At 43.3% G+C, this 125,000-nt stretch overlaps 9 protein-coding genes across 10 annotated transcripts; 2 read left to right on the forward strand and 7 right to left on the reverse strand.

The window, feature by feature from the left end:
* Window positions 1-14,831: 14,831 nt before the first annotated feature.
* On the forward strand, window positions 14,832-25,066 carry atad3 (ATPase family AAA domain containing 3). The gene is made up of 16 exons (XM_080845835.1): window positions 14,832-15,118; window positions 15,672-15,748; window positions 16,036-16,137; window positions 16,555-16,614; window positions 16,818-16,887; window positions 17,346-17,511; window positions 19,472-19,541; window positions 19,847-20,002; window positions 20,918-20,974; window positions 21,115-21,240; window positions 21,433-21,557; window positions 21,891-21,942; window positions 22,107-22,177; window positions 22,543-22,710; window positions 23,616-23,724; window positions 24,320-25,066. Exons 1-16 carry the CDS (start codon window positions 14,926-14,928, stop codon window positions 24,662-24,664), a joined length of 1,947 nt encoding a protein of 648 aa, XP_080701961.1. The 5' UTR covers window positions 14,832-14,925; the 3' UTR covers window positions 24,665-25,066.
* A 2,690-nt stretch (window positions 25,067-27,756) lies between these two features.
* tmem240b (transmembrane protein 240b) lies at window positions 27,757-36,167 on the reverse strand (the record flags this gene model as incomplete). Its single annotated transcript, XM_080845451.1, has 4 exons — window positions 27,757-27,911; window positions 32,377-32,585; window positions 35,701-35,807; window positions 36,132-36,167. 4 exons carry the CDS (start codon window positions 36,165-36,167, stop codon window positions 27,757-27,759), a joined length of 507 nt encoding a protein of 168 aa, XP_080701577.1.
* A 1,909-nt stretch (window positions 36,168-38,076) lies between these two features.
* ssu72 (SSU72 homolog, RNA polymerase II CTD phosphatase) lies at window positions 38,077-45,309 on the reverse strand. 2 transcript variants are annotated; one of them, XM_080845779.1, is made up of 6 exons: window positions 45,253-45,289; window positions 45,079-45,168; window positions 44,196-44,339; window positions 40,332-40,471; window positions 39,879-39,997; window positions 38,077-39,324 (listed from the first exon to the last, which is right to left on the reverse strand). In XM_080845779.1, the coding sequence occupies exons 2-6, from the start codon at window positions 45,156-45,158 to the stop codon at window positions 39,223-39,225; spliced, it is 585 nt and encodes a 194-aa protein (XP_080701905.1). In that variant the 5' UTR covers window positions 45,159-45,168; window positions 45,253-45,289; the 3' UTR covers window positions 38,077-39,222. The 2 variants fall into 2 exon arrangements, with proteins under 2 accessions (XP_080701905.1, XP_080701904.1); XM_080845778.1 differs by having other exon boundaries at window positions 45,079-45,309.
* A 5,936-nt stretch (window positions 45,310-51,245) lies between these two features.
* Window positions 51,246-52,558, forward strand: ora4 (olfactory receptor class A related 4; the record flags this gene model as incomplete). The annotated part of the gene is made up of 2 exons (XM_080846063.1): window positions 51,246-51,332; window positions 51,548-52,558. 2 exons carry the CDS (start codon window positions 51,246-51,248, stop codon window positions 52,556-52,558), a joined length of 1,098 nt encoding a protein of 365 aa, XP_080702189.1.
* A 2,137-nt stretch (window positions 52,559-54,695) lies between these two features.
* Window positions 54,696-58,357, reverse strand: LOC308371218 (olfactory receptor class A-like protein 4; the record flags this gene model as incomplete). The annotated part of the gene is made up of 5 exons (XM_080846064.1): window positions 54,696-54,908; window positions 55,278-55,529; window positions 55,721-55,972; window positions 56,736-56,933; window positions 58,139-58,357. 5 exons carry the CDS (start codon window positions 58,355-58,357, stop codon window positions 54,696-54,698), a joined length of 1,134 nt encoding a protein of 377 aa, XP_080702190.1.
* A 7,721-nt stretch (window positions 58,358-66,078) lies between these two features.
* LOC308371219 (olfactory receptor class A-like protein 4) lies at window positions 66,079-68,609 on the reverse strand (the record flags this gene model as incomplete). The annotated part of the gene is made up of 4 exons (XM_080846065.1): window positions 66,079-66,291; window positions 66,597-66,851; window positions 67,301-67,552; window positions 68,343-68,609. The coding sequence occupies 4 exons, from the start codon at window positions 68,607-68,609 to the stop codon at window positions 66,079-66,081; spliced, it is 987 nt and encodes a 328-aa protein (XP_080702191.1).
* A 1,265-nt stretch (window positions 68,610-69,874) lies between these two features.
* On the reverse strand, window positions 69,875-74,733 carry LOC308371032 (cyclin-L2-like; the record flags this gene model as incomplete). Its single annotated transcript, XM_080845815.1, has 10 exons — window positions 69,875-70,175; window positions 70,306-70,371; window positions 70,588-70,675; window positions 71,072-71,327; window positions 71,506-71,605; window positions 71,741-71,805; window positions 72,027-72,147; window positions 73,718-73,827; window positions 74,095-74,169; window positions 74,512-74,733. The coding sequence occupies 10 exons, from the start codon at window positions 74,731-74,733 to the stop codon at window positions 69,944-69,946; spliced, it is 1,335 nt and encodes a 444-aa protein (XP_080701941.1). The 3' UTR covers window positions 69,875-69,943.
* Window positions 74,734-79,420: 4,687 nt separating this feature from the next.
* LOC308371461 (von Willebrand factor A domain-containing protein 1-like) lies at window positions 79,421-87,958 on the reverse strand (the record flags this gene model as incomplete). The annotated part of the gene is made up of 6 exons (XM_080846362.1): window positions 79,421-79,481; window positions 80,649-80,930; window positions 82,112-82,396; window positions 83,281-83,625; window positions 84,878-85,432; window positions 87,877-87,958. The coding sequence occupies 6 exons, from the start codon at window positions 87,956-87,958 to the stop codon at window positions 79,468-79,470; spliced, it is 1,563 nt and encodes a 520-aa protein (XP_080702488.1). The 3' UTR covers window positions 79,421-79,467.
* Window positions 87,959-114,829: 26,871 nt separating this feature from the next.
* Window positions 114,830-118,802, reverse strand: tmem88bl (transmembrane protein 88b-like; the record flags this gene model as incomplete). Its single annotated transcript, XM_080845551.1, has 2 exons — window positions 114,830-115,057; window positions 118,503-118,802. 2 exons carry the CDS (start codon window positions 118,800-118,802, stop codon window positions 114,830-114,832), a joined length of 528 nt encoding a protein of 175 aa, XP_080701677.1.
* Between the last annotated feature and the right edge of the window lie 6,198 nt (window positions 118,803-125,000).

The raw sequence follows: 125,000 nt of genomic DNA on the forward strand, positions 1-125,000 counted from the left end.
GAGATGTCTCCCAGAGATTCAGCCACTCGTATATCATCACTGACTACTCTGCTCTCTGTGTCTGGGTATGTGTGTGAGTGTTCATATGTCTGTGTGTTCATTTGGATACGGGTAATGAGCTAGTGTCTGTGTGTGCACATGTGTGAGTGTGTTTCTGTGTGAGAATGTATCTGTGCACGATCAGTGCATACATGTAGATGATAGATGGTAAAATTAGAGCATGAGTGTGTGTGTGTGTGTGTGTGTGTGTGTGTGTGTGTGTGTGTGTGTGTGTGTATGTGTGTGTCTGACTCTTTTTGCTTGTCAGTGCATACATGTAGCTAATACAGAGTGAAATCAGAGCATCTGAGTGTGTGTGTATGTGTGTGTATGTGTGTGTGTGTGTGTGTGTGTGTGTGTGCGTGTGTGTGTGTGTGTGTGTGTGTGTGTGTGTGTGTGTGTGCATGTGTGTGTTACCACCCATGCAGAGATCTGGGATGGCAATGATCAAATACTCTGGCATGCAGGCCCCTTCCCCTAAAACAACAAATAGAAAACAAAGACAAAAAAGAGGCTGCCGCTCTGATCCTGCTCCATGGCAACCGAATCCAGATGAAAGGGGTGATGAGAAGAAATGAGGGAAGAGAGAAAGATAAGATAGAGGCTGGGAGGAGAAGGGTGGGCCCCGGTGGCCTCATTACGCTTCCAGCGTGTGTGTGTGTGTGTGTGTGTGCATTAGGTGCGTGTTGGAATATGCACAAACACAACATTTTTGCGTATAACTCAGGAATAAGAAATGTCTGTGAAATACATGTTTGTGTGTGTTTTATGTCTGTAGGTTTGTTTGTGCATCTACATATTTCTGTCTCAGTGTCTATGCAAAAATAATATAAACACTAAAATTGCTCGGTCATCATTAGTTATATAGTTATAGTACACAAGTGCATGTGTGTGTGTATAAGTCTGTGTAGGTTCACACAAGAACAAAGAGACACAGAGACAAAGAGCATATCCAATATGTGTATGTTTCAGTAATAAAACACAAGTCTGTATCTGAATGTCAGTATATGCTGTCAGGGGTGAAGGTTATATGAACTGTATGGATGACAGGGAGATAGCTCCATACATTGTATCTCATCGCGTCAGTCTGACCTGACCTCAGGTTACTGTCATTTTCTTTCCCCTTCAGATACCTCATATATCCTGCTGGTGGGTAGTCTCTCTCCGCTGTACCGAGGTCAGTGTGCTCGCAGCGTCATCTCTCTAACCACAGACACAACCCAGGTGCCACCACTACAGGGTGTTTGTTTTCGCCAGCACAGCAAAACACCAATTCCTGGAGCTCATTTCATTCATCACAGATGACAGAAATTGGTTGTTGTGCCGAGACGGTGACCCCCGTTTTGACTGACTGAGATAAAACAAAACCAGCCTCCGAGGCTGTTCCACTCCCGCAGGTGCGGAGGAGAGGACATTGTTTTCATTTGCTTTGTCTCAATGACAGAACATTGAAGTCAAGCAAAAACAAAAATGTGGATCTGTTTAGCCCCTGTGACAAATGAAAGGTGACAAAGAGGCAAATAGTAGAGCAGGAGTTTCCTTCACCTTTCATTAAAGCTGTCGGCGCTGGCAGCATCTTTAATAAATGAATTTTTTTTACAGGGCCGAAACGCCTAAATATTTCAAGGCATCCCTGCTGGTGCCCTCGTGGGAGCATTTGAGATGTGACATACCCAAGCTTTGCATTTTAATAAATACATCTCAATAAGTCCATACCGAGTTCTCTCGATGTCACAAGTAATAGAGTCCGGGAGGGATTGCCTGAAGAGAATGCATAGTTCAGCAGGATATAGAGTCCTACCATAAGATCCTTTTGTTTTAATATTTCTATTGTCATTTTTGTCATTACTGGTGTTTCTCCTATTTTAAAGGTATATCTATGTATTGTTTCATTGTCAGTAGCAGTTGTTGTCTTACTATTAGCAATAACCGTAGTTTTCGAGGTAGTAGTTTGAGTAGCATTCAAACTGTTATTGCTACTGTTGTTGTTGCTGTGAGTGGACTCACTTGAAATGCTGCCAGTGTTACCTTTAGTGTTGATATAATACAGTGTTAGAGAAAATTAGAAAATATTATTGTTTTAAAATTGAGAGACCTGCATTACATTTTTAAAATGATGACTGTTTTCAGGGCAACACAGCACTCTCTTGACCTCTTGCTAACCAGGAGGTAATTCCTTTCATTCCACTATAATTATAGATGCTGAAGCGCTAATGATTTATGATGTATGTACTCTCTCTCTCTCTCTCTCTCTCTCTCTCTCTCTCTCATAATTTTCTCAGTTTCATTCATTCATCCACTCACCTACTCATTCATTTTGATAATCAATCATACATTATTGCTCTGCCCTCAGTAATAACCAAATTAGCTGCATCCAGCATGCCATTAAAAGCTTATGACATGGTTCTGTTGACACATATTAGCTATCAAGTCACGACTAAAAGCTCATCCATAAATTACTACTTCCAGCAAAACATTTTAAGACATACACCCAACCTCCCACATACTCTCTCTCTCTTTTTCTCTCTCTCTCTCTCTCACACACACACACACACACACACACACACACACACACACACACACACACACACACACACACACACATACTCTCTCACCCAAAGCTAAACACCAGCTCTGCTGACTTCCTCCTCCACAACCAGCTTCTTTGTGTGCCAGGGACACACAGGCCTTCACGGCAAGGAGACCAGACCAAACCATTAATAATCTACCTAACAGCCCCTGTCTCCACCCTGCAGCATCTGAGATCTGGCATTTCACGTTCAGGGTTGGCCATCACGGCGACCGCAGTCTCTGCACCCCTCCTGGACACGGCTTTGCATAATGTGGGTAGGAAGATAAAGCCGTTTCCATTTCACTTTCTATTTCCTGTTTCATGGGCCCTGCCCCACCCCCATCCCCCCTCACCGGGGTGCAGTCGTCCGGCGCTCATGAAGGAGCCTGTATGTTTATCAGCTGGAGGAGCACATGACTCCTATCTGAAGGGTGTCCCTGCTAACAGGCCTGCAGCTTGCTGGGCTTTTAAAGAACACATTCATCACGGTGAAACCTCAGGATGCATGCTGGGCCCTCTGCTGGGGTGAGGGGAGGACAAAGGAAGCGGATGGTTACAATACAGCAAGACAGCATCAAAAGTGTAGGGGCCTACCACCAAATTTAACCCAACACAAAACAAGATAAAGTGTGGGGGGGGGGGGGGGGGGGGTAGATAGAATGGAATGGAACAGCATGGAATCCAACAAAAAAAGAATCCAACAAAATAGAATAGAATTTAATCCAACATATTAGACTGCAATGAAATTGAATCCAAAATAGAACATAAAATAATAGAGTAAAATAGATAGTTTCACGCTCACTGCCACTGCCAGCACCATGGCAAATGACAGACATCAAAACAGTAAGCGTCTCAGTCCAGCACCAAGGAGACAGCTTAATCTGACAACACCAATACAGAGCGCTCCGAACAGCGCTTACCATCCTGCCTGCCAACCAATCTGTCACCGTGCTTGGCAGCCTCTCCGACAGGCCAGGGAAATCAGTGGGAGAGATGTACGACCCGACCAAATGGCCGAAAGCCTCCCCCTGACAGCGCTCGAGAGACCACAGAGTTTGGCCCTCAACAGCCAGTCAGGGTTGGTCTGTGCTTCAGTCATAACTGTGTTTCAGTGAAAATAAGCCAGGGGGTCTGGTGTGTGACCGTGAAAAACATGGTCTTTCACCGGAAAATAGTTTGTGTGCATTTCAAGTGTGGCATGTAGCAAGACACCATCCAGCACAGGCGAGTGAGCTTCCACTACTGACAAACTAACCCTGAGGAGAGAGATGTGTGGAAAGCACACTGCCACAGAGCAGGAGAGAGAGAGGCAATCTCAAAGATCAAAAGACAGAAATAATCGTTACCAACTGCAAACACAATATGATTGCCACCCTCAGTGTAAGAGGAGAAGGGAGCCATTGACAGCTCTAACCATGAACCGTAGCCACCTCAAACACACGCGGCAATTACATACAACAAAATGTTACTATAAATAGCATCTATTGCTTTCTATCTCACTCTTTCTCGTTCTCTTCATCTCTTTTGATCTCACTTACTCCTTTCTTGTTCATATGTTGGCTTACGTAACAAAGGCTCCAGGGTTAAAAACAGAAAAGGAGAGATAGAGAGGGTGACAGAGATCGAGAGATTCTGGGACTTACAAGAAAAGAGAGAGAGAGAGAGAGAGAGAGAGAGAGAGAGAGAGAGAGAGAGAGAGATATAGAGAGTGAGAAAGAGCGAGAAGAAAATGGGGCGTGGGAGATGTTTTGAAATATACATTAAGGCCGAGCTGCGGCGTCACTTTCCCTTGCTGCTCTGCGCCACGGGAGCCCGCTCTGAAGGAAGGTGAAATGTTTATGTGACACCGCGGCTTATCTGGTCATCAGGGATGAGACCGGGACAATTTCTCGAACACACCCATCTCAGTCTGCCGCACTGGGAGTCGTCACCCTCACATTCTGAATATGGGGACAGATGTGGCACAGGCATGACAGAAGTGCCAGCTGAAAACACAGCTCTGAAATACAGTCCATTTCACATGTCATGGTTGGAAATTCACCTGATACATAAAGAAGGCGCCAGGCCAGTAAAACATCTGCATGGCAGTGGGAGGGAGGTTTCCCCGAGAGGGCTTGGCTTGGCTTAATTTATCACTTGTGTGTTCTGGTGAGGCATCCATCATCCCGTTGACACAGAAAAAATGTGACCGAGCTGGTCAAAGAAGTCGCAATCAAAATCAAGAGGGTGCAGCGGATTAGAATGACAGGGTGGCAATTGATTTAATGCTAGAAGGGAAATGTGAGCCCACACGCAAACAGCACAACACGTACACTTACACACTTGTACCCAAGCATGCATGTGTGCTTTACACACACACACACAGACAAATGCACATACACAAGCAAACACACCAGTACATCATGCGTACAGACAACACAAAAGTAGTGATGCTGATGAGTGAGCAGTTTAATCTTCTTTGTTTGCCATACATACACACCCTCACACCCTCACACACACACACACACACACACACACACACACACACACATACACACACACACACTCACGCACACAGGGAGAAAGAGACAGACACAAACATACTCATGTGTATGCCTGTATGCTGTTTGCAGGCCTTCATGGCAGGATTCGTGCTTCTAACGTGATTATACACGCTGAGAGGAAGACTTTTACACAGAGAGAAGGCAAGCAAAGAAAAAAAAAACATTTTACCTCACCCAATAGCTGCACTCACAAAGGCATGTTAGTGTAAATCTATACATAGACTCCCATTTTAGTCTTAATATGCACTACTCTCATATCAGCTAATGGCCAATTCCACACAGCAATGAGGCTACAATGGGCCTGTATGCTGCAGAGAATGAAATCAATCCCCTTATTCTATAGTCAACGAGAGGGGCACTGTACCAAATCCATTCAAACAACATTAATCCCTGTTTGATGAATTACAACTTCACTTGACAAGAGCTCTGCAAATTTCATTATTCCCCAAGCGTGTTTGGCCAACATGCCTCCTCATGTCTTAGGAGTCTGATTCTCTGGAGAACTGAAACCCAATAGACAGCCAGAGCAAATGGTGAAATAGAGTGGTGGTAAAGTGAGAGAGTGGACTCAAAGGACGATTAGCAAAAAAAAAAACGTGCAGAACGAAGGATGAGATAGAGAGAGATGGCGAAAAGAGGCAGAGGGAGGAAAGAGTTTACAGAAACAAATTAGCCAGGTTGGAGAAACATGCAAATCTAAACTGTCCTCAGTGATAGGACTGAGGTTTGTGATTCACAATCTCTCTGCTGTAAACTGTAATTGAATGACTGCAATTAATATTGATTTAGCCTCAGAATTGCTTCATTGCCTTATTATTTTACGATTATATATGTTTAGTCTATTTTAAGAAAATATCATCCCGCCTTTAGTATCTCACCCAACTGCATAATGCTGCAGGACTGGCACTTCAGTGCCACTACTGGCCTGGATTATATCTTTAATTTGCTAACTGAGGGGATAATGCAGAAGTAGGATTCTGATATGTTTATACTTTAACGCTTTAAATATGTTATAGTCCAAAACTTATTTGGATTTGAACTCAGACATCGCTTCAAAGGGAAAAATCTGTTTGTGCGAACTCTGGCAGCTTTGTTTGGTTGTAAACCAGTGAAAAGAAATGTATGGTTAAAAAAAGGCAGAGATCCCCTCTAAGGATAACAAGGATAGGGTTAGCATTGGGGACATTCTCAGGGGTCTGTAGAGGTCTGTAGGTGACTTGTCCATACAGGATCTTGCACTGCACCACCCTGGCTTAAGGTGGACCCAGTGAATCACCAACCAGCAAACCTCAGTAGTCTTATTGCATGCATGTGGCTGGGGTTGTCTGCAAGTCAGCCAATTGTGCTCAATGGCTCGCATACATCATCCGCATCATGACCGAGCAGTTAAAATCATTATCAGGGACAACAGTCTTCTTCACATAGTCCTAGTACGTCATGACCCACTGGTCTTGATTTGAACTCAACGAGGCCCCTTCAACTCTGATAAAAACTCATTAAAGTGCCCTTGCATCTGACCCCTGAACTGATGGTATTAGTCCGAGGGGGCAATTAAAATGGGAGAGACATTCTGAGCTGATTTGAAAGGGGTCTGACGAGTTATTGGTTCAGGGCTGACCAGTGCAGTTGTCTTCCATTAAAACCAATATGTGGCCAAGCCCTGCCTCTGGGGACCAGCCTTGCACCATCAAAGGCAGATAACAATCAAAGGAGTTCCGATTAAATTGCTTCCTGATACACAAACCCCACTCTCCCCCATCCCACTCATGTAATTATGCGAAACACCGCAAGGCCATAGGCCAGCTCTTAGCAACAGCAACATTGGCATGTATTCTTCCAGGGACATGGTAATAAAGAGTAAATAGGCCTTTTTTGAGAGCAGTATATTTTGTCTGTTGCCTTAAATTTGGCAGCCAGATAACACTTTTTGGAGTTTTGTTGGGATACAGCATTGGCACAGTGGTTGGATCTAACCAAACAAAAGACAAACAAATCAGTTATCAGGATAACTGATAGAGCTATAGACCAACACACCATTGTTTGGGTTATATGGTTTTGAAGGAATGTGATGAATCATGTTCTTTTTGTCAAACCCCTTATGACTGACATTGACAACTGTTATTCCAAATCCTTTTTTTTGCATAGTGATATCATCATATACATTCTATATAACAATTGCCATTACAGTCTTCCTGCCTTTTCATTCTTATTGTTGGAAAGAGGGAAAACAACACCTGATCCTCTAAATGGGAGCTGATGCAGCCTTAGAGGTCAGGACACAGATTAAATAACATGCAGTGTAGTACACACTGGCGGGCAATATGCAGAAACTCTTCATCCTATATCGGTGTAGTTTAGATGTACAGTACACTATACAAACATCTAAGTCAACTTCTGTGCTCTCCTTGTACAGCTGTGTATTGATGTTTGAATTTCCTGCAGAGCTTGTGGGGTGTAACTCCTCTCACAAGGGGTTAGTCTTTACAGATCCTCAAAAATGCCCTCAGAATGAGAGCACTAATTCTCCTCTTCTCACGCACATAGAGACCGCTGACCTAATCTCAAGTATTTACACAAAACGCATTCTTTTATTATAGAGCACCATCATGCTGGCTATCATAGTCATGCTGCACTACAGATGCTGCCTGCCTTGGAAAGAGTGTGTGGCGGCCAAGAATTTACTGTGCTTATTATTAACCAAAACTATGTAGCCTAATCTTGGACATAAAATAATCAGAGGTTGCACGCTGACCTGGCATTAACCCAAGTCCATGAAGTCATGTGTGGAAGCAGCCATGAGCAATACGCTATAAGGTAGAATGCAATTCGCATAATGATTCGCTGGTTGAGAGAGAGCGAGGGATAAAGGGAGAGAGAGCGAGAGAGGGGGATGAAGTCAGAACGACTAGCCTACTCGGTGCAGCTGCCCCAGAATAGGCCAAGTAAAAGAAAAAAAGACCCGTGTAAATATTTGGAAATGTTCACAGGTGTGCCTTGGCAACACTGTCTCCACATAATTCAGATTTACTGTACCGAACAACCCTGTCCAACAAAAACAACCCGTTCGACTATTGGGTAATGATTTCAAGATGTGGACTGCGAGATTGATAACAAGGCAAGGCATCTGTATTGTCTGACCAGAGCCCATAAAAAGCGGAACAGCGTTCGGTAGATGCTGTTTCACCCTAAAACAAAAGGTATTCTGGATAATCCGTGCAGATGTTGCCTTCAGTGGAACACACCCCAAATACATCGTGTTTAATCTTTTTGTGGGGTGGAGATTTTAACAGTCTTATATCATATGTTTACATACACGGACCGGCACGCTATATAGCCAACAGAGTTAAGCTACTATAGCATTTGAGAACGTAGACCAACATATTAGCCTATGTCGCAAAGAATAGATTAGTTACAGAAGCCGGGCCGCTAGCTAGCGTTTAGTCCTACAATCGAACATTGGCTGTGTATGGCTTGTTGAGGAGTAGTCCTAGATTCCTAGATTTAAAAATGCCTCACCGAGGTTGTGCTGTCTCGATTGAGCGCATTCATTTGGGATAGGTGACTTGCCTTTCTCTCCTACATTAACCCCAACACCGCGAAGGGTTGGAAAGCGTTAGTTAGTACAGCCCCATAATAACATTGTAACAATAACACTGTAATTGCATTACCATGCAGTCACGTATCGTGGCTAGGATGTATTACATCAAATCTGTGGTTCAACGCTGAGGCTAAGCTATAGGTCTACATCCTTGAGAAACGCGCAATGTTCGTCCCCGCTCCATGTCCACAGATTTTCCGGCATTCCCTAAACACCCAGTTTGTAACAGAATACTGTAGGTTGGGGGAAATAACATGAACTTACCTACTGCAGAAAATGGTGCATGTAGAGCCGCAAAAAGTCATAGGCTTTGGGATCGCCGTAAAATTGTGTCACGTCCAAAAATACGCTTTGAAAAGCAATTACGTTACCCTTTATTGTTTAAAATAACGGCATTCCTGCTGCCCTGAGACAGCGAAAAAGACGCTTTCCGAGGTCTTTCCGCATTTGGAAGCACTCGTCAGGAAATGTGATGTCATGGCTTTAAATTTCTCTCGCCTCGCCGATCTCATTGGACCAGACGACACATGTGTGGTCCTCACAACTCAGTTCGAAATTACATTCTGTGTCTTTTTTAGTGGAGTAATCATTTCATTGACCAAATAAGTCTCCTCAATTACAGGCACAACATAGGCTATAAGTAATACATGCTATTACGTTGCAATGAAGTGACCACAATCAGTAGTTTTGGTTGGCTTTGGGGCAAGATGCCTAGAGTTTTGTCCAAATCATGTTCTCTGTGGTTCAGTCCATATCATGCATCACTTGCAATTAATGAGTCCATCGTGTCTGGTCCAAAAGATGTGAAGAGTCATATTATTACATTACGATATGGTAGGCCCAATGTAATTACAACATTGTGTTATATCTCCCCACAATGCATGTTATGAGAAAGAGGTAACTGGTTGAGCTTCTCACAAACACATAAGATTGCGCATTTGAACCATCACTTTATCAATTATTTTCAATTTAACCTTGATTTGATCAAAACGCTTCAATAGCAGCGGCAGTGCAATGATCCAACTCTGAAAAACAAGAGGCATTGAACATTTATATAAAGAAGAAGTATTTAGTATTGTCGAGCAATCAATAAAATATATTTAAAAGCAAAAATCACACAGAGAAAGGCTGGAGTCTGAATGCCTTTGTGTCCATGAATGATTGTGTTAGTTAGTTCTATAGCACAAAAAAAAAATTGTCTGGCCTTCAATAACTGTTTTCTGGTTTGTAATGTTGTTCAGCTGCAACAAAGACAAATACTGAAACCTTTTGGTAGATTGACATGGTAATTATAGTAATAGTAAACATGTTTCAAATGATTTTGTCCTTGTGAGAAAAGAAATGTATAGAATGCTGTTTAGCATGAGAAAAAAAATGTATAGAATGTTTTCATCCTTGAGAAACCTGTTTTGTTTTTCATTCCAGAATCTCACAATCACAATAAAAAGTCCAGCCATTCACACACATTAAATAACCCTCAAGTGACAAAGAAAAGAAAAGAAAATCAAAAAACAGATAGCAGAAAATGAAAGGATAAAAGCTTTTTATTATGTCTGGAGCCCGACGACAGATAACACAATAGCAGGATAACACAGCAACAGGATATATCAGTGCATGGTGATGACTTTCATTCATACTCTCAACTGATGAACTGTGTAAACATTAAAATTACACACACCCACACACACACAATATCTTGTGATGGCAAAGTGGCGAAGGCAGTAATTACAGGATCTTGTATTTGAAAGCACCAGCCCCTGGCTGTTGTTTAAAACCACCCCACTGTGTTGAATATGTGAAAAAACAGCTTGCAATGGTGGAAGCCTATTGACCGCCTCTTACAATTCACCGGCTAACCTGGCAAGTGTTATCAGCTCTAGCTGTGAAAAGAATTAAAGGTCTTTTATTGTCTTTTCCAGTTGTGGACCACTCACGCAGTCCCAGCCCAGGTTTACAGTGGTAGACACATAAACCCGTAAACAGGAAACAGACAGTCCATAGTTTGCTTCCTTCCAATGCAGCCAACTCTTTTACCCTTGCCTACAGTGGCTAAAAATAACTGACTTCAGGAAATGATGGCATTGTACTATGGCAACATTCCTCTCTCCTGACATAATTGTCCTCTTTTATTTACAAATGGTGCGACATTTGAAATCATTAGGCCCATTACACAGGACACTGATGATGGATAAGAAAGAGTTGACAGATTTATCACTCATGGAAAATATCATGTAGCCAACCACACTGGAAGAAGAACTGGGATAAAATATGTGGTGGATGAGAGAACTATATTGAAAATCCCATGCTGATGTGGCAATATGCTATCAGTATCAATGAGGAGCTATAGTTAAACTTTCCATTTTCCAACAAAAAAAGCGCCTGTGGTTTGTATTAAATGCTACAAGAGAAACATTTCTATTATATCAAGTAATGTTCAACTTTCCTTTATCTGGCAGAGATTTGGTCTAAAAACAACAGTTACTTCATCACAAATATACCCCCAAATCTTGCAACACACTAGAACACGTTTTGTGTCAAACTAGAACATTTTTGGGCAATACTGCCATAAAATGCAGTCAGACACATACGTGGATGTAATGGATTTGCAAGTGACAAATAGTCATTAACAGTGTAAAATGTGTTTGGACAGTGTCTCTTGGACAGTGTGTCTGACCTAAATTTGCAGAAGTGTAGGCCATGATCCTGACAGGTCTGCTAAAGCAGACCAGAGTGACCTTGACCTTCCTGAATTGTGTCCATTTTTGTTGCATGTTGTCTTTCAGTTGGCTCAAATTTATGACACCTCATTGTTGCAGGGAAAAACGTCATTGATTCCTGTTTACTGAGTCAGAAAAATGGCTGAGCCCAAGTAACATGTAAACTACTCTTCTGCTCTCTCTCTCTCTCTCTCTCTCTCTCTCTCTCTCTCTCTCTCTCTTTCTCTCTCTCTGTCTCTTTCTCGCTCTAGTTCTGAATTCAAAATGGAGCGGGGTTACTTTTACAGTTCTTTGTAATGAAAGAAATATATGAATGCATTGTATACTGTATGTACCATCGTGTGAGGTAAAAAAGTGGTGCTGTTATCATTTTTAGGCTCATTGACGGTGAAACACATTCTTGCTTTGTCCTTAAATTAAACACAATACAACATACATATTTTAAATTCAGGGTTCCAGCACACTACTTCCCCACATGCTGGAAGCAGTACTTCCCCACTCCATCTTGATATTCTGTGACAGACAGTCGTTTAAGTGTGCAGCTATGGAATAACAAAACTTTGTTTCCATTCAAGAATGTTGCAAGTACAAACTATCTGCTTGTGAGCTAACTTTCATAACATACACGGTTGTTCATTCAGCAGATGCTTTCAATTGATGCACAGGATACAGATCTTAATTAGTGTGTTTTCTTCCTGATAGTTGAACCTATGATCTCTGTGTTTGTTAGCACCTTCCTCTACCATATGAGCCACAGAATCACAAGGCGCACTTTATTCTCCAAGATAGACACCGTTTTGTGGCCCTCCAAAACGTCATGAATAGCAGATTAAACTCAATTTGCCGCTGTACAGATGTCCTGGCTGGAAACTCCCTTGAAACAGATCCCAGGATGTTATTATTTCACCGTGGGAATGGGCACGCAGATCATCTGGAGGTTGGAAGCCAGTGTTTGCTTAGGCCAGTGCTTCAGGCTGAGGGATCCAGGGGAAGAGGTTAGGCTTAGGGGGAGTCTTGTCTAAGTGAGGTGTTGGTACACAGACAGCTGATCAGACCCAGGGCTATCTGTTATCACTGATCTCTGTGCCCAAATCCCACGTAGAAAACTGCCATGCCAACCCAGAGGACTTTAAAGGGAGATTCAGTTTCAGTCAGTAGCTCATAGGAAGACGATAATATCACAGGTTCAGAAAACTGGAGTAGCATTGGCTTCAATATTACTCGACAGTCCTCAGACCCACATCCCTCTCATTATAAAACTGCCTGAAACTGGATGATCATCTGACACTCCAGTGGTTAAGGATATTTTGAGAAAGTGATTCAATCAAATATCACACTGACCAAGCCCGTGCTAGGTACTGTGGACCGGGATGGAACATCTCATACACAATTTCATGAGACCCCTGAAATAGCAGAAAACCACAGCTGATCACGTAACAACTTCCTTTTCATGAACTGATAAGGAGGAAAGCTCTTCCCCACTTTAGTAGGGTGTTGAAAGCTGATTTTAATTTGCAACAGATTACCAGGAGACATTTACAAATTTTGAACGATATACTTAATTTTGGTGATGACACAAACCTAATACTGGTCGTATCCTAACTAACAAAAAAGGGACCATGATTGTTCTGGTTGACCATACAGAATAAGATATCTTTATTGTCAACATTGTGGAAACTCTTATCGTTGAGGTCGGCCAAAATACATGCATACATATCAGTCAACCAGACATAGAGGCCAGTGGTGTAGTCCAGGGTATACGCCGGTATACGGAGTATACCCACTTATTTTTCGGTCAGCATTGCTTATACCCACTTTTCAAAACAGGGCGTTTATCCTGTGCTGTATGGGCTGCTTAAAAAAATTAAGAGTATACCCACTTCTCCAGGGACCACTACACCACTGATAGAGGCATAGTGGCTAAGCATTCTGTGGTAGACAAGCACAATGCATAGTTTACAAAAACTTATGTGAGATCAAGCCTGTTGTTGGGGTGTTGTACAAATATGTCATATTAAATGAAAATGAATGATTAATGATGGTGTATTAAGATCAACATTCATAGGAAAGATGTTTAAACGGTAAAAGGTTTAGCACAATAAAGGCATATTAATTGAAAGGTTGCAGTCTCATAGAACCGAGAGACAGGAAACAGGCTACTCCACATCCACATTCACATCCACTCCCTGATCCCACACTCCATATGCAAACCAGCTCTTTATCACTATGTTCCTTGGGGCCCATAAAGGGCTATAGGCTACAGTTTGTTAGTGCTTAGGTGTACAAAGGAATGCAATTATCTCAGTCACACACACAGGAACACACACACACACACACACACACACACACACACCATATGCATGCATATAAACGTACCCCCCCAAAAATATATCATTCTTATTGCCTCTGTCTTTCTCCTGCTCTGCATTAACTGCCTGTCATATTTGATTTGATTAATGACATTTCATTTCATGTCATTAGATTATGATAAAGGCTTTCACAGGGTGCATCGTTAGATTTTAAGGAATCGAGTATAAGGAGAGACCTGGAACATGCAGTGCTGTGAAACTCATAGAGCAGGACAAGGCAACACCACCAGTAAGGCATCTTCCTAGAGCAATTGCACCATCTAGTGTTGTAAGTGAGTACGGCACTCATGGTAACTAATGTGTTTGTGTTTTCCTCGATATGATAAAACGGACAATGCACAAATTGATGGCAGTGAATGTGTGCTGGCCTCTGCAGGTTTGGTATAGCTAGTGTGTGTGTCTGTGTCTGTATCTGTGTGTACGCATGTGTGTGTGTGTGTGTGTGTGTGTGTGTGTGTGTGTGTGTGTGTGTGTGTGTGTGTGTGTGTGTGTGTACTATAAATATACATATAATAGTACCAGGGTAATTATGATTATGATGACCTGGGACGTATAGCTCAGTAGTTTGTATGAGTTTTATTATTTTCATTATTTTAAAGTTGTGTAATGTATAATACTGTTAATACATGTGAAATGATTATGGTTAGGCCCTACGGTTCTTTTGAAACACGAGTTACAACTGGTAATTCACCGTATGGGACATAGGGGGAGTGTCATGAGTCATGGGTCTCTCATTCATTCCCATTTTCCTTGGATAGAACAAATCGAAGTTTCTATAATAAATTATAATTTGTTCCTTAACGGTTTCCGTACTGCAGTGATGGGTGTGGCTTATTTCCATGACCTCTGTTGAGGACAAGCGAGAAGCCAACGGAAAAGCATGAGGTCTATTTTCAGCCAATCAACGGAGATTTTCATTCGGGGGTAAGATTTACCTTTTTGCACTTGCGCAGATGGATGCAGTTTGACACGCGTGGAGAGGAAGTGTAACGTTAGGAAGCTGCCGTGTGTAGTAAGCGGTGTCTGACTGACAGAGGGATATTCGACACCGGTGCAGGCCGTCAACCGCTCATCTTAGAACCACAACATGTCTTGGTTGTTCGGCCTTAACAGAGGGCAGCCTGAGGGTCCTCCGGAGATGCCGGTGCCGCCACCACCACCTCCGCCGGCCGGAGGATCCGGAGGATCTAGCGGTGATAGACCCAAGGACAAATGGAGCAACTTCGATCCAACGGGGCTGGAACGGGCGGCCCAGGCAGCCAAAGACCTTGACAAATCACGTAAGTTCAGTGTTTCGTCAGGTTATCGTTCATACAATAAAGACATTTGCTAAGCTAGTGAATATGTTCATGGGTTGGTTAGAGTGCAAGGTGATGCACACTGACGAAGATGATGCAACGGACCTCAATTGCAGTCTCATGGTCACCATGAGGATGGATGGTGTCATTCAGCACGTAAATATATAGACTCTAGCTGTGTATCGTCGATGCGTGTGTTATGCTTCAATTACGAGAGGTTCGCTAAGGAATGATAGATCACCATAAAGGTGTTTATAGATGCTGTTCTTCAGGTGTGCTTGCTATAAGCTACTGTCATTGTCGCCGGCCTGTTACTTATTATGCTATCAAGGGTAGAAGTTCAAGGGTCAGTATCAATCCCCTATCATGTGCCTGTGGTCAAGCATGCCTGTCAGTGTCATGTGCCTATATATTAAATGATATGGTCATGAACAAGCTTCACTAATTTACACAAGTTCACTTAAGTTTATGCTAATCATTCAATAAACTAGGTATTTTTTGTAGTGTTTGATATGATTTTCTGATTCTTTTGCAGGTCATGCTAAAGAGGCCCTGGATTTGGCCCGAATGCAAGAGCAGAGTGTTCAAATGGAGCATCAGACCAAGATTAAGGTAATTAAACAAGATCTAATGCATTGTGTGCATAGCAGGGCCCTCAAAAATGTCTTTCTCTGGAGCCTCACGTTGTAAGTCATCTCTTCTGTATTATAGAGTAGCCATAAATGCTCTACCCATGACTGCAAAGTTGGGACAGTGGGTTTCCGCCTAGTAACAGTGATTGTTTAATAGCTGCCACTAGGAAGATTTGAAGAAGATACAATTGATATCTGCTTTCAAACCCTTCAGGTATTTACTCATCCTTTGTAACATCTCACTGACTCTCTCTCTCTGGGTCTCAGGAGTATGAGGCGGCGCTGGAGCAGCTGAAAGGAGACCAGATTCGCATCCAGTCTGAGGAGAGGAGGAAGACCATGCAGGAGGAGACCAGGCAGCATCAGTCTGTAAGACTCAATACTTCTGCTCCACAAGTGACACTAGCTGTTAGCTAAACAGTTGGTGCACCCTCACTTATTTCAACCCAAGGTCAAAGAAGGTCAAATGTCTTTAAGTATCCAGTAGTAAGGAGTGTATTGGTAAACCTCTCCCCTTCAAAGCCTTGACAGAAAAAGATCATGAGATTCTATACAGCTCTGTGAACATTAATGTATGGCAGTTTTTCTACTAGAAGCTGGTTTTGTCTCAGCTAAGAACTTGAACCAAAAATTGGACTTGGCGTTCAGACACTTTGAACAGGGCCATTCGTTAGCATTTGTTCTGGTTGACTTTTCGGGTGGATGGGTTTTTAGCCTGCTAGATTAGCTTTGTTTCATTAGTTTGGTAGGTACATCCAGTGATGGTGACATTGGTGTGTTTCACAGAGGGCACAGTACCAGGATAAGCTGGCAAGGCAGAGGTACGAGGACCAGCTCCGGCAGCAGGTATGTGTTTTTGCTCTCTTTTGACCATTAGAAATAAACGTCACAGAGGACTATTGTACCTTGACAAATGATCAAACCCTAGGTATCCATATTCCGAGGTGCCTTTTATACCGCATTCTCACTGGTGAATAGTTTAGGAAAGAAGTGCCTTGCACATGGATTGGTGTAAATGTGATGGAGACCATGTTTGATTTCATCTGCAGCAAGCCATCAATGACGAGAACATACGCAAGCAGGAGGAGTCTGTTCATAAGCAGGAGGCCATGAGAAAAGGTGAGGAACATGAACACCATCTCCACCCCCACAGACATTATTGGTGACACTGGTCCATCCATTAGCAGTAAGGAGATGCTGCACTGTATTGTAGAGGGAGATGAGGGAATAGTTGAGTGGCTGCTAATAGCTGTTTACGTTCTTTAGTCGCTGTAGTGTCATGGCCTGTGATGCCGACTCTTTTGGTTGAAAGAACCGGCACTGCTTTGATACATTATACTTAGAAGGATGCCAATATCATCCCACCTATGCGGTAAACCAACAACAAAAACTCATAGAAATAAATTAGGGTTACTTGACCTCTTAAATGGAAATACACATGTCATTTTTATACTGCATTATCACTGGTGAACTGGCTATGTGAGCTCATGTAATGTAGTTAACTGTTTTCAGATTATTGGTTAGTTTCAGTGGAGAGGCCTTGAACATTGTTGTGTTTTTTTTCCTCTTCCACACAGCCACCATCGAGCACGAGATGGATTTGCGTCACAAGAACGAGATGATGCGCGTGGAGGCGGAGGCTAAAGCTCGGGCACGCGTGGAGCGGGAGAACGCTGACATTATCCGTGAGAATATCCGCTTAAAGGCCGTCGAACACAGACAGACCGTCCTGGAGAGCATACGGTAGGCACGGACACTCACGCGCTCAGACTTACACACTCACGCACACAATCTCACACACTTAGATTTGCAAACACATGCAGACTGGTAGACTGGTAGACTGTGAGTTGGGGCCATAAACAGATATAATCACAGAGGGATGGTTTGTTGGACATATGGGGCCGTATTCACAAAGAATCTTAGGGCTAAAAGTAGGTCATAAGTGGCGAATTTAGGAGAAACTCCTAAAAATAATGGGCGTGTCAGTCTTAAATGTAGGACTCCTCATTTTTTTTACTAAGAGCAATTCACAAAATATTTTATCCCTAAAAGTAGCACCTAAGTCTAGGACAGCTTAAAACTCCTCATGAGGACTCCTAAGTCACTAAGACCTATTCACAAAAAATCGTAAGATGGCTGCAGCCGACTTGGAATTGATAAAAGACATTGCTTAAACCGTGAAGGTATTAATATTGTCGTAGAATTAGCGCGGGATGCAATGACTCCTTTAAACAACGATGTGTCCCGAAGTGAAATGTTTGGAAACATAAATACAGCCTATTTGGCTTCGCGGAAAACGCAAATGACAACACTGGGAATCAGTCAGCCGTTTAATTCATCAAACTATCAACGCACTGTAGACCCCACATCATCCAACAGTTTATCCAGTTGCCTTTGCCCTTTGGACAATCGCCAATTACACAAGATCAAAGTAAATTCCATGGCGATCGCAGGAATGTCCACACATTACAATAATTGCCCCATCAAAAGATGAGGACGTTTTCGACTCGTGCATTTCAACGGAGAGCGTTCTGCAGCAGTTTTTTAAGAACTTACCAGCTGGATGCCGCTGGGGTGACGGTGGCTATTGGTCCTGGGACCAGTAGGCTTTCGCTATACGTTTCACGTTCGTTTCGCTTGAAGGGCCGTGTGTGCTGATATTTGAAGTGGTCAAGGGCTGGAAATATAATAGCCTTACAGTTTGCTGGGTGCTTTAGTTATTACTGCCTTGATTACATGCAATTGCCATATTTTATATTGATCGTTTTTTATTTCTCTTAACGTGCAAAGTGTCATTCCCGTTGGATGCACAAACTTGTCATCATGCGTGTGCATTCTGCTAACTGCACTGTCCATAACTATTTAATATGACTTAATGTGAAGCCTAGGTTATTCTCTTATTTTCAGTTGATATAGTGGGATTGTTAGAGGGACGTCACGAATGAGTTTTTAATGAGAGAGCCTGTCAACAACCAATCACCGTCCTCACCCCTTCTAAACTCGTGCATGAGAGTCGACGTCATCCATAGCAACGGTGGTTTTATCTTAAGCTTAGGAGTTGGGTTTTATCCTTAGTATGAGTAGGTCTCAGAGCCGTTGTGAATCACTTTTAAGAAATTACTCCTACGTAAAAGGTTTTAGCGCGAGTTAGGAGCACTCCTAGTGGTAAGATAAAAGGCTTTGTGAATACGGCCCTTGGTTTGGATCTCCATCTGCAGCAGTGAAGAACTCTGTTAGCCTGATGTTTTATGTTATGCTATGGATGTTAGTGGGTATGTGGGCTTTTTCGCTATAACATTAGTTTGCTTGTTGGCACATTCTCACACAATCCTACTCTGTCTCAGAAATGCACACTCAGACACACACACACACACAAACCATATGGTAGCCTATCCCAGCGTTGCTTGTGGGGTCCCGCCGCACTGCATGAGTTTGGTCTTTCCCTGTTTTGAAACAAATGAGCACATCTCACTCAGCTAATAAAGCGCTTAGTCATTAACTGATGTGGAAAGTCAGATGTTTTAGTGTGGGGAGAAACCCCATTAATGCAGATTTGTCGGTACCTGGGAGCACAAGTATAGACATACACATATGGCTGTTAGTCCAGGGTGATGTGTAAGCAAATTGGAATTTGTGAAGTCTCATTCTTTTTTCTTTGTGCCCATATGTTTTTTTTTTTGGGTGTGTGTGTGTTCTTTTTTAGAACTGCGGGGACAGTGTTTGGAGAAGGGTTCCGGGCCTTCGTGTCGGACTGGGATAAAGTCACAGCCACGGTGAGCTCCGCTCTCAGTTTAGTGTAGAAATATCAGCATTCACTTACTTAAGTATCGACGGAAAAAACATGAATAATGCTGATAGGATAGATTTGTAAACCTTTACTGTGCTATGTACCAAACACTAGAGTAATATAACTTAAAATATGTTCTTGGTGTTATTCTAATGGACATAATTAGGTTGTTCTTGTAAGCATCAGTGAGACAGAAATACATTTAGTATGGACAAAATAATGTTTTCATTACATTTCAGTGTATGAGTGCTGTGCTAAATGTAACATGCAGTGCCTGCCTCATACCTCTAGGTGGCAGGACTGACATTGCTGGCAGTTGGCGTTTACTCAGCGCGGAATGCCACAGGCGTGGCTGGACGGTTCATCGAGGCTCGCCTTGGAAAACCCTCCCTGGTCCGCGAGACGTCCCGCATCACCGTGGCAGAGGCCATAAAGCATCCAATCAAGGTAGAGAACCTGCTGTCCTGTGGCCCTCTCGCTCAAAGCATTTGTCTTCCCCCCCCCACCACAGTGCCATGGCACCTGGAGTTCACTCTTCTCAAAAATGCTGTGTGGAGATTTTTCTTAAGCTCAAGTGAGCATTGGCCGAATTTCAAGCAATTTTTCAAACACATAAAAAATAATTGAGACCTTTTGACAACCTACATTAGGTTGGCAGGAACTCCTTGAAAAACCTTGTTTAAGAAACCTGTTCATCCAGTTCCTTTGAAAAAAAGTAATTACAGTGCAGTTTAGTAAGGCTAATATTTATCAGATTTATTACTTAAGTCAGATGTAACGCTACAGGGTTAAACATAAACGCTTCAGGAAGGTGAGCGTACTGGAGGTGGAGTTGGGGCAACTAGCAGCACTGGAACACAACAGAACAGCATTGTGGTTGCCCAGGCGATTGCAAGGTCAAAAGTTCCTTTACACAATTCTGTGAAGTGAAGAGCCCAGCTACTTTTTGATAAGCACATAATACCGTGGAAACTGGGAGATTTAACAGCCTGGACTTAGATAAGGGAGCCTGCCACTTACTGCTACTTGTGTGAGTGTGGGTGTGTTAGGGAGGGGGTTGGCACGAGGCCTAGGCTTGTGCTGACAGTCATGAATTCATTTTGAGGAGCTTTTAGCTGATTAGAGTGGCTCTGTCTTACCTCAAAGTTTAGTGCACCTTAAAGGGTTCTTGACCTTTCTTTTCTCTCACTCGATCTCTCTCTTTTATCTCCCTGTCTCTTGCTCTCTACTTCTTCTCTTCCTGTCTTTCTCCTTATTTCTCACTTTCTGTGTTTATCCTTTCTCTCTCCCTCTCTTCTCCCTCATTTTCCCTCTCATTTTACCCCCTCTCCCTCTTCTTCTGACTCACACTCTCTCTCTTAGGTGACGAAGCGTCTGACCAGCAAGCCTCAGGATGCTCTGGAGGGAGTTGTGCTTAGTGTGAGTATCAGCACCAGTATGGGTCCACACATTGAGAACCTCATTGCAATGTTCTTGTTCAACAGTCATCTCCATCTTCTGCACATCACAGCACTCGCAGAAACATCTTTGAAACAAATACCTCTCTGGCCTTTCCCCAGCCCGTCCTGGAGGAGCGCGTCCGTGACATTGCCATAGCGACAAGGAACACGCGGCAAAACCGAGGGCTGTACCGCAACATCCTCATGTACGGCCCACCGGGAACTGGCAAGACCCTGTTTGCCAAAGTAAGTTACCCTGTTACCCTCACCCAAAGTTTACCCTTGCAGGAATGGATCTTCTAGAATCTTTTCCTTGCATATTATCAGAGTCAAGGGTCCTAGCTTCTTTTTATTCTGGTGCAGCACTAAATCCCTGTTTGTCAGGGCTTGGGTGTGCATGTCATCAATAAATCTGTCTAATCACGTCCTCTTGATTAGAAATTGGCAGTGCATTCTGGGATGGATTATGCCATCATGACCGGTGGTGACGTGGCACCGATGGGGCGTGAGGGCGTGACGGCCATGCACAAGGTGTTCGACTGGGCCAACACTAGCCGACGAGGGTAATGCAGCACAGTGTGACGCACATTGTATTGAATTTTTAAGTGCCGTTTTTAGTGAAAATTGTTTAAGCATGGACTACATATTGCTACAAGGCTACTTAAAGACAAGGCAGCAGCAAACTTACGTATGGAGGGGATAATTTAAACTCCAACCAGTTAAGAGAGGTAGATAAGAGAACAACTGTTTGCCATAACCTTGAGTTTTAATGAGATGCCCAGTGCTAACTGATCTCTCACTCTCTCTCTTTTTCTCTCTATTTCTCTTTCTTTCTCTCTCTCTCTCTATTTCTCTCTCTCTCTCTCTCTCTCTCTCTCTCCCTCCCTCCCATGCAGCCTTCTGCTGTTTGTCGATGAAGCTGATGCATTCCTCCGCAAAAGATCCACTGTGAGTTGCTGTGTGTCTTCCTTCCTGTTTTTCCTGCACTCTGTCCAAACATTGTTGATGCTTAGACTTCATCACACCCACAGACATGTCTTTTTTTGTCTATAGTCCTCTCTTTTCTTATCACTCTATTTTTCTGTGTGTCTGCCTTTCTCTGTCATATTCAGGAGAAAATCAGTGAGGATCTCAGAGCTACACTAAATGCATTCCTGTACCGCACTGGAGAACAGAGCCACAAGTTCGTCCTTGTCCTTTATTATGCCAACATTAAGTGGTCATCATGACCTTTAGCCTTTACAGTGTCTTCAAGCCAGTCATTACGTTCATTCATTTATTTTGTAGTACTGTAGAATATTGTAAAAGTACTGATGTGTAATGTTCCTGTGTAAAGTAGCTACAAAGCTAACACTTAGATGCATTTCAGCGTTTACCAGTGTCGATGTGCTCTGTTCTTTGGTGTGCATTTCTTCAAACATTTCTGGTTAATGAAAATGGCCTGTTTTTCACCAGTGCATGTCTCCTCAGTGTGTGCCCATGAGAATATCTGTGTTTACGTTTCCTCATTTGGCAGATGTTTTAATCTCTGTGTGCTCTCTGCCTCAGGTTCATGCTGGTCTTAGCCAGTAACCAGCCGGAGCAATTTGACTGGGCCATAAACGACCGCATTGATGAGATCGTCAACTTTGCCCTGCCGGGGCTGGAGGAGAGGGAGAGGCTGGTGCGCCTGTACTTTGACCGATACGTGCTGGAGCCAGCCACTGGGGGGAGGCAGTGAGTACTCAGTCGCTCACTCATCTGTCAGTCAGTCACTCACTCACTCACTCATGATGCATAGATGCACACACATACGCTGAAGCCGACGAACAAAAAGGCTTTAAAGGTATAAAAACATGCACACACACTCACTTACTCACACACACACACAAACACACAAACACTCACTCACACTTACATTTTGGCAGCAAGATTGTAAGTTTCCATTTGGGCAAATGCTTAATTTTATTCTGAACCATCACCAACAGAGTCTGCATCAGGTAGAGTAAGTGTGAGCGCCAATCAAAAGCAGACTGCCAATTTTGGGTCCAAGTGAGATCAGGACGAGGGGGGTGTGTCAAGATTTCCGTGCGTCAGGCTCTGCTCTGCAGCAGAGAGGTACACCAGCAGAACCAAGCCATCTGGACTAGCCCATTAATTACCACTCACTGGGGAGCGGAACAGCCCAATCCCAGCAGCCACTGGGGCAAGGGAGCGAATCAAATGAAGACATCCAGTGGTCTTGCATATTGTCATAGCCACAGTGAATAGAACACATAGGAAAACTATACGTGCATTGAATCATTAGTAAGAGTTTGTTTTTGCAAATGTTTAAGTACAGTGACAGCATTTATTTGTGCCTGTTGCTGATAGAGCAAAGTGCTGACTTCGGGGGCATTTAGTCTTCCTTGCAGTTAACAACCACACTATAGCTATAACCCGAACCAGTTGAAATTCACTTTACTGCATAAAGATGTGTTTAGGATAAGAGTTTTCCTGTATGTTTCTGTTGCTCAACTGGCAGACCAAGGTGCTAACAACACCAAGATCACAGGGGTCAATACCCAGGGAACACTTCCTGATTAGAAAATGTTTATCTGTAAATTGCTTTGAATAAAAGCATTATATTAATTAATCTGCAGGAGGCTGAAGCTCGCCCAGTTTGACTACGGGCAGAAGTGCTCGGACATTGCCAAGCGGGCGGAAAGCATGTCGGGCAGAGAGATCTCCAAGCTGGGGGTCGCCTGGCAGGTGAGTGGAAGTCTAGGCTGACCATTTCTCCTTCACTCTCTCTCACTCACTGTTTCTGCATTTTCTTCTCTGGTTGGTATTTCTTAGTATTTTTGTACAAAGCAGCCAAACTGTTACCCATAATTCATCAGGTCTATGAAATATTTACCACATAAATCATGTACCAAAGCTTCCCTTGAGTGACTTGCCCCCTCTGTTTTTCTGGCTGGTGTTTTTTTCCATCTCAGCAGTGGAGCTCTGTTGTTTGAAACAGAGCCTATCTTACCTGTGCTTAAAAATAACTCAGGAACATGTTCTCAGTGATGCTCTATAGGTGACCTGGCAGCACTGAGAAGTGGGGCACTCACTGGAGTGCAGAGAGGCCTCTGCTCCACTAGGGGGCCTCAGTCTGTCAGATACAGCAGCCCACCAGCCACTCTGGCTGAGTCTAAACATGTCTTGGGTTGCTACTCCAGCTACTCTTTTCCATTTTCCATCCTCTGTCCTTTTCTCCTCTTCCCTTCCTCTGTATTCCTCATATCTTTCTTTTCATTCTTCCTTTTCTCTATCGCTCTCTCTCTCACTCACTCTCATCCATACCTTCTTCTCCCCTCAGGCGGCAGCATACTCTTCTGAGGACGGCGTACTGACGGAGGCCATGATCGACGCCCGGGTGGAGGAGGCGGTGAAGCAGCACCGGCAGAAGATGAACTGGCTCCACGCAGAGGGGGTGATGGGGGAGGGTGGCCCTGGAGCCGGAGGGGCAGCAGCTGAGGGCGGCCTGGGCAAGATAGGCTTCACTCCACCGCAGGCCTTCTCTAGGAACAGTCTAGAAGTAGAATCGCCCTCCAGGGACAGTGAAATGGGGGACGAGCTAGGGAATGGGACCAAATCAGAAGGCAGCTCTTTGGCTGAGGGTAAACCCAAAGCACCGCCTCCCAAGGAAGGAACTCCTGTGTGATGGCCTAGTTTACAGTCCATCACTCCTCACCGTCCTCTCTCCAATAACCTCAGTGACTGAACTCCGGCCTGTTTGTGTCTTAAGACCACTGGGAGCACGGGGAGGATTTGAACCTCGGTCTTCATCTCAAAGAGTACGTCCATCATCCCTATCAGATACCTGCACAAGCGCCACATCACCCGGTCAGAAAGCAGAGCACATGTGACACCACACACAAGCATTGCACGTTGCACTTAATTATGCACTTGTGAGACTGGCGCCAGTGTTCATGACCGGTTAATGCTGTGCCTATGCTGGTAGTGGGTAGGTTAGGGGTGGGGTGTAATCGTTTCTGGTGCCTAAGCACCCCTTTGGTATGGGGGTGCTGCTGCTTTAGGTTCTGGGACCTCATCATCTAATCATCTTAAGCCCAGCACTGAGGAAGGAGAGGAGAGGAGAGGAGAGGAGAGGGATGAGGCAAAGGAGTGCTCTGGGATGGAGCGTGCCACGCATAAGATGAGTGGCATATCAAGAAGGCTGCTGTTACTTGTTTGGCTGTAGTCTGTGTTGATGTGTGTGTGAGATGGGAAGGAGAGGGGCAGCAGGTAGAACTATATATTCATGAGAAGAAGGATGATAAATGGTCTAATGTTCTGTATTTTATCAATTATTTGAATCATCTGTGTTAGTTTACTTGAAAAAAGAAGAATTCTGTGTCACTAATATAAAGAGGATGAATAATCCATTTTATAAATGTATATGGAAATGTATGTTTTTATGAACAGTAAAAATTAATGATTTCTTAAAAAGCCATATTGTATGTGTTGTTATCTCTCTCTATATACATATATAAATGTTTTCTTTGATTTAACTGGACCACCAGCAGGTCAGTCTATTGTTGGTTTTACATGAATCAATGGTAAGACACATGACAAACCATCCAACTTTTATTGAAACAGAGGTTCATTTTCACAACAGCAATATCTGAACAAGGTGACAGTAAGGGAGAGAGGGGACACTGGGGACTTCAGGAGTAGAGACTGAAACAATCCTGGTGACCCCTAAAGTCACATGATCCCACTCAACCAGGACAAACACATTCCGAATCCTAATACACACAAAGCACATTTCTCAATGTAGACACACATCTAAAACCACATACCTCTTACACTGCAGAGACACTAGTTCAGATCTGCAACATTTGTGTCTATAACATGTACGTTTTTGATGTTCATGCACTAAAATGCAAGGACTAATTGTTTTAAAAATATTTTCATCGCTGTATTTACTGCCCTTTCTCTATTACCCTCATATTGAGTTGCTGTCATTTGGAATGTAGTTTCTCTGCATGTGCACATATGTACACTCATTCTTCAAACCGCATTAACAGCCCTCCAATATTTTCGAAAGCCTACGTTCCGAAGCTAACTTACGGGTTTCAAATCTGTCTACCTTATTTCAAACTATGGCTAAGTTAAAAACTCAAGGTCCATTTTGTTGGTGTCAGTTACTGACCCGTACAATCTGGTCTGTTACTGCAAACATAAAGCGGATCCTGCTACGTGACAGTGAAAGATTCTTCCATTGGTTTTCTCAGGTCCGACTCCAACATAAGCAGACATATTAGTGGCGATGTATGTGTGTTAGTTGAAACAATCTCCACAAGGGACATTCAAAGGCAGCCAAAGTAATACCCATAATTCATTAAGTGCATGAATCATTTACCAGAACAGTCCTTCAGTACTTTGCTCTCACCAAACCTTAAGGCCCTCCTCTCTCCCTAAATCCTTTCCAACGTATTGCAAACATTCAGTTTTTACCCAAAACTCAAACGACATAGTCGATCAAAGAAAAAATATATATTTACAACATTGATTTTGACTATGAAGGTTCTTTTCAGTTAAACCCAAACCCTGCTTGTTTAAAAAGTCAGAACCTCACTAATGTTTCATTAGCACCTGCACGTACCCTCCCCCGCAGTTTCTTTTTTTAATATATATATATATAAACATGCGGATTCTCCAAAATAGACACTAACAAACATTTTCCCTGGGCACAAAATCCCTTTTGAAAAATGGAGACATCAAAAATATATGAACCTCGACTCCCTCCCACCTCATTTACACAAACACACATACACACACACACACACACTCACTTTCACAGACAGGACCGATTAAAAGCAGACTACTGCAAGCAAAGTAGACACCTACTCTACAAAAGACCTGCAAGCAAAGGTTACTGTACACCTCCTTCGACATCCCCCTCCCCACTCGTGCTCCTACCCCCATAAAGAACACACACATTCTTGCTGATGACATCACATACTAGAATTCTTTCTAAGAATGGCCACCTAAGGAATCAATGGACAAAACCAATGAAGGCCACGGGAAGGTCGACTGAAGGTTGTGTGAAGGTGGTCTAAGCTGTGCTGGTGTCAATTAGAGGTTTTTGAATAATCATGGTGTTGTGAACTGTCTCACCAAATCCTAAGATTGCAGAGGTGTCACAACTGATGCACCACCACTGACTGGTGATAATAGAGGAAAATGAGAAAAATGTAAAAAGAATATATGTTTTGTTTGACCACAGGAAGAACAGTGCTCCTGTAAAGGAAAAAGCTGATGTGTTGTCAATAAACTAATCAATCAATCAATAGAGGTGATATCTGAAGAAGGTAAAGTTGATGGTTTAAGGTGGATGTGTGGTCTCAAGTGTGGGACGGCAGATGTCTGCCTTAAAGACATGATGGGTGGGTGTCATGGTTGAAGCAACTTGTCTCAGGGGGATGCTTGAACTCAGACCTGGAGAGGGAGTCATGCTGAGATGGATCTTGTAGGCAGTGGCTAAAGAGGAGTCATATGGGCCTCTCTGAGTCAGGGACGTCTTCTGTGAGGGGAAATGAGAGAGATGGATTGGTACGAGACACAGGTGAAAGGTGAAGAGAAGTGGGAGGCCTCTGGTGCAGGTGTGAGGCGAGCCGTCCATCTGTCTGTCTGTCCGCCCCTTTAACTGCTGGAACAGGTTCTGCATGGTGGGCCATCAGGGCACTGAAGTAGGGTGGAGTCAAAGGCGTGCTGGGCCGTGTCTGGGGGGGGGGGGGGGGTCCTGTCTCAGAGGTGGCGGGGGCTGGGGTGGCCGTTGTGGTAGAGCTTCTGCTTGATGTGCACCATGTTCCCCCCAGAGTCCTCCAGCAGCCGCAGCTGCATCCGTCTGCGCAGGTCCCGCAGGTTACACACACGAGACAGCCACCCCCACGGCACTATGTCTATGAGACACGTGGACAAAAGGAGGAGAAATTAGACTTTGAAACTTGTAGGATTCCTGATTACTGATTATGCAAAAACAACTATTATTAGATTAGACACTAAACATTTATAAAATAATACAAACATTACTGTATGCTCCACCTCTATTGCTCAGGAGACAACCAATTGGAAATAAGGTCTTAATGTGGGTGGGAGCAAGAGGCTTTAAAAAGGCTTTTTTCGAAAGTTCATGTATATAGAAGTTTGAGTGGACATTTTGGAGGGGGGGGGGGGGGGGGGGGGGGTCTCTGAGAAAAAGCTAGAATGTGCAGTTTGCATCATTTGTTTGAGATGATTCTAGTCCACAGTTCCAACGAGCTGACTCCAGACTGTGAACTTTCATCGCCTAAGTGACTACTCTCCCTCTGATCCCACTTCCACTAAACACTTAACCTTTTTCCCTGTAGCCCTAACCTTGCTCTGTAGGACAGCAGGCTATTTCATTTTGACTGAGCACCGGTGACGTGTGACGTTAGTGTCATGTATGGCCATTACGTGACCCATGTAGTACCAGAGATTGATGAGAACTTGCGTGGGCGCTCGTGCCCCTGAACTGTAAATCCAGGCCATGCCTCTCGCACCATGGGCCTCTTTATTAAATTGGGCCGATAAATGTGAACAAATGATGAAGATGACTTATTTGCCTGGGAGAGGGAAGACGGAAGAGGGGCGGGGAGGAGAGCAGGGTAGATGGCAAGAGAAGGAAACTTCCCATTTCAATTTTTACTGACGAGACGGAACAAGAGGGTGTTAGATAGTGTGAAGTTAACAGGGTGAGGGAGAGAGAGAGAGAGAGAGAAAAAAGCAAGAGAGATTAATTACTTTCCATAATTGCAATTTTGTAAAATGAAATACCATCCTAGAAACAGACTTATAATTATTATTCAATTCCTAACTCGTTCTGCACTGAGGAATTTAATAAAACATTCATATATAGAGTCCAGCCAGGCAGCAAAAATAGAAATAATTTATATCCAAATGTAGTATATAAGTAGATGAGTATGTTGTCAATCCTAAGTAGATGAATATGTTGTCAATTCTGAATATAGAAAAACAACAGCTTTCTGGGTAGACCCACATCATACGATTTCCGAGGTTCGATTTCTAATTTTACACATAGAGTGAAAAAAAGACTTCTTTCACTCACTGTCCTTAAGTAGAAGAATCCCTGAATGTACCTGTGTTCTCATGTGTAACTTTATGTCCTCATGATATCTACCATTGCCTGACTAAGTCTCCATTGTACAAATTACCATCAAGATGAATAACTAAAATGGTTTAAAAATCATATTAAATCTCTTAGTGAGGAGTGCATAGACAGATCATTTGATGGGTAGACATTGTTACAGAGGTCAGTTGTAACATCTTCGCCACACCACCCAGCTATATCTACAGTCTCCCTAATGCCAGAACATAGATACCAAACAAATGGCGGTGTATGTATGTGCGCACATTTATATACACACCGACACGCACAAAAAGAAAATTAGCTTTTCTAATGCAGACAGAGCTGCCGACAGTTTTCACAAAACACACATAATTTCCCTACAACTGCTGTGGCACCAAAGCCAAATATTTGCTGAGCCAATGTAATATTTGGGGGAAATGTAAGGTGGTAATCCGAGGAAGGCCTTGACAAAGTGGGCCGTGTGACTGAGTCATCTGCTCAATGCCTTGGGAAACATTTGACAGGCCTGTACCGAGAGGAAAATCGCCCATACTGCTGCAGTTTTAAGCAAATGAATTACATTTGCAAAAAATAAATAAATGGGGAAAAAATAAATAAATAAAAATCAGAACTGCCCTCCAACGAATCCATTTCTTGCTGTAATCCCATCAAATGGAGCTATGGGTTTTATGGTCTGCTTTCAGGCAGTTATTGCAGTGGCAGAGTCCCAATCCCTCATTGTGTCCACATTTATCAGGCATCAAATATGCCCAAAGTACTTCATCAAGATCTGGTTTGCTTAATGTCCTATACACTTCTCTGGCATCCTGACACTACAGTGTCTTCTATTGCATTGCACTGAGAAGCACTTGTTATTATTATTGTTTTTATGTTGTTGTTGTTATTGTTCTGTTATCATTTTAGCAATGACCATAAACAATAATAGCACCTTCTGCTGCAAGACTATGAGATAAGCCATTTCCAGATTTCTGTGCGTGCTGGCAGAAAAAACCCAGCTGGCATCGCAGGACGCCAACACTGCCACATATTTACAGCGCAAGAACAAAGACCACTGGAGTTAACACAGCCAAACATGCTTTTGCATGATTACTTAAGCTCACACACATGTTTGTTCACTCGTTTACTCTCTCACTTTGACATTGACATACTGTCTTTCTCTCTCAGTGTGTGTGTGTGTGGGGGGGGGGGGGGCTTTTAGACTGAGAGACTTGCAAAGGCATGGCAAAGGGCCACAGCATAGCCACAACACTGATAAACTGCCAAATCACCACACTCTCCACTGCAAGCTCCTCACTGTAGTTTCGAGGTCACTCTGTATCCATCCAACTCAATCCAACCCAGCAGCTATTACTATCTGCTCTCCCTCCTTCACTCAAACACACTAACTCCCTTTCTCATTTCAACACGCACACACGCGCACACCACACACGCACGCCAGCCACACAAACACACACACACACACACACACACCCACACACACACACCCACACACACACACACACACACACACACACACACACACACATGCAAGTACTCACTTATTGCCTCTTCCCTTTTTGTCTCATACACAAACACGCACACACTGACTCATTCTCTATCTCTCTCACACACACACACACACACACATACACTTTTCCTTGAGCCTACACTGCGTGCCCTAGTGTGGGCTTGATCCCAGAGTTCACTGTTGAGCCAAAGCAGTGATTACCTATAGTCTGACTCATACGGTCCCTCTTTTCTCTGGCCCACACTTCCCTTCTCACTGCTCCACAGCCTCTTTCACACACTTCCTCTATGCCAGCTCCCATCTCAATCCTTCATACAGCAGCACTCCATAAGAATGTCTTTTTTTCTCTACCTCTCTCTACTTCTCCCACCTACTGTAGTGTGGGTTGGCCCTTCAGATCACACTGTACTGCTCCATACACATTTTCAGCATTCTCTCTCTGGAGGTGTGGAACAGCCCCATACAACCTTAACAAAAGTAATATAATCCAGTGACTGCACAGTATAATCAAGCCCTGCAATGTCTCACTCTCACTCACTTATAGTTACCCGAAGACTCAATCACACTCCCTTCGAACACTACACTCATACACTTGCACAATTACTGGCTATGCCATTCACAACTATTTCTCTCACACACACTCAATTTCACTCTCCTCGGATGCTTTATGCCCTCGCTCCACTCTTACATTAGAGGTGTCTTGTAGGGCATTTCAACTGATCAGGACCAACCCGTCAGCCCTTGTCTTGATTTGATGGACCACATCAACGACACTGAAAACTTCAAAGAGCCTCCATTTGACCACTGGCACTCCGCTGTGACACATTTATGACGTGCATACAAAGCTCCAGAGATCGAAGGGACCTCTGGAAGAAACGGGAATCGGAATAAAGTGCCTGACTCACTCACTCTCCCACACACTCTCACCTATCACTCATACACATACGCATCTGTGTTACACTCAGTCTCAAGACAGCATTTTTTCTGCGTCAACCCAGACAATTAAGGCAGAGTGACGGGACGAATCATGCTCTCTCTTCATTGTTAATACCAGAAGCAGAGGCAAATCATGTCAGAACTAACACATTCCAGGGCTGATTGGATCTTGAGGGCATAAAGTGAGCTATACAACTTAATTAATATGATGATGCCATCACCAGGAACATTGAACCAGAAACACAGATTCTGAGCTATTTTGGTCAGCTATATGTTAACCTAGCATTGTTGTTTGTCGTGATTAATCCTGTGACCACTGAGAAATATATTGCTGATATTTACCACCTGAGGGAGCTCAGCAGAAAGGCCTCTAGAGTAGTCCCTTCCAGTAGGAGGCAATACATAGAGTTTGGTTGTAGAGGGGTGCAAATGGTCATGGGACACACTGACAGGCCTGCTATAGGGGCTCAGGCTTTAGGGCTTAGATTCAGCCTGTGAACATGAGCTATTTTGATGTCAGGAGGTTTGTTTCCCATAGATAGTATGGCCAAAAAGCCAAGGGTTTTGGTTACCGTGGTCATCAGTCATGTGGTGTCATTGAGCTCAGGCGACTGGCTCTACATATCTTGGCACCAAAACTGGGAATCATGAAAAAAGATATAGGGGGTAATTTTCATTCTTCCTTGTCTAAAGTAGCTACCATAGCATTGTTTATCGAAATGAAGGGGAATGTTAACCTGCCTCTCTCTCTCTAGGTTTATATAATACCTCCATGCAGCCTCCACAGACTCACCATGGTGTGGGCTGGTTCTCCAGGCCCTGAGGGCACACTGCACCACTCCGTCCAGCCACAGCAGCAGCCAGCTCAGGAAGAAACCCAGCAGTAGGCCCAGCATCAGGTCCATCTCCTGCTTGGTGATGCCACTGCTCACAAAGTAGTTCTCCGTGGAGTCCACCAGGGACTGGTCCCCATCGTACGGGATCACGTAGTGCACATGGTGCCTGGGGAGAGGGAGAGGGAGACTATCAGTGGGTGAACAGAACAGTACATAAATGGCGTAATGGAGGGAGAGATAGAAAGAGGGAGAGAGAGAGGGGGGGGGGGAGAGAAGGAAGAAGACAGAGAATGCTGATGTTTGTTCCTGTGTCTGTTTGTACTATTTTGTGCTCTGGCAGTACCGTAGTGCATTATAGTCATGCCAAAGAAGGCATTTTCCACTGAAATAAATCAAATGAAGAGAGGAAAGAAGGAGAGCGAGGATGGCAGAGGTACACAAGAGGAAGCGAGGAACAGGTAGAGAGGTGAATACCACAGAGTGAGACAGAGGACCAATGAATAGAAAGAGAAAAGAGTGAGGGAAAGATAATTAATATCGCCTTTCATGTGTCATGACAGGGAATAAAGGTTGTGTGAAGAGAGCAGGCGGACCGATTTATGGGAACTAAAGAAAAGCCAAGGAGCTAGAGAGAGGGGGGGGGGGGGGGGGGGCTGGAGGAATGAAAGGAGAGAAAAGGAGAGAGATGCAGAGAGAGAAATGGGCAAGAGGGTGTGGGAGAAACGCTTTAATTCATCATCATTCAAGCAACAAGGCGCTCTCCCTCCGTGCGTTTGCAAGATGAGGAGAGTGTAATGGCTTTGTGGGTTTGCGGGCTGCATAACCAGGGGCCCGCTGGGTCTAATGAGGGCTTCTGGGATGCTGAAGGAATGCATCACAGACAACTGCACCCATAATCCCCTGGGTGGCCAACAGACTCTTACAACACGGGCATGGGCCTAACACTGAACCTGCCAGATAAGCACAATGCAGTAATGGGGAAGGGGGTTGAAAGAGAGCGATAGAGAGGAATGAGAGCAACTGAAAAAGGGGATTAGGAGAGATACAGGGTTAAAGATAGAATGAGAGAAATACCGTATACGAGGAGGGAGGTGGAAGGCAGAGGAGAGAAGAGAAAGACAGAGAGACAATGAGAGAATGGTTCCAGTGAAGGGAGACAGAGAGGAGAAGAGAGCAACAGAGTGGAAAGAATTATCCAAACAGAGAAACAGAGATCAGAGGCAGTAGCTTAGGGAACAGTAGATACAGGTAGATGGTTTGATAGTGTGGCTGAAGCATCAAAGTACACACACACACACACACACAGATACAGATGTGTACACGATAACATAGGCTTGTTTATGTGTGTGTGTCTATGCGAGGGAGAGACAAACAGAACTGGCAGGGTGTGAGAGATTTTGAGGGAGAGAAAAGCCCAATACTTCTAGTTAAGGCCCTGGGGTTTGAGTAGGTGGGATATATGCTGCAGCAGCTCTCTCGCTCTCACTCTCTCCATCCCTCCCTCTCCCCCCACCTCCTTCACCCCTCAGGAAATTCACTGCCACTGGAAATGCCAAAAAACACCAGGGGGGGCTTTCAAAACGAGTCAGCTGTGCAGCAAACAAAATTAGTTACACGGCAGCATGAAGTATTCACAGGCACCAGCCGCCTGGCATCCTCTAAAACACACAGCAGCAGAGATATATACACCCAATCCTCGCTTGCAGCTTTGGTGAGACATTTTCTTATAAAACATGTACAAACATCTTGTTTCATAAAGCACAATGCCTTTAAGAGACCAGCAGAGTCTTAGAATACAGTTACTGGGTGTTGCGTGGGAGTGTGTTTGGTTACGAGGGAGATTAAGGAAACAGTGTGAAGCTCTTAAGAAAGCCCTGACAGCAGCGAACCAGTTGAACAGGCAGACACACAGATGAAGCATTACCTTGAATTCATCTATCAGGGGAGGGTCATTAATATGAGATTTTCAGCTGCTCATACTTTTTTTTTTGCCTCTTAGTGTTTTACTCATCCCAATGGGCCAGGTCATTTCATACTTAGTTAAAAGATACATCCAGTATCTCTAAACAGAGTTAAAAGAAGACAAACTCTTCCTACTGTACCGTTTGGAGGAGGATAAAATCGGAAATGATTCACCCGATTTTCTCTGCATTCACATAACAAAAGCTGCAACGTTGATAGTAGTGTTTAAGCATCAACCAAACCCAATGCAAACAAACTGGTAGGTGAACTCCTTGTTCATGAAGGTACATGCAGTACATTGCATGGCAGTCTGTCTAAGGCACTTGTTCAGTCTATGGCATAGTGGCAAACCACATGACAATGAAGATGCATAGAACAGACACATGCATGAAGGGCTTGAAGCTTAAAGACGTCTATGCACTTTTCCTTTGGTGATGTAAGACTCTTCTTATGAAATTAGATTTTATGAATGGATTTTACATGGAGAGTCCTCTTTAAATAAGTTTCTCGTTTGCAACCTATACAGTAACCTTACACAATCTCCTGGTGGAACAGCATACTTTATAACCTGCGCCAACCCTATGAAATCAACAAGCCATGAAAGAAGACATTATTTTACAGGGTCTTAACTTTGACTAATCACCTATGAACATAGTAAAAAAAAAAACAATGTCCCTACATGCGATATTGTTGACCATCCAAGGAGCTTGGATAATAATGCACACTTGGAGAGCATTGGAGAGCATGTGGTTGCATCCAAGAATGCAGCCCAAATAAAACTTGAGACTGGAGAGAGCATGTCATATTTCACATAATGTGCAAATGAGACATCCAAGGGTTCAGAACAGATCAAATCACACATATGTGAAAACAGCCTTTCTATGTCTAACAAACAATGTAGACATAGGATGACATTTTCCTGTCATGCATGTAGTCAGAAACCAGAGAAAAGACCATACTGGCTAGGTGTAGATCACTACAAGCCTAGCAATCTTGAGGTCTGCAGACACATCCACTCACAGCACTTGACAAATAATCAATAGTTAATACTGACAACTTGTTTAAACAATCCTTAAGCATGAGGTGGAGAAAACTGATATAATTTTCCTTTTTCTATTTGTATTTGTTTACAGTTCTATGTGTAAAGGTAAGCTATGTTATAAAGGAAATGAAAGTAATGCAGGTGTCAATGTATATCTCTAAAATATATTTAAGGCCGGGGAAGAACTTTATTCAAGAAATCATTAAGGAGCGCTCATAAATTATAAGGATGCACAACCATGCTTAATTCTAACAATCTCCGAGCTGTTTTGGTTTACCTTCCACAGTTGCAATGACACACGCGGTCCTCTCCTCTTAAATGTGGTAAGATATAGTTGTGAAAGCGATCCAGAAGAGCGTTCATGTCCGTTAAACACGCTACCGCCTGCAAAGAACCATCCAAGTCAACTGGTACATAACTGGCCGAAAGGGCAGTTTGCCGGTGACACAAACAGAACGCTATAAATTACATTTCAATAAAAAAATAAATAAAAAAAAATCCGCTGTAAATAATTTACATAAAAATGTCCGCGGTCTATACCCTTACAAATACGTCAATTATTTGAAGGGGCCTGTTGATCTAGTACAAGCAGTCACTGGAGTTACATATATCCAAAAGGAAAGAAAATGCACAGAAGTGCCAGTTCTGTGAGACGCGTTACTCTTAGAACTGGGGGAAGTGGGTGTGTAAGCGGAAAAGTCTTCTTACCACTACAATGGCAGCCCCGATAATCATAAAGATCATGGGGCTTAGAATTATGTGCAAAACTTCCCAAACTCGACGGTTCTCTACGTCTACCCTGCAGTTGAGGTTTCACCAATGGTTCCAACTGCTGAAATAACAGCTGTCCTCGGTTGAAGGCGCTCACAGATGGAGCTGCCTCTGGGGCACGACCCTGCTTTCCCTCTCAGCTGGCAAGCTGGAGGCACGGTGCTCGGCGGATTCAGCGAGCGGTCTCTCCTGTCGCCTCACATCCCCGCCATAGATGACACACACGCACCTCCACCTGCGAGCTCTGTGTTGAGTAGTGGCGCTGCTGTTTGGCGTATGAAAAACGCGAGAAAACAGATTGGAAAAGGTATCCTCTCTGTTACAGATGCACTGCGCCTTAAGACCGTTCCAAAAAGCGACTCAAGATGAAGATTCCCATGGCGCGTAGCTCATTTTCTGTCGAGGAAAACTTGTCTCTTTCTAGCCACCGACGCTTGTTGCTTGTTTTCTGTCTCCAGCATCTGTGGTAAGTTCAGGTTGACAGTTGTGTCGTAACTGTTATAGCGTACATCTCCCTCGGTATCCAACAGTAAGGAAGATTACAGCACTTGCGCAGGCAAACACTGGATCCTCCCACCCTGCGATTCAGAGATCACACAGCAACTGACTCGTTGGAGCAAGAGACCAGTGAGAACCTGCGCTCTGTAAGCTACACCGAAGGTTGTAAGCCTCCAGAAATTATTTCAGCGTGTTGGCTTCTTATCTACACAGAAACACGCAGTGAAATACTCATCACAGCGCAACAGGATGTGACATAGCCTGTGCATCTGCAAAAATGCAGATGTTTGCCAGCAATTTGCTGTAGGCCTAATGCGCACTGGACCAAACTGGCTTCATGTAATTGATACAATGCTACATCACATCGGTAAGCACATGCTCCCCCTGTGACGAGTGACATTGCAGATCAAATTGGTATTCTGCACCATTCTTTGGGGCAGGGCTTCGCCTGTGACAGCCACCCATTCACTTAATTGGCGACTTCGCTGTCAGGCATTAAAAGCAAGGGAGGTGCGGACACCAGTGGAGGATTGGCACTTTAGCGAATGTCAATTACTGAGCTTAGGTGTCCTGTGTGCAGTGCTGTTCTGTTATCTGTTGAATGCAGTATATTAAGTTAAAATCAGCATTTATTATAACCATCTGTAGCTCTAAACTGAAAAGCTGTTTTAGGACCACATTTCATGGTCAGTCCAAAATCTTTATGAAACTCTGAAAATCATCCCGTCTCTGTTGAATCTGCTTGTCATTTAAACAGTATAGCCTACTTGATTTGTATTTGTTTATCACATTTAGGTTTGTGCTTACAGTTCTTGTTCTTTACTACATTGGATAAGTCGTACCCCACATTAACACTCAAGGTAACACTGCGAGTAAACCTGACTTTTACTTGGGTCAGCAGTGCTTAGTGGACATATTGCCTGAAATATTGCCTGTAAGGTCTCCACAACGTCAATTTCAACGTCATTGGAGGCCTTTTAGTCCCAAGGGCATCCCAAGAAGGCCAAGGTACTCTACATCACCCATCCCTCACTACCACCTCACACAGTTTTCTGTGGAGAACCCTTTTCATCATCGACTCCGACAACCTTGCACTCTTAAACTCACTTTCTGTTCCCCCTTGTCTTGCAGGTTTGACACGCTGTAGCGGTCACCCGTCACCACTCCATAGTGTTTCCACCCATTGAAAGATTCCTATAGAGCCCAAAATCGGAGGTCAAATATTTTATTCAAATAAAAGACAGCCTCAAGACAGCTCGTCATTCTATTAAGAATTTTAACATTAATAGAATAAATAACATTCATTCTATTGCCAGACTGAGAAGCAAATGGTATGTTCACTGCCTAACAAATAGCCTGTTAATAAAAAGCCACAAAACACAAATTGATTTTTGCTAGACATTTATTCCTTTAGCAGATTCATATTATTTACACAAAGATTTTCAGGCACTCTGGACTGAGCTCTTAGTTTGCAATAATTCAATATTTTGTAGTCTTGCTTAATGTACAAAAAAGAAAAAAAAAACTATTTCCCCCCTGAGCAGATCACAAATCTGAGGTTTAAAATATTTATCAAAACAATGCAATTGAATTATAAAGATGCCATCATTAACTCACTGCCTTCCATCAGTTAGCTCAACATCAACCCCTTTTCGCTTAAACACTCGAGAAGTAAGCACACTCACATCACAACACTACACGTCGTCTTCTAAGGCTCTCCTCTCATACACGCACACACAAAATAGAAATCAAACTTCTGTTCAATTTGCACATCCCAGGGCATCACACGTATGACATAAGCAAAAAAAAAAAGGAAAAATTAAAAATTATTGTTACACTTAAAGTACTTACAGTAGACCTATCAGTCCTCAGAAGGGAAACAGAAGTAGTGGAGCACTGGGAGAGAAAGAAAGAGAGAGGGAAAGAGAGGGGGGCTCTTCTGCCGAGGTCTTATCCATGTCAGAGAGGGTGATGGAGCAGTGCAGGGGCAGAGGTCTTAGATTAGAATGGGGTGACCCGTAACCTTGTTAATTGATATAGCGAAAGTAAAACAGGACTTGGGATGTGAGTGGGTTCACCAATGTTAGTAGCCCCCACACACCAAGCATCACTGAGCAGTGACGGGGAGGGGGGATATTGCACCTTAAACTTGCATCCCTACAAGGCTGTGCAAATGATGGGTGGGCAGGTGGGTGGTTTCCACCTCTCTACCTCTGCACAAAGCCCAACTCTCACCACGTAAACAAAACGCTTTACGCCACCTCCCTCCTTTAGTGACATAGGTAAATGCACCATAACCGATCAACTGCCCCTGCCTCCCTGGAGTATTGGGGGATGGGAGGCAGTGTCCTTCCTATGTACTTGGAGGGGTGGGAGGTCATAAGAGAAAGGCAAGGGGGCATGATGTTGCATTGTGGGTATCCCACCACCACCTCCACGGCATGAATGTGTATATTGTGCGAATGAATGTGTGACTTTGGGGTAGACAGTGCTGTGACATCACGGCACAGCGCATCGAGCAGCCAGCTGCTCAGTAGAAGCAGACGGTGTGGAGGAAGGGCCGGCCGCTCTTCTCCTCAAACTCCTGCAGCAGCTCGTCCATCTCGTTCTCCATGTCGTCAGTGTGCTGGATCTGAGGCAGATGTTTGGAGGGAAGACAAGACTAGTCAGAACATTTTAAAATCTTCAAACTGGATTTTATGATGGGTGGAAGGTCTGAATGACTTCTGTGGCTTTCAGTGCAGGGTAAACAGACATAAAGGTATAACTTATATATAAATATAATACATAGAGACACCAGATGAACTTGTGCCAGCACTATATTGGTACACTAATGAATATATCCATATGTTCTTAACACAGTAAAGAATGATTATACATTCACAGTGAGATTTACACTCCATATACACACGACTATTCTACATATGAATGTTAGAGCACATGTAGTGTCTGTCTGAAACAAGGCTTCTGTTTTAGCTTCCATCTTTCCCTACCAACATACCAAACCGAGCTCATCAGAGCCACTCTTGATTACCTGAGCACACCCAATTGAGCAAATCAAGAGCATTATAATAACAGACTTTAATCAGGTGTTAGGCCAGAATAGACAGAAGATAGGGAGGCTTCAGGAGCAGGGCGGGGAAGCCTTGGTTTGAAAGGCGCAGGCCACAGCTTTGTGATACTCACACACTGGCAGAGCTCACAGATCAAGAAGGCTCCGAGAGTGGCCTCCTCGTGGTTGTCCTGAATGTCCACATTTATCACGTGCACCGGCTGGAAAGACTCCTGCTCACGGGAGCTCAGTTCTGGAGATGAGGACAAGATGTGCAGAGGGAGAAAGGGGGAGAGGGTGAGAGATAGAGAAAAAAATGGTCAGAAGACATAATTGATGGATGGATGCAGACAAGAGGAGAAGGGAAAGATTGTGATTGAAGAGATACAAGCAAATACCCAAGAGACAAAGACAGAAATCACAATTTTATAATTCACCGACACAATGTTAACCATCATTGCAGTGTGCGCAGCCACACTTAAAACACAACCTAAAGGTTCCCTCAATGGCTTGAAGTGATTTAACGAGGTGAAGGCTTCACAAAATGTCTTACAGAAATGCTAGTATGCAAAATATCTAGCACTCACCCTCCAGCACCTGGTCGTAGACCCTCTCTTCACAGGTGATGACCAGGCAAAACTGGTCCTTGCAGTTCTGGAATCGCTCTGGCCGTGCCTTGATGCGCTTGTTGCGATCTAGCATGTGGAGGATTCCGTTCTGTGTGTATCTGAGGGGTGGCTTGGGTTAAGGAAATCAAGATGTAGGAAATGGCGCTCAAACAGTGTAAAAGCATGATTGATTACAGGAATGTGCAGTGGTCTCCATCATCCCCTCCCTCCCTATTTATCTATCGATCTATCTAAAAACACAGACATCAAAAACAAGCACAGAAGGGGGAAAAATATACTTCCACTTATTTTAAATGTTACTACCAAACTATGTAATTCACCAACACTTAATGTGCATTCCATTCAGAGGCAGCTTCTGCTTAGTTTTCAAGTGCATCCTATAAAGATGCAGTCGCCAAATCGGTTTCACGAAAAGTTGTTGATATTTGAGCTCAACAGCCAATCAAATCACACCCCTCCCTTCCATGCTCCTGAATGACTAATTGCCTGGGATTGTTTATGGATCGGCCCGAGCCACTAGGTTTCTCATTCGAATGAACACTGGAGTTGTTTTTTAGTGCAAACACTGAACGGACAGCTAGAGGAACCATTAGAAGCAACTCACTGAATTTGACAAAGATTGTATGTAATTAGATTTGCAGACTGCACCTTTAAATAGCAGGCTCATGAATCATCTCCCTAGAGCATGATGCAACTATTTTAAGTAACTGTGCAAATTAAATAAGAAAGGTATCCCTCCTCCTCTCCAGCCCTCAACACAGTTGCATTGCCCTCTGTGGATGAGTGAATAAAGTAGACTCTAATGCCCCCTAGTGGTAGTACAACAGACATACATCAATTTCAACTGTGTGCCAGTGGCATACAATTCAAAAGGGGAGACGATAGGAGAAATTTCCAGCAAAGAGGGAAATAAAAAAAAATTATAAATGTTTTTGCCCAATTCTGGGAATCAAGCCTTGCATGCTTATGGGAAATAGGTAGTTATATTTGATCTGGACAAAGACTGTTTTTAGGTATTTCGAATTTGTGTAGGGGAACCAGTCATGGTATAGACATTCTTCCCAGATTATGTCAGTTACTGTTTTTTTTAAAGAAAAAAGAAATGTCTACAAAAAAAAAAAAAGTGTGTAGCCAACTCTTATTCATGCATATCTCAATGGCTGTGGTTAGGATATAATGGTCCACACTATATGCTGTTCAAGTTCTAAATGGACATTGGAGAATAATAGCTATAGAATAGAGGCAGTCAGACATTCTGGTTACAGCACTATGTTTTCAACCAAGCACCCTTTTTACAGTTTTCTTTTTCTTGCTAATGTGGCCTCTATTTGGAAAAATGTGCCATAATTCTGTGAACTATGTTTAGTGCTCAGCAGTTGACTGCAAGAATCCACTCTTGAAATGGCATGGGAGGACTGAACTGACAGCCCAAATAATGAACTACCCTGAACACTTAAACCCTGTGAGCCCACAGCCACCATTAAATACTTGCTAAATAACTACCAGTAACAACTATGATTGACATTCTGGTCTAATAAAGGTCTAAAATCGCAAGTATCCCATTTCCATGAGCAGAAAAAAAATGTAAAAGTAGTAGTAAAAAAGGCCCGGTCAAGACTACACTATGTCAACGTTAACACACAACATTTGCACTAATCAACACAACACATGCAGACATTAATACATTTAGATCATGGAACAATGGCCGGGCCATTTACTGCCAAATGGTATTACACTCCACACGTGAAACAGTTCATCTATTGTATCTAGTGTTTTGATCAGAGATATATACAGCGAAATACCTGATCACCTCTGTATATGAATTAAAAAAAAATCCTGGAAAGCCTGAAGTTATTCTTAACTAGAACTGCCCCCTACCCCCACAAAAAAAAAAATATTTTAAAAGGTAATCTCTGGATATTTGGCTAAACGTAAATCAGATCGATGAAACAATACTGCCTTCTATATATATATATGTCAAACCTATGTCTAAAAGGGGGATGTCTTTGGATAAGGGTAAAATCAAAATGCAGTGTGACCCTTTTTCCTCCCCCTTTCTCTTACTAATGTGGTGTCTGTTGACAAAGCACTGCCATCATTCTAAACAAGTGAATTTACAAGAACTGACCAGTAGGTGGCTGCCAGGCTCTAATCTCCAACCAAAATCAAACCATCTGCCTGAGCACAGGAAACTCATTGCTGCTTTGAAAATGAAATCAGGTCAACTACATGCCAAGGAAAACTAGCTATGACAAACGTGTTCTCTATACACATCTTTTTGAAAGGGTTTAGAGTGGCAAAGCAAAAACAAACAGAAAATGTCAAACCATATTTTAAATGAACATTTCTTAATTTGTATTAAAAATACCGCTTTACCACAATATTTTAAGCTCTCACTTCCTCCTCCACCAAGGATAAAAGAAAACCCACATTTGCTGTTTGGGCTAGGTATGTATTTTTTCTCTTCAATACAAACCTGTTTTTCATACTTAATAAAGTGATTTTCACAGCTACATAATGAACAAAACATGTTGATTCAGGATTGCATATCAATGGTAAATCATGTGCTTAACATGCATTATTTGAGTAAACAATACTATAACCTGTGTTTTCCCTTGTCGTCTGTACCCTAATTGTCTGTCTAAACCTCAGTGTTGTGCTTAAAGTTGAAATGTGTAACCCACAGGATTCTTATGAAACAGTGCCACAGTTGAGACAGATGGCAGAACAAAACACATCCACAGACCTGGCTCACTGATGTGTTAGCAGTCTCCTAGAATCTCCATTAGACATTTTGTGCCCCCTCTTAGTCCACCATTCACCCAAAACTGCTACTACCATGGCATAACCAGACTCAAATCAACTTTGTTAATTGATAGGGTCTGGGCCATTTGGTATTGTTTCCAGTTGTTGCATCCTAATGCATGTAGGCCAGGGGTTAGTTTTGAAACCACTGGACCAGCCTTTAGCCAATTTGCATTGACCACTGGAGAATTGCTATGCTTCCTACTTCACCACTAACAGCGCACACTGATATATTTGCCTTTTTCCAAACCCTGTTGGCAGTTTGGAAACAATGTATTTGCACTTGATTAGTAAATGTACACATTCTTCTTGCTAATGCTGCAATTCTTCAATGTTATTAGTGTTGCTACTGCTGTTTGTATTGCTGCGTTGAGCTCTAGCACTGCCACCATTGATGTAACTACATTTTAATAGAAAGCCTAACTTCAACATCATTGCACTTAGCCACTCCACTGGTTACTGATTGGAGGCCACTCAAAATGGCCTAGTGATCCATTTTACGAACAATTTCCAGGGTGTAATCCCAGCAAAAACCAAATTGGGAGGAATAGGCAGGTAGAGCCAGGCTAAACTGCCACTAGCCTACCAACAAAATATACCGATGAACTGCTAAAATATAGACATCTGATAGAAGAGTAGTTCTTTGACTTTTAGACATTAAAAAGGAAAAAGAAAAAAGATTTACAACCATCAAGTGACAGGTGCCAGATGTTTGTACCATAAATTAGTTTCCGAAATGACATTTATGTCCCTACTTGCAACTTTAGACTTGTTACTCTGAACTTTAAACCTCAACGACGACCTTTAAATTTCAGCCTCTGTGTGCTGTTTGAGAAGAACTTGTTTAAGAAAATTAGTTGCAAGTCTAAAAGAAAATGTATTAGTTGTGTGCCTAAATGAAGACATCAGACAGGACCCAGCAATCAGGTTAACTACTGTATGCAGGTGTGTGTAAGCATGTAGGCCTAGGTGAATGAAGACATGCGTGTGCGAATCAGTGTTATGTGCAGGGGATACAGTTCTTTGTCCTTGCGGACCAAATCGTTGTACATCTCCGCGTAAGTGATTTTGAAGTCATACACGTTGGGCTTGTCCGGTGCTGGGCCTGGCAATTTCACGTGTGATCCCGTTCCAAATGACCGCACGTCAAACCCACGCTTGCTGTGGAGATAGACAACTGATTAAAGACAGAACAGAAGGAAGCCAAGGAATGCGTTGCCTAGAGAGAAGACAGCAGGTAGACAGAAAATGAGAGGATAGTCTTGTTTGTGAACCCCAGTAAAGAAAAGGACACCACTGACTGAGATCCTTACCGTAAAGTCAGATGAATCACTTTTTTTTTTTGCAATCAATTAGACTTACCATATAGCTTCCGTAAAACTATATCTAATTTCCCTAACTGCAGGTCTGGTTGTAGCTATTTATAAAATAATCACATTCACTATCAATGTTGAAAGTTCCTAGAGGTTGCTTATCAAAATAATGCGAAATGTATCTGACAGAAGTTGATGAACTTGTAAAAAGCCTGAGTGCACTCCATTTTGTTCAGCTAGCTTCCGGTGGACTTCTCATTACAGGGAAATGCCATATGTTGTTGTCGGATGACAAAGATCGCTCGAACTTTCCCATTCAAACTTAATGGTACATCACGAATTAATGCTTATCCGTTTGGAAAAAACGTCAGTTACACCTAAAATATCTTCTCTCGCTAATATTCTAAACGGCTAACGTCAGGTTTTACCCACGACCCGGCTGAAGGGTTTTTGAGTTTACGTCGAGATTTTTTGCGCTGCATGGATAAGGATCGTGAAAATTCACTACATTAAAAGGAAAAAAAACAAGGGACAGGTTGTTGTCGTCTTTTCTTCGGCCAACTTGTGATATCTTCTTTCATTTTTACCTGAGGATGTTGTGAGCTTCCATGCTGCGGTTCTGGTTGCTCGAGCACACCACCGCTACGCGAAGCGGGTGGCTCGGCATCTTTCTTCTCCTGAGAAACTTAATTGATTAAACTCGAAAAAATATAATATAATTGATCCAAGGTAATAACGTACGTAAAATGTATTCGTTATACCTATCTGTATATGCCGCACGACGACTACGACCGTGTATTCTCGTGTTAAGGCAGATTTTAAAATGGCGGAAGGAGATTTAAGCATTTCATGCTGATGTCATTGAGTGGGGGAGGGGTCTTCTATGAGCCTGCTACGTCAGGAGAACTATTTCCTCACTTCACAGTGGTGTAGCTAGCCTGGGTGCCATCCAATCGTTTGTCCAGCGAGAAGGCAGTGGAACGCGTACAAACGGATGGCACCCAGGCTATGGTGTAGCCACATTCAGAACACATTCCTATTGGAGCCGAGGTAACACTACTTCTGTAATGAAGGTTGTACCATAAAGGAATGAAGAGCGTATTCATTAACATTTAATGGGGGGAAAGGTCTGGTCTACTCTCTCACAACGCCAATATCATGTCTTCATATACCGAGAGGTACAAACTGATAAAAAAAAACTGATAAAAGCGTCTGGTAAGTAGGTAAATGCAAATTAATTGAGCCTACATACCCCATAGTTTATGTGGTTTAAGTACCCACTACCCAGGAAATCATTTACAATAATTGGCGGTATAAAAAGCATTTCCCTTAGAATTATGCATACATTTATTCTGTTTCCCATAGTCAAAGAAGAATGTCATTATAAATATATATCACTTGTAATCATTTAGCCTTGCTCTGACAAACCAACATGTAGGCCTAGGCATTGCAGCCACACTGTCCTAGCCATATTTCATTGCAGTTCAGTGATCTCAGCACCCCCCCCCCCCCCCTCCCCCACAATGAAATATTTATAAATGCACCCAACAAAAAAACTTATAATTCATAATCTCAAGATTGCTTTATTGATCACAAGGGTAGAGCACAGTATTGACAAACAGTCTAGGTCCCTAAAATAAACCTACAGCATTTATTTATACTTTGCGAGCACAGGTGTGAAATTATAAGGCATATACGTTGTATTTTTCAGGATTTGGGGTTCAGTAGCATTTACAGCGTAATCGGTGAAAATAACACAAAACATCTTACAAAAAAAAAAAAAGTTTCGCTTGATGATTTGCAACCTATTGCACATCAATTTATTTCTGTAGTACATTTGTGAAAACCTATAAATATAATGAACAATGACAACATACAAATACACACTGAATCAATGCCTATAGGCAAATTGCATTTGGCATTTCACACAACTAAAGTAGTCTTCAATTTATTATGAATATTTATCCTGCCATTAAGTGGAGGGCTCTAATGAATGACACAGGGAAGGGTAACAATACATTATTCTTTATCCTTTATACATTATTGATTAGAGAAGAAATTCAGCAATTCTGAATTCTGACAATGTATTTGACAATACAGTAGAGGTTAATCTTTCAAGTCAAGAGGAAATTATGATTATCATGTTTTTATTAAGTGTGGTGTGGGGGATATTACATGCATTAACTTTCTGTGCGATGACTAATATCAATATTTATTTTCTAAAGTGTAACATATGAGTGTGTGCCTGTGTGTGCAACTGACATACTCAAGGTGATTTCCTGTTTACGTGTGGGTGGTGTTAGTGATTGTTATGTTACTGTGTTATGTGAGTGTGAGTCTGTGATGGCATGCTAGTGGTGTGTGTGTGACATATGTGTGTGTGTGGTGGGACTCATGATGTTTTCAGTGATGTAGGCCACCAACAGACAGATGATGACCAGCATCACACAGATGGCTCCTCCCACCGTCGTCATGGCAATCACAATGTCCTGCATCCCAGTGGGAGAGACGTTGAACTCCACACAGTTTTCGCCATCAGCGATAGACCCATGCGCTGTGGTCATCAGGGGTCGCAGGCAGATGCGGTAGGCCACATTCTCATGCAACTCGGTCAGCATGTAGTCCCTGCAGCTGGAGCCAAGATGGACGCCCGTACACTCAAACTGTGTGTAGCTGCCATTCCACCAGCAGCTCAGCCTGAAGCCACCCTGTTGCCTGTGCACCCCTCGCTCTGGGGCCCTAGGCTGGGCTGCTGTGGGTGTCCCCCCCTCCTGCTCTGCCAACCCAGTACCCTGGGCCTCCACAGCTGTGCGGTGGGTGCGATGCAGGGTCTGCTCTGTCGTGCCCCGTCTGCCTGCCAAATGAGTGTCCTGGGCTGTCCACTGGATTAGCACGCTTCCATTGGCGAACAAGTTAGCCACCAAAGACCCCCCAGGGGAATTCACTCTCTGGCAGTCTGCGCTGGGGCAAGTAAGATGACGTTGAGTTTGGCGAAAACAGAGGTGATCAGTGCCATCCTGCTCCAGCAGGCGATAGGCACATGTTGGCCCTGCGTCTCTAGCGTTGTTTTGGACATGGCCTCTTGATCTGAGCATCACAGTGGTGGTGTTGCTGGTGAGGCTGGTGTTAACAGAATCTGAAGTGTTTCCAATGTGATGGCTGAGTTTGCTTTCCTGTGGCTTTGGTATGGTCAAGTCAATATCTAGGTTCAGAAATCCCTGTGGGCTGCTGGCGTTATGATTATTATGCTGGTTAGGATGCAAGTCCACGTTCGAGGTCACTGCTCCGCCGCTCACGCCTCCTCCTTCCGAAGGAGGTGATGATGATCTCCGGGAGGATCGCGCCTCCCGACTGCGGAGAGTTGCACCCACATGGGTCGCACGGAGAAGCAACGGGAGAAACGAGATAAGAGCCAATGTCGGCAGGCTTGTCATAGTGCAGCCTCCACAGTACACTGTTGACAACATGCGCTGTTTAGAAATGGTAGACAGCGCCGTCACAACCAAAGGAGATCCGAAAACACTGAGGGAAGGCAGAGAGGCACCTCCTTGGCTGCCATAACATACTCACACTGACAAGCTCGTTAAATGCAAAGAGACAAATCCGAACCTTCCTTGAATTAGGCTAGGCTACTCTGCAGGGGTCAAGGATGACCTGAAAACGGAGCACCAGAATGGCATACTGTGACATTAAGATTCTGGAACAAAATGAGGCTATAACATTTTAGCCAAATTAAGCGCATAGCCTACTCAAGGACAGGGCAGTCACGCCAACACGAAGCTAGCAAGTCAAGAATATATAGGCTATCAAGAGATCACCATCACAAGACGGAAGAAATGAACAACTGCTATTGTTAATGTCTGTCTTACTTGTCGCAGCTAATTCCTCCGTCCTTGGTGCTCATGTGTTTTCCAGTCTTGAGAGAGGAGGAGTAGGAGAGGGAGTTGGAGTGTCAGGATGCTTGAAGTCATCCTCAGTCAACGACATGAGTCATCTTGTAGGCTACTAGTCCCCTCTCACATCACTGGTTCCTCGTCTGTGGTTCTTTCTCATCCAGCCAGGCTGAGGTATAACTGCTCCACTAAGGGCTGCGCGCTGTGAGCAGGTGGCAGAGTGCTCCAAGCTTTAATGTGGGAGTTTATTTATTTATTTGATACGATGGAGTTTTCCCACGTTCAAAGTTGTGTTTTTTTTTATAAATCGCGTTACGGAATTTAGTGGCTAATGCCATTACAGTAGACTCGCTTTGTTCCTACCTGCTAATTGCTGAGTATGTGGCGACCTCATGTGGTTAAATTATGCTCATATATCTTAATTAGGTCTTCATGAAGGTGGTGCCTATGAGACCTGCAGTATGGGGCGCCAAGTGTTCTGTACCAAGAAAAGCATACATTTATTATGCACACACATAATGCGTTTTGTCCACGAAAAACGTGTTAGCATTGCGTCCATGACATATTGAAGACAGCACAGTCTTTCGTAAACCGAAAACAAAACGGATAATTCGTGTTGTGAACTAAATTGGCCGTTGTGCTTTTCTTTTTGTGGACAAAAGGCTGAATACACTTGCACAAAATGTGCTAGGCCTACACTATGATAATTCCGTGCCATCGATTGTTAATTTTGTCCACATAACTGTTCTGCTATATTACTGATGTAGGCTATATGTGCCCAAAAGGGTTCCAGTACATTCCGTGCCTTTGTTTTCGTGGACAGAATGTGTTCTGTAATACACCGACTCAATCATTTTGTACTTAAACAAAATAGCCTACTAACGAAACTTAAAGCAGTTTTTGGACCAAAGCTCTTTCATGCACATCCTACTTTCAGTTATAACAGTTAAGTGGACAACATATGATGGCACGGAATGATCATATAGGATCATATACTATACTATAGTGCATTGTGTATTTCCTAGTATAAATGTTGTCCTAGGACATCTATTGTACAGAAATACTTTTGTCAATGAAATTAGTTTCTTTTAGCCACAAAGTAAAAACTGCATTCAGCCTTTGGCCGACAGAATGAAAATAGGTCAATTTGGTGCAGGACATTGTGTTCTCTTCAATATTTTATGGACACAGACAAAGCATTCACCCACAAACAAAAACAGAGGCAAGCAAACAGCACGCAACTGAGGTCTGAAGTGATGCGTCATGAGACTGGCAATGCAAACACGCTGAGTCAGAGCAAGCAGAGGCAGTCTCTAATAAGCCCCCCTGGGTGGGAGCATGACATGGCCTCTGAATGGTGGCTGGTCCACTAGCCGCTAGCTCCCCTCAGTGCTAAAGAAGAGCCTCTATAGGGATGTATAGTGGTGCTTTAATCTTATTGCAAATACAACAAGTTTTTCAGCTCATGCAGTGTTTTAGGATTGGATAAAAAAAAAACTCAAAAATGGATGCAGAACCAATTAATAAAAAAAACAGCAGCATAGTCTCTGGCTTGGTTTGTCTAAAGCTCTATTTAAAGATGTCCATTTTCAGAAACACGCACGTGCAAGAGCCCCTTGCGAGCCCCTTGCGTGCTTTTGTACCCCTTCTCGCGTCCTTGCGTGTTTGCAATTTTTGTAACTTTATAACCAGGCTATGGGATCATGGCGCTGGTGTCGCTGTCAGATCGCAAGGCTGTGATTGGTCCGCTAACTAACTACATCCTTTCCAGAGTCTCACATTTCCGCTTTTATACCCCATAATACCGCCATTTTTAAAAGTCAAGGCAGAACCCAGAAGATTTCGAATCAGCCGAATTTTTATGTCTGAGCCCGGCCCCCCGTCCGACAGAGTAGTGCCCGAGCCCTACCCGAGCCCGTCAGCCATTCAAATATATTGTCCGAACCCAACCCGAGCCTGACGGAGTCAATATCTCAACTGTTCATACTAATGACACATTAACGTACGTTTTTTATGAATAGCCTGCCTTTATTAAACTCGGGCATCAACAGATAAATGCACTCGCACACACAAACAAGCGCTGTTATACGCACAAGCGCGCGCACAAGAGGGCCAATAAGCCCAATAAGAGGGCCGACCAGAGCCAGAGTATGATTTCTATATATTCGTCTGTGGTTTCATTATTGTGTAATGCAATTTGAGTAATTTTGTATTGGATGGGACTAATATTTTACTTTTGCTCTTACCATCCTCAGTTGATTTATTCAAACAGTTGCATTATACAACTACCCTGCTGAAGTTCTTTTCCCCCACAAAAAAAAAGAAAAGTAAAATTCCAAACAGGTATTTGATCAGGGTTCACTACCTGTTCACACATAAATATAATAATTTATTCAAAAACTACTGTATTGATCATACAGCCTTTGCTGGACACAGAAAATATAGACTATATGTAGCCTAGTCATTGACGTCAAATCAAATATCTGCTATTGAACTTTCCTTGTACATGAATTATTGATGCACATTAGATGTTCTGTGCTGAGCAGTTCATCTGTTACCATCATCATCACAATCATCACTGATGGACAAATTCTGTATATGTAAGTAGTTGAGAGGCAAGGTTGCTGGGCAACAGATTTTTTGGAGAGAGTAAATGACCAAGAAGAGGGGCTCAATCAGCAAAGAGAGTGCTGACGTAGTTGCCTGGTCATTCGCATGTATTATTGAATGTGAGTATTAAAGTTTGGGATGGCAGTTAGCCTCAGCTTCAGACTCGCTGACTGGCAGGACTGAAACAGACCTTGAGTTTCCCCTGCCCAACATGGCAAACAAAGACACAAACATGCCCAGCTGATGGAGAGATGTCTGAGGTGCTGACAGTAGATGCCATTTTATTTGGACTTCTTGTTTTCTCTGGGATCTTGGGAAACATTTTGGTTATCTATGTGGTAAGTCAGACAGTCTGATGACAGCTTTATGACAGAAAGGCTTTGAGAAATTTCACAAAATCCAATTACAAAATGTCATTACACAAAAGTAAATAGTTTTTTGTTGAAGCAGTTATTGATTGAATAATTTTATTTTGTAATTCAGCTCATAGCATACCTCTCTCCTCTTTCGTCTTCTATCCATCCTCCGTCTGTGCTGTCTCACCCATCCCCAGGTCTTTGAATCGGCCACCGAGAGCTCGTCCCGCCATCTTCCTCCCTCCGACACCATCCTGGTGAACCTCTCTCTCGCCAATCTCCTGACATCCCTCTTTCGCACCGTGCCCATTTTCATCTCTGACCTGGGCCTGGAGGTATCCCTGGCGCCCGGCTGGTGCCGCCTCTTCATGCTGCTGTGGGTGTGGTGGCGCGCGGTGGGCTGCTGGGTCACCCTAGCCCTCAGCGCCTTCCACTGCGTCAAGCTGCGGCGGCAGAGGATGATGGTGGGGCCCCTGGCCCAGCAGCGGGAGCGCCGGCAGGTGTGGCTGGCCCTGGCGCTGGTGTGGGGTGTCAACCTGGCCTTCTCACTGCCGGCGCTGGTCTACACCACACACGTGCACGGCAACGCCACCGTGGAGCTGATGGTGATCAGCTGTACCACGCGGCCACTGCTGGGCTGCGTCTGGGAGTTCCCCAGCATGGAGCAGGGCTCAGCCTTCGCCTCAACCTCGCTGGCGCTCAACGAGGTGGCGCCACTTGTGCTCATGATGGGCACCAACCTGGCAACCCTGCACACGCTGGCACGACACATCCGCTCCGTCACGGCCGGAGGGGGCAACGAGCAGCAGCAAGAGGAGCTGGGGAGGCATTTGGCCAGCGAACGCAAGGCGGGTCACGTGATCATGGCACTGGTGTCGCTGTTTGTGGTGTGTTGGGTGCTGCAGGTGGCGGCTGTGACCTACTACAACCACGATGGCGGGCATCATGCCGAGGGGCTGCTCACCGTCTCGCACTTCTCTGCCTCGCTGTTTGTGGGGTTCAGCCCCATGGTGGTGGCCCTGGGGCACGGCAAGCTGAGGAGGAGGATTGTGGGAATGGTTCAGGGATGGGCAGACAGGGCCAGATGCTCACAAGGCGGAGCAGAGGAGGAGCTAGTATCAGAGATAGGCATCAGTCATCAGACAGAGCTGAGTAAAGGGCGGAGCGAGAGAGGGATCATAAAAGTGGAGGTGAGAGGTAAAACCTAGCCACATTTACAGCTGTGTGTGTCTGTGTGTATGTGGATGTATCTCTCTGTGTGTGTGTGTGTGTGTGTGTGTGTGTGTGTGTGTGTGTGTGTGTGTGTGTGTGTGTGTGTGTATGCGCGCGCGTGTGGGTTGATTAAAGAAGTGGTGTTCGAAAGAAGCAAACAGTCAAGGAGATGTAGGCATGGGTCTATTTGATCCATTTATGAGATAATCCAATATAAAACACAGAGAATCACAGGAGTACTGATTATTAATCATCAAAGGCAGCTTAGAACAAAATTCACAAAAATGTAACAGAATGAGCCTTCAAATCTTTCAGTTTTACCATGAAAAAATAAAAACATTCATAAATGAAAATTACCAATTAAAATAGCAATAACCAATTCCATAAAAGGCCCTTGAAAAATTTACAAAATGAAATGCTAATATGTATGACTTTTTTTTGTATGACTGAGATATATATTTACAGTTCAAAAGAGAGCTGCATTTTCTGTGTAAAATTATTGTGAAAACACTGTGTTGAGAAGAGCTCTGACTGCTTCATTAAAGGGAGCCATATGTGTGAGAGAGTGAAAACAGTATGTGTTACTCTGTATGACAGCTCCTTATTAAGCAATGATTAATATGTTTGGTGAAAGGAGCTCCCAGTGTTCAGTGAGATATGATGGCATTCAACACCACCAACTGGACATAGATGGACATGGATGGAATGCCACAGCTGCAGAGGAAGTGTGCTAGATGACAAAGATGGCGCTGGTATGACGAAAACATCCAGTATGAAGCCAGAATCATCTACAAGAGCCGTGTAGAAGTAAAGTAGCCAGTATCGATTAAGTCAATGGTTTTTAAAGCTGTGGATAAATAACTAAACAGCTGTAAGATGAAGGGTTCTAACAAGACTGCATAGCATCAAAAGCAGTTCACGGTGAAATGCAATCTGCAACCATAACCCCCCACATTGATTGGATGTACATCTATTGGAGTGAATTCTAAACTATTTAGCCGGCCACATATATTGTGTATGTACATAGTCAATGTTGTAAATACTTTGTAGTTTGTGATATATTCCTTTTAAAATGTACATACATGTAGGTTTATAAATAAATACTTCCTGACCATTTTTTTTTTTATATGACTGCAGGTGATGAATGTGCAAATGTATGTGTTCTTATGGCTGTTGCTTCCATTTCCACATATCAGTTTTGAGTATGTGGACAGCTTCCATATATTTGTGGGTCACAGCATTATATTATATTGTATTATATATTTTATTATTATTATTATTATTTTATTATATGCAGATAGTCCCTGACTTATCTCTGGTAATGCATTTGCATGGATGATCAACCACCACACAACACAGTCCCTTGAAAGGCTGGGGTTTCCCTCAGCAATTTGTGAGTTTTGTAGTTGAGTATGTAAGTTATAGGGACACCAGGGATTAATTATTCATCATAGGCTAGTTAGGGCAAAATGTGCCTCGCTGGCATTTAACTTTCCTTATTAAAACTCCCTGTGGCATGGAGGGAAGTACCACCCACCAACCCGAAATATCTCTCGGGCATGGGTAATTAAGACAGGACCTGTCAGAGGATGGCAAGGATCGAGATCTCATAAACATTCAGATAAATTTCTTACTGTCACACCAATTGGGTGCAAACAAATGGACTCACACACAGTGACCCACAATAAATATTTAAAGACACTTATTCCTTCATAGTATGACACATCTTCAAAAAATCCATAATGTATTTATTCTGGGGCATCACATGCCTTTTGAAAGACCTCCCAATCATGATCAGCTTGGCCCTTAGAGTCAGCATCATTTTTCCCGCCTCGAAACGAAGGATGTGCAGGTGTGTGTGTGTGTGTGTGTGTGTGTGTGTATATATAGAGACAAACGATAAAGTACAAGTACAAAAGATAAAACAAAAAGACAATTTGTCTGCAATGTTTCAATGAGCCTTACTGACTATCTGGGCAGAATGAAACATAAGGCTTAGTCAGAGTATTACAGCATTTTACAGCCCTTTTAAGTCTTTAAGTGTCCTCAAAAGGCAATTTTCCATGAGATACTTAATGTGTTCAATCAGTGATCTGCAAAACAAGAACTCTTTAGTAAGGGAGTATGCAGTGTTCAGCGAGAGATGAAAGACTTTATCACAGCTCTGAGACGTCTGTGTCCAATAATTAGCACAACGGGCAAGAGTGCAACGAATGTAGTGTTGGCAAAGCGAGCAATGACCAGCAGGAACTCAGTAGATGGACCACGATTATAGTTAAAGTAGTTGACAGAAATGACACTGGTACCCCAGGAGAAGATGAACAGCATGATTAGGGCCAGGATCACCTGAAGAGAGCGAGAGAGAGAACACGAGAGCGAATAGAAAGAGAAATCCATGTGTCATTCCAATTTGTTCATAATGAGACTAAACATTTGTCAATGTAGATGGCTCTTGAGTTGAAGTTGATTAAGGTATGTTGTTATTGGACCTCTGATACTATACATTATACCACATTTTCCATATTTATCTCATCTCATCTCATGTTTCATATTTTATTGCTGCAGCTAATACAATGATTTGACGACTGACATATTGTATAGGCACTTAAATCTGACGTGAATTCACTGAACATGTCATTCAAAATATGTTTTATTTACTGCTTATTTTTGTATTTCACAAGGGTTGACTATTTATAACTTTTTGACATTGATCACCTTGGCAGCGCGCCTCTCAGCCGGCATCCTCTTCAGGTTGGAGCCATTAGAGTTCTGGGTGTGCAGGAACAAGCGTCTGTGGGTGTAGAGTGTCAGCAGCGACCCTATATTAGTGATGGACATCAGGATGATGGGCAGGCTCTCGTGGAACACCATGGAGGTGGTGGCGTAGGCCAAGCCGCTGTAGGAGCTGGGAAAGTTCCACACGCAGCCCAGTAGGGGGCGTGTGGTGCTGCTCACCAACATTAGGCTCTAAGTGAGAGACACAATCCAAAGTGTATCCTTTAGACTCTTGGGAATTAAGAGTGCTATCAGACATCTTTAAATCATGTTCAAATTGTTCAATTTACCAATGTAAAGGTTGTAGTTTTTGCTCTATTATGCTTGCCATGCTCTTTTAATTATGAGTATGTTGGCTGGGTTGCTATTAAGAAGCTCTTCACCTCTGTTGAATTCTCATCACCCTTGGTGGAGAACATGAAGGCAGGGGTGGAGTACAGCAGGTTGACAGACCAGATGAGGCCAAAGGTAATGAATATAAGTTTGGATGTGTCGCTCTTGACACTGATGGGACTGACCCGTCGAAGAGTCCTAAAGTGGAAGGCGCTGAGGAAGAAGGTGGACCACACGTTCACGGAGCGTAGCCACACCCATAAGCCCATGAGAAACCGGCACCATTCCTTGGATGAGTACAGCTGAAATTACAGAGAAATAGTAAAGGGGAAGCCTTCACGTGTATAATATAATTCCATTTATATGTTTGTTGGCTTTAAATAACATTTCTTAAAATAAAAACACACTTCAATCATGACATGCTACAAGTGTATGCGTCAATGATGTTTGTACAGGTGAGACAAGGTCAACACAAGGAAACTCAGGAACAAGACAAAGTGTTATAGATACATATTCAGTCATTTATAAACTTCATAACTTAACTGATAAGTGCTTTACTAGTCATAAAGAAAGTCCATGTCAAAACCCTACAAATAAAAATGTTGCAAAAAGCACCACTAACATCATCACTCTCTACTTGCATGATTTTAACATGTTATTATCAACACTAGCATTTCAACACTGACCATGTGGGCTCACCCATTTCAGTCTGCTTTACATAGCAACTGGCAGGCAGGGGTGACCATGTCTTTGGGAGTCTGATTTCTGATTTAATACGGCCAGAACATTTAGAAACGAGTGTTTACAGGATTGCTGTCAGATTGCAAATACAGTTCAGCAAAAGTATTCCAATAAATGATTACCCATAGCAGCATCATGAAACACTGAAATATCTCCCAGGTTCCAATTAAATCCAATACCTCTCCAAAGTTTCTTGTGCTCCTTCTCTTTTCTCTCTCCCCTCCTGGAGTGTTCCTGCAAGGTATACTTCACCTCTTATCTCTGATATTTGCACTGGCTAACAAGCATTGGTTTTAATCGTATCCTTATTCTTCTCCCACCTACCTCAACTCCCAGGTCTGTTATGACCAGCAAGGTGTTCCTCGTGATGGACACCATGAGGTTGGAGAAGGCCATGTTTACCAGGATCATGTCTGAGCCGCGACCTCTACCCTTTTCCCTAAATAGGCCCGTTCCTATGATGCCAACAACGGTGGCATTTCCCAGGATCCCGACCACAACCAGAAAGATGTAGAACACTGTCTGAATTGGAGACACAGGAATCCGAGAACCCATACCAGTACGCTCTGTGTGTATTTCCTCTATGGCTCTGACCCAAAAAGACGAAGCTTCTGTCTTTGACTTAGATTCTCCACATCATCTGTGAAGCTGTTTAATCTTGATTTCGAGGTGGAAGCATTATCATCTAGACTACTGTTTTCCAATTGGGGTCCTCAGGCGGTAAAATCCTCTCGGTTCCTCAGACTGACCCAAACTTGCTCACGTCCATGAATGAAATAGCTAAGCCAGGAGAGACGATAAAGCATGAGGCTTTTCCAATGTTAGCTTCTTAAAAGTAATCTAGTCGACCCCTCCTCAGAAGAGGCTATGACCAATCACCATAGTTATCACTTCCTCAACATCAACTCTTTCCAGTGAAGAGGTTTTCCTAGAAGTTTCAGCCTCCACCAGTCTGAGTCAGCAGGCTGACTGGGAGATTGGGGAGTGCTAATGATTATCAAATATCAACATCCATTTGCTCTTTGGTTTCCTCATTTTTTATTTTATTTGTTTATTTTGTACTTTAAGGCCAAACAAAATTTCACTCAAAAAGTACATTTCTTGCGATCATCTGAAATATTTTCCTTTCTGTTGTACCACCAGGTTTCTGGTTTGGCCTGTGTTTTATCTTGTGGCCACAGAGTAAATCTTAAAATAGTGCGAGACATCCCCATATAGCATGCACACAGGGGATCAATTAATTAAAGGCTGGTGGTGTCAAAATGCGCAGGGCTAGAGGTTAGCATCAGTCATTAAAACACAATTTGCCACCCTGAAGTATGAGTGAGGCGTGGAGGGAACTACTAACCACTGCACTCACAACAGAGACGACATTCTCATCTGGTATCACTGAAAAATGTTAAATGCCAAATAAACATGTAAGTGTAAAATGTAAAATGTAAATGCTAATGTTAAATGTTAAAAGTTTAATCAGTACATGTCAGACTTGAAAACTAAATATAACCATACATAAGGTAATTGGCTATGTCGCCACATAAAAGGTAGCACTTAAGTCTGGGAGAACTAAGAAGTATTCAAGAGGACTCCTGAAGCCGAGATATGCTTCTACAACTGCATTACTGTGTGGCCATGCAGTCGCTTTGACAGTGGTGTGAACCTTTTGATGTTCTCCGTCAGTTGGTGGGTCGACCAAGGGCGTTATTTTGCATAGGGTCCATAGGGACTACCCACACAGCAAAAGGACACCGCAGCGGATCCGCCGCGGAGGTGTCGCGGGTTCCGCAACGGACCCGCGAAACAGACCCGTATCGGGGTCCACTTGCACAGTCTAACAGATCCGGTACGGAGGCGGTAGTGGAGCCCGCATTGGCTCCGCACTGTATCCGGTCCGCATCCGTGCTTACCTCGAGGACCCGCCGTGGCTCCGCACTGTATTCGGTCCGCATCCGTGCATACCTCGCGGACCCGCCGTGGCTCCGCACTGTATCCGGTCCGCATCCGTGCATACCTCGCGGACCCGTCGTGGCACCGCACTGAATCCGATCCGCATCCGCGCTTAACACCTTATTACCTCCGCGGAGGTGGAGGTATATTGTACATATTCTTTTGTTTAGTAGCCTAGCCTACATTCATTGTGAGATTATGTCAAAACCTATTCCTAGAGAACCCTGTAGCCTAATGTAGATAATGAAAGTAGGAATATTTGTTTATATTATACCCTCATCTTCAAACAGCATCGAAATAGCCTATATTTAGTGCTATATAATAATAATAATAGTAATAATAATAATAGGCCTAGGACGTTACAGACATCAAATAGCTTGCCTATTCAACTTCAATGAAATGCTGCGCCACAAACAGTCTAAGTTGTCTCCTTATTCTACTTTGCCCTGTTTCTACAATTTGCATTATATCTGTCCATAAGTACAGCTTAACTATCATAAAATGAATAACTGATGAATGACGAGAAGTGCAATACAAAAGTTTATTCAACAGTTGATTTAGTCAGGCGATTCGATTTAATAGGCTATTCCGTGTGTGGGGACTCAAGTGCGGACGGCACGGCACGTCTTCTCGTGGCCCGATCCCCAGTCAGATTGAACCACCTTATAATGTGTCGCGTGACCTCAGCCTCCGTAGCGGACCGTGTCAGAGCATTTTTTCTGACTGCACCTGTAATCAAACAGACAGATTGTATGTTTATGAAAACAAAAAAAGACGACTTACACATAAAACATTCCCAAATCAACACTACACTAGATAACTCACATGGTCATTTACAACACATTAGGCGGGTCCTGTCCCAAGTGTAACCGGTGGCTTGTTCACTCTGCGTTGTGTTGTGCTGGCAAGCGGACACACGACTCTGTTTTGAATATTTATTGTTCTGGAAGACAGCAGTTGACAAGGCAGTGAGAATCCTACCCTCTTCCTTAGAATTAAGAGACAGGGCATACAACCACACAAGCCACGAACAGCAAATACAAACTAAACAGTCTGCCCTCAAAAAGTCCTTCACGAAAACTCGCGAACTTCCGTTACACAAGGCTAGGGGAGTAGCCTAGCCCCACACCAAAACCATACCATAATGCTAGCGAAACCTGGCATGACAAGCTAACTAAACAAAATGAGTGTACAAACCAATCGGAATATAAACGAAACAATGACACACCTGGAAGACAGCAGTTGACAAGGCACTGAGAATCCTACCCTACAATAAATAACAATAGCATACATAAATATCAATACATTACAATGCTAGTCATTACCAACCTCTTAGCCCCCAAGCTAACTAGACACAGGCTTATCCTATACCATGTGACAATAGTAAACTAATATATAATATGCATCGAATTAAACAAGTCACCACCACAATAATAATGTATAAATGTAGACCCTGGACCCTCCTGTGTGATCGGCCCCTAAGTAATCTGCTGTCCATCTCGCTTGAAAGACACGCAATGCGGGGCGCATTAAATCGCCGCCAGATGCATCTAGATTATAATGCTAATTCCCTCGAGTGAATACGCTAAAATTGTAGCCTAACTACTACTACCATAGCATACAAGCTCATTGACTAATATTCACCCTACTTTATTGACCGAAAAACCAGTACCAGCGAAATTATCAGCTTGATGTATAGTTTGCATTGCAAACGTGAACATAAACACATTCACTAGCAATAACTTGCAAAATGTTGCAATCGCACCTAGCAGCATGCTAGCTAGCAGCTACATGCCGCTACCATAGGTTACATATGAGTAACTCATTAAAACAGACCAGACCTAATAACAATGTGTTTTTTTAATCACTCTACCATAACATATTCTGCCGAAATTGCTATCCCCTTTTAAATCAAATAGCTTCAGCCTCACATGATCATCACATCAGCTAATAGTCTGATGCATAAATGGTATGATACAATATCAAACAATATTATTTACACAGCATTAATATACATGATGATTAAAAAAAAAAACACAAAGGCAAATGTTTACTGTGAATCTCGCAATATATCAATAAATCAATACACTTACTTAAGAGGGCTCAGCTCAATGGTATAGGCTCCTTTAAAGAAAATCTGGAAGCAATGAGAGGCGGCAAATAAAAATTCCACTGATATGGGCTCTAATATGTAGCCACGGCCGTTACAGCCGTTAAGGCGCGTCCGCGTTCGTGGATCCGATCCTAATCCTCTTGGCGGAGCCAAAACGGTCCTCAAAGGCGCGTCCGGCCCCCGGATCAGATGTGGGTCCGCTCAGGAGCTGCTGTTCGATAGCAGCATTTACTGCGCCGGCCGGAGGCGGCGCTGATCCGTCCTACGGCATCAAAACGAATGTGACAGTCACGCGGGTTTGGCGATTCGAATGCGGATCCGCGTTTGAGTCTCCTGCTGTGTGGGTAGTCACGACCAAGTTTGGGAAAGACCCAATTGACCCCACCAATATTTTGTTAATTTGAGAAAAAAATATTTTGCACAATATATTTGCAAACTCATTCGTATTATTATCAATATTATTTTCGTCGCCCAGAAGAGTGAGCCCTCGAGCCTGCGAAACAAAATGCTGTCATTTAATTGGCTCTAGTGGCAGAGTCAGAAATACTTCGTGAATCGTGACTTGCTGAAAGAGAGCTGGCAGTAGTTTGACCCGCTCCTAAATATGCCAGGAAATAATAAAGCCTCATACTAGTAATTTGTTTGGTCTCAGCATTGATATTTTTGACCCTTTTGTGCTTTGTAGATAGGAAAATGCCACCCCAAAAAAGAGAGTAAGTAGCTATCAAGAAGCCCAGGTCGTTGTTAGTTAGCTAGGAAAACTACCCACACAGTCAGGGGCGGTGCGTCCCATTGGGCAAGTCAGGCAGTTACCCAGGGCCTCGGCCACCAGGGGGCCTCGTCCTATTTACGATATATACTGTATATATTTTTTTAATATTAATTAAAATGAATCACTTGTCATTGCAAACGAATGACAATTCATAATAAACATGAAAACACAATTCTTTAATTCTATGTAGCTAAATTGTATCTTAAATCCATCACGGAACATATGATCCCAGGTCATGTGACCAGAGGCGGTGCGTTCCATTGGGCAAAATCAAGGAGGCCTCGTCGTACTTTACAGTTTTTTTTTTAGACATGTTTTAGAATTTAAATAAATAATTTGTCATTGCAAACGAATGATAATTCATAATAAGCATGAAAACACGATTATTTTTATTTAATGTATCACCCTAAAATGTTTCTTAAATCCATCATGGAAAAGATATTCCAGGTCACGTGAAAGTTTCTGTCACAGACAATTTGGCGTGTGGTGGTGTTTTGGGTCGCAAAGTTAAGCATGAAACGATTTCTAAGTGAGAAAAGAAAGAGGAAAATGAAGGATAAGAAGTTGAGGAAAAAACTACCTAAGGTAACACCATATTTGCAATCAAGAATTCGTCCATGGAGGTGGAAAAAATTTCTGATAATGTTTCAAGTTCATCTGATAATGTTTCAGGTCCAGAGTTTAGCTAATGCTAGCAGCAGCAGACAATTCGCTACTTCAGTACCATCTAACCCTGCCTGCCTTGCTTCTAGAAAACGCTGGAGCCCCCCCAAAACTTTCTCTATTTTTGAGATCGTCAAATATACATCTTGCAATCGATTTAGTGAACTTATTTTAGTACATTTTAGAGTTAGAAATAAAATAGTCTCAAGTAGCACAGGACACCGGCCTGTATGAGACTGTTGTGGCAAGCGCACAACTCTGTTTGGTCGTGAGTGAGTGAGCCTCGCGAGAGTACAGACAGACAGCGATAACTAGTAATCTAGTAAACAGACTTAAAGGCCCCCACATGGTTGTCCGATCGAGCTCTCCGATCCGACGAGGCACGCCCTAAAACGCCCTCCTTGAAGTGGTGTGGTCAAAATTACTTACAGACAACTGGAGTGGTACTGCAGATTTATTAACGATATCGGGAGAATTGTTACAAGCAATCCATGTTCATGAAATGTTCACCAACAATGCCCATCAGTCTCTGGGCAAATTGAGCTCTTATACCTAAAACCCCTCCCTCGGACTAATACACTGTGGCCACCTTGTCCTCCACTATAGATAAGACTATTGACATAGGATCCCCTTACCCCAAGTCTTGACCAACTCTCTCAGCTCATCAAACCTTACCCAACAGGTCAAACAGAATACATGGCCACACTAAGTTACCAATTCAATTTATGTTATCCTATGGAATCCTATACTAACCTACTTAATTAAATGTGAAACATATATTTTTTATCCCACAGCGGGACCATACCTTTGAGCACCTCGGAGAGCCATCCGAGGGTCTCGGATGGCCTCTGGAGCGCCGCTTGAATTTTCTCACTATCCGATCCGACTATCCGATCCGAGCTGTCCGACACCCCTGGCTAAAATCACGTTTCCTGTTTCGTTCCCTATATGACAGCACCGCCGTTTTTTTTATATTGAAGACATCTGCTGAGATAAAATAAGAAATCGTTTGTTTTTATCCCGTGTATTTTCCGTTAATGATCAGAGGCTGTTGTTGTGAAATGAATTACTAACGACAATGACCAAGCTGGCGGTTATTGCCGAATATTTTCTATTATTAAACCACACAAACAGTTCTGCTTTTTTACGTCTACAATTCAGGTTCTTTTACAATTTAATCATTTACACTGCATGCTCTGCTAGCTCAAACACAAAGAGGCTGTTCGAAAACCAAGAAATGTTTTTATTATTGCCATAATGAGACAACGTCTCCCTATGCTTTATATGCGGCGAGAGCCACTATAGAGCAAGGAAGAAGGGATAATGCGGTTTTCCTCCTGCATCACCGCTGGTGCCCTTCATAGTTTTTTTCATTTTTACAAACTTGTCCCTGATCTTCCTCCAACTCCCAATGCACTCCTGGACCTCCAGCCCCAGGTTCCCAGCGATCTCTCAGCGATTTTTTAAAAACGGCGGTGCTGTCATATAGGGAACGAAACAGGAAACGTGATTTTAGCCAGGGGTGTCGGACAGCTCGGATCGGATAGTTGAGAAAATTCGAGCGGTGCTCCAGAGGCCATCCGAGACCCTCGGAAGGCTGTCCGAGGTGCTCAAAGGTGTGGTCCCACTTCAAGGAGGGCGTTTTAGGGCGTGCCTCGTGAGATCGGAGAGCACGGCCGGATAAGCATGCGGACCGCTTTAGAGCAACTATCCGACCCAAGCTGGTGAAAGCTGCCATAATTAGCTGCTCGATATAAAGGTATAGCACATGCAGTTTAAAATAGTAAAAGAAAGAAATGGTTAAATCATCACGAGTTAATGGTAGATGTTGTTGCTCTCTTTTATAATAATAATAATAATAATAATAATTAATTTGATTTTTAACGCACTTTTCATTCAAAAGAATCTCAGAGTGCCTACATATTAGAAACTAACTATAATAATACATTGTTAACATAAGCATAACAGAAAAGATTTAACACAAGGCCAGAAATGCCTTCCTGAATAAAAAAGTCCAGCTTTAAAGGAGTCCAGCGTCTGCGTTGCCCTTAGGTGGTCAGGGAGGCTGTTCCATAGGTGTGGCGATTCCAGTTTATCATGCTGGTTCATTGATCCTGTGGGTATGCTAACCTATTCAGTAGCTCCGCCAGCTATAACGAGCTAGTGAATGCTAGCCTACAACGTTAACCTACTCACTTGAGCTACAAATCTCTATCATGCTACAGTATAATTAGCACCTATCTCAGCAGATGTCTTCAATATGTTTATTGTTATAAATGTGTTAATTTCTCTTCCTAAAACCCACTAGAGGACATTATTTAAAAGGATATTTTCAAAAAAAATCTTATGGGGGAACATGCCCTCAGACCCCCCTAGTTTTTCCTGGGTAACAGGAAAAATAATAGGTTTTATATAGGGGCTTAGCCCCCCAAAAAATGGGAACCTAGATTCGCCCCTGGCTCATAGTCATATATAATAGATGTCTATGCCACAGCTGCCCATATCCGGGACACTGGCACCTGCACTGACGACGCGCATGATACTGCCATCATGGTCATCATTACTGCGCAAGCACAGCTGGAGGATAACGAGAGCAGTGATGGAGCCAATGCGGGTACAGCAATGGCATACAGTGATCAGTGACGACCCAGCATTATAGCGTGACAAATTAACAGATAGAGAATTGAAATAGTAGTTAAAACAGAACCTGTACAAATTCGGAACTTTCAGTTGAAAACATTCATTAGAAGTATAAAGAATAAATCAAATGTAACAAGTTATACTGTATATCCCTACCAATTCTGAGACCAAATTCACGCCCTTGAGGTCGACCTTTAGTTATAATCCCTTGCGGACACATTTTTTTCCCTCCCTTACATCATGATCCAAATGCTGATGGATGTGGAAACAATGCCCCTCGCCATCACTGCTCCCCATCTACGCATATTGACAGCCAAACTCTACCCACTCACTATGTCTCTTTCTTCCTCCCCTAGTCTAGACTATCTTCGCTAGGGGACGCTGCTGTATTCTCTCCACCCGATCTACCTGCAGAAACACTCAGCCCATATGCACCCATCACCACCGTACTGCCGTGCAATAAATCTACCCAATACCATATGCTAGCATTTATATGCATATATATTATTGCCACCACCGACTTTTTCTGTTTTTCGTTTTTCTGTTCCCACTTCTTACCCCTGTAACAGTCACCCTATTAGCAGACTGTTTAACCACTAAGCTGTTTTTGTATGTATCATGTACCATACCATATAATGTTTGTATATATATTATACGATGTTTGTATACTGTATACAGTATATCATATGATGTTTGTGAGGATATAATATGTACATCTACCAAATGCATGCTGTGTACATCTACCACTTGCTGTTCCCTTCCCCTTCTGCCAGAAAAGACAATCTGACCGCAGCCCCTATGTTCACACTCACAGTCTCACAGATTTGGAGGCAAGTTAAATCTGTGAGAGCTTGTTCTCCCACAACCAAATTGTCAAGTGCATGATGGCTCTGTCGTCCTTTATGCACGCTTTCCGTAAGTCCGCATTTCTGCAGACTTTGTTTGAGGGAATTACCCACAGTTCAAAGCCATAACCTCTCATCCACTCGGTAAGGCAAGAGCCTGTAACACAGTCAAATCAGGCAGTCTGCCTCTTAAGTACCATGGCTGTAAAAGAAACTGCGAAATGTAGAGTGTAATGATTTTAGTAAAAGGAAAAAAGTCTCAGATACTTTGTGAATAGGATTAAGGAGAAAACTTTTTGTTCAAAACTTTAAGGTCAACTAAGGAGTACTGTTAGTGGTAAGATAAAATGCCTCCATGAATACAGGCATAGACCTGGAAAAGAAAACACAGTGAAACATGGTGTCTAATTCCACCAGCTTTAGAGTTTTATTGTGAATGACGAAAACATTGTAATGTTCAGTAAAGCATAGACCTGTGCAGGACCTGGTGGTCATTTAAAACAGTGACAATCTGTTATGGATGTTGAATTGCTTAGTGGTTGCGTATGTGCTCTGTGTTTAGAACAGCTCAAGGTCTCCACTGAAACCTTTTCAAAGGGCAATTTTCAATTAGTTTTTGGTGATGTGTGTTTAGTTCACAAGCTGCATATTTTCAGTGCAACAGGTATTTAGTGTGAGGGGGTCCAGCATTCAGTGAGAGACCAAAGCCTTTATAACAGCTCGGAGACGTCGGTGTCCAAATGCCAGGACAACGGGTGACAGTGCAATGAAAGTGATGTTGGCAAAGCGAGCGATGACTAACAGAAACTCTGTAGATGAGCCACGATTATAGTTGAAGTAGTTGACCGAGATGATACTTGTACCCCAGGAGGAGATGAACAGCATGATAAGAGCCAGAATCACCTGAGAGAGAGAGAGAGAGAGAGAGAGAGAGAGAGAGAGGATATTCATTTCCATATTATATCTTAGAAGAATTGGCACCTGCATCTGGCATATCCACATGTGATTTTATGTAATAATGTGCACACAGTTTGTGTTAATGCTTCTATGGACAAACGCAATGTGCATGTTCTTCCAAATATAGCAGTATATTAATATGATCAATATATCACAGCCTTAAAATATAACTACAATAATGTAACATATGAAATTGGATACTGCTTCAAAAATACCCTGAAATACAGACTGAGAGCGCTGTTTATGGTTACCTTGGCAGCGCGTCTCTCGGCTGGTACCCTCTTGATGACAGGGGCCTCGGGGTTCTTCTGCATGAGCAGGACAGAGCGCCTGTGAGCATAGAGCGTAAGCAGGGAGCCCAGGTTGGTGAAGCTCATCAGCACGATGGGCAGGCTCTCATGGATCACCATGGAGGTGGTGGCGTAGGCCAGGCCGCTGTAGGAGCTGGGGAAGTTCCACACGCAGCCCAGTAGGGGACGTGTGGTACTGCTCACCAACATTAAGGTCTAGAAAAGATTCAAAGAGATTCAAAGACGGAGCAAAAGTTTATTTAGTGTTTAAACTTCTATTTCAAAAATGCATCCTATCTGGAATATTCTTCATCTATCTATCATTAAAGAATCCATACATCTTTTGTGGAGAACTTGTCAAGGTTAAGATATTTAGAATATTTGAGAGTGCTACTTACCCTTGCATCTTTAACTGTTCCTTAGTTCATTACAAATTCAGATAGGTACATATTACCAGCATCTCAAGACCATGAGTATCTCCTTACAGTGTATCCAAGCTATGGTAACATGTCACTGTTTTCTTTGCTTTTGGTTCAATATTGTGGACATTGGCAGAGGACTAGTATTTAGCTGATTACCAGACCACATCCTCCTTACCTGTGTCTCTTTCACTCTGTGTGTTAATTAGTGTGGTGAGGTGGACACACAGGGCACTGGCGGTTTACCTCTGTCGCATTCTTGTCCCCATTGGTTGAAAACATGTATGCAGGGATGGAGTACAGCAGGTTGAGGATCCAGATGAGGCCAAAGATGACAAAAAGATTTTTAGATGGGCCTTTGTTTCCAGCGATGGGACTGACCCGTCGAAGAGTCTGGAAGTGGAAGGCACTGAGGAAGAAGGTTGACCACACGTTCACGGAGCGTAGCCACACCCATAGGCCCATGAGAAACCGGCACCATTCCTTCGATGAGTACAGCTGTCATCAGGGAGGAGAGGGGTCGGAGAGATGGAATGGAATGCAATGGAATGGAATGAAGATGCAGCCACAATACAGTGCCATGATTTTTGATTTTTCACTTTAACAGTACAGCAGGTAGTATTTCGTTAGAACAAAAATATTCAAACTATGTGTGTATATGTATAACCACAATATTGCATGTTCAAATGGTGGGATTGAATGAGAGAGACCAAAAGACAGTAAATGCAAAGAAATATCAGAGTTAGAAATATCCTGACAATGAAAAGAAGGGAAGTGTCCAGTACTTCATAAATTTTCAGACGCTGCTCATGTGTAGTCATGTGTAAAGCTGGAAAATGCCCAAGTAATTCATGATGAAACATAATCTCAATATTATGTCTTTAAAAAAATAATTTAAAAAACATTGTCATTTGTTCCAAACATCTTTCTTAACCGTCATAATTAAACAGAATCACTGAATCACTTAAGAAGAAATTCCCTCTAAAAGGCTTGAAGTTTAATGTGATTCCTCCTCTCATCCATTTCTCTGAACTTCTCTATGGCCGAGAGGCAGATATTTCAAAGTGAGTCAGTCAACTCATGAATTTATAATGATCCATTATAAAATGGTTGCCTCAAAGCTGAAGTGAAAACTGTGCCATTCCTACGACACTTTTCCATTGTTGCCTAGATCAAAAGTATCTGAGGTGAACTACACAACATCTAATGATAGTTAACTTCATGCCTTGGCTCTGAGGAAAGGTATTTTTGACAATTATCTCCTCCCAAACTGCCTCGTTCCACCTACCTCAGCTCCCAGGTCTGATATGACGAGTAGGGCATTCCTTGTGATGGACACCATGAGGTTAGAGAAAGCCATGTTCACCAGGATCATATCCGAGCTGCGACCTCCACCTTGGTCTTTCACAACCCCATCTCCAATAACAAACATGATCGTAGCATTTCCGAAGATCCCGATCAAAACCAGTAAGATGTAGAACACCGTTTGAACCGGTGACACCCGGATCCGAAGACCCATACCAATCGGTTCTACGGTGGCAGTAATGTCCGCCATGGCTCTGACCCAAGCAGATGGAGCTTCAGTTTGAGACTTCATTACATCCACAAGGTCATTGGAAAGACTGCTGGCTTTTAAGGATGTCTAAATTCACCAATCTTACAACCTCAAGGTCAACAATAGTCATCTGGACCCTATGCCCTCCTCAGGTCTCCAGAAAGTGAGTTCAGTCAGTGCCTTCCTGTGACTGGCTCCTCTTTACTCACTTTCATGAAAATGATGACCATGCCACCGGAGTCGTCCTGGAGACCAACGAGTGTAGCAACCTGATCTTCTGACTTATAAACTGGTACAACCTCCTCATTAGTGGAGGATGTAACCAATCACCAAGGTAACCACATCCAGGAGCCTCAAGATACAGGTTGCTGCTTGTTTTGCTGGAGATATTTTCCCCAGGTAATCAACCAGAATCAAACTCAGTCTTCTGTCAGGCAAGGTCACCGTCACTTCAGGACTAAGATGTACGCAGGCATGCCTAACATATTTTTTGATGATTTACCATCCTGGAAAGGATAGTTGCCATCTTTTTAATAATGTACACCAGGTTTTCATGAATGCTTCATAAAGTATTCACTCACTGCACTCTGTGTGAGTTGATGATGATTGATGATCAATGCTTGAAAAACACCTAGGTCTCTGATTTGACCATTATTACTCTTCTTGAGGCAATACATTTTCCAAACAACACTGATTTAATGGTCACACAAATACAGTATATTCCATACTCTAAATATGTCATGTCTATTTGGTGTCAATGAAAGACTGAACATTGACAACATTGTATATGTATATTTTATTTTGTATTAAGCATAGATTTTCTTTGGCAGACTGTTACACCATTGCCTTTCTGATTCATCCCTCAGTATTGGCCCACAGGATAACTGTAGTTGTACAGTTTTGCACAGCTGTTTCGTAGGCACACAGGACAGTAATTAATAACAGCTTGGTGGTGTCAAAATGTACATGCCTGGCAGTTACTGCCGTTCATTAGTTCTGTGTGATGCCATCTAAGCCCTGGGGGCGGTGTTGGAGAAGCATCCACAGAGACCACAATCCCTTTTGGTTTAATTACGTAGGAGACTTTCCCAGCAGAGATACAGAGTTTTAAAAGGATTTATCATTTAATTATCTACTACTGAAGAGGTGTGAAGTGTAAAATGTAAAACACACACACACACACAAAGAGACTTCTGAGCCAAGAAAACTTCAAAAATGTATACCTTTTATTACAAAAACTGTTTAAGAACGCACTTTTCGTTTAAAGTTTTAAAACTATGTCTTGGTTTTTGGTCCATGATGTATCTACACCTAAGTTCCTCTGATTTGAAGGATCATCTTCTGTGTGAAGAATATACTTCCTTCTTGGGTCCTTCTCTCTCCCTCCGGTAATCCCTCTCTCTATCCCTCTGTGGGTCCCTCTCTCTTTTCTTCTCCCTAGTCCTGTCTTTATCTCTGTCTCTTTCCCTCCGCTTGTCCTTCTCTCTATCCCTCTCTTTGCGAGAGACTTTTTTGTAACCTACTGGAGAGACGGAGTGACGGGGAGAGGCAACACTGCGGCTGCGCCTGAGGAGAAGGGGGGGGGGGATTGACAGACACAGAGTGAGAAAAATGTTAAAGGGAGCCTGTAGCACAAGAGTGAATTCATGTGCATATACCTCTTAGAGACCTGCAAAGGCACAACCGTTCCCCTTACCTGCGTTTGGGGGGAGAAATGCTTTTGGATTCTCTTCTCTCTTCACTGCGACTACGTCGCTTTTCCCTGGAATTCAACCAAAACTTTTCTGTAAGGAATGTAATTACAATATATGGAACTGAACGCTAAATTCAATCTGGTTTTTAAACAAATGTGTTTATTTATACTGCAACTACCCCACAAAAAAAAGTGGTCAATATGAAATTAATTTCTTAGATTTTGGGCCCAACTTCTACTTCACACTGGGAGATCAAGTCACACACAAATACTGGGGTTGCCTACTCGTTTTGGTTGATTTTTCGACAGGCGTTCTTAAGGGCCACATGGTTGAGGGAGGTCTTGTGATTGGGTTGACCATCAGCAGGGGATGCTGTGAGGAGGCAATGTTAAGAATGGCAAAAATAAACACTGAACCAACATGGTAGCAGGCACTTCAAAGTTACAAAAAAAGATAATTTTCCATGAGCAGGAGTAGTCTTGGTGGGGACCTGAACCGTTTCTGGACATGTCTTTTATTTGGATGTGCATAAATAGAGGTGTGGATACATGAAGAGGCAAAGGAGAGTTCAAACATAAAAAGATTACGCTATTTTCAAAAGATGAAATAAGCCCTTTTAATGAGGCATACGAGCTAAGATGTATGAAAGTGTACACAAGCTTAATTTGATCAAACCACCATACAAATCTTGCTGCTCATGTAAAACCTGAAGAAGAACACAACCGTTCTTATTACCACGACAGCCATCAGGCACTTCCATGTCCTCACCTGTTTTGGATGCAGGGGAGAAGCTACTGAGGGGCTCCAGGTTGGGGGTGGCAGCAGCCGACACCCCGAGGCTGAGCTTCCCCTTGCTGCTGAGGGCATCCAGGGCCTGCCGCGCCTCATCTACCTGCTTCAGGAGTTTGGACAGAGGCACACTCGGGAGGTCGTACAGTTGCAGGATCCTGCCACAGATATCCCGCAAGTCCTTCTCGGACGCCCCGAACAACAGAAACCATGGGGGCTCATCCGGGAGAGGGATCTGACCAAGATTTTAAACAGACCGAAAAACAAAATAATTGTCAAAAAACAACAACAATAGTATGCCAACCATGAACTAACTCTGAACAAACTGTTACGAACTAAAACTTCTTCCAGAAACACACTTTTGCACATCAGGAAATCAGTGGTATTAGACCTATTAGGAAGAATTGGGAGACCTGTAGGAATCTGACAGACAGGTAGATGCAGGCACAGGCCACCGTCTCCGCACTGAACCTCAGAAACACGTCCGTCCTCAGACTGTCATTCATGTAGTTCCTGCAGAGAGATGGATGGTGGGAGGAAGAGGACACCAACAGAAACCGAGATTTATTCTTCTTAAAACAGAATGTTTACAATCACCACTATGTGTGCTGAACTCAGCCGAACTGAAGAGGAGGCGCGAGCACTTACCACGCCATTTGAACTAGTTCCGAGTTCTTTTCACATTCTAAAACTTGCAGGTACATCACAATGATCTAAAACACAAACAAAAAGGACTTTTTAAGTATGAGCAGCTATTCTTCACTGACTGGCTTTGATCACAGGACCTCCTTAAAATGGCATGATTTGAGAAAATCTTCTCATATAGCTTTTATCAACACAAGTTGGTGTATTAAACAATACAGCCAGACAAGACAACGTCTGCATATGTGTGCATTTGTGTGTGTATGTGTGTGTGCGTGTGACCAGGGCTTGCCTTATGTGGGTGTTTGACATGCACACAGAAACCCAGCTCCTTCAGTAGTCTCCTCTCTGCTTTGATCACTTGACTCTTCTTGCTGATGTAACTGGCATCCAAGGGCATGGGACTGCGGGCTCTATGGGAGAGTGCATCTGAGAATCATGAAGATGTACACTTATCCGTTTAAATAGACGTTTTTACCCCATGCGATCTACAGTATAGTGCAGACAAACATTAATCCTTCCCATGACCTTGGTGTTGCAAGCACTTTGCTCTACCTCTTGAGGCACAGGAGCACAATCTGAAAAATGTTCTAAAGCCTTTTTAAAATGTTGTGCTGATCGCAGACAAGAACAGTTTTTCAAGGACAAACAAACGAATGCAGATCCACCAAGCTTGTGATCATCAGCGTTGGCGTTTGATATCAAAGAAGTTAATTTAAAGCTGATCGCTAAGTCAGGAGTTCTTTGTGTTTTTCCACAAAGCAGAGCACGTGCTGACAAGCATGCCAGGCACTCTTGAGCAAAAGCACGGATCTGAGAGGAGGGAACGCATCAAATATAGTGAATAGTGCAGTAGGACATTGCAGCCCTGCCTCTGGAAACTGACAGCTAGCCTGACAGACTCAACTGAAATCATTAGGGCTTTGTAGAGCATTTGCTGAGTTGCGGCACATTTTAGGCTTATCAAGTGTAGGCAGTGTAGGCTGAAGGCCCTGATGTTCGGTAAAATTCATGTTCAAGCACTTGGTAGCTTGTCTGGGAAGTCCCGCCCCTCTACTTCCGGCCAATTAGATTTTGCCTCCAGAGTCGGTCTGGCAAAGTGTATATGCCAGGTTAGTTCGGAACTGCCAGGATCCTTGGAGCCAATCACAAACTGGCTATTGGCTACCTGGCGCGCCATTGGCGGATTTAAACTAACCACGACTACGGTGTGTTAAACAGGTTTTTCAAAACCTATAACGAATATCAGTATATTCCGTTTACATGAGCACTACAATAACCAGATAGTCTAACTACAAAACCCGATAATAATCTGTTTTATAGTGTGCATCTAAACGCTCTCAATGATTCAATTGAAAACGGGATGCAAAGTACGTCACCTGTATCGTTGGTCTGATTGGTTAAAGGAGAGTCCAATTACGTGACTGAAGTGGACCGCCATTGCGTAGTACGCCAGACTAACTGAGCAAATGAAATGCAGTGAAGGTGGAGGGGAATTCCCAGACAACTTGGTAGCACCATTTCAGGCACTTTGCTTTGAATAAGCTTCAGCCATGGAATAAAGAAAAGTACACGTGGCTATTTTTGGCCACATTTATTTAAAGTCATATACTATATCCTAAGAGTTTTAAAATCCTAAATACATTTTTATAAAGATCCACCAGCATGAAGCAAGAAAAGACAAAATTATTCTATGGGGGACACTCGCATCAATTAGATTTGACACAACATCCATGGCATGCCATGCCTAATCTAAAGATCATTTTAGTGATCCATCCACAGTTTCCGGCAATATTCAGGACAGCTGTATTCAAATTACACCTCCTCAGCCCCCATATTAACCACCCCTTTTACTTGAAGATGCACTTGCCCAGGTGTGTGTGTGTGTGTGTGTGTGTGTGTGTGTGTGTGTGACCATTCATGCTATTAAGAGACAATGAATGCTTGTTTGCTCTTGTGTGTACACCTAGCATGCTTACTCACTTGCCTCCTCTGCGCTCTTTCAGGGAGTAGAACACATTTAGCACATCACGGACCCTCCGTGGCTCCTCTTCGATCTTTGATGCCAGGTGTACACACGCCATGGCAACAGTCTAAACAAGGAGGGGAAGGAAGAGATGGATGAATGAATGAATGAATTCTGGAGATGATTACTGGACACACAATTTACTGTCCCATTTGGTAAGGGCAGGTAAAATGAATAACCCACAAATAAAAATGCTAATTATGACAAGACTGAGGTCTAAAGTATACACATAGAGTTTGAACAAATTAAAAATGACAGCACAGCAATTACTTTTCTGCTCAAAGGACTAGACCTACCTACAGGAAAGTTGCAAAGCTGATTATTGACAGATTACCTCTCCACAGTGTCGTACAAATGACTTGCAGTAGTAAAACCTCTGGAATAGTATCTGCCCAGTGGCCATGGCAACCTGCAAAAGAGTACATGGTCAGGTCATAGCGCATTGCTTCAGTGTGTCAATGAGCTGATCCATTAAACCCAAAAAGTGCAAAAAGTAATGGCGTGGTCTGCAAAAGAGCTTGCATGTTATCCTATGCAGTGGAAACAAGTTAAATTGCTTTCTTTACAAAGTGAGGTAGGAAACGAACGACATTAAAGGCACGTGCAAATCAAAACTTGCATGAAGAATATAACTTGGCCTAAAGCAAGACGTGTAACATCTTTTACACCAAGTTTAGCAACATACTACTTTCTCTAGTTGCACCGCAAAGAATGTTTTGATATATTTGGATTAAGATACATCCTTGCCAACCTGTGGAAGTCGAAGCAGTATGCCCGCGGCCTGGATCCTTTCGCAGCCCCGAATTCGTAGCTGCTCCTCAGTCTCCCAAGACAGGCCGTGCTCGACCGACGGGGTCCGACATAATTGCTCTGCGGGTAAAATACAATTGTCCAGGGTCAGCATTACTCCGGAATATAATTTGTCCCTTATGAGTATGCCCTCCCCGGGCAGTCTCAAATCTCCCGCCGCCATTGTGTGCTCAAGGGAGGGCAGCAGGAGCAAGTAGAGATCGAGGCTTAGAGCAGGCACTCGCGCTTAGCACAACCTGTTACTTCCTGATGGCTTCTGATTGGACGGATTCAGATGTCAACAAAAAAAAAAACCAATACGATTTGTACCATTTAAAGTCGGATTCGGTAAAGCGTGCAAAGGCATGCACGTTTTAATCAGATTTTTTTAATGCAGAAAGTTAACATACACATACAAATACGAGTAGGCCTTAATAAATGCAAATGAATGTGTGCATATACAGGTGCATTAAAAACAATTGAATGTTGCGGACAACTGTTTCAAGCATTTCATGTTTTAGTCTTGATGTTTGAGGCTTACAGCTGTTGGAAATTAAAAATCCAGTACCTCAAAATATTAGAATAAATTATTTAAAATACAGAAATGTCAACCTGAGAAGAGCTCTAATCAGCTAACTAAATTAAAATACCTGCAATGGTTTCCTGAGCCTTCAACAACTCAGTCTGGTTCAGTTGCTAAAAGGGCTGGCTGTTCCCAGAGTGCTGTATCAAAGCATATTCATGGAAAGTTGACTGGAAGGGAAACTTGTGATTAGGGTGACCCCATAACACCAAAAAGGAGGACACTATGCGCAATTTCGGAACACGGAATTTCGTGGTGCTGTGAATAATTACATAGGGCTCTGGCGTGCTCCCCTCTACAATACAACTTTGTGTAATTGCTATATGGTGAAGTCCGTATGCGTTACACTCTGGTTTGCCCTTATCTGACAACGTGCTCCGGTCGGAGAGTAGCCACAACCTTCAGGTGTAGTAGAAACAGGTTTATTTGTGTTTAACCTCCAGCGGGTTGATCAAGTGCATTAAGTGCATGCAGTGGAATTCACACATTAAAAGAAGTATTTGTAAGTGTTTGTGTGGTTTCTGTAGAATAAGGAAATACAGAATATAACATATACATAACTCGCAATCTGTACTAATATACGTAAATGTATAAATATCTGAACAATATACACAATTACCTATCAGTTATGAATCACGTATAATATATAAAATTCATTATTATGCATATCAGTGTATCAGCAACACTGTAATTGCAATGCTGTTACATTACTATACCAAAAGGTGGCACTCTAAGACCACAAATGGCCTGGCAGTCTGAACTCTTAGCTACAGTACCAGCAATATCAAAACAAATGGATCTCCGTATTAGCGTTGTATACAGGCTAGAACAAGTCTGAGAGAAATTACTAGTTATAGCAGCTAGTGCTTGTAAACATTAATATAAAGAAAGTAAAGCTAGCAGATAAATGAATTACACTTACATTGTCGGTAACGCACACGGCAACACAATGTTAATTGTATGCTAGCATGATACATTGAAAGCACGTCCACTCGTAGGCTATTAGCAGCTGGCACGAGAAAGAAGAGGAAAGTTTGAGCGCGTTTACTTTGACTGCTTACTTCAATGGCACAGCGACAGAAACTGCAGAAGCCATGCAAGGAGTCTCGACTGCTTTTTGATATTAAGTCGTGTTCTTTTGCCCACTCTCGATTGAAAGACGTCTGGCGTTTTGGCATGTTTCTTCTATGTGGGTTAACTGTCCTTATGTCAATGTGTTAACGGTGGTTCTGTCAATGTAGCCAGCGTCATATGTATGTCGTAGTCAGCACATGGAGCCTTGTTTACGTTTTTAACCAATGATAAAGGGTTAGAATTTAATGTAAGCCTATCAGATATTAATCAGGCACCGCTATAAGCCAATCATGTGTTAGACTGCGTTCCAGCAAAATATTCTAGAGCGCGGCTGCAGTGCAACTCCAAAAAGGAGGACAAATATGCGTCCGGCTTGATGCTGCGCCGGACGCCGGACAGGGCATTGAAAATCCGGACTGTCCGGCCTAAATCCGGACGTCTGGTCACCCTACATAGGGAAAGGTGCACAAACAATAATGATGACCTCAGCCTTTAGAGGATTGTCAAGCAAAGCTGATTCAAGAATTTAGGGGGAGCTTCACAAGGAGTGGACTGAGGCTGGAGTCAGTGCATCAAGAGCAACCATGTACAGGTTTGTCCAGAAAATTGGCTACAAGGGGCGCATTCCTAGCCTGACGATGTCATACTCATAATTCTAGTCAGAATATCTCCCAGAGCAAAAATGTTGTGGGCGGAGTTCAGGCTGGTATCCAGGCTAGCGCATTCCTAGTGTCAATCCACTTCTGAACCTTAGACAAGGTCAGAAGCATCTTTCCTGAGCGAAGGAGTAAAATAACTGGACATTTGCTCAGTGGAGATTTTGCATTTCTTTGGAAATGAAGGTCCCAGAGTCTGGAGGAAGACTGGAGAGGGACAGAATCCAAGTCGCTTGAAGTCCAGTATGAAGTATCCAGTCAGTGTTGATTTGGGGTGCCATGACATCTGCTGGTGTTGGTCCACTGTATTTTATCAAGTCCAGAGTCAATGTAGCCGTCTACCAGGAGATTTTAGAGCACTTCATGTTTCCGTCTGCTGACAAGCTTTATGGAGACGCTGATTTCCTTTTCCAGCAGGACTTTGCACCTGTCCACTGGTTTTCTGCCCATGGTATTTCTGTGCTTGATTGGCCAACCAGCTGCTCTGACCTGAACCCCATAGAGAATCTATATAGAGGAAAATAAGATTCACCAGACCCAACAATACAGACGAGCTGTAGGCCACTATCAAAGCAACCTGGGCTTCCATAAGACCTCAGCAGTGCCACAGGCTGATTGCTTCCCTGTCACGCCGAATGTATGCATTAATTTATGCTAAAGGAGCCCGACCAAGTATTGAGTGCATAAAATAGCATACTTTTTGTGTTTTTAGTTAATTAGCTGATTAGAGCTCTCAGGTCGACATTTCTGTATTGTAAATGTTTTATTCTAATATTTTGAGTTACTGGATTTTGTATGTAAAGCTGTTAAATGAACTTTCCCACGATATTATAATTAAGATGCACCTTTATGTAGGCTATATGTACATAAAGCACACTGTGTGATTTTATCTTATATTGATAGTTTAGCTTTCATGACTGTGGCAGTGTCTTATCAGATAATGTTATTTTGCCCACAGTATCAGCATCAATATCAGCATCCCTTGACGGGTCGTAACAGGCCTTCCATTACTGTAGGTAAAGCCAGAGCTTATTAGGCTACTTAGTTGGCCATGTTGGGTAGTTGCTTTGATAAATGTATTCTTCGTCTTCCTTAAACATCCCTGTCGTCTGTGCACACTCTGACTCACATGCGATGTAAGTGAACAGGAATGCAGGAATTGCTTTTGGCAGAGGAGTTCAGCTGACAACAGTAGTTTTTGTAGGCGAGATTTCAGAGGTAATGCGGGTGTGTAGTGAGAATGTGTGGACAGTTTGGCAGTCTGTTGAAGGAGTGAAGACAGTGTTTGTGTGCTTCAGAGGAGGTGAGAAGTTGAACCAGGTGAACCAGCTTCTTATTTTAGATTTCCAACGTGCCAGGCAGCTGACACACTGTTTGTGTAATGAGAAGACAGTGACTCTCAGATTATACATTCCATATTTATTCCTTTAATTTGTAGTAGTAGGCCGATGTGCAACATAGACTCACTTAACATATCATTGACTTGACAGATTTTTTTACTTAAAATTGTGTTCATTTTACATAAAAGTGCATTTATCATGTCACCCCCCTTCGTTGGGCCACAAATTATGCAAGTTTTTCTGAAACCACTAAACAATTGCATGTTTTAAAAGTCACACCAATGTAATAGCACCAAATGTTTTAGTCCTTTATACAAATCATATAAATCAACATCAGTTTTTACACCTCAAAAGCAGATAAGATATGGGCTATACAGCTTAATTTATAATACATTAATTAATAACATTCATCCTTGCACTAAATATTTGGTTTTGTTATGAAGTGGTTACTTTGATGAGTAATACAGTTTCCTTTCAGTCAGGGTAATATGACAAATTGACCACTGAGTGTCACTGTCCACATACAGGCATTCAGTATATTGTATATACACCACACCAATCCATCTGCCCCCACTACCTACATGAGTTTTTAGTAAGATGATCCTGATATATGTATGCCTTTGGCATACGGCATGCAACAGAAAGGTTGTATAACTGAATTACTGAATATTTTGTTGTCAAGGGCAGACATATGTCTGTGAATTTATGTCTTCTTGTAAACATGTGTAATTGCTCTGTTTATCTGTGTGTGTCTGTGTAGATGTGTGTAAGTTTGTGATTGTGTTTGTACATCGCAGGTAACAGTGAAGATGACAGGGCAACAAGAATTTCGGCAACAACAGTTGTGTCCTCCTCAGGTTCCCCAGTAACACAGCACTGTCCAGATGCCTTCCATTACTTTTTCGACCACTCCACAGCAGGCATGGGTTAGGCAGCATCTTCTGCTGAAAAGATTTAAAATGTCTACTGTGCCCCTTTTAAAAGCATTAAGCCTCTCCCTATCTTCCAATCTCTGCCTATTCAAAGTTACCTGATTTTTGTTTCAGTTGATCTACAGTTGCTATTGTCCATGGCCTCAGCTGCACGATTTTAATTCAAACTCTAACCATAAACAATTTGCCCATTGACAGGCCATGATTGTAGACTGAGGAGCAGCAATGAAACTTGATTGGGTTTGCAGAGTAGAGATGATCCTGCCTTATTTTCCAGCAGCATGCCTTGGTTTTTGTTCTTGGTTTCGAAAGTGAATGTGAAGAATAGGATATCTACTGCCAAGTTTCTGCAGGCAAGGGTAAGAAGGTCAGCCAGGAAAGATGAGATGGTGGGACAGGAAAAATGGAGTTAGATAAATACACAGTTGAGAATGTAAAGACATAAGATGATTGTATATCTACATGCCAGAGAGGCTGAGAGTTACATAGCTTAAGTACTTCAGTGTTTATACAGATAAAGTTTAGTTCACTGCAGACACAGACAGAGGTTCAGGGTTGGTAAGAATCTACAGTGCATTCAGAAAGTATTCAGGCCCCTTTACTTTATTCACTTTATTCATTTCATGCTTTTTATGCTTTTTTCTCTTCTCGCCTTAGGCTAAAGTAATTTAAATACATGTTTCCCTCCCCAATCTGCACTCAATACCTCATAATGACAGAGCAAAAACAGAATTAGAAACGTTTGCAAATTGATTTAGAAGGAATAACTGATATCACATTGACATAAGTTTCCAGACCCTTTACTTGGTACTTAGTTGAACCACCTTTAGTAGCGATACAGCCTGGACTCTTATGTTCATCAGACCATCAGAATCTTGTTTCTCACAGTCTGAGAGTCTTTAAGGTACTTTTTTTTTTGCAAACCCCAAGTGGGGTTCCCTGTGTCTTTCACTGAGGAGGGGCTTCCATCTGGTCAAAGATGGAGAAACACCTCAAACATAATAAATAAAGACAAATGGCAGGCACCTGAGCTAAATTTCATTTCACAGAAAAGGGTCCTATACTGAATACTAAAAACTCAATGTGATATTTCAGTGTTTTATTTTGAATACATTTGTAAAAAAAAATCTAAAATTCGGTTTTCGCCTTGTCATTATGGAGTATTGAGTGTAAACTGATGACGGGAAAATTACTTTAAATGATTTTAGCAAAAAGCTGCAACATAACAAAATGTGAAAAAAATGAAGGGGTATGAATACTTTCTTTGAAATAAAGCTACTTTGACTTTGAATGCACTGTAAAGGCAGAGCAACAACCACTTAGCACAACTTGGATCACTTCAGATGATAGCATTCAATAGAGTCGGAAATTGAGTAAGGCAGTCTCAGAGTTCCTTCCTGAAGAGTTCATCTTCAGATTATGCTCTGGGCTTTTCCCTAGCTATTACAAAATGTGAGCATACCTACCAATAACAATCTGTAACATGTGCTAATGTGCAATATTAACATACAAACCTGAATGAGTGTGTGTGCAGCACAGGCCTTGACCCCGTGCTGTCCTGTACACAGGCGACACACACACACGGCTGTAGGGTGCCAGGTTGGTGAGGACGGTGGACCCAGAGTCGGACGGCAGATAGAGGGATGAGGAGGAGGATGGTGAGCGAGATGGTGAAGGTCTGGCCCCATCCCAGCTCACCCAGTAACCCTGTACTATCTCAGCACGACTTCTCCACTCCACCTGTGCGGAGTCCCTACCCATGGGCTTGAGATGGAGGTCCTCCAGAGGGGGCAAAACTGAGATGGATGGAGGGGGAGGGCGAGAGAGGTGTAAGAGGGGTAGAAAGAGGGAGGGAAAGTAAAGTGGGATACAGAGGGGGATGAGAGATGAATGCAAGTTTGAGGTGGTGATACAAAAGAGGAAAAGAAAGGGGGGGGGGTTTGGCATAAAGTGAGGAGGATGGGGGAAGATAGAGGGAGAGATAGAGAGAGTGACAAGTGATGAGATAAAAACATGACATATCACAGCTCTTAAAGTTCAATCAAGTCAAGTGTCTGGGCCAGGTCTGGGCCAAATGTGTTCCAGAGACACGGACTGCCTAAGTAGATCTCCCCCTTTAGGTAAAAACTATATAGCATATATATATAAAAAGTAATGCATCTAACTGTGTCAAGGTCATTGGGTTAGGGGCATCACCAGCTTACTAAAGAGGGTGAGTCTTTCTCCCTTTAAAAAGGGACCATTTTTCACTTTCTAAATTATGCATAACAGCCTTAAGAATGTCAGCGTGAGGTCCCGCTCTAAAAGAAAAGTTGCTGACCTTTTTGGATTGTGCCTCTGGCTTCTATTCTGTCATTCATCACTCTTACCTCTTACCAGGTTTAGAGCTCTGGACTGAAAATGTTCATCCCTGACTCTTTCTCTGTCTCTGTGTTGCACACATCAATCCCTGGTAGGAGTGTTTGGTCAGAGGAGGTTTGTACTTGTGGAACTCTGTGTGTTTGTGAAGGGTAGGGGCATCTTATCTGTGTCAGCCAGAGAAATATCGAACACAACACGGGCACCACGGCTAGACCTAAACGTGCAATCCAAATTCACCTCATGCCTGACAATAACCTGGCAAAGCTTTAAAAACATTTGCTCACAATTAATTTCTTGCATTTGAATCACTTCATTGAATTGAATCCAATCAATCAGCCTGCTGAAACTGAAATAAATTACTTGACTTTATTATCTCTGAGAAAGCAGGAGCCTGAACACTAGTTGCCAGGTTTTAATCTGTTTTTAATTCAGATACACCGTCTAGTTATCAGAAAACTGTTTTTAGTTGATATCTAACAGTGATTTGAGAACATGTCGTCTTCTCCCAAGTAATGATATGAAAATCGGTTTTCCATCTGTCCAGTTCATTCTTTGTACACTCAGACAATAATTAGGAAATGGGCCTGAGATGGACCTCTTGAGGACCCGGCCTTACCCTCATGAGTGCAGGCTTTGACCGACATCGCTCTCTCCTGTCCAGTGAAGTGCAATGCGCTGACCGTGACCAGGTAGATCGAGTTTGGTTGAAGCCGGGTCAGCAAGGTGGAGTTCTCGTGACCCCTGAAGGTAACTGTTTGGACCTCTCCAACAGGAAGGACAGCATACTCCACCTGGTACCGCCGAACCCAACTGGGCTGCTGTGGGCCCCAGCTCACACGTAAATGGTCTGGGCCCACCTCAGAAATAGAGACCGTGGTTGGACTCAGAACCTTTGGAACATCTGAAAAAGGGAAAGAGGTTGTTTGGAAAACACATATCGCAGAACCTTTTGGCAGAGTTCTGCCATTTGATTTCTACCGAGTCTTGAGAGACATTTAAGAGTTTTAAGTTAAACATTTAATATCAAGTAAATCGAAAATTATAACACATAAAGGCTCTTATTATGAACCATTATTTGTAGAACAATTTTAGCCATCAGTTTTGTTGGAATAAACCCTTAAGGAACCTTTACCTTTAATCCAAACCTTTCTCTGTATGACAGGGAGATGAAGGAAGAGATGAGCTTATGTACCCAGTGAAGTGAACTACTGAATTTCCAGCTACCGCACTGTGGTGCAGAATGAATCCTATTAATGATTGCAGCACCATTTACTTCTTCAGTTCTATAATCAATGAACTTTATGCATCTATAATTCAGCCAGACACAGTTTCACCCTCTGTCTGACAGTTTTATATCCTTCATCCATGTCCATGGTCTCCCTTTTAGTTCTTTCCCTCTATTTCTCTCTCATTCTCTTCCTTTCAATCTCAGTTCTTCCTTTTTTTCTCACATTTTGTCCTCCTTTCTTTCTCAGCTGGTGGTGTGCTGTCGCTAATGTTGCGTAGCTTCAGGGTGAACTGGTGGGTGGTGGAGGTGAGTGAGATGGTTTATATGCCATTCCCTTCTTTCCCTCTTTCTTCAGCAGTCTCTCTTAATGTCTTCCTCTTTTTCAGGCTTTGCCTTCATTCCTACTCTCCATGACTCTTACTATCCCTCTCACTTGAGCGCTCCCTCTCATTTACACCCTCTCCCTCGCCTCCTCTATCACTCTCTTTTTCCTCTTTCTCACCCCCCCCCCCCCCCCCCCCCCCCCCCCCCCCCCACACACACACACACTCTCTCACCTGGAAGTGTATTGAAGGTCACTCTGAGAGTCTTGTGCAGCTGCTGATTGGACTCGGGTTTGAGTGACACCGTGTAATTGGTGCCTGGCCTCAGACTGGTCAGCTCCACCGTGCTGTAGTCCCCCGGCAGGGTCTGTCTGACGTACTGCCCCCAGCTGGTGCTGGTGCTGGTTCCGGTGCCGGTACCGGGGCCCCAGGTGGGCCTTCCTGGGGTTAGGCCATCAACTGAGGGTGCATAGGAGAGCTCGTAGGTCCCAGTCCCTGCGGTCAGAACTGGTCTCCATTGCAGGACTGCACTCCTGGAAGTCACATCACGCACCTGAAGCCGCTCTGCATGGATGATCTCTGACACAAGGGGGGAGATCGTTCACTTTCCAGCACAGCAACCATGAAACTGGTTCCACTCATTTCAGTTCATGACCTTTGACCTATAACCAAAGACCTCTGAGCCTGATTACTGTGTAAAGCGGCAGCCACACATCTACGCAGTAAAGAAAATTGTGCTCCCTAACCCGACACCATTACTATAATGTAATCGTGTTCCTGTAATTATCAAATCTGCAAATGGGGTTTTAGCATTACAGAAACCACCATGAGGTCACATCCATTACATAATATCTATACCCCGTAATTCAAAACGGATTCATTTGAATTCACTGCTTGAGCAAGACTGAAAATTGTATTTCAACGTAGTGAGCACTATAAGCCTCCATTAGGATGGTCCGGATGAGAGATTCAAGAGACTGAAGGGTGCTGTATGATTGTTTTAAGCTGTAAAACCCCTCAGGTCAACACTAGATTGATAGTGATAGTGTCGGTGAGTGTGTCTGGTTGTGTGAGTGTGAGAGAGATGGGGAAAGAGAGAGGGACAGCCAGAGAAAAACAGAAGAGAGATGAAAAGAGACAAGCCAAGGTTCATTTAGAACATTTAACAGATCACACAGTAGAACACAAACGAAGGCTGCCTAGCCCCCGTCAGGAGGCACCCATCCCTTTCACTATGCTTCTGAGAAGTGGCCCAGACAGCTGTGCTTAATTACTAGGATTAATTATTTGTTGATAAATTGTTACATTTAACTGAATAGTCACACGTGACTCCAGAATGGGGATTTTTCCATTTTAGCTTGGGCCCGGGTTTTACATTTTTTAGTGGAGCACTGCCCTTTTCTCCTGACGAGGCTGTGAGTTTTCCTTGTCTCCTCATAATTTGCTTTGAGCCCCAAATCAGTCATCTCATAAAACCAAATTAGCTGTACTTCCTTTCCTCACATTGTCATCTCTGGGCACAGCTGCACCTTCGCTCAAGTAGCGCCTTGATATATCCTGCCTGTCTATTTCCTTTCATCTCTACTTATGACTTTCTCTCTTGATATACAATCCGTCTCTGTCGCTTACTCTTTCTGTTTCAACCTCCACATCTCATCCCTATTTTTCTGGCTCTCAACTTCAATCCCTTTCTGTCTTTATTTTTCTATCTTTCTATCTCTCTCTCTCCACATTGGAGTTCCCCTTTTATCTCTCTCTCTCTTTCCACATTGGAGTACCCCTTTTATCCTTCTCTCTCTTTCCACATTGGAGTACCCCTTTTATCTCTTACCAATGATGGCATTTCTGAGGTCTTCTGTAATGATGCCAAAGTCATCCACGTCCACAAAGTGCAAGTGCTCTTCAACAGGGGGCGTCACCAGGCGGCGGAACACCTGGTAGTTGCCCGATCCTGTGGAGACAGCCAGAACCGCCACACCCGCTTGCCGGAGCTCTGCCATTGGTTCGTCTATTGGCCCAGTCTCCACCCCATCCGTCAGCCAGAGGAGCACCTTGGGAGGCCCCTCCCTCTGTTCAGCCCCCAGAGAGACTCCCAGCATTACCTGGGCCAGGCGCAGGGCAGCGGCCGTGTTGGTGTCCCCCTGGAGCTGCTGGGTGTTGCGTATCGCCCAGGACAGCCCGCCCTGGCTGGTGTGGGTGTCCAGGTCGAACGCCAGCTGAGGCTCGGTGCCCACCTGCAGAAGCCCCACCCGAACGTGGCCCTTCCCCAACATGAAGGGGCGGAACAGGTCGGTTAGGAAGTGGACCATGTGGGTGAACTCATAGGCGGCAACACTGCTTGAAGCATCCAGGACGATGACGATGTCACCCTCGCAGCAGTTCAGCACTGAGGTGGAGGGGGAGGGAGGGGTTGAGAGGAGGAAACATGGAGGAAGAGCGAGAGGAAGAGAGAGAGATAAACACAGTCAACGTTGTCATTATGGCAACAGTGGAAATCCCCCCCAACAGTGCTTGTTTGTTCTCAGATGTAAAAGAATAATATGTAGTTTTCAGTGACAAAAAAAAATGGTAAGAAAAGGTAAGAAACCTATGCATTTTCTTGAGAAATGTAAAGGAATACATTAAAAACGGTAATTATACATTACATCTGTAATCTGCATGAAGACAAACAATGCTAGCCAACCCAGTACTTGGGGCCTACGCACCAGTATAGATGCTGATTACATCCACTGGCTGGGGGTCTTAGAAACCAATCACTTGTAATAATGAATGCCATTTCACACACATGGAGCTCTCTGTTTGCTAATGGAATTATCCACCACAGGTGTTTGTTGTTACTCTAGCAACGTGAACAACATATTTTAGTTATTATCTTTTTTAATCCAATGCCACTCAATCTTGTCAGATAGCAAATCAAATATAATCACAATCCATTTAGCCACAAACAGAGGAAGAGGCGAGGGGGAGTAGGAGGAGGAGGAGGAGGGGTAGGAGACGGAGAAAAATCGGTAAACAGCTCAGGCTCCACACACACCTTTTGGCTCTATGTCGTGAGAAAAACACATAGACTCCTGTAGGCCATTGTGTGAGACTGAATGCATTTAATGAAGCAGCAACATGATAGGACCCAAGAGTCGAGAAATGGAGGCACACTGCAGGCACAACCCAGAGTCCTGCATAAAACAGTACAAAGGTAGACCACAGAACAATGGTGCTAGCCCACACCTGTCCAGGTATGTTGACATGCACAATCACACACACTTGCACTACACACATACAGGCACGGTTCAATACTTAATTACAGACTCATTACAATGTATGCTATGCTTGTGAACATATGATGTATATCACTTTTTCCTTCTTCTCTCTCTCTTTTTAGATCCCTGAGTACTGTTTTTATTCTTTTATCTTTGAATCCAGAGTACTTGAAAATACGAGCCTATGGTCATTCAAGTTTTATGGAGTGCTTGAGAACAAGTGAGAGGTAAAACAGACCGGAAGAGATAGAGAGGGAGAGTGAAAGGGTGTGTGTGAGAGAGAGAGAGAAAGAATGCTCTCTCATTCTTCACTCATCCTCCATAGCATAGTCATATAGCATAGAAACATTCAAAGCTAAAAGGGGAAGATAAAAATGGCAACATGAGAGGATACAATAAAATAGCAGAGAGAAGTCATAAGATTGAGTTGAGGGCCATATAGCAATGAAAAACAGGGAGAGAGACTGAGGGAGGGAAAAACGGAAGAGGGACCCAGGAAAGATAGAAACAGAGGAGGGGGACTGGATTAGCGTTGGCAACTTATATGTGGAGGATCAAAAGAATGTGCCTTCCCTGCATTCCAATGGAAAAAATAGTTCCCTTTTTCATAAAGTAAACCCTGTGACACATACTGATACTGTTGAAAGTGGTTTTGAGGACTTTTATTTGGACCACCACAGCCTCTTGACACTTTGTTCAAACAGAGTGCTGCCTTGTACCTGCAAACATTATGTTTGCCTTTTGATAAAAACTTCAGAGCCATGTATATTTATGTCCTTCATGGTGTAACATTTCTTATCTGCCTTCCAAATGAACTTTCTGGAGAAGAGACAATGGAACCTTATGTGGTAACAGAAAAAGCAATGTTTTATGGCCAATTCATTTAGGAAAGGGATGAATTGTAAACTATTTTATTAAAATGAAAGTGTGTAAAATAAAATCTCTTTTCTGGCCCTCTCACTGTGCCAGCTTTCTCTCACTCTAACTGACAAACACAGAGAAACACACACAGAGAAATGGATGTACTGTAATGCTGTGTTCAGTTGAATCATTCCTACATACTGTACACACATAGACCACTAGAAATACATTGATAAGACTCTCTCTCATTTAGTTTGCAGCATGTGCCCTTTATAAACACATCTTAGTCTAAAATCTGATGACACCAAGTCCCTGGGACAGACTGATCCCACACATGTTTACTGACCATGGTCAGAGATAAATATTGCAGTAACATAACATACTTAAACTATTTGTTAGTTGGCATGTGCAATGTGTGTGTGTGTGTGTAATGCTTACAGATGTATAGTTGACTTTGGACACAACACAACATTTGTGCCACACTCGGCTGCTTCTTGAAGCCCTGCACCTCTGCATTATTACACAATTAAACAGCTGTCCGTTTAGTTAATGATCGTCAAAATATGTGATTTTTCTTTTGGGAAGTTCACATAATAACCATGAGACGAATCAGTGACAAGCGACACAGATCATGAGATGAGGATTGTTTTTCAATGGAAATAATTTTAAATATATCGAGACATTCTCGTAGATAGTTTCTCTCTTTACTCACCTGTGACAGGTAGGGCGTCCTGAGCTTCTGAGGGCCGAAGAACAACTCCGGCGATTAGGAAGGCAAACGTGGACCAGTGCATCTTGACGTGATCACTAACAATGTATCTGCTAAAAAAGTGAAGAGTAAGAGATTCTACTACCGAATTTCTTTCAAACGTGGTCCGATTAACTCTTTGATAAGGATGCCGTGCAGTTCACCTCCCATCGCAGGGAGTTCTGCCAACACGGACATATCAGTCTGAAAAATCACATTACATTCCGTCGGTTTCAAGCGTCTTTCTTACCGCGACCCAAATTAATAAATGCTGAAATATTAAATCCCGGGATCCTTCGTCGAAGATTTCACCACAGTTCCGACACCTGCGTATATCCTGACCAATTGGAATGGAAACTTATCCTCCAACAGTTTAACAAAAGTTGTGCGCACTTTTCCAGTCTGGCATACCTTCATTGAAAGTCGGCCAATCCTCTCTGGCAATTACTGAATAATAATCCCTCCTTCCGTGAGAGCGAAATGATACATACGTCTCCTCTCCCTCTAGCACTCTGCTGATTACCAACAAATACGTTTAGCTTCTCTCCTTGATTGTCTTCTTGGACCCTTGCCTCCTCCCTTCACGAGTCAATGCATCAATGCTTCACCATTATTGGAACTGTGCCTTTTGTTTGTCGTTAACAAGTGAGTTAAATATGGAGAAAATCAGGTGTTTTTATAAACTTATACAGAATGTAGGCCTATTTGATTCACGCACTCACCCCTCTCTCTGAAACTCTGAAAGTGCAAATTCATCTGAACAAAGAAGACTCTGTGGCGTGTTAGGACGTGATGGGCAATTGGCCATGATTGTACCATGTGAGGATGTGTAACAAGTGTCAAGTGTAAACCTTTTCACCAGGTCTCCCCCCTCATTCTCTGATTACTCATGATAAAATAGAACTTTTCAAGGGAGACACTGTGAAGGGGAGACAGGGTGTGTGTGTAACTGTCTGTCTGCAAGTGTATTTGTGTGTGTGTGTGTGTGTGTGTGTGTGTGTGTGTGTGTGTGTGTGTGTGTGTGTGTGTGTCCTTGTGTGTCTGTCTATCTGCAAGTGTATTTCTGTGTCACAACCAAAGTTTAGGGAAAGACACATGCGTCAATGTAAAGCGGTTACATTGCGCCTACCACGATAGAAACTCGCGAGCGTGTTACAATTGCCTCATGTATAAGGGGTCTAGATGTAAACCGTTAGGTTTTCCGCCGATCGTCTGAGCCTTTCGAGAGAGGTGGTTTACCACGTTAATTCGTCTTACAAAAGGGCGTGTCAAATCAGGCCGATGTGTCATGGGGGAGGCCGTGCGTGACTGGGGGGAGACGGTGACAGGAGGCTAGAAAGTTCACTCCATCATCTCTTTGAAATTCCTTATTCCATGAGTGGTAGGCTACAATGACTGGCTGTTTTAAAATATAACTAATAGCCTAACGAAACAAAATAACCCAGGAAGTTTCATCTTCGACGTTAAGGCTTCTTCCAATACTGACAGCTGACTCATATAGCTTGCAGGTTTGCGGGAGACGCGACATTTGAGGGATGTCACTTAATTTAAACCTTTTTTGCTTCCGTTAGTGTGTGTGTGTGTGTGTGTGTGTGATAGAGACAGAGAGGACTCAGTAAAACATCAGAAAACACCGTGTCTCGTAAGCCTTAAACTATCAATCACCCCCACCAGGGACGGACTGGCCATCGGGCATACCGGGCGTTTGCCCGCTGGGCCGGGGTGCAATATGGGCCGATGGTCCCGAATTTTAATTTTTTATTTTTTTCCCCATATAATGGTCTGACCGGCTGGCCCACGAAATTAGTTCATCAGCGGCCCTACTGACACTGGGCTGGCCCAATCACATCCCCTGGGCTGACCCAACACAAACCCCTTTCGATTTGGACCTGCCTACATAATGCATTAGGACGGTAAACAGCGTGGCCCATGGGCATGGCCTTGACATGCTTGACACGCGCACGCTAGTCTGCGGCCCATTGGCCGTCTTCTTGAGTGACTAGGGTCTCGTCCAATCATATCAGCAAACACCTTCTACCTTTAGCTAAACTTTGCCATCAGCTCCCGTGGATGACAGTGCTGGTGGCTACAGCCAGGGAGATACGATACAACGACCTACGGTAAGCTTACTGATCATGAATTAAAACGTCTCTAAAATATGTTTGACTTAGAACCTATGTTCTATGGCCAAGTTCGTTTGCATAGCTAAATACAAGACAAGTCTGTAGCTGTTGCTAGCCCTCAGCCTACTGTACTCTGAAACAGCCAGCCGTTAGCCTACACTCTATGTTGTGTGTTTGAGTGGTGCGCGGTGCCATGTCAATTGTTCTGAAAGCCCAGTATTCCCAAACCCTGGTATTCCGAAAATATGCCAATTTGTCCAGATACCGAATTATGATAGCCCGTTATACGCTCCAGTTTTCCCGTCCCCCCCGAAGTTCAGGGGCGTAGTTCAAACGTTAATGCCACCTCATCAAGCGCGTTTCCTACAGGAGGAAATAGACTCCCTTCTAGAAAAGGGAGCAATACAGCTTGTCCTCTCGGAGACGAGAACAGGGGGTTCTTCAGTCGCTATTTTCATGGAAAATATCGACTGATCTTATACCTCCGTATTCTGAACAAAGCTTTAAAGTGTATGATGTGTATTGCATTTAGATTAATTAAGACCACCACCTTAACACACAAACTCTTGTTGAACTCATACAGTAGTAGGTTCAGTGACGTGCGGTGAGACAGCTGTCTTCTGGAGCTTCTGCGAGCCCGTGAATCAATGTTTCGTTGGAATCATGATGTAACGTTGTTGTAGCGGGAATACAGCAATGCTATTTGTATTTTCTAATTGGCAGGTCATATGTATGATTCTAGACTTCGCTAAGCACTGAAGCGACTGAAACTGAAACATTCAGCGAAGTTAACAGGTAAAACGGGAGAAAAATAGGGCGTCTTTAGGCCGTCCTGCCTAAAAGTAGGGCGTCCCGTTTCTTCTTATTTTTAAGTAGACTATAGGGCAGACGCCCTGCTAGCTATAAGCCTGGTTGGTGTAGACATTCGAGATTAAAAAGGTGTGTTATCGAATTTAGTGGGCCGGTCTGGTTCAATGCCCGGGCCGATTTTTTGTCCCAGTCCGCCCCTGACCCCCACAATGAAATATGCCATTACAGTCGCGACAAACTTCTTGGCATTGTGGTGCGCCCAAAACGCAAGCTATAAACGTAGCCATCCTAATGTAACCAAAATATACCTCTGCTGATATGCCTAACCTTCGTTCTATTTAGAATTTGTCTTAGCACTATGCAGGAATAAAATAGCATCTACAGTGTCAGGATTCAGGCGCTCTCGCCTGGCTTCTATAACGCGCCCTGCTGCACTGAAGGAGCGCTCACTCGCAGCACCTGTTGCTGGAACGCATATAATTCGTTTTGCAAGGTGCTGTAGTCGTGGGAACGACTGGCCTGGTTTCTCCCAAAAGGAAAGTAGATTTTCCTCTGCTGATCCCGCGTCTGTATGGAAGTTTGTAGAGAGATTGCCGGGGAGTAAAATGCTCCCTTTCCGTTACGTCTGCTGCTGGCTAGTAATACAGACAGCCGGAAAGGTTAATAAACGGAATGAAATAGCTACACATTACACACGCTATGTTTTAATAAAAGCCACGTTACTCACATACTGGTTAACACTGTTTGTTACAGCACATAAATGTTTGTCGCTACATCCAAACTGCGTCACCGTTGTCCCTCCCTGTATGTGCTCCAGCCGCACCATTTTGCTTGCAATGTGAATCATTTAATTGAAATATGCTTATTGGCATTTGTTGCACCTTAATCATTTTCTACAAACATGATATGCTATGTATGGTGTAGTAGACTGAGACTCTATTCACTACTGCACAAAAACTAGACACGTTTGAAAAACTAGACGTTTGCAATGAAGTAGGTTAACTTTCGCCAATATCTCCGTAAGGGAGATGGGTTATGTGCTCAAATTTCCTGGGATCAAAGAAGACGTTAGTATTCATGTGCAAACTAAAAATCACGTCTCAGGATTGCTGCGCATGCAAGTTATTTCGGGTGTCTCAACTGTAACTAATACCACTGTCATATAATTATGAGTCCAGTAAAAGACGGAGCAAACACAGTTTTCTACCGTTGTTGAAACACATCCACGCGTAGACTCGTTTTCTTTCCATCCGAGAGTGGTTATTCAAAGAAAATATTAAGCACTATATGCTGATAGAAAGAAGGGAACTTTAAGCCACTACACTGCCTGTGCCCGATGCGGATCCACGTTGATGTTGTTAGTAAACAAACCAGGTGGGAGCACATCTCCGTGGTCTTTGCGCATGCCCGAGGCAATGTAACCGCTTTACATTTTGCACATGTATACAGGTAACGACAAGAGCCGTTTCCCTTGAAAATCTTCACACCTACACGCGAATACGATACGATAAACTGATCTGATCTCAGTGGCACATGTATAAAGGGCCAGTGACTAACTCAGGACAAAGTTCCCGAGCCCTTTATAAAGATCTAGCCACCTCTCTTCTTCCCTGTACCCCTCTACCCCTGTTCTTGCTTACCTAATCAGAATTAACCACTTAGAGAACCTTTGTTACATCTATTTTTAACAGTGTGCATATTGCACAGTTTCCTGTGATAACAGGTGTCTCGCCCTTTAAGGTATGGAGTCTGGACACTGCCTCTGCCTATCTTGTGGACTCTTGTGGCCTTTCAGAAGCGTCTTAGAGGAATCGGTGACCCCATCATGGCCTCTCAGAAGCCCCTATCTGAAGACCTGTGACCCTGTCATGGCCTGTCTGCCATGTGGTTTATCAGAAAAGGCATCTCTACCACGTGATTTATCAGAAAAGGTATGTCTGCCACGTGGTTTATCAGAAAAGGCGCTTCTCCCATGTGGCAGCCTTATCATCTGGTACTTCTATCTGTTGAGATGTCCATGTTCCAGTACCAGCAATACACACATTATTCAACAATACAGTCAAAAGTAGGTAACAATAGGACACAATCTTTCGACCAGTGTGTTAGCAGCAGCTGGTCTTGTTGAAACCAGAAGGATAAAGCTAACACACATAATGGGACCATGCTAGTTTGGACTAGTACCAGCAGGCTAGCAACTCAAAAGTGATATTAACTGGTTATTAGTTAGCCTATATGATCCCTTGGATAGTAATAAGGTTAACTCTGTTCCCTGTAATCTCTCCACCAATGTCAGCAATCAACTAAGCATGGTTAGTGTCTGTATTAAATGATGAATTACTGTGAAGGAAAAACAGCAGCCTGAAGCTACAGATGTAGAGCAGGGGTGATGATGAATCAGCTTTAGAGTTTCAGGCGAGACATTGAATTGTCCATTTGGGGGAGTGCTGCCAGGCAGTGTCCCTACCAATGCTGAGACTAAACCTACGCTCTTGTATCTATGAATACAAACCTATGAGAATACATTTATCAGTAATACAAGATAATAAAAAGTTTAATTTTCATGTAGTGGGACTTAAGTGTGTGTGTATTAGAAAAGGAGCAGATAATACACACACCCAAAACACTCATAAAACAAGATTTATTAAGTAGTGACATTTTGAGCTTTTAGCTCGTCCTCCAAGAGTGTGTGTGTGTGTGTGTGTGTGTGTGCTTGTGTGTGTGGCAGTGCTAAAAATAGGGGACGATAATATAACAGAGAATCAGAGGTTATGGTCTCCATCCATAAAGAATATAAATGTGAGTGCACTGTCCTGACAAATCCCAATATTTAAAAACAGAATCGGAAACACAATGCTGGGCAAGTTCTTTTCTGGACGTATGCCACAAAACTGATGAAATGTGGTTTTCATGGCCCTAGCAAGAGTTCACAAAGAAATTCACATTCTTTACAAGTTTGTGTGTGTGTTTGTGTGTGTGTGTGAGAGAGAGAGAGAGAGAGGGAAAGAGAGAGTCAGCGTGTGTGTGTGCTTATGTGAGTGTGAGTGTGAGTGTGTGTGTGTGTGTGTGTGTGTGTGTGTGTGTGTGTGTGTGTGTGTGTGTGTGTGTGTGTGTGTGTGTGTGTGTGTGTGTGTGAAGAGAGTTCATGCAGGAGAGGGGGCCATGTAGTGTTTCAGCTCACAGAGATAAGCTGGCCAGACTACAAACAGCCAGAGAAGGCCTGTGATTACGCAGTTGTGATTGTCATGACCAGTGAAGTGTGTTTGTGCCAAACACGATGAACTGCCATGGCTGAATGTTTGTCCTGGGAGTTGAGACTTCCGAAACCCCTGGGTATGTTTTCATTTTGTTAAGGGGTTTTCTTTTGAAAAAGGAAGGGAGCAGCCAGTGTAAACCCTTTCTGGGCCACTCCATAATGTGAAATAAACGGCAGAGAGGTCTATCCATTTGAACATACATCTACATGACATGCACCCTCCTTGTTACTCATTCTGGCGGAGGCCACGCTGCATTCTTGTTAAAGGAATCCAAACACCACTCTCAGGTTTCCTATCTCAGATGATGGGTAGATAACAAACCACGCCTGTGTCTCCTGTGTGTTGTGTCTACCCTTAACAGGGGAAGTCATGGTCACAGTTGAGGTTTCCTTGCTGTATGGAGATAATAAAGTGTGTCTGTGGAGGATTTTGCTGATCAGGTGGATTTGTCTTTCATTGTGTAGGGGAAAGTGTTATTTTTTTTTTAACTTAAGATGACCCATAGACAAGGGGAAATGAGACAGAAATAGTACATATGCATACATTACAGGATGTTCAGGATTTGTGTCATCAATTTAGGATTTTTGTCATAACCCTTAGCAGGCTGCCTAACTCAAATATACAGCAAAATATATGGTAGTAAGAAATAGACATCTCTAATGAAATGAAACTTCTGTTCTTTTGAGGAATATTCACAGAATTTTTCACTTTCAGTGTACTAACTGTATGTCTGGCACAATGGCAAACTTCTTATTCTATAAACATAATATAAACACCAACATATCACATAGTGTACTAAATGCCAATGACATTAACACTAACATGTCCCATATGTATGGAAAATACTGTTCAAAATCAAAAGGGCAAAATAAGAGGGTAAAAAAACAAAGGCTACCAGCACATGACTATGGAAGCCCTTCTAAGTGGCGTGACCGCTGTAATGCTACATCTAAAATATAAGATATAATGTCAGTTATTCATCGTCAGGATGCAGCACTAATTGTGTAACAAATATTTGACATAACTACGTGGTACAGCTTACCTCCAACACTCATTTCGCCCCTCAGCCAACATTTTGTGAAAAAGTGCTTAGTCCAGTAACCCAGAGCTACAATTCTGCTAATTCACACACTTTTTTTACCCCACTGCCAGTTCATCAACATATCTGATATATCTTTTTTAACTGAGATATAGTACTTTTGATATGAGATTATACCTGATATACCTGATGATTATTTCTTGGGGGGAATGCTTACCACTTCATCCACCTGGTTCTTTCTTTCAAAGCGAGTTTAAAAAGGAGAAATGTAGGGTCACATAACAAACATTGTGCATGGTTGCCCAGATACAGGTGGTGGGCCAACTTACCCTCTTTTCTCATTTTACCCCACTCTCCCCTACACACAAAACTAAGCTTCAGAAGGTTCCCATGCAAATATTAAAGTGTTTAAAAGACAACGATGACTTGAGAATGTGTGCAGCGTCACACAAGCAGTACAGCATATAGATCATAGTTCTTCATTCACACCATAGACTACACTTTCACTGTTTGCAATTTGACAACTTTAGTGGTAAAGTAAAGAACTGAACAGGATACTTTGGTGATGTTCTGGGAGCTATTGCACTGCAGTGCATTTCATGGCTGAGATACAATAGACTATTCATGAATACTGGAGCTGTGCAGGTCTGGCATTTAAAGGCTGTGCAGGGGTTTTACTGCTCCCTCGTATTGACTGACACTGTATTGCCTATCAAAGCACTGATTGGTGTCATTTTCACCTGAGCTCGTTTTGTAACACTCCCCAATTTTAGATGGTGGAAAGTTCCACCAATTTGACAGCTCCACAAGGAACATTCCTGAGCGGTGCTGTATTGTCAGGGAGCGGCTTGAGAGGAACATTGCAGGTATTCTGGGAGCTCTAAATGACTGGTTGGAGGCGATGCCGCTTTTCAGGGCTGAATTAACTAAAGACCACGGGGGATGACTGAAAGTTTCTTCTGTGCTGCCGCTGTCATATCCCATGTCTCCCTGTGCAGGTACCTGTTTGAACCTGCTGGTCCCCCCCACTCCTACTCCCACACCCACCCATCTCTGCCTAAAGAACTCATGCCAGCTAAGGTGGTTGGTAATCCCCTTTGTTATGAGGTTCTATATGTGGTTGGTCTGTACTTGTTTGCACAACAAATTGACTGTGGGTACATTGCACGTGTGTGGTATTTATTATAGCATGTATGACAAGCAGAGGTATGATGAGATTACTAAAAACATGATTTACAGTGTGCTGCACAGTCCCAGTGCATTCCAGGAGAGAGATAGCTATCTACTATTTCAGCCTCATGAAAGAGTATGGGCTTGTTTATATGTCACACCAAATATGTGGGAACATAGCCTAACACATGTGGGGAGATAGCCTTTAGAGGGTATATTCATTCATTATTCACAACAGCACAGAACAGCACAGAACAGCACGAGCGTGGCTGTTGTTGTCGCTAATGCCGCCAATGATTATGTCATCGGAGCTTGGCATTTGTGTTCTGTGTTCTGCAGATACAGAGCGGGTTTGTGTCATCACCGCAGCTCCAGGTTGGAAGCCCACTGAGTGAGCGAATAGAAGCACCACCACCCGATGTGACAAAGCCCTCATTGATGCGGACAGAGCTGCAAATGCAACAATGTCTAAATGTCAGATGTTATTTGATTTGCCTGTCACTCCCGCTTGCTGAAAGACCCCTCAGAGCTGGGGAAACAAAGGGATCCGTGTCAGAATCTGGTTCGAGTTAACCTCTGATTGGGGAAGGAAATCATAACTGAAACCAATTCAGGCCAGAGTTTCACATCCAGGCATTTTCAAATAGTGGGGATTGTTCCTGTTCTCCCCAATAAGATGTCGGTCAAATGACATCTGAGTGAACTTATGGCTCATCTCTTCCTACTCAGACAGAAGTAAGAAATTCAATCATGGCATTCAGCTATTTCACGACAGTGATCAGTTGCATGATCATCTAGAAGCAATTAAGCCTTTACACTGTACATTAAACCAGCTTTACAGGAAGTTAATATGATGGAACTTTCTGGAAATAATTGAAATGAGTTCTGTTCCATCCTGATGTCTGGCGAGTGTGCTGGAAGGGTGTGTGGAGAGGGAGGTGTCAGGGTGTTTTTGTAAAGGGCAAAGTCCTGTGGAGACAGAGAGAAAGGGAGGGAAAAATGAAGGGAAAAGGCCAAGGCTGATCCGCTATGACACAACCTGGAAACAAGCACAGCCAGGCCATGTGGAAACTGGAAATACCAGAGCGAGAGTAGAGGAGAAAAGAGGAGAGGAGAGCAGTCCTTTAAGCATTGTGAGCCTTTGACCCTTAGTTAAAGTCTATTTCTTCTTTCTTTCATTAACTGAGATTGTTACTGTGTGTTGGAGTGGAAGGCCTGTTGAAATCTGTGAAAGTGGAATAAGCAGATAACAGAGGTGTCGAGAGCCACTGATGGTTCACAATGCTGCTGAGGACGTGTGTGTGTGTGTGTGTGTGTGTGTGTGTGTGTGTGTGTGTGTGTGTGTGTGTGTGTGTGTGTGTGTGTGTGAGTGCATGAGAGAGAGAGCCTTTGGGTGTGACAATGCGGAGCATCTATGTGTGTGAGGGTGTGCTGATGTGTGTATGTGTGTGTGTGTGTGTGTGTGTGTGTGTGTGTGTGTGTGTGTGTGTGTGTATGTGTGTGTGTGTGTGTGTGTGTGTGTGTGTGTGTGTGTGTGTGTGAGTGCATGAGAGAGAGAGAGAGAGAGAGAGAGAGAGAGCCTTTGGGTGTGACAATGTGTGAGCATCTATGTGTGTGAGGGTGTGCTGATGTGTGTATGTGTGTGTGTAAGGGTAAATGTCATAACAGTATTTGTCTAAAGAAACACATGTGGGTGTGTGAACATACAGTACACAGGCGATAGATACATTTGTGTGCAAAACAAATTGTGTGTGTGTGTGTGTGTGTGTGTGTGTTTGGGTGTGTGTGTGTGTGTGTGTGTGTGTGTGTGTGTGTTTGTGTGTGACTCATCTCTCCACATTAGGAGCAGTGATTATGTCTGCAGCAACAGCATCATCAGCAGTGGCGGCCGTGGTAAAAAGAGGATGAGATGAAGAGGAAGGTCACACTAATACTGGCCAGACTGATAGCCGACAGCATGCCATAACGCACACCACCCTCATCTAGACACCGAACAGGCCCATGATGGAGTACCCTGCTGGCCTGTTTACGTGTTCCTCTGATGATCTACGGCACTGCAAAAGATGCCAAAATAATCCAATCATTCATCGTACCTCCTGCCTGCTGTGAGGACAGGCGGAGAGGAGGATTAGGGTGGAGGAAAGAAGGAAAGGGACCTTGCTGGAGCATTTACACAGTCCTGACTACAAACTCAAAATGAATTAATAAGAAACTAGAAAAAGCACCGGAGCCAGAGATGGAGTGAGTGAACGTTCTCCGGCCGCCCAGTCGTTGGGAGAATACAGATTCCTTTGAGGCGGACAGAGAATGGGAAGAAGAATGCAGAGGCTCCCTGCCAAACAGGAATGTACGGAAACACACTCCCTCTACAATGGTCTTTCTCCCTAATGTGTATAGCTAACCGCTATGGTATGAAGTAATAATAGAAGATAGAATTTCTAATTACGCACGTGCTCACGTCGTTTGGGGAAGCACAATGCTATTGGCCACTGAGGACCTTCAGTCAGATGGTCCTGGCTGGTAGCCTGACTATGTCATACTCATAATTCTAGTCAGAATATGAGTCTGAGACCGAACCCATTGGGCTGTGATTATGGGGCGTGTTTCAACGAACCAGGAAAGAAAATTCCTCTTCGCTGAATTGGATACCTAGAACCAATCAGAGCAACGTAGTATTTCCATCTGATAGATTAAACTTTTACCTGATCCCGTAGGAAGGACGGCAAAAACATCTTTTCAATCGACAAATGCCTTGATCGCGTTTCTCTGTTCCTCTTTCAAAATGAATGCGCTGTCGATATCTGTTGAGATATGCCTGCTCACGTTACTTAATTAGCACTCAAGGCTAGAAGCTACCATTTGTTTCAATGGTTTTTTTTTCTACGCGTTAGCATAACCTATCAATAATGCTCTAGAGTGCTTCAGTTAAGACCTATAATCCTCGGCAACACTCGTTTTGCGTATACACAACTAACCGAGTCAATGTAGACATACAAAAGTCGTGTAGATAGCTTAAATCATATAAAATATGTCCCACTAAGCTTCCGAGACGGCGCCATCTTTGTTCGATGTATACCGGTATTCTATCTATATCTGTCCATCAACGTATAAAGCCCGCCCGTACAATTTTAATGGTCAGATCACTTTTCGGGGCCGTTTAAACCCTCCCAACTAGCTCGACTCCAGACTGAATCTCCCAGACCAAAAATGTTGTGGGCGGAGTTCAGGCTGGTATCCAGGCTACCTGGCTGGTGCACGGCCATTTTTGAAGGGTGATTGTGCCTTTACAGTTGTTGCACCATGACGGTGGAACAGCTGACCTGACAGTGTCAAAAACACTGATGTGTGCTAAAACTGCCTGACCCAAAGTGTATTCTTCCATCAACAATCCAGTCTTTTATTATACATCATTGGTCAGGTCTGATTCGTCCTCCTTTCTTTACCGATTAGAATGGTTAACAAATAAATCAATGACTTTAACATAGCTGTCCAAATGTTCTTCTTTCATGAGATATGAGGTTCTCTCAGATGTTTTGGTGTCCTATTTTATTCAAATTATCTTCCACTTTCCCATCTATGATTTATTTAATTCATTTGTACATCACTTTGCTGACTGGAAGCGCTTTATCTGTGCTTTATAAATAGAATCTGACAGACCCGCAGAGGAAGGTTTTCTTCTACTAAGACTGAGAGGAGATGAATCTGCGGAGTCCTTGGACAGTTAGTCGAGGCAAAGTTAGTGTTGCAGCTCGGGAGCCCCCGGGGGGAACACACACATCCCCATCAGGCAGCCTTTCATCCGTAAAAATGAGTTAAATTGAGCAGGGCCCAAGGGGATTCCTGAGTGGGTGGGAAGGTAGTAATTAATTGAGCTCAAAGCTTCAGACTTCAAATGGCGGTCGCCGGCGAGCATGGCATGCTGGCAGCTCTGACACCGCATCAGCAGTCGCCATCTTTGTAATTTTCATCTGTACCCTTTTGAAATCTGTTTTCCGAATTAATCAAATAGGTCTTGCTCACAGTTCAGAAGTTTTTTTTTAACGATTTGTAAGAAGATGAAGAGATTTCCGTGGGAGGGAAAGACCAGAGGTCCGTAGAATGATAAAGTATAAATGCGGTCTGTATTACACTGCTCTGATGTGCTGGGCTGATTGTCTGGCGGGTTGGTTGAATAATATTCCACACCTTGTGAGGACGGGAGACAAAATAGGAAACAGCAGAGCAGGAGGCCTGAAGGGATTTCTAGCCAAAAATAAAAGCTTGTTAAAATTCATTGGCTCATATTTTTCCCTCTGTATACCCCCCCACCCCACCCCACCCCCCCGTAGACCTCTAAATTTGGTTCAGGAACAACAGGAGACTAATGCATGCAGTGCACATCTGCAGCATCCTTTCATAAATCCCCCCATCTGTATCCAAATCCATCCAACTATAACATGGGGAAGGAGGTCTAGCCGTATCACTGGAACATTCTGTTGAGTTGTCCCTTCTCCTGTGTGACACCTGATAAACACACAGCCTCACACAAAGCCAGTGAGAGACCCGGTATTTGACCCAAGCTCCGCTGCCTTCCTGTCTCCTGTGTGTGCCTCTCAAAACACTCCAAGTCTTCCAACAGCCTTAGAGTAGGTCAGTGTTGCCAGTAGTATGAATGAGAAAGGCTTTTTTTTAAATGAGATGAGCAGAGAGCATTGCTATGCAAAAGGCGTTGCCAATCCACTGGACTGGGACACGAGCTGTGTGCAGCAGTTTGTTTTTCTTTGGTTATGGATCTGTCAGGGCTGGTCTTCAGGGCTGGCTTCTGTAGGACCTTCTGTGTGTGTGTGTGTGTTTGTGTGTGTGTGTGTGTGTGTGTGTATGTATGTGCGTGTGTGTGTGTGTGTTTGTGTGTGTGTGTGTGTGTGTGTGTGTGTGTGTGTGTGTGTGTGTGTGTGTGTGTGTGTGTGTGTCAAAGTGTCATGTTTACGTATGTGTATTTGCTTGCAGGAGCAGAGTAAGGGAATATGACACCATGCCGTCAGCTGAGGCCCTGAGTTACCTGTTACTCTTTCCCCCTAACCTGAGAGTTTGCACAGGTGATCTCATCGCATAAAATCCAACACTAGTCTTTTCAAAGGTTGACAGTCTCCCCCTGAAAGCAGGCAAAACAGTATTCATATTGTCTCACCTTTGTGATGAAATGGAGGGTGGCCATGCTATCATGCTTACAGAATTTCAGCGCTTCTTAGGGTACGTGCTTCTTCTGGAATGTTCTTTACTCTTTGCCGTATTCGCTGCAGGTGAAAAGATTAAGAGCCCTGATCCTGTATCATTTTAATTGCACCGAGAGAGGCCTGGAATAAGCAGTCCTCAGTTTTTTCTTTGGTTGAGGTACAGAACCAAACCCTTTTTTGAAAAGAGTATGCCTGCAGGGTGTGGGAGCTGGAATCCCTGCCCGTAACACTGCCAATGATTGAGACTAGCTGAGACTTTGTTACTACACCAACATTTACTTTTATCTACCATGCGTTTCAGTTTGCATATGTTCAGGCAACGCCTCTCGAGGTGTTCGCATGCACTCCTTCTATGCTTGAGTGGTTTTCCTGTTTGTTTGTTTTTTTCCCAAGAGTTGCCTGAGCATGCAATTGCATGGAATTTGCCAAGTCTCTTCGGAGCAGAGGTCTTTTCCAGCCAATTAGACCCAGTACCCAAGGAATAAACAAAGCCCTGGCATGCCAGGATGGCAGTGAGAGGGGAGAGACACAGACAGATGCAGAAACCTTTCTCTCATTAGCTCTGTGTCTCTCTGCAGAGAGACACAGAGAGAGAATGGAATATGGAGAGGTTGGTATGCACAGAAAAGGACAGTTTCAGTAATACAACAAAAAGAGCAACTTGGAAACACACACACACACACACACACACACACACACACACGCACACGCACACGCACACGCACACGCACACACACAAACACACACATTGATTCTGGAAACAAGCTTATTTGTAGCACTTGTACAATGTAGCAACATCCACTGAAGGTCATCTGATCGTTTGGGCAATGGAGACTTATACAACAGCCTTCATGAAGGAGAGGCCTCATCAGGCACTGAAAGATAAGCCCTCCGCAGTCCATTCAGCTGTGAGTGATGGGCAACTTTAATACAAATAAAATAAAGCACGTTCTTCTTCAACAGCATGGAAACCCAAGTCACTAGACCCAGTTAATGACAAGACCAGTGTCAGCTTCCATTTCCATCATTTCAGGTGTCACCCTTAACACTGAACAAGCCATAGGAGCTGTACCATTAAATACAGATGGAGAGAGAGAGAGAAAGAGAGAGAGAATGAGAGCAATTGAGAGAGAAAGAGAGAGTGATATGAATTGAGAGAGAGAGACAGAATGAGAGGAATTGAGAGAGGGAGAATGATAGGAATTGAGAGAAAGAGAAAATGAAAGGAATTGAGAGAGAGACAGAATGCGAGGAATCGAGTGAGAGAGAGAGAGAGAGAGAGAGAATGAGAGGAATTGAGAGAGAGAGAGAATGAGAGGAATTGAGAGAGAGAGAGAGAATGAGAGGAATTGAGAGAGAGAGAGAGAGAATGAGAGGAATTGAGACAGAGATTGGTCAGACTCACACCTGCTCCTGTCTCCAGATGTGCTAGTGAGTGAGGAATTCTAGATGTGCCTCTGGTGATGGTACAATGACAAGGAACCAGATGTTCCCTCACCTTGTTTGCTTTTAAACAGTCACCTACATGTATTCTAACACCCTCTCACCCCTCACCCATGCCTTTCTTCCTCTCACTTCCTCTTTAACACTTTTTTTAACCAGCATTCTCTCTCCCTCTCGCTTTCTCTCTGTTATTTCTACACACTGATCAGAACTGACATACTATTCCTCTTGTTTTTTCTTTGCATTCTCCCAAAGTGGTGTAGAAGAGATGATGTGTGCAAGTAGTGTCATTTGCTCATGTGCTAGTTGGAGATTGTGTGTGTGTTTGTGTGAGTGCGAGTTTGCATGTGTATATGTATATGTACATGTACGGGTGTGTGTGTGTGTGTGTGTGTGTGTGTGTGTGTGTGTGTGTGTGTGTGTGTGTCTGTGTGTGTGTGTGTGTGTGTGTGCGCGCACACAGGAGTTTCCCTGAGGCTGTGTTTTTCACTGGACCCCGTACCCTACTCCATCATCTGTCTACCTGTCGTACCTGCATGGCATCCATCAACACATGAGAGCTCCCTGTCACTCTAAAAATGGGAGAGGGTTTATACTCCCCTGAGGCTGAGTACATGACATTATGGAGACACTGTGTGTGTGCGTGTGTGTGTGTATGTGTGTGTGTGTGTGTCCGTGCGTGTGTGTGTCTCTGTGTGTGTGTCCCTGCGTGTGTGTGTGTCTCTGTGTGTGTGTGTGTGTGTGTCTGTGTGTGTGTGTGTGTGTGTGTGTGTGTGTGTGTGTGTGTGTGTGTGTGTGTGTGTGTGTGTGTGTATGTGTCTGTGTCTGTATCCATGTGCATTCGTGTCTTTGTGTATGAGTGTGTGTGTGTGTGGGTGTGTGTGTGTATAAGTGTGTGTGTTTTCTAGTGTGTGTATGTGTGAATATAAAAGCACTGCAGAGAGAGGGTTTATGAGAGAGAGAACAGTTGTGAGTATGTTGGACCATGACTCAATGAGTGAATGATTGATGAAGCACTTTTCTCTTGTTCACTGACTGCACACTCTCCTCCTTCCTGCTGTTTGACACATGCAACTCCCCATCAACACCTTTACGTGACTGTGTGCATACATATGTTTGTGTGTGTGTGTGTGTGTGCGTTTGTGTGTGTGTGAGAGAGAGCGAGAGAAAGAGAGCGAGAGTGAGGAAGAGAAAAAAGAAAGAGTATCATAGCTAATTCTGTGGCACTCTCGTCATGATCTCACATGCTCTCCACTTTCGTGCTCTAGACTGTAGCAGGCATCACATGGTTTCTTAAAATGTAACTATACCCCCAGCTGTATTTCACAACTCACCTTAAAGTGTCACCCCCAGTTCTGAGCCTAACTCCACTCACTGCATAATTTTGAAAAATTCTAAAGAGTAGGCAAGGGGTTATGAGGGGGAGCAGGGAGAGGCAGAGAGTTTTCTAGACTGAAAGTTTGTTGTATATTATGATGTAGAGATGTACCAAACGATCGCCTCTGTGTCAGCATTGGCCTGGGATGATTTTAAACAGTAGATGGCGTGTTGAGCCATTTTCAACCCATAATAACGTGTACAGTACCTCTTTAATACTTCTGCACACGACTCACAACATAAGAGGCATATGTGCTGAAACCTGGCCTAAATGCTGAAAATGTCCTTCATGCACTCTTCTTTTTTTTTTTTTTTTTTTCATTTTGGGCTTTTATGCCTTTATTTGGACAGGACAGTGAAGAGTTGTGGACAGGAAGCGAGGCGGAGAAGACGTGGGGAGAGGATCGGGAGAACAACAGCAGGCTGGAATCGAACCTGTGTCCCCGCGGGCAATCGCCACAGTGCCCCCTTTCATGCACATTTCATTATGATACATGTTAATGTTGGTCTTGGCACTGACCCTACAGACGAAACAAATGCACCAGTGTCTACAGTTGGTAATCTTGCAGAAATAACAAGTGCACTTTAGCGTTTGCATTTTTATATCACTGGAAGTATGTAAGGGGCATATGTGCTGACAACTGATTACTAACATTCAGCGACACAAATAGTACTCCATACAGTTTTCAATATGATATACTGTAAGATGATGATGAGGATACATAGACATATACTGTATATATATATGTAGATAGATCAATGACTCTTGTAATCTTGCAGGAATAGCAGATTGCATTGCACAAATTGCATTTGCAGATATCACTAAAAATATGTTACAGTTTATTGTGTACCTCAGTGCATAATTGCTTTGCATCCCAAGTGTTTGTGAATAAAGAAGTCTGAGGTCCTACACATAGTAAACAAAGGAAACAGAAGAAAGCAAATTACTTTTAATTAAATTAAGGAATTATGACTGTTTCAGGCTTATTTCCTATTCCATCAGTGATGCTGCACTGTACACACACACACACACACACACACACACACACACACAAACCTTTCTCCTTCTTTTCACTATACAGATACACACATGCATGCACACATCTGAGCACACACACACACATACATCTGAACACACACACACATACACACACACACACACACACACACACACACACACACACAGCCACTTAGGACTGGAGTCCGCCACCCCCGCTAGGTGCTCCACAGCCCTGATAGCCACATCACAGATTAATTTTTTTCAATCTCCTTTGCCAGAGAGAGATCCAATTTACCTCCCCAAGGCTCAGGACTGACCTCCCCCTGTGTCGGGGGACTCCCAGAGAGAGCAGGCCTGCCAGCACCTGGATCTATATGAAATGCCCCTATTCAGACTAACCAATACATCATTACCAAGAACCCTGCAGAATGTGGCTGACAGACACAGGGGGAGGCGGAGGAAAGCCAGAGAGAACAACTCAACAGCAACAGCAAAAAAGTGAACGATGACATAAGCTTGATCTGGGAAGAGTAATTAAGGAAGGAGTGAACTGAAAAGGAGAAATGGCCAAGGATTACATATGACTGTGGTATGAAGATCCCCCCGGCTGATCTGCCAGAGCTCTACGAGGGACGAGGAGAAGGAAGCAGCGTGGGGGAGACGGACGCAGCACAGATTCCATTGTGATGGCAGGTTCAGTTAGGCTCCCAAAAAACTATGGAAAATGGGCAAAGTGTGGAAGAGCGATTTGTGGGGGTGGAGAGAGCAAGCTCGATGCAGTGAAAGAAGAAGGTATTAAAGGACAGGAGAAGAAAGGGAGGTAGGGGATGGATGGATAGATGGATGGATAGATGGATGGATAGATGGATGAATAGAAATAAAGATAGATAGATGAGACAAAATGAGACATGCTTCTGCCTATTCAGGCCTTACTGAAAAACAAGTGGACCAATACTCAGTCAGATCAACAGAGAGGGAGACAGAGACACAGAGAGAGAGAGAGACAGAGAGAGAGAGAGAGAGAAAGAGCGAGAGAGAGAGAAAAAGAGCGAGAGAGAGAGAGAGAGATGCAAGGCGCCCTTATCCACCCACATGTATAAAGGGTTATGATGAGGGCTGAATGCAACAATGACGGTAATTTTTCTCTGTTGGGAAATTGGACACTAGAGAGGGAGAGAGCTGGAGTGGGAAACAAAGAGTGAAATAGGGGGAAATGAAGTGAGAGAGAGAGGGAGGGCGACTGCACATGGGCCAACGGGGTGGATTCGTTTTCACTAAGAAACTGAAGGGAAGGAGGGACAGACAGAGAGAGAGGGATGAAAAGACAGAGTAGGGGTAGAGGTGAGAGAATCTGAAGAGGCAGCACAATGGAGAAAAGGGCGAAAAAGGTAGAAGATAGAAAAGTGTTGTGATGACTAGTAGAAATATATGGCTACGTGAAGGACACTTAGACACAAGGACACATCTCCAGTTCCTCAACCTCTGCCCTTCATTCACGTGTCTATCACATCACACTCACCTGCCATGGTGCACCTTCATGCAGTATCAGAGACAGCCATGTCAACGCTGCACAGCTCTGACACAATTCTACACACTAGGAAGACACACACTAACCATTAAACAAGTGGCCACAGTGGCTTTAGTTAGAGGCTGTTTATTACTGAGTCCGTAGCACTCTGTTGGTTTAGGTTTGGAAGTGGTCAAACCCCCCTTCTGTATGGATTCTTGTTGTGGACACACACTGTGTGCAGGCCTGTCTGGCACTGATGCTGTGTGATGCTGTGCACCAATTGCCAAGGGAACGTATGGCTGGCTTGTGGAAACAGACCATCTCATTGATGAGAACTGATTACCTCTGCATTTGGGCCCGCGGCGGGGAAAATAATGAGCGCTGATTGTGATTTCGGATCTCCACATCACCTCTTGTGTGTTGTTGTTTTTTTTTCTTTTGTGAGGGGTGTTATTTTTATCTGTGCCTGGCCCAGCCAGAGCAAGTAAAAAAGCTGCTGCCTCATACCGTCCCTCCTCTGTAACTCAATGACTTAATTGTAGCCTGGTGGGTTAAGCAGGCTCTTCAACAAGAACTGGATTAATTATCGTCCATTAAAACTTTTTTGATTTTCTAATTTCCCCGCGAGGGCTGTTCTCTTTGAGTCGCATCAGAGAGAGGCGTGCGGAGCTGAAGTGATTAATGGTGACGATTATCTGCTGATCCCACCACGCCACACTTCTCCACACTGCCCTGAGTCGTCCAGGCAGGCAGGCTTCACTTCCCCACACCGCCCTGAGTCGTCAAGGTAGGCAGGCTTCAGAGAGGCAAGCCAGAGTAGTCTTTATGCTAATGCATGGAGAATTCCTCTGTGCACCATAGATTTAGGAGCAACATAATCATCACACAGGGACATACACACATGCACACATAATAAAATATAATGAAAAATACACATATAGCCCCATTTACAGTAGGCCCAGAGGTATACAGAATCACACCCACACAAACACAATCAAAATACACAGATTCGCTCAAAAATGTGTGCACAGAAAAAAGGGGAACAGACACACACCCATACAAAAATGTAATGAAAAACTCACACATCTGTGAACACATACAGGTTTACACACACACTCAGACACAAAAATATAATCAAAAAAACCCAAGCACTTGTGTGGATAAACACACACAGTGCCAAAAATCCACCCAAACACAAATATAATCAACAATGTACAAACAAATACACTCCAAAATGTACTCATGCACACCAACCACACTCAAAACACACACACATACACACAGCGCTGTCTGCCAAAGGGGCAGGTGGCAGAGTGGGCAGAGGGGATATTTTACTATCTGAACCGAGACCTTCTCAGAGTGCCCACGGTCTACGGACCGTTAAACCCATGTGCAGACAGCTATCTCATAGATCTCAGGAAGCAGAAGAGAAACAGAGGCAAACCACACACTTTTATCTCTTTCTTCCCTCCCTGTTTGTCTCTCTCTGTACCTCATTCTCTCCCTCTCTCTCTCTTTCTCCCTTCCTCTCTCTCTTTCAGTCTTCCTTCTCTTTCTCTCTGCCAGCACAAGAGTCCCAGAGCCCTCATGGAGATGTCATCAGAGCCTATTGTGTTGGGCTGAATTGGCACTAAAACGTGAGGATGAGAGCAACGCTGAAAGAGAGAGCGAGAGAAAGAGAAAGAGAGAGAAGACATGCACGTGTTTGAAATATGACAGGAGAATTGGGGAATGAAGGTGATAAAGAGATGGATACAGAGAGAGATGGAGATTGAGGGAGTAATATTGACAGATCAAGGTTATTTAAAGAGAGCGATTGGTAGACGGATATTGGAAAAAAGATTAAGTGGGATGGAGAGAGAGAGCGACAGAGATAGAGGGAGAGAGATGAAGGGAGAAATGCAGTAAAGAGAGCGGTGAAGCGACACATCTGACACTTAGCCCCTGAAATGGAGTGTGATGAGTCAGTGAAAACATGATCTGAATATGCTCAGTCAACTGTGAAGACATGGGGCATCTGAATAGAAAGTTCCTGGATTTGGGGGGGGGGGGATATACCAGATTCCGAATACGTACGCACAAATAATCCAATTGAAATAGATCTCAGACTTTTTTCTACCCAAAGTTGCTTGTTATTATTCTGAAAAAAAAGTCAGCTCCATGATTGACATGTCTGTGCATCAGCCATAAAGTTTCTTCATATCAATTCACATCATTGTGGATAGCCACAGGATAAAAAAATCCTCATTCTGTTTGCAACATAGGACTTTGATTTCACTTACTGGTCAATTCATTTTCTACAAGTTTTTGAAAAGTGATATATTTTGTAGTCGCCCCTACCAAGTCAGCGAACAGCAGGCTGGACTGTTCCCAGCTTTCACTCAGTGAGACCTGCATCGAGGAGGAGGAGGAAGAGGAGGAGGAGGAGGAGGAGGAGGAGGAAGATCATGAATAGGAGCTAGCGATACAGAAGCCTGGTGCTCTGACAACCAACCCTACCACCCATACATCAGAATGAAGCTTAGAACCTAAGAACCTTTAGCTGTACGTGTTTATTTTCCCCAAAACAACGTTTTACCTTCGGCTTCAGTCAATATTCATCCGTTTAAGATAGTAGATAGTAGACTCACCCGTTTAAGATAGTAGTTAGTAGACTCATCCGTTTAAGATAGTAGATTCATCCGTTTAAGAAATTAAGAAATGAAATGATGCTCTGTTCTGTGTCCTCACTCAGAGAGGGAGGGATGTGCTGACCTAAACCAGCACTCTGCGCATGGCAACCTGCCATCCTTCATCCTTCAGTTCTGTGACTCTACTTTTGTCCGATCTCTCTCTCTCTCTCTCTTTTTCTCTCCTTTATTTCTCATGCACTGCTCTGCTTTTGCTATATGGGCCACGATGAGAGGCACTTGTTTCAGTCGGCCTCAAAAAGCAGCAGAGAGCAACATGTTCTGGCTTATGGTGCCAGCGGTGTTCTGGAGCAAGACCAAGCCCCCCAAGCCCTGTAGCCTCTTTCACACCACCAATACCACTCTTCCCATTTTGGTTCCGGCCAATCACTTACTCACCTCCACTGCACTCCACACTTCGATCGCCTCTCTAAGCTGGGTATCAATCAAGGGAATGTGAAAGCAGGACTCAGTCCAGTTTCAGGGTCTAGGGTGGTCATCAGCGGCACATGCATGGACGCACCTGGCACCTGTATGCAGCAGTGTATGAGTGACTGTATTTGTGCATGTGCATATGCATGTGAATGCATATATTATATGTATGCAGGTCTGTATGCATTAATGAATGTGTTTACCCACTGTATGAAATAATGAGCTTCTATTAGACACTGTTTCCCACTGCGATCTATGCTGCTTGCTGGTATGAGAGCCGCAGGTCTCTATCAAAGCTGAATGTGTACATCCCCAAAAGCACTGGTTATATTTATGACTCTGCCTGTCTGAGCTGGCTTTTGATTTGTGTGGGAGTTTTGGGGTGGGGAATTGGTTTTGCCACTGATTTAGGGGAAAGGATAAGTACAGAAAGAGGGAAACAGCTGAGATGGTTGTTGAACACCAAACACACCTTTGGTCAGTGGTGTGTGTGTGTGTGTGTTTCGTGAGCTTGTTTGGTTCCATTATTAGAGTGGATTTGATTGTCTTTCATTTTGTATGAGTTGGTTAATTGCTTGGCTGTGGGTTTAATTTTTTTCTGTAATTTGTTTGTCCAGAGGATAACTGCCATTAATTCTGGTCAATTTAGTTGCTTTGTCTTTTTTTGGTTCGTGTTTATTTTTCTCTCCCTCTCTTGCTCTCTCTGTCTTTCTCTTTCTCTCTGCCATGTTGTCTAAGGTCAGCACGTATTTCTTCACTCATACTACGCTGTACATCACTGAGCTCTTTACCTTTTGTACAGGGCTCTTGGTGTTGCTAATACTCATCACCATCATTACCAGAAAATGTGTGTTATTTTTCATTTAATTTTGTTGCCATGGCAAGAGATGTGTCGCCATGGTGACAAATCACTATGTGGTGGTTGTGGGACATGGCACATTAATGTCAGCTCTGTATGGAGTTAACAGACAATGTCCTGGCATTGCGTTAATTCAAGGCTGTTAATTGCCTATTCAAAGGACTGCTTGTGAAGCGTTACCATCATCTTGCTTTTATGACGCATTAACGGCTTCTTTAAAGCCTACAGTCTACTAAGTACTACCTCTACACAGTACAATACAGATGCTCCATTTCCTCCAATTGTGTTGACCTGAGTAAATCTATTTCAGGTGCAACACACACTCTGCATTACCATAATGTTTGAATAGGCATCCTCAGAGAGGCCCTGGCCTTCTGCTCAGACATTTGTGTAAACAGCATTTCTGTGAGCTGCCTGCGTGTGTGACTTATGCACGCCCTCACCCAAGCGCCCTTCGCTGAATGGCTTCAATTAACTGTGTGCGCCTGACACCAGACTTCCTTCCTATTTCCATCCAGCCACCCATCACGCCACTCACTTTTCACATCTGCCTGAAATGTGGAAAAGGATATCTATCCAACTATATGGAGAATACCCACATCCAGCAGAGACAGAGGGGGTTCAGATATATACAGTATATCCAACCAATCACTGATATCCATTCTCAAATTATATCCAGCCCAGACAAGAAACAACAGAGGAACCAGACCATCAAAGCCAAACATGTTCTTTGTTTTAGGGTACTTTGGGGAAGGCAGCAATGCTATAAGTAAATGCCCAATCACTGTGCGTGTGATGATGAAATGATTACGTATTATAACTACTTCTCTGTTGATACACAGGTAATAGTTACCCCAGGAACCACTTGAACCACCCCTGAAGCTAACAAATGGTTATTGAATATTGATGAACATAATAACATAACATTCAGCGTTTGGTATGCGCGGTTGTTGTTTCTATGGCTTCTCACCAACGTGGCATGTGGCACAGCTGGGGTCGATAATTGCGGAAATACATCAGAAAATCCCATTAGCGTGATGCTGTTTCAGAAGACAGACATGGTAGCCTTTCTGAGAGTCATAAATATGTATTGTGCCTATTTACCCCCTTTTTGTGCCGCGCGTGTAACGTGAATGTGGAATCTATGGTGACAACATGCTCGGTGGCGGTGGCGGTGGCGGCGGCGGGGTATTTTTGTGGTGTTGTTAGCACCTGGAGAAAGGGAAAATGGCCTACTTAGGGAGGGTCGTGATGAGACAGCTACCAGGGAAGAAAAAAGTGGACCCTTTTCCCAAAACTAGAAGTCCATGGTTTGTGAATGTATTCCATTTTGTTCTTGCTTTTTGTTTTGTTGTTATGGTTTTGCAGGATTTAAATTATGAATAATGGACCTGTGGTAATGTTCCTGAGAACACGCTGCTATAATACTGATCAAAATGAGCCTATATCACTTTCATTCACTTCAAAATGGAAAAAAATACTGTTAGTGTTTACTGTAATGTTTAAAGTAGTTTAATGGTTTCTCTTTGATGACATTCATCTAAGTAACAGTGACACTGACCTATGATAACCACAAACATAGAGGTCACACGGAAATTGGTGCATACATATATCAACAGTATTTGGAAATTCACAAGTATAGATGTTTTTCTATGTTTTTCTGCATCTGTGTGTGTGTGTGTGTGTGTGTGTGTGTGTGTGTGTGTTTGTGTGGGTAGTAGTAGTATACAGAGAGATATGACAACAATTATGGGTGTTTTAAATAATCTCTGTACAAATGGTGACATTTACAGCCAAAGCTATGCCAGTGTGCTCCATTTGGGAAATTACCACCTGAAGGCTCCTAAATGCTAGTTCTTCTGAGACTGAGTCTGTCTACATCAATTCTGGATCATGACATTTTAATCAGATATTCAGTCCATCTTTCACTACACAGACACCATTCGTAATGATGATCACAAGTGACTCTCTATTACTACTGGTAAAACAATTCAAATGAAGAATAAATGTAGATTAAGCAGTGAACCTGTAACATATACTACGGCCAAATGATGCCCTAAATGTAGAGTACCTCTAGTTAGCCAGCAGGGTCTAATTCACTACCATTCATTACCATATTTCTCATACCTATAAATCTTCCTCTACTCAAAGGAAAAATCAGTATGGTAATTCCATTTAACCATCCTAAAAATAAAGCTCATAGTGAGCAGAACTAGTGGCTATCAATATCTTACAGCAACAGCATAGTTATGATATCTATCATGGATATGATAAAGAGTATTGATATAACTTTGTATATAACCTTACGGATATAAATAGATTATATTCTTCTAATGCTGCTCCTGCTGTTGTAAAATTAATGCTACCTGTTGGTGTAGCAAGGACCATTATCAACACTGTGTCTGACCACTGAAAGTACACTTAAGATTATGTAATGCCTCATAGGAGCTCACTGAGCACAGCGAGAAGCAGAACAATGTGCTCAATCTCTGCTGAGTAAAATTAAACTCTGCAATGTTTCAGTGCCACTTTAACATGGCGTTTCTGAGAGACCTTACAGCTTTGGAATGAAGTTTACCATCTGGTTTATCACACAGCTACAGATCCTCCTGTCCACAACCTAAGCAGGCTAGCACTAGCTATCCTTGGTCCTTAGGTTACCCTAGGGGATCCCTTTAAATGTATCAAATCTGTGTCTCTGTGTTTTTAGGCTAATGAACTGAATGTTGAACATGCTGGCAACTTACTTCCACATCCACATATTACAGTATTATGGCCTATACATACTGTACTGTGCACAACCTGTTCAGTGCCAACCTGAGCGATATTCTTACAATGCGTCCATTTTAGTTCCAGTAATACAGTGTTACTTGGGTTTCATGTGTGCTCATACTCATTGCCCCTGCTTAAAATGAATACTTATAAATAAAGATAAATACATTCTTAAATAAATACAAGGTATAAAAATACAGTATTTACATCATTATACATTTATGCCCACAACTGTACTCCACATTTGTCACAGATGTGATTTCTTTCTAAGCAAGTCCTTTTCTAAACAACACTGTCTTTTTTTCAAAGTAGTGCTTCTCAAACTGCACAGAAACAAACTAATGGAACAGTAAAATAGTAGGCCACTTGATGGAGACAACTAAAGGACACTTCATACAACACATGGACATTACTTTTGGTGTACTGTGTGCTTGTGAAAGCTGTCCTTGCCCTTCTTAAACGGGATACTCCAGCAAATCACCCTTGTCCATTATTCTAACACGGAAAAAGACTCAGGCCATGGACTTTTCGGGGGGAATTCTGGTAAAACTAACTGACCTCGAATGCCTAGTTAAAGAATCACAAAATCTGTCAGATTCTTAAATGTAATGATTAGAAAGTTGCATAAACACTAAACTCCTGTCTTGCTAAACATTGTCCAAGCGTATCCTTTAACAGGGTAAAGATGGCATCTGTTCAATGACGAATAGAAATACACCTACTCCTTTTCTAACAGTAAATTAGATTGTGCTTATTGTTTTGCACTGTATACCAAATTGGCACTCACAAATCTATAGTAAGCCAGGACCTGAAAGTAATATGGTTCTTGTTATGATCTGAGATGAGGTAACTCAGGCATGTCACCTGACCTCGGCCTGCTAGGTGAAACATACTTGCAGATGTGGATGTGGAATTAAAATGGCAGAGTTGAGGTACAAATGTAGCTCACCTGAAATTCATTAAAAGCCTCTCAAAATAACAGTTATTTGTAATCCACGTGTGTAGATGTTTAACATTATATTTATGTAATTTATATTAAATCATGCTGAATCGAACAGCCTGGCATGACCACCTACTCTCCCCCTGGGAAAGTGCATTGACCTGAGCGAAGTGCTGTGTTAAAATAATATGATGGGTGTCAAAGCGCACGGTCCCAACACTGTGAAAGCCTGTGAGTGACATTCAGCCAATGCTGCTCAGAACCTGACCTTTGATTTCTGAGATCCCTGACCTCCCTGCTGCGGTGTCACACCCAAGCACGCAGGTTCCCGCTCCAATCCAGGCTGAGGCCGCGGTACCATGCCCCACTGATTGGCTGAAATAGCCAAAGGAGGCGGAGCCGGCGGAGCAACCCACAGAAGATTGCAGCAGCAACCACCACCAACGGTGACATCATAATGAAGCCAAGGATGATGAGGGCAGAACAGCTGTTGTCATCAAGGTAATGGCAAACAGCAGAGGAGGATGCCATCACCTGTGGAACGGAAAAGGTGGTTAGAGGTGTGAGTCTGTGTGTGTGCTTGTATATATGTGCGTGTGTATCTGGCATAGACATATTTGCGTATGTGTTTACGTGCAAGTATATGTACTTGTGTTTGTGAGTTTGTCTTTGTGTGTGCATGTGTGTGCATGTGTGCTTGTGAGTGTGTTTGTTTGTGTGTGTGTTTTTGTGTTTGTGTGTATGTGTGTGTGTGTGTTTATTTGTGTGCCTCTATGCCTTCATATTGAGTATTCATGTGAGAGACTGTGCGACAGAAGGTAACGGTGTGTGACAGGCTTCTGTCCTGGCTCTCTCTTCATGTCAGATAAGACGCAGCCCCTGAGTTGTCAATAACCCCCCCCCCCCCCCCGAGCTGTCAATCACCTGCCAGCATCTTACACTCTGGACAAAACTGTGGAGAGCAGGAAGAAGAGGGGGGCTGTGGTGGACTGTCACAAAGATAAACAGAAAAAAAAGGAATAGAGACAAAGAGACAATGACAAAGACATGACGAACAACAAAAACAGAAAGAGAACAATTGTAGATGACAATGCAGCCAACAAACACAAAACAGGGACAACAAATTGATATAAGATGAAAAAGTAGCAAACAAAGAGATGCAAATAGGGAACAACAGAATGAGAGGAGGACAAGAAAATGAATGGGGGGAGCAGCACCATAGAACCCCTTGGCAATGGTCTGATATGGGCAAGCACAAATGATATACTGCATGAGAGCACTCATAAATTTCACATAGCTGGAAGTTTAATGTGCACATATATCACAGATATTGTCCGGCTGTAATGACCTTGCAGAAAAATATGCACCGATTAGAGAACGTTTACACACACACACACACAAAGATAGAGAGAGGTGAAAAGAGAGAGAGAGAGAGAGAGAGGAAGAGACAGAGAAAATGGGCGAGAGACAGAGAGGGAGAAAGATGAAGGAAGAGACAGAGATTCTGGTTATACACAGGAATCAAAGAACTCCTTTCATGTGGCCATTTTCCGTGTTAGCACGCCACAGCCTCCAACCTCAACCCCACATCACACCATGGGACTTAATCACTTCCTCAAACACACCTACATCTGTAAATCTCTGGGCTGGCAGGCCCCGGAGGTGGCAGAGAGCCAAAAGTCGCTTGTTTGTGTTGAGCTCGTTCAGCCAGTGCAGCAGGGTCAGGTCTGCACAGATACACCTCACATGTTTGAACAGGGCAGTCCAGAGACCGCTTCAAGGTAATGTTTAGAGGGCGCATCCACACTAAATAATCTATGAGTGGTCCAGAGGTCCCTAACGTTGTCTTGTAAGATGTACTTGCATTTCGACCTGTTGGGACTGCGAAAAGGAAAGCATAAAGTAGAGATGTACCTGAATCTGAATACATTATTCAGGAAAGCACAAATAGTGCGATGGAAACAGATATTTTTTCTACCCAAAGTTGCTTGTTATAATTCTGGAAAAAGTCAGCTCCATGATTGGCATGTCAGTGTGTCTGTCATTATGTTTCTTGATATTGATTCATATCTAAATGGATGGCCACAAGCTAATAATGCCATTCTGTTTGCAACATAAGACTTTGATTGCACCAACTAGTCGTTTAATTGAAGTTACTACACATTATTGAAAAGCAATTCTGTAGATTCTGATTCTGTAGTCTATATTCTGTAGCTGGCCCCACAAGTCAGTGCACATCAGGCAGCAGGCTGCAGCTGACCTGCTGTCACTCAAGGAAGCTCTTGCATGAATGAGAACTAATGGGAGACAAAAGTCTACACTGGCGAACTGGATTTCTGTCAAACTCAAACATCTGCAACCTATACGTCAATATGAAGCCTACAATCTGTGATTTTAGTCTGACATGTTTACTTGTTTTCTTGTTTTGTCCTCGATTAAAACAAGAAAAACTTGTTTTTTTTTTAATTACCTTGTAATTCTGTCAATATTCACCTGTTTAAGATGTAATATTACCATAGGTTTCATGGAATTTGACCATCAACTAACACACCACCAAGTATTTCATGGTTAATTTAAACAGACAGCAACAAGTTCATAAAACAGCATTTATGAAGCTAACAATTGACTACTGTAGTATAGTAGTCACTTACGTTTCCCTAGTGAACTGCAGTAAGTTGATGTGAGTTAACACATCAAGAAACGCAAATATTTGGAATTTAAGATCATTCCCTTAGACTTAAGGACTACTTTTTACCCAAGTACAGATAGAGATGGCCCACACCAATGTCCCCTCTCAGGCCTAAGGCCTAAACCCTCACAGATTGAATTGACGTCACCTGGTAAGTGATTGAGTGTGATAGGCTGCAAGGGCTCAGAATGGCGTAAATAGGAATGGAACAGCACGTTTATAGCGGTTGTTTAGGTTTTTTTTATGCTTCCAGGCTTTTTCTGGTTACCCGTGTTTCACATCAAAACGCTAACACAACTGTGGGAAACTTCCTACGACAAAATGTGTAGAAATACGGACCTACGGAAATTGTGCATAAAGGGATCAAAATATCTGCGAGAGAGCCCTCATTCACTTGACAATTTGACAGTAGGACAGCCCTACGCCCTCATGGATTTAAGGGGGACATGCCTTAAAGTCTGTGAATCCGTGAGAGGGACTTTAGGATTGGGCCATAATGTTGGTTGAACAGATACAGATAATGACTTCTTGGTACACCTCTAGCTTACATTTTTAAGTGAATTATAACTGCCATTTAGTATACTAAAATGTCTTTTACGTAATATTTAAGTTAGTGTGCCAAATCTGAAAGAAAAAAAAAACATCTTGTTTTACTTTTTGTACCAGCTGCCCACATGGTGTGCTGCCCTTTCTTACACTGATTTCTGTCAGTGCATTTGTTGTCTTAGAGTTTGTTCCTGTGTGGTTTATTCGATGATGATTGTAATACATTTGAGTTACTTTTTTCACCTTTGGCTAGTTTTGTGGCACTTGTCACCGCTGAAACAAAAACAACAGCCAACACCAGCATTAGTGGGTTTGGCAGTGCTGTGTTTTTGTTGAGTAAACTGATCTGTTGTTTAGTGTTGGACTCATGCCTATGTCGCTGGTGTTGAACCTTAGCCTTGCTGATCAAACAAGACAATAATAGCATAAGTGCAATGACCATAGACCAGAATGCCTTGGAATTGCCTTACATCTAAGAGACTAGGCTCATCAAGAGCCCTGGCCAATCAGCATCATTGTAAACAAAACCAGCAGGCAACAGCAAATGAGATCATTCCTGTCTTTGCTGGTTTTCCAGCAGGGTATCATTTAACTGCATGATGATGTTGTGAGGACTGTCACTACTGAGCTTACGTGGTAGTCTTGTTAATGTTGTCTCTGTATGGTGGGTGTAGGCCTGTCCAATGTAATTGTAATGACCAATGTAAAATGGATGACACATAGTGAACTCAGTGGCGGTCTAACCCGTGAGTGGCAAAGAAAGCCAGCGTAGAGAAGCAGTACAGCGGGAAGCAGCACCAGGGCGAAGATGATGGCCAGCAGTAGCACACAGGTCACTGCCAGGCCCAAGTTCCACAGAGCCAGTCCCGCTCCAAACACCAGGCAACCACAGCGGCTCCGGCGGCCACCCCACACACTGCCTTCGCAGTGCGCTGTGGGAGGGGGAAGCATGCGGACCCCTTCAGCCATGGCAAACTCATCCTCTTGATCTCTCTCGTCATCACCCAGTCCTCCATCATCCAAATCTGAGTCCACGCCACACATCCTTAAATGCAAAAACACAGAAAGAAGTAACATTTGAATTATATGAGACAGAACAACCGCATCAGACGTAATGAGAGAGGGGTTACTGTTAAATGGGGGAGGGAGCTAACCTGCTGTCATAAGACAATAGTATGAAGACAATAGTATCTATCTATGAGCGCAGAGCAAGTGCATGGGGTGGCGCCGCCAGGCTACAGTGTGTGTCGTTTTACAGCGAGAATCATTTCGAACATAAAGAAAAACACGTGAGACCGTTTATTTTGCCTTGGCAACTATTTGATGTGTTTTGTACTCTCAAATAAACGTCTCGTTTCCAAACCAATAAAATGTCATATTTCGCAATGCATGTGAGATGCCCAGAGGCTTTGCACACCTGGCAAGTTATCTGGAACCCATGCAATGGCGATTCCAACCCATTTCAACCAGGTAAATCAGAATTGAGCAAGCAGTTAGGTTAAGGGAGCCGTTATAAGAATTACGTTCTGGTGAGTTTAGTAGAACGCATGAGGACATTTTACGCATGACAAAGCATCATTACGCACAGTTGCTGTCTGTTTACATCGCCCTTGGCATGTCATGTCTTGGAAACAAGATGTTTCACACCATCTTGAAATGTGTAAAGCAAAGATCGGATCTGGTAATGAAGTAATAATTAATCAAAATGACACATCTTTATTGATCACACCGTCCCCAGCTCCTGCAAGATTCTGATTGATCTGTCACTCGATATTCAATTACTAGAGCAGCACCTCTGCTTATCTTCTTCAGAACCGTGACGCCACCAAGACGCAAACAGAAAAGTAAACATGTCATTGTATTATTTTGAAATGTCTTTCTCATTAACGTTCGCTTGATCCATCGTGTTCGCTAAAAAATACATCTGAATTAGGTAAACTGACATTTTTCAAACCTATTTCTATGTCGCCCAATACAAGTATGCAACTTAGTCATGCAATATTGTAGCTTATAACTTTCCTTTGCCTTACGAAAACTGCTACATACCCGCTGATGTTCTTGCTTGTCCTTGCTTTATGCCAGGAAAAAGGGACCCCGGGTTCCAGCAATGCGTTCGGTTTGTTTTGAAATCAAATTTCCAGATACGCACGTTTCCAGGGTGATATAAATATATTGCTGCCGTAAAGCACGCCAAAGAATATTATATACCTCTAACGCCTTGTTACTGGTAAAGGAGTCAGAGATTTGACAGTCAGCGTCTTTCTCTTGCTCACTGGCTCTCTCTCTCACACACACACACTCCCTCTCTCTCTTCTGAGTCTTCTCCACTCTGTCCTCTCTGTGTTCCTCACTGTGTTTCACTCTTTCTGAATCTTTCTCTCTCTCTCTCTGTCTCCCCCCTTTCTCTGTCTGTCCCTGCTGTGTGGCTCTTGTGAAAGAAGGTGTGACAGAGAGAGGGAGAGACAGAGAGAGAGAGAGAGAGAGAGAGAGAAAATCAAAGATCAGATCAATATAAAAAGAAATACCCACCTTTTTCATACACATGGCCCCATCTAAGTAGCCTTTTATTGCCACAGTATATACTGAAAGACCAGTAACCTGAGTGATGGGGCCATTGATGTTCATAATAATGATGCATCTCCCCTTTCAATCCACTTAGTCCAAATGCACCATCCTCTCTAATCCCATTTGCCATCTGAAACAAACAGATAAAAACAAACTAAAACAATCCTTAAACGGCACTCTTCTTCCCTTCCTTCATGTCCCTTTTTATGTGTTTCATTACTGCATTCCCCTGCCTGTGAGCCTGCCCAGGAGGACGAATCCCAAAGTGCCCAGAACAACAAAACCTCATCAGGGCTGCGTCCAATTCAATGCCATCACTAAAGAACTGAATCAATAAAACGACGGCATCAAAAATGCATGGCACCACAGCAGATGGGGGGTGGAGGAGGAGCTGTTTGGCTGAGGTGGCACTGGGGAGGAAGGAGGGGGGGGGGGGGGGGGGGCAAGAGGATATAATGGGAAAGGTATATGACACATTATACATTATGTTCCCTGGAAGGAGTGAACCTGTCGCAGGGTGTCCATCCTGGACTACTGCCAAGGGAGAGAGGGCAAGAGAGTTAGACGGAGAGGAGATAGAGAAGAAGAGAGGGTGAAAAGTGAGAGAGGGGAAGGGAGGAGATACAGAAGAGGAGAGGGGGAAAAGTGAGAGGGTAAGAGAGTTCAGGGGTGAGATTAGGAAGGGAGGAAGAAAAGAGAGAGTGTGAAAATGTGAATAAAAGACAGATGGAGCAAGTGAGGAGGGGGAGGGGGGAAATGGTGATCCTGTTGTAAGGTGTCCAAGAGCTCATTACACATGATAAATCCTCATGCAGTTTGCACAAGGCAGATAAGTAGAGGTGGGGTGTGGGCGGTGCTGCTGCTGCTGCTGGAGGGGGTAAAGTGTATTGGATCTTGATATCACAGAGGGGGGGGGAAGAGTGATAATTAAAGACCCAATCAGGTGTGCTGGTCTGTGAACGAATGCTCCACTCATTCATTTTGCTGCGTATGATACACATGTTCATTTGCCAACTCACTCTGTCCATCTCTCTCTCTCTCTCTCTCTCTCTCTCTCTCTCTCTCTCTCTTTCTCACTCTATCTCTCTCTCTCTCTTTCTCACTCTATCTCTCTCTCTCACTCCACCAAGCCCCCCCCACCCCACCCCCACCCCCCTGAAACCTCACTTTTTCTCTCACTCATACACTCATTGCATGTCACCCATTCACCCATTTCTGTCATTAGACAAACTGAGAATTATTTGATGAGGCTGATATAAATAGCTCTGCCTTGTCTGTAAGTGCTGGGTTTGGGAGATAAGAGGGAGATTGATTGATTTGTCAGAGGCGTTCAATTCGTCCCCATTCAGGGTCTCTCGCTCTCTCTCTCTCTCTCTCTCTCTCTCTCTCTCACCCTCTCTAGCTCTCTCATGCCTCTTTCTCTCTTGCCAGCTCTCAGGATCAGCAAGGGAGCCTGACAGAAGTACAAGAGACGGCACAGAAAATGCACATTTAAAGAGGTCAGGGACACGGACAGACGGCAGGAGAGAGAGGGGGACATGGACAGACGACGGAGGGAGACAGGGAAAGAAAGTGTAGGCAGCATGAGTAAGACAAGACATGGAGAAAGTAGAAGCAGTGGGGGAAACCAATAGAGAGAGTCAGAGAGAGAAACTGACATATAAGGAGGGGGTAGAAAAGTGGAGAAAGGAGGAGGAGGAGGAGGAGGAGGAGAGAACAGGGAATGACAGATAATTAAATAGCCATTTCAGGGCTAATAGCAGTCTCTCTTATCTGGCTCTTTCGACTCTGAGAAAATGGAAGTCTATTAATGGACAGACCAGAACAGCACAGAAACAGCAATGCAGCTGAGAGCATGAGAGAGCATGAGAGAAAAAAAGAAGAACGGACAGATATTGAGGAAAAAGAGGGAAGGACAGGTGGGGTAGCTGGCTTATTTTTTATTTTTTTAAGTGTGTTACTGGACCACCCAACAACCCCACCAACGACATCCTGATGGAGGTCTCTGGTTGGTTCAGTTGCTCAGGTGAATTTTTAAGCCATAGAACTAGAATGGGGCAGAACAAAAAGAATGGTCATACTGACACTTACTGGCTAGTTTTGGTATCTTACACACTTCTTGTGACTTACTTCACATACATACACATACTTCTGTGTGAATGCACTTTTGTCAGGGCAACATGTAGTCCTCATTCTTGAGTCCTTAGTGGTCCTTACTGGACATTAGGATCTTCTTGGTCTACATTTCTTATGTGGCGCTTGTATACATATAATTTTGCTCCATAAAATGTTCTTGCTGGCCTTATTTTCATGGATTGCAAACCACTGCACTGCATTCGGCTCTAAGCCGCAACCCAGAAAGTCATGACGAAAGAGTCCTTATGCGCTCTGCTCACCAGCAGTTTCCCCCCTGTTTCTACAGAGCTCTCCACAAGGCTCCCTGCGCATAAGAGGCCCGGCACAGCGGGACTAATGGCATGGCGAGCTCTATCACCGTGACCTTACACTCTGTTGCTTCTCAACCTGTGTGGCTATTAACCTCTGATGCATGTCCTGTTTTCAGTTACCATGGTAACAGCCATCAGGAAAGGACATGTTTTTACCTTTGTCATTTTTTCATCTAAAGACCAACGGTTTAAGATGTCGGCTGCTGCTGCCCTCACCTTCATCTTAGTCTTGTCCGTAAAACAAAGGATGGACTCACCTACAAGTTCTGGCAGGTGATTCATGGATTCCCTCTGGCCTGGTAATAGGAGCCTCAGAACATAATAGGCTAATTAATCTGTTTGGCAAATCTCCAAAGACTTGTGTCAGGGGAAATTGATTGAAGCGTGTCAGATGTATGAATTATTCCCTTAATCGTTTTTTTTTTAAATGGCTGTCAGTTGCTTGTCTCATGTCATTCTCTTATGAAAAGTAAACACCACTGACTCAAGTTTTGAGTCCTCATTTGAACCCTGAGCTGAGTGAAACAGCATGCCTGACACTGCAGTCATTATGAAACACAATCAGCTTTTTTCCCTCTGCCTTGATCCTCCCTGCGATTGTTTCAAGCAATCTTCATGGAGTAGTCTGTAGACTTCAAAGTTGCTCACAAAATAACCAAATGGATTTTGCAGCTGCCTTGACCAAACAGTCATTCCATGGTCGTTAACATGGTTAGAGGGTGCCATAGGTTCTGTTTGATGTTTTTTTTTCTGTTTGCTTGGCTTTGAATTTATGATCCTTATGGCCTGTGTTCATAGAAGTTATTGTCATGAAGTCCTTTTCTGTGTGGCGTCTGTGTGAATGGGAAAAAGGTGAATGACGAGGTGCAGGTGTAGAACACCAATATCCTGTCTATACTGATTATATGGGTCTATTGTAAGAAAAATGCATTCAATCTTAATATAATAGACAGAGGAATACTCATGAGAGAGGGATCCCATAACAAACTGAAACTTGAGGGATTGTCAGGTCTTGCTTTCTATGATTCTTCCAATCACATTATTCAGACATGCGTGACTATTCAACATTCAATAAGGCCGTCTGAATGTCCTTCCGAGAATGCTCTGTTCACTTACACAGGTAGTGTTTCAACTGGCCTGCCCAAGTATGTGCTGTTGATATACTTGCTGGGAGTTCCATGCCTGAGGTATGCAGTACCACCAGTCTCCAACAGAGGCCAGACATGAGAGCTCAGAGAAACTCGTGAAGATTTGATAAAGATCTTTTTAATGATTCTCTGTCATTCTTTGTGTGAGAGAGGGCAAATCCTTTCAACAGTTCTACAGGACTCAAGATTCGGGATTTTAATGAAATAAAATCAATCCAGGTGAATGTAGCAATATAAATAGCATAATTTGATCCTGTCATTGATATTATGGAATATGAAAACTTATATCTGACACCGCCATCTCTGTGACTCAATTCTCCAAAGGTTACGGTTCTGACATTTCAAACAATCAACAACAAACAACACCTTTCTACCACCTGCCGCAATAAAATGTCCAAACTCCAGCCACATCCCATGTGAAAGCAGTAAATACATTCTCAAGTTCTTTGTGGTCTCTTGACTCAAATGATGGCCACATGTAGAGAAAGAGAAGCCAGCACACAAGACCACGCTTTGGTGGAGGTGAACAGTACGTCTAGTGTTTGTCCTTGCGCTCTCACTACATGAGAACTTCTCGCCTGATCCGAAAGGTCAGAGCCATTTCCCCTTCTCTTCTCTCCCCAGGGCTGTGCCACTTCCCCTCCCACCTGCACCAAGCAGCTGGTCTGCACCGACTCTACCTTATAAAAACCCTGATATCCCAGAATGCAATGGGGGATTTGTGTTTTACTGGGCCCTGATAAGGGTCCATGCCAGCCTCACTAAAATGACGTCCAGAGATGGAGACAGAGGGGTTATTCACAGATGAGTGTTTTGATATATAATGCTTATTACACATTTGCTGATAAAATTTAATGAAATTAATGTGTGTGCAATTAGTCTTCCAGTCACCAGCAAACAAGACATGAAAAAATTAACCTAAGTAGGATTTATAATTGAAATAATGACATCTTTTCAATGATACAGCACTCTTAAAAAATTACTCATAACATGTTATATATATTTTTTTAAGATTTAAAAGACAGTTGTTATGCACATGACAAAGACATTCTGTTTGGAAGTAGCACTTAATAAAACTTCCA

This window comes from Sprattus sprattus (assembly GCF_963457725.1).
Source record: "Sprattus sprattus genome assembly, chromosome: 10".
Lineage (NCBI taxonomy): Eukaryota > Metazoa > Chordata > Actinopteri > Clupeiformes > Clupeidae > Sprattus > Sprattus sprattus.

Excerpts from the sequence above, each read along its gene's own strand:
- ssu72 (XM_080845778.1), bottom strand. The coding sequence starts at position 45,158 with ATGCCGAGCCACCCGCTTCGCGTAGCGGTGGTGTGCTCGAGCAACCAG. Across the intron at positions 40,472-44,195 it reads GTCCGCAAGGACAAAGAACT|ATACACACAGAACGGAATCC; the intron begins GTATCCCCTGCA and ends GCCACCCCTCAG. Across the intron at positions 39,998-40,331 it reads CTACGACCAGGTGCTGGAGG|AACTGAGCTCCCGTGAGCAG; the intron begins GTGAGTGCTAGA and ends CCTCATCTCCAG.
- atad3 (XM_080845835.1), top strand. The coding sequence starts at position 14,926 with ATGTCTTGGTTGTTCGGCCTTAACAGAGGGCAGCCTGAGGGTCCTCCG. Across the intron at positions 15,749-16,035 it reads AGCATCAGACCAAGATTAAG|GAGTATGAGGCGGCGCTGGA; the intron begins GTAATTAAACAA and ends TCTGGGTCTCAG. Across the intron at positions 19,542-19,846 it reads GGGATAAAGTCACAGCCACG|GTGGCAGGACTGACATTGCT; the intron begins GTGAGCTCCGCT and ends TCATACCTCTAG.